At 40.3% G+C, this 118,640-nt stretch overlaps 1 protein-coding gene across 1 annotated transcript; it reads right to left on the bottom strand.

Annotated features, from left to right (window-relative positions):
• Positions 1-22,575: 22,575 nt before the first annotated feature.
• usp10 (ubiquitin specific peptidase 10) lies at positions 22,576-111,934 on the bottom strand. The gene is made up of 14 exons (XM_041191519.1): positions 111,823-111,934; positions 83,535-83,603; positions 80,878-80,923; positions 79,119-80,210; positions 75,253-75,344; positions 72,866-72,975; positions 71,792-71,847; positions 71,191-71,294; positions 67,749-67,848; positions 58,020-58,197; positions 56,570-56,735; positions 53,923-54,067; positions 40,951-41,016; positions 22,576-24,484 (listed from the first exon to the last, which is right to left on the bottom strand). Exons 1-14 carry the CDS (start codon positions 111,841-111,843, stop codon positions 24,297-24,299), a joined length of 2,433 nt encoding a protein of 810 aa, XP_041047453.1. The 5' UTR covers positions 111,844-111,934; the 3' UTR covers positions 22,576-24,296.
• Between the last annotated feature and the right edge of the window lie 6,706 nt (positions 111,935-118,640).

Genomic DNA, 118,640 nt, shown 5'->3' with positions numbered 1-118,640 from the left:
GTTGCAAAAGAGTGTTGACTCTGCCAAGTATTGTACTGCAAGAAGTAAATAAACATACACACGTGATACAAAATACTATTTAGTACAATAATATTGAGCAATGGGGAGCGGGCAGGACAGTCGGAGGAATCATGTAGTTTCAAACAGCCAGCAGTAAAGTTCTGTCGAAAGGTCATGAGGACTCGAAACGTCAACTCTTTTCTTCTCCGCCGATGCTGCCAGACCTGCTGAGTTTTTCCAGGTAATTCTGTTTTTGTTTTTGTTTTGGATTTCCAGCATCCGCAGTTTTTTTGTTTTTAGCACAAAAGACAGGGTGGGTATTATTGAGTCCTCCTGTGTTGTAAGATTCTATGAATCTCTGAGCAATTGGCTGTCCTGCTGTCAATGATAGTCCCACTCCACTAAATATGTGCACTAATGCATTCGATATAGGGCAATTTATTCAAATCTGTGCTTTAACTAGATTTTTCCCAGTATTTGCCTTTCACTAGGTTGTAATAATAAATCTAGTTAAAACTATCTTCGCATTACTATCACTCATAAATAGGACATTAACCTATTTCACACAGGCTACATTCTATAAATCCTTGTTAACATATTTATTGAAATTCATTTTTTGATAACTACTTCCAGCTTTGTACCATTTATCACTTAATTTTACAGAACTACATCACAAAATAAAGCTAGTAAAACACTGGGATCAGTCTTTGAGACATTTGAAAAAGTTGAAAAATACACAATTTATTAATCTCTCACTGAATCTTAAAACATAGATCTTTAAAAGCTTGAAAGTGTTATAAACTATAAAAATGTTTGACATTTATCTTTAGAATAGGGCTGTTTTTTTACAAATTACACTGATGTTAAGGTTCAATGACAAAAAAATGCCTATCCTCCACAGGAGCAGTACTCTTAATCTCATGTTCCCATACCCCTCCACTTCCTTTCCTTTCAATTGTCTATCTAACTAATTCTTCAATGTTAATATGGTCTCCTTGTCAACTATTAACCTCAGTAGTTCATTTGACATTGTCACAATCCTTTGTGTAAGTGCTCCTCCAGCACCCCAAACTAAATTTCTGACATTATATTTATACCTTAAGTTTTATCATGCTAGACATCGTAATGATTGCAAATGGTCTGTTTTTTTTATCTACTCTGTCCCATCCCTTCATAATTTTAAATATCTCCAGCAAACATAGTTTTGCAAAAGTGATTCATAGAATTACAGCAAAGCCCAGATGATTGCAGTGATTAATTCAAACTATTAGTTAGAATACAACCCAGTGCCCTGCACTGGTAAAGATCAGCAGTGACACACTTTAGCCACAAGACCTGGGTGTTCAATGTGAGACTGGGAGTTTTTACTGGACTGCAAAGGGACCAATTCAAAAAGATAAGACTTTAACTATTCAAATGTGTACAACTTCCACACAATTCAGAGCACATGGACACCTATAATTACCGTAGAGCTACATCACAAAGGCATAAATTCAGGCAATCTAATGATTGCACAAATAAATCAAGTTCCACTGCAATTTTTTAGTTCTACCTTCAAACAGCTGATAACCTATATCTTTAGTCACCTCCTCTAACTCCTGTTCAGTGCTCATTCACATTGATCCACCTTTTTGTGAAGTGCTTTGGATTGTTTTATTCCATTAAAGATACATTGAAAAAATATTACTCAGCGTTGGAAATCTTTTAGTAAATATGATTCCCTGTGATTACTTGTAAAATAATTAGCATGCAAGCAAAGGAGGAAATGTGTCAAATAGAAAAATCATATAGCCGATCAGGTAAAAGATTGAGAGATTATTGCGGATAAATCTACAAAACCAATGCATTGCCAATGAAAAGGTTTAGTACTGGTATGCATTAGCAAAGGGACAGAGGCTAATCAAACAAGATTATATTGTAGGTAGCATTCAGTTTGAGTCCTTGGCTCTGTTTTAACATTGTGCCTTAAGTTGTAAGTTTTTGAATTTAAAACCCAGACATTAAGCTCCATGCAGCCCTGTGGGTGGTGACAAATGTTCCGGACCCTGAATACTTGATATCCAGTAGGGTTCTTACATCCAATGGAAGAAGAGTGGCAACTTCCAGAAGCAACCACCACCACCTTTTGTATCTAGCTGGCCACCCTGGGGGTCAGTTGCTTTCATTCACAAAAGAACACAAGAGGAAAAGAAATAGGAGCAGGAGTAGACCATATGCCCCACCATTCAATACGAACATGGCTGAACTTGGGCTTCAACCATCTATCAGAGAATCACCCTCTCACGCCATTATCTCTGGTGTCACCCAAGGGCCTATCATTTGCCTCCTATTTCTCATCTACGTCATGCAGGTTAGCCACACCATCTGAAAATGCAGTATCAAGTTCCACATGCATGCAATAACATCCAGCTCTACCTCACCACTACCTCTCTCAACCCTCTACTATCTCTAAATTATTAGACTGCTTGCCTGGCATCCAATACTGGATGTGCAGAAATTTCCTCTAATAAATATTGTAGACCGAAGCCATTGTCTTTGGTTCCCAGCATAATTTCTGTTCCCTAGGTACTGATTCCAACCATCGCCCTGGCTACTGTTTGCGGCTGATCCAGACTGTACACAACCTCTGTGCCGTACTTGACTCCAAGGTGAACTTCCGCCCACATAACTGCGGCATCACTAAGATCACCTGTATCCATCTTCATAACATCACCTGCCTCCACCCTTGCCTCAGCTCATCTGCTTCAGAAACTCTCATCCATGCCTTTGCTATTTCTAGACTCCACTATTTCAACACAATCCTGGTAGGTATCCCATCCTCTACCTTCCAGAAACTTAGAGTTATCCAAAACTCTACTCCCCTAATGTCATCACCAACCTAATTGGCTCCCAGTTAAGCAATATCTCTATTTTAAAATTCTTATCCTTGTTTTCCAATATCTCCATCGCCATGTTCCTCCTTATCTCTGGAACCTCCTACTGTGCTACACCCCTCCCAGCCATCTGCCGTCCTCCAACTCAGGCCTTTTGTCCATCCCTGAATTTAATCTCTTCACTTTTGGCAGCCATGTCTTTGGATGCCAATTCTCTAAGCTCTGGAATTTCCTGCTTAAACCTCTCTACCTCTCTACCCCTCTTTCCTCCTTTAAGACATTCTTTAAACTCATTGATCAATGTTTTTTGTCAACTGTCCTAATATCATCTTATGTGGCTCGATGCCTATTTTGTTTTCTACCACTCCTGTGAAACATTTTGAGACATTTTACTTCATCCAAAGGCTGTATATAAATGCAGGTAGTTGCTGGTTAGGAATCAAACCAGCAACTTCTCCACATAAGAATGGTCTTTGTCACAGAAACATCAGGGATACAGAAGAAAACAAGCAACATAATCCAGCATCATAAGAATGTAAGTCATCAGGAACAATTTTGAAAATTCTTTCATAGGATGTGAACATCGCTGGCTGGGCCAGCATTTGTTGCCCATCCCTAATTGCCCTTGAGAAGGTGGTGGTGAGCTGCCTTCTTGAACCACTGCAGTCCTGGTGGTGTAGGTACACCCACAGTGCTGTTTGGAAGGGAGTTCCAGGATTTTGACCCAGCAACAGTGAAGGAACAGCGATTTAGTTCCAAGTCAGAATGGTGTGTGGCGTGGAGCAGAACTTGCAGGTGGTGGTGTTCCTACGCAACCGCTGCCATTGTCCTTCTACGTGGTAGAGGTCACAGGTTTGGAAGGTGTTGTCGAAGGAGGCTCAACAAATTGCTGCAGTGCGTCTTGCATATGAAACACACTGCTCCCATTGTGCACCGGTGGTGGAGGGAGTGAAAGTTTCAGGTGGTGGATGGGATGCTGGTCAAGCGGGCTGCTTTGCCCTGGGGAAGTTGTATTTATTTTCCTTATTAAGGATATTTGAGATGTCCAGATTGATGAATGAAGAAAATTGACAAAGTTGTAAGGAGTAAATCATGTCTAATGAACATCACTGAAATGTTTGAAGAGGTGGCTAAGTGGACAGGGGAATGTCTATGGATGTTATTTACATGAACTTCCAGAAGGCATGCGAGAAAGTCCCTCATAAGAGATTGTTAGTTGAAGTCCATGGAATTGAAAGCAGACTATTGACTTTTTTTCATTCATTCATGGGATGTGGGCTTCATTGGCTGGACCAGCATTTATTGCCCATTCCTAGTTACCCTTGAGAAAGTGGTGGTGAGCTGCCTTCCTGAACCACTGCTGTCCATGTAGGTACACCCACAGAGCTGTTAGAGAGGGAGTTCCACGATTTTGACCTAGTGACAGTGAAGGAACAGCGATATACTTCCAAGCGAGGATGGTAAATGACTTAATGGGGAACTTCCAGGTCTTGGTGTTCCCATCTATCTGCTGGCCTTGCCCTTCTGGATGGTACTGGTTGCGGATGTAGAAGGTGCTGTCTAAGGAGCCTTGGTGAATTCCTACAGTGCATCTAGTAGATGGTACACACTGCTGCTAATGTGCGTCACTGGTGGAGGGAGTAAATATTTGTGGATGTGGTGCCAATCAAGTGGGCTGCTTTGTCCTGGATGGTGTCAAGCTTCTTGAGTGTTGTTGGAGCTGCACTAATCCAAATAAGTGGAGAATATTCCATTACCCTCCTGACTTGTGTCTTGTAGTCGGTGGACAGGCTTCGGGGAGTCAGGAGGTGAGTTACTCGTCGCAGGATTCCTAGTCTCTGACCTGCTCTTGTAGCTACAGTATTTATATAGCTAGTCCAGTTCAGTTTCTAGTCAATGGTAATCCCCAGGATGATGATAATGGGGAATTCAGTGATGGTAATGCCATTGAACGTCAAGAGGCAATGGTTAGATTCTCTCTTGTTGGAGATGGTCATTGCCTGACACTTGTGTGGCAAGAATGTTACCCGCCACTTGTCAGCCCAAGTCTGGATGTTGTCCAGGCCTTGCTGCATTTGGATATGGACTGCTTCAGTATCTGAGGAGTGGCGAATGGTGCTCAACATTGTACAATCATCAGTGAATATCCCCACTTCTGACCTTATGATGGAAGGAAGGTCATTGATGAAGCAACTGATGATGGTTGGACCTAGGACATTACCCTGAGGAACCCCTGCAGTGATGTACTGGAACTGAGATGACTTACCTCCAACAACCACAGTCATCTTCCTTTGTGCTAAGTATCACTCCATCCAGTGGAGAGTATCCCTCCTGATTCCCATTGACTCCAGTTTTGCTCGGGTTTCTTGATGCCACTCTTGGTCAAATGCTGCCTTGATGTCAAGGGCAGTCACTCTCACTTTACCTTGGGAGTTCAGCTCTTTTGTCCATGTTTAAACCAAGACTGTAATGAGGTCAGGAGCTGATTGGCCTTGGCGGAACTCAAACTGGGCATCAGTGAGCAGGTTATTCCTAAGCAAGTGCCATTTGATAGCACTGTTGATGACCCTGAAAACTTTGATTAAATCACCCCTTAGCCTTCTAAATTCCAGGAACTACAATTCTTCTAAATTCAAGAGAATACAATCCTAGTTTGTGTAATCTCCCCATATAATTTACCACTTGGAGCCCAGATATCATTCTGGTAAATTTGTACTCCCTCCAAGGTCAATATATCCCTTATAATTTGCAGTACCCAGAACTGCTCACAATAACCCCTCGTGTGCTCTAACTCAGGGTTTCATATAGCTGAAGCATTACTTCCACCTGCTTGGGTTCTCGCCTTCTAGATATAGGACATAGGAACTTAGGACTTAGTAGTAGGGCATTCGGCCCTTCGAGCCTGCTCTGCCATTCAATAAGATCATGGCTGATCTAGTTGTGGTCTCAACTCCATTTTCCTGTCTGTTCCCCATAACCCTTGACTATAAAAAAATCTATGTAACATAGCTTTGAATAAAAACAAAAAAACTGCGGATGCTGGGAATCCAAAACAAAAACAAAAACAGAATTACCTGGAAAAACTCAGCAGGTCTGGCAGCATCGGCGGAGAAGAAAAGAGTTGACGTTTCGAGTCCTCATGACCCTTCGACAGAACTTGAGTTCGAGTCCAAGAAAGAGTTGAAATATAAGCTGGTTTAAGGTGTGTGTGTGGGGGGTGGAGAGAGAGAGAGAGGTGGAGTGGGGCTGTGGTTGTAGGGACAAACAAGCAGTGATAGAAGCAGATCATCAAAAGATGTCAACAACAATAGTACAAAAGAACACATAGGTGTTAAAGTTAAATTTGGTGATATTATCTAAACGAATGTGCTAATTAAGAATGGATGGTAGGGCACTCAAGGTATAGCTCTAGTGGGGGTGGGGAGAGCATAAAAGATGTAAAAAAAAAATATTTTTTTTTATAATGGAAATAGTTTGGAAAATGAAAATCTATATAATTTATTGGAAAAAAAAAGGAAAGGGGAAACAGAAAGGGGGTGGGGATGGGGGAGGGAGCTCACGACCTAAAGTTGTTGAATTCAACAACTTTAGGTCGTGAGCTCCCTCCCCCATCCCCACCCCCTTTCTGTTTCCCCCTTCGTTTTCTTTTTTTTTTCCAATAAATTATATAGATTTTCATTTTCCCACCTATTTCCATTATATAAAAAAAAATAATTTTTTTTACATCTTTTATGCTCTCCCCACCCCCACTAGAGCTATACCTTGAGTGCCCTACCATCCATTCTTAATTAGCACATTTGTTTAGATAATATCACCAACTTTAACACCTATGTGTTCTTTTGTACTATTGTTGTTGACATCTTTTGATGATCTGCTTCTATCACTGCTTGTTTGTCCCTACAACCACACCCCCACTCCACCTCTCTCTCTCCGCCCCCCACACACACCTTAAACCAGCTTATATTTCAACTCTTTCTTGGACTCGAACTCAAGTTCTGTCGAAGGGTCATGAGGACTCGAAACGTCGACTCTTTTCTTCTCCGCTGATGTTGCCAGACCTGCTGAGTTTTTCCAGGTAATTCTGTTTTTGTTTTTGTTACAGCTTTGAATAAATTCAGCCTCAATATTTTTTAAAAATTTATTCATTCATGGGACGTAGGCGTCGCTGGCTAGGCCAGCATTTATTGCCCATTCCTAATTGTCCTTGTTCATAGGGAATTTTAAGAGTCAACCACATTACTCTGGGTCTGGAGTCACATGTAGGCCAGACTAGGTAAGGACAGCAGATTTCCTTCTCTAAAGGACATTAGTGAACCAGATTTTTACAACAGTGACTTTGGGGTCATCATCAGACTCTTAATGGATTCAAATTTCAACATCTGCAGTGAGATTCAAACCCAGGTCCCCAGAGCATTACCGGGTCTCTAGAATACTAGTTCAGTGACAATACCACTATGCCACCATCTCACCACTGCTTTCTGGGGAAGTAAATTTCATAGGTTAATGACCCCCTGAGATAAAAAAAATGCTCATCTTCAAAGGCTTCTTACTCGTAAACTGTGTCCCCTAATTCTGATCTTCCCAACAAAAGGAAACATTCTCCTGGTATCCACCTTACCAAGGCCCCTCGAGATCTTACCTGTTTCAATAAGATCAACCCACTCTTCTAAACTCCAATGGGTATAAGCCCAACCTGACCAACCTTGCTTCAAAAGATAAGCCGTTCATCCCAGGAATAAGTTGAGTGAACCTTCTCTGAAGCGCTTCTAACGCAATTGTAATCTTTTTCAAATAAGGAGACCAAAATTGTACACAGTGCTCCAGATGTGGTCTCTCCAAGTCAGCAGTTAAAACTTCCCTACTTTTATACTCTATTCCCCTTGCAGTAAACAACAACATTCCATTTGCTTTTCTAACTTTTTGAGATTTATGTACCAAGGCACCCAGATTCCGTTGTACCACTGAGGTCTGCAATCCCTCTCCAGTCAAAATTGTAGTCAATGGGAATCAGGAGGGAACCTCTTGTTTCTGATTATAGAAGTGATGAATAAGCATCATGAGAAGCGTCAAGAAATAAGAGTGTACCCGATTTCCGAATGGAGGTCGAGAACCACAAGTCCCGACGTGCCCCGGGAGTTTCCGCACTTATGTGAATTGGGAGCGGGCTGCACGTGCACAGTTCAGCATTGTGAGATTTTTGGTTTGGGGCAAGTGCCCAGTGCAACTGCAGGGGGAAAAATGGAGCGAAAACAAATTCATAGGACCCAGGAGTTGGGCGCCATAACACAGAGAAGACCCTGGACAGGGGACAGGGAGAGGTCACAGAGAGAGAGAGAGAGAGAGAGAGAGTGGAGGGACTGGGGAAGAATCACCACTGGAAGGAGGAGACCCCCTGTAGGAATCACTGGGAGGAGGAGAAAAGAAAGAGGTTCCAAGTTATATAAGTGCTGCGGTTAGCAGACTCTATGTAGTGAAGGCTCAAGAGAAGCTCTGGAGAGCAGAAAAGACAATGGAAGGGTTGATTCCATGATGTGGGTCTTTGGAGCAGTGCTGTTCTGCTCAGTGTGACTGAAAAGCTGACGTTGTTCCTGTGAGTTGATGCTGAATCCAGGGGAATGTAGTCTCAGGAGGTCCCTGACTCAGGAATCCACAGGAATGTAGTCTCCAGAGATGAGATTGAAACCCTGGGAGGCAAGTAGTTGTTGGGGCAGTCTGAGTCAGAGTGATTAGTGTGGGAATTCAGAGACTTGAACTTCAAAAATGTAAAGTGTAGAAATCTCTCATGAAGGAGACAGTGCTTTAATGAGATTGTGCAACTCAAAGTGGATACTGGCATCTAGGTGGGTTACTGAGAAATCTGTGGAATCTATCTTGGTCACATCTGTCGATATTGTGCTGTGTGATATGTTTGACCACAGTTTGCCTATTCATTCACAAGTATCCAATGTTAATTCTGAATGTTAGAGTATGAGATAGATATTGGAAATTGTTTTACTTTTCTAACTTTTTATAGTAAAGTTTATTTTGTTTGTTCAAAAACAATGGAAGCTCGTGGTTTTTTTCTTCAAAAGTACCTGGGATCTCAAACTTTATCTACTTTAAAAAAAAAGTTACTGGTGCTTAACTGGATTATACCAAATATTTTGGGGCTTGGCCCAGGATCATAACAGAAGGCAGATTGGTAGGATTAGTATCAATTAAACAGATGGGTTTGTTGGACAAAGTATCTTTTTCCTGTTACAAAAAGTGCCTTTATATATGAGCTAAGTGTTCATGACCTTATTTATTCATTAAGTGCTGGTGTCTGTGATCTGGAACTAAACTTTCTTATTTACAGAAGTCAAAACTATTTGTGCAAACATATCGTTCCAGTGCTGAAGCACCCTCCCCTAAATCAGTCGGATGCTTCCTTTGTAGTCAACTGAGAAGAACAAGAAATTTAGAATAAAATAAAATTCTGCAGATGCGAGAGATCTGAAATAAAACTAGAAAATGCTGTCAATACTCAGCAGGTCAGGCAGTTCTGAAGGAAGATCATTGAGCTGAAATATTGACTCTGTTTCTTTCTCCACCAATGGTGCCTGACTTGCTGAGTATTTCCAAGAAATTTAGAATACTCGACTAAGCAATTTTATTTAATTCTTTTCCTTTGCTCATTTGGCCAGACTTGTTACCAATAGCCAGTCAAGAATAAAAATATCTGTATTCCAGTAATAGACCATTGCAAATCATAAGCCAGGTTCAGGCATGCATAACAGAATCCACCAGCGATATATCATTTAAGTCTAAGCTTAACTCAAGTCTAACCAGGCATATAATTGCACAGCAGCTTGCTGAGGAGCAAATCTTGCTTCAAATTTGAAAATCATTTCCAGACAGCGTTCAAAATTTAATAAAGTGCAATATGGATGTGGTACAGTTGTAAAAAAAATCAAGTCAGATGTCGCAATTTTCCATGAGCATCCCAACACTGGGCACAACATTACTCAATAGCTGTAACAACAAAAACAAAACAGTGGCAATCGCAGAGGTTCTTGTTAAAAAGAAGTAATAAAACTCTCCCAGTGGTTTAGTGGCTAAATTAGACCATAAGACATAGGAGCAGAAATTCGGCCATTCAGTCCATCGAGTCTGCTCCACCATTCAATCATGGCTGATAAGTTCCTCAACCCCATTCTCCCGCCTTCTCCCCGTAACCTTTGATCCCTTTACCAATCAAGAACCTATCGATCTCGGTCTTAAATACATTCAATGACCTGGCCTCCACAGCCTTCTGTGGCAATGAATTCCATAGATTCACCACTCTCTGGCTAAAGAAGTTTCTCCTCATCTCTGTTCTAAAAGGTCTTCCCTTTACTCTGAGGCTGTGCCCTCAGGTCCTAGTCTCTCCTACTAATGGAAACATCTTCCCCACATCCATTCTATCCAGGCCTTTCAGTATTCTGTAAGTTTCAATCAGATCCCCTCTCATCCTTCTAAACTCCATCCAGTATAGACGCAGAGTCCTCAAACGTTCCTCATATGTTAAGCCTTTCATTCCTTGGATGGTTCTCGTGAACCTCCTCTGGACCCTCTCCAGGGCCAGCACATCCTTCCTGAGATACGGGGCCCAAAATTGCTCACGATATTCTAAATGTGGTCTGACCAGAGCCTTATAAAGCCTCAGCAGCACATCCCTGCTTTTATATTCTAGTCCTCTCAAAATAAATGCCAACATTGCACTTGCCTTCCTAACTACCGACTCAACCTGCAAGTTAACCTTAAGAGAATGCTGGACTAGGGCTCCCAAGTCCCTTTGCACTCCAGATTTCTGAATTCTCTCCCCAGTTAGAAAATAGACTATGCCTTTATGCTTCCTACCAAAGTGCATGACCTCACACTTCCCCACCTTATATTCCATCTGCCACTTCTTTACCCATTCTCCTAACCTGTCCAAATCCTTCTGCAGCCTCCCCGCCTCCTCAATACTACCTGTCCTCCACCTATCTTTGTATCATCTGCAAACTTAGCCAGGATGCCCTCAGTTCCTTCATCTAGATCATTAATGTATAAAGTGAAAATTTGTGGTCCCAACACTGACTCCTGCAGAACTCCACTAGTCACCGGCCGCCATCCTGAGGAGGACCCCCTTATCCCCACTCTCTGCCTCCTGTCAGACAGCTGATCTTCTATCCATGCTAGTACCTTGCCTCTGACACCATGGGCTCTTATCTTACTGAGCAGCCTCCTGTGCGGCACCTTGTCAAAGACCTTCTGGAAGTCCAGGTAGATAACATCCATTGGCTCTCCCTTGCCTAACCTACTCATTACCTCCTCAAAGAATTCTAACAGATTTGTCAGGCATGACCTCCCCTTGATGAAACCATGCTGACTTTGCCCTATTTTATCATGCACTTCCAAGTATTCTGAAATCTCATCCTTAATAATGGACTCTAAAATCTTACCAACAACCAAGGTCAGGCTAATCGGCCTGTAATTTACTGTCTTTTGCCTCACTCCCTTCTTAAACGTGGTGGTGGGGGGGGGGGGGGGGGTTACATTAGTGAGTTTCCAGTCATCTGGGACCCTCCCTAGCTCCAGTAATTCCTGAAAGATCACCACCAATGCCTCCACTACCTCTTCAGCTAATTCAGTGGTTTGGATACGCAATTCAGGTCAAAAGTGTCAGGTTCTATCCCTTGTGTTGAGTTAGGCAACCTCTCTCAGCTGGGACAGAAACTGAACATAAATGACCATCGCATACCACGAGAGACTGGAAATATTTGCCAGTTTCTGCCAATTGCTATCCAGCAACTTCTATGGCAAAGCAAGTACAACTTCTGCTCCTATTGTGTATGTTCATATGTACATACAGATTGTCCAAATGTATATTGAAACTTTTAAGTATAGATTGAAACGCAAAGACTGGTCTTTAGGAGAGAAAGCAAGCATTTGAAATTCTTTATTTAAAAAATATTCTTTATCAATCTTAGACTTAAATGAGATTTTAGGGAAAATACATTTCAAATTTGCATCTGAGGTGAAGGTGATCCTCTTTTACTTCACTAAGTAGCTCTACTTGGCCACATATTTGGTTCTTTTCCTCCCATCATAGGCAGGTTACGTTGTTTAAAGCTCTTTTCTGCAGGTTTGACAAATTTATACTGGTCCCAATCATTTAAATCCCTGCATTAGTTAACTCTTCCACAAACATAAGAGCAATCTACCATTGTTTAATCCTGCTCTATGGAACCATCTAAGGGTCTGCCCTAGATTAAGAACTCACTTTTCCTAAGTACCTTAAGCAGTTCCAATCATCTCATGTTCACCTAGGGTCTGTCAGCCATAGAAGGCAGATGATTGTGTTGAACCCCCAGGCAACTGAATCTATTGTTACTTGAAACAAGTAATTTTCCTCAGCTTCCAGATGTTTGTTCTGTTTTATCTCATTCTGGTACTAAAGATTCCATTCTATTGCAAGCCACCCCTTCCACCAGAAAATATTAATTCTACTTTTCTCTTTCAGACATTGATAAGACTTGTGTACTTCCAATATTTGTGATTTTTCTTTGTCTCTATCACAGTCCATCTGATCTGCAAAGTCCATTAGTGACCTGGTAACCCTATTCCCCTTATTCAGGGTTTTTGTGGCTTTTGACTTTCTACTTTGCCAGCCTTCGGGATTAAATGAAAGAATAACAATTTACCTGTTGCAGTAGCATCAAAGCCTGAGAGAATGTGCAGGATGCCTCTGGCAACAAAGACCATTTATAAAGCAGATTCGAGCCTCTGCAGTTTTTTTTTCATAGAAAGGCGGCCATTTGGTCGATTAGTCCCACTCTCCCGCTCCTTCTCCATTGCCCTGCAAATCTTTCCTTTTAATTATAAATCCAATTCCCTTTTGAAAGGGCTAATTGATTCTTTGTCCATTACCCTTTCAGACAATGAATTCCAGATTATAACACAATAATAAAAAAAACACAGCTCCCCTTGTTTCTTTCTTGCAATTACCTTAAATCTCTTCCCTCTGGTTACAAACCCTTATGCTAATGAAAAGTTTCTCTCTATCCATTCAATTGAAACCCTTCAATTTTGAACACCTCTATTAAATCTTCCATTTAATCTATTTTTGTTCCAAGGAGAACAATCCCAGCTGCTTCACTCTCTCCACACAATTAAATTGCCTCATCACTACTACCATTCTGACAAATCATCATCTCCAAGGCCTTAACATTGTTTCTAAAGTGTAGGATTCAAAACTGGGCACAATACTGTAAGTGAGATCTAACCAATTTTTTTTTTTATAAAGAATTAGCCTAGCTCCCTTGCTTTTGTAGAAGGCTTTCAACAAATCCGTCATAAGATGCCATTATTAGTTAAGCAACAGGAGGCAGAGTAGGAATAATGGCAGGTTTTCTAAATGGCAGGATGTGATTAGTGGGGATCCATGTTGGGGCCTCAATGATTCACTGTATTCATTAACAACTTAGTTAACAGAATAAAGAGCTACATATAGAGGAAATGATGGTGTAGTGGTAACGTCACTAAACCTATAGTCCAGGCTAATGCTCTGGGGACACAGGTTTAAATCCCAACATGGCAGTTGGTGGAATTTAACTTCAATTAATAATTATGGAATTGAAAGATAGTCTTCAGTAATGTAGCAAATTAAGGAGAGCAATATAGTAATATGGGAAATGAGGGTCAATGAATGGCTGGAAGGGACAGAGAGGAAAACAAACTAGAATACGCCAGCTAAGACTAGATGCTACAAAGATGACAAAACTGAAGGTTCTGCGTTCATAACGAAGTAAATGAATTGATAGTGCATATTGAAATAAATAAATATGACCTGATAGCAATTATGGAGACGTGGCTGCAGATGACAAGGACAGGCCCTGACAAGAATAGGAAGCTATGTAAAGGTGGTGGGGTAGCACTGTTAATCAAGGATGGCATTGGTGCAATAGTTAGAGATGGCCTTGGTTCAGGAGATCAAGATGTAGAATTGGTTTGGGTGGAGACAAGGAATAGTAAGGGAAAGAAGTCACTATTGGGAGTGATCTACAGACCCCCTAACGGTAACCACAATGTAGGACAAAGTATTCAAGAAGAAATATTGGGTGCTTGTGATAAAGGGATGACAATAATCAAGGGTGATTTTGATCTACATATAAACTGGAAAAATCAGATTGGCAATAGTAGCCTGGATAATGAGTTCTTAGAGCAGCATGTTCTGGAACCAACCAGAGAGCAAGGTATTGTGTAATGAGACAGGATTAATTACCAACCTCAAAGTAAAGGCACCCCTAGGTAGCAGCAACCACAATATGATTGAATATTACATCCAGTTTGAAAGGGAGAAGAGTAAGTCTAAGACTAGTACTTAAACTTAAATAAGGGCAACTACTGTGGGAATGAAAGCTGAGCTAGCTGAAGTGAACTGGGATACTAGGCTAGGGGATAGATCAATAGAGAAGCAGTGACAGACATTTAAGGGGATATTTCAGAAAATTCAGAATAAGTATATTCTTATTATAAAGAAAAATTCGAAGGGGAGGACCCACCATCCATTGTTTACTAAAGTTAAGGAAAGCATCAAATATAAGGAAAAAGCATATAACTGTGCGAAGATGAGCTAGAAATGTAAAAACGGGTGGCAAGAGTTTCTACTGGTATCTAAAAAGGAAAAAAGCAAATTGAATGCTGATCCACTAGAGTGAGAATGGAGAGTTAATAATAGATAATAAGAAATGGCGGATGAAATTAACAAATATTTTGCTTCTCTCTTCACTACAGAGGATACAAAAAGACATTCCAGAGATAGCTATAAATCAGGAGGTGGAAGGGAGAGGGGAACATGGTGAAATTACAATCACTAGGAAAGTGGTAGTGAGCAAACTGATGGAGCTGAGGGCTGACAAGTCTCTGGGTCCTGACGGATGTCATCCTTGGATCTTAAAAGAGGTGGCTAATGAGGTAATAGATGCACTGGTGTTAATTTTCCAAAATTCTCTAGATTCTGGAATGGTTCTATCAGACTGGAAAGTTGTGAATATAACCCCGCTATTCAAGAAGGGAAGGAGGCAGAAAACAGGAAAATATAAGCCAGTTAGCTTGATGTCATGGGGAAGTTATTAGAACCGATCATTAAGGTCATGTCTGGAAACTTAGAAAAACTCAAGGTAATTGAGGAGGGTCAGCATGGTTTTGTGAAAGGGAAATCATGGGGCAAAGATTTAAAGTGATTGGCAGAAGGATTAAAAGGGACATGAGGAAGAACTTCTTTGCCCAGAGGGTGGTGGGTGTTTAGAATTTGCTGTATGGTCTGGTGGAGGAAGAAATCCTCAACTCATTTAAAAGGTACCTGGATCTGCACCTGAAGTGCAGTAACTTGCAAGGCTATGGACCAGGTGCTGGAAGGTGGGATTAGAATGGGCAGCTTTTTTTTGGCTAGCACCGATGGGCTGAATGGCCTCTTTCTGGGCCATAACTTTTCTATGGTTCTATTGGAGTTCTTTGAAGGAGTAAAGGCACTGTGGATAAAAGGGAGCCAGTAGACATTCTGTACTTGGGTTTCCAGAAGGCATTTAATAAGGTGCCACATCAAAGGCTATTGCAGAAAATAAATGCTCATGGTGCAGGAGGTAACATATTAGCATGGATAGAAGATTGGCTGGCTGGCAGAAAACATATGCATAAATAGGTGTTTTTCTGATTGGCAGATGTGACAATTGGAATCCTGCAGGAGTCTGTGTTGGGGCCTCAACTTTTTACAATTTACATCAATAACAGATGAGGGGAGCAGTCACATGGCAGCTCAATTTGCAGATGATACAAAGATAGGTAATAAAGTATGTTGTGAAGGGAACATAAGGAGGTTGCAGACAAGTATAGGTAGGTTGAGTGAGTGGGCAAAGATCTGGCAAATGGATTACAATGTGGGAAAATATGAAGTTGTTCACTTTGGAAGAAAAAATAAAAATGCAGAGTATTACTTAAACGGAGAATGACTGCAGGATTCCGAGGTGTAGAGGGATCTAGGTGTTCTAGTGCACGTGTCATAAAAGTTTAATCTACAGGTACAGCAATTAAGGCGGCTAACGGAATGCTATCCTTTATTATGACAAGAATTAAACATAATGTTTATGCGTTATGCTTCAGTTATACAAGGCATTGGTGAGACATCTCAAATACTGTGTGCAGTTTTGGTCCCCTTGTTTAAGGAAGGATGTAAATGCTTTGGAGGTGGTTCAGAGGAAGTTTAATAGATTGAAACCTGGAATGAGTGGGTTGTCTTATGAGGAAAGGTTGGACAGAGTCACAGAGTCTTAACAGCATAGGAGACTATTTGGCCCATCCTGTCTGCATCGGATCTCCAATTGAGCATTATGACCTAGTGCCATTGCCCTGCCTTTTCCCCGTACCCATGCACATTGTTTCTATTCAAATAATCATCTAATGCCCTCTAAAATGCCTCAATTAAACCTGCCTCCACCACACTTCAAGGCAGTGTATACCAGACCCGAACCACTCATTGTGAGAAAAAGTTTTTTCTCACGTCACATTTGCTTTTTTTGCAAATCACTTTAAATCTGTGCCCTTAAGTTGGGGGTAGATAGATTCTTGTTAGGCAAGGGAATCAAGGTTATTGGAGCCAGATGGGAATGCAGAAATCGAAACACATGCAGGTCAGCCATCATCTTAACGAATGTCCGTCCTGCTCCTACTTATGTTCTTAAATCATGCTACAGGCATAGGAATGTTTGGTTAGATCACATGTGAAGTACTATCCAGCAGTTCTGGGCAGCACAACTCAGGAATATATAGGACTTGGAGGGAGGCAGCATAGATTTACTAGAACAATAGTACAAAGGCAAATTGCTGGAAATCTGAAATGAAAACGGATAATACTGGAAATACTTGGTAAGACAGGCAGCATTTGTGGAAAGAGTTAACACTTCAGGTTGATGACTCTTCATCAGAACAGCAACCTGAGACATTTACTCTCTCTCTCTCTCTCTGCACAGATGCTGCCTGACCGGCTGAGTATTTCCAGCATTTTTTGTTTTTATTTACTTGAATGATACCAGGTGTAAAGAAAATATTATTTTTTTCCAATATTACTATGGGATACTGTGAATCAAGCTTGTGGGAACTGTGTGTATGTTGTGTGTGCGACTAATTTAATTAAACTGAAGACAGTCAAATTGCTAGTTTAAATCATCAAAGGAGTTAGGTGCAGAAACAGGCATTTTGAAGTGGAGATGGATAAGATGGGATACCAGTAGATAAAACATGAATAGGAATTTGCATTAGATGAGTGAAATTCAGCAGCTAAAAATCGAACTCCTCAAAGAGGCAGAAAGGAAGTTTTACAATTTGCAAAGATCATAAGTAAATAAAGCAATGTTATTAAGTTTATTTTCTCCAGATGTGCTGGCCATAATGACAACATGAAAGATATTTAGATTCTGAGAAAGGTAACTTTCAAAAGAAGGTTAATAACAATGGGTTTAAAAGATAAAAGGGGAGAAAATACAAGGATTGAAAGCTGTATGGAGTGGCCAAGTGAGATCTTGAAATGTGGGCTGTGCAAGGACAGGCCTGTGAAAAAGCAGCTTCTAGCCACCGCAGAGAAGTGTCTAGTTATTCCAGAAAGTAAGGTTTTGTTACAAACATTGGATTTCTACTGTCAAGTGAGGGGGATAGAGAAGCTTGTGAAAAACCTCCCTTATAGCAACAGTGGGTGTCTTGTGGTAATATTACTGGATGTTTTATAAATTAAGAATCTATTGGGACTGTTGCCTGGAAAAGGGTGGTTGTGAGTCTAGCTAAGGAAACTTTTGGGAAATGTTGTAAGACTAACTTCAACTGTGTAACTGTAATCTTGTGTGTTTTAAGTTTTTTCTTTAGTTAATAAACATTTTAATTTAATATTTAAAACCACCGAAAGTGGTGGTAGAATCTTTATTTGTGACTTCAGTACACATGCCTTCTTGTAATAAAATACAAAATGCAAATCATCGTGATAGTTTGGCCAAGTTTCCCTTTGGGATTTAGTCAGTCCAGCAATTACCACCTGCCATATCATAACACAGGACACCAAGGAATAAATTTAAAGGAGAGATTACAGAACTAAGGTTATATTCTCTGGAACTTAGAAAGAATGATTTGATTGAGTTTTCCAAACATTAAGGGGAACAGATAGATTCTCGCTATCTATCCTATCTTTGCTGGTTAGGGAATCTAGGACTTGGGGACATAGCTTAAAAATTAGAGCCAGGTCTTTTGGGAAGAGCAAGGGAGAAGAAAGAACAAGGAGGCACCACTGTATACTTCCTTCCAGTCTGAAGAAAAACGGTTCACTACTCTGCTTGCTGTCCCTCAGCCAATTTCATATCCACTGCCCCCTTTAATCCCATGGGCTTCATAGGTTTTCTTTTAATGTGTAAAAGTGCAAAAAGCAACAATGCAACTCTTTCTACATCAAATCAAGCTAAAGCCAAAGGATACATGATGCAGGGGTTATCTACCCAAAGGACTCCAGACATGGCTTACTAAGTACATTGACTAATGTTTCTTAATAAGCAAACCACCCCAAACTGGCATAGCATCAATTTAACTCAATTCCTTACTTGTCGATTCAATCAGGCAAATGCACATGGGATACAGGGTAATTTGATAAGGTGGATTCAAAATTGGCTTAGTTGTAGGAGGCAGAGGGTGATGAGAAAGGATGCTTTAGTGACTGGAAGCCAGTGTCCAGTGCTCGGTCCCCTATTTGTCATTTATATAAACGACATAGATGACTATGTGGGGGGTAGGATTAGCAAGTTTGCGGATGACACAAAGATTGGCCAGGTGGTTAACAGTGAGGTTGAGTGTCTTGGGCTATAGGAAGATATAGACGGGATGGTCAAATGGGCAGATAAGTGACAGATGGTATTTAACCCTGAAAAGTGTGAGGTGATACACTTTGGAAGGAGTAATTTGACAAGGAATTATTCAATGAATGGCATGGCAATAGGAAGTTCTGAGGAACAAAGGGACCTTGGCGTGTGTCCATAGATCTCTGAAGGTGGAGGGGCATGTCAGTGGGGTGGTGAAAAAGGCATTTGGGACACTTGCCTTTATCAATTGAGGCATAAGATTACAAAAGTAGGGAGGTCATGTTGGAGTTGTATAGAACCTTGTTGAGGCCACAGCTGGAGTACTGTGTACAGTTCTGGTTGCCACATTATAGGAAGGATGTGATTGCACTGGAGGGGGTGCAGAGGAGATTCACCAGGATGTTGCCTGGGATGAAACATTTAAGTTATGAAGAGAGGTTGGATAGGCTTGGGTTGTTCTCGTTAGAGCAGAGAAGAGGGGCGACCTGATCGAGGTGTACAAGATTATGAGGGGCATGGACTGGGTGGATAGGGAGCAGCTGTTCCCCTTAGTTGAAGGGTTAGTCACAAGGGGGCATAAGTTCAAGGTGAGGGGCAGGAGGTTTGGGGGTGGGGGGGGGGGGATGTGAGGAAAAACTTTTTTACCCAGAGGGTGGTGGCAGTCTGGAATGTACTGCCTGGGAGGGTGGAGGAGGCGGGTTGCCTCACATCCTTTAAAAAGTACCTGGATGAGCACTTCGCACGTCATAACATTCAAGGCTATGGGTCAAGTGTGGTAAATGGGATTAAGTAGGTAGGTCGTGTTTCTCACGTGTCGGTGCAGACTCCTTGGGCTGAAGGGCCTCTTCTGCACTGTGATTCTGTGAATCCAATACAATACACAGTTCAACGTTGTAGTTTACGTAAAAAGCCAAGAACATTATAGATGCAGGTATGAGGACAAGAGTTGGCCTAGGAGATCGCTCAGTACAAGTTTGCCTGCGTGAGAGCTTCAAACTTCCCACCTGATTGGGAAAAGTGGGAAAGCTGTTCGGTGAACAGATTGAAGTCACTTTTATATAATATTGATAAAATCAGAGTGCTGAGCCAATTATACTGACAATCCAGAATAAGACAAATGGCATGTGCAAGCTGATAGGACACTCTTTATTTGATGGGGAGGGTTCAGTTATGATGGAAAGCAGGTGGTATCCAAAACTCCACAGCCAAGATCACAGTTCTAATATTGGTGTAATTTATCTTGGGAGTGGAGGGCTGAAACAGTTAATCAAACAATCCACAAGAGAAACTATAAAAAGGCATCACAGCAAACACTTCACCAAAACTAATCCCCAAACTCAGGGCAGAAACTAAACTGGCTGGGGTTTGAATCAATTTGTTAGCCATTGTATGTCAGAATGTTATTTCTGATGCAAGGGACTTGTGATCCTACTGAAAATGTGCTGTGCCTGGGTTTTCAGGAGCTGTATCAGAATACAGTAGCCTTCTTTTATTTTGATTCTGCCAAGGAACAAGTAAGGTTAAGTGCTGCAGAAAGGAGTTTGCATCATAAATTCAGATATTACAAAACAAAGACAACAGTTTGTTCCTTCTGAAAACCTTCGACTTTCTGTGCACTTAACTTCTGCACACCATGAAAAAAGTTCAATGTTTATGTACAAGCTGCACTTATTTAGTACATTTACTGGAGAAAAATATTCAACAGTACTTCACTGGGGTGGAAAAAAAAATGAACACTGTTCCAGAAGAGGAGCCATTAGGAATCGTGACTATATAAACTGGTCAAAACCATTAAGGAAGATCTTCAAGGAGGCAGAAGAGAAGAGCCAGATGGGTTTAGGGTGGGAACTTCAGTGTGAAGTCTAGATGGCTGAAAGTATCCCTGCTAATGTTTGGGCAAAGTGGAGACCCACTCATGTAATTAAGACTCTCAACACTGTTAAAAATTCACTTAGCACTTGAATGGACAAGCCCCAATTTCTTGCAGCGTGCATCTAGTGGGTAAGCATCCAAACTTCACGTGTAGGCAAATGCAGTCTCTCGGTGAGATATCAGTGTAGCAAAACCTCTGGAGCAGCAGGGCAACATAAACACAAAAATCAGTTAGTTGTCTAACTGTGGATGTGCAAAGATTGAAGTTGCTGAGATTTACTCTTTAATGATGAGTGATGATAGCCTCACCATTATTCTTAACTCAAAATCCAAGCCATGATATTATATTTTCAGTGTATTTCTGGGGAATTTTACTTATGTCACTAAGTAAACTAAATTCAGCTTATTCTGCTGGCAAGTTTTATCTGGCTTTACCAGCAGTCTCCTTATTTGAAAAAAGGTATCATTGTGTCAGCAGTTCAGAGAAGGTTCACTCAACTCATTCCTGGGATGAGGAACTTATCTTATGAAGAAAAGTTGAATAGGTTGGGCCTTTACCGACTGGAGTTTAGATGAGAGGTGGTCTTACTGAAACATGCAAGATCCTGAGGGGATTTGATAGGGTAGATATAGGGAGGATGTTTCCACTTGTGGGAGAGACTAGAACCACAAGAATAAGAGGTCTGCCATTTAAGATGAGGAGGATAAATTTTTTCTCTCAAAGTGTCATATGTGGAATACTCCCCAGAAAGCAGTGGAGGCTGAGTCATTGAATTTATTCAAGGCAAAGTTAGACAGATTTTTGATAGACAAGGGAGTCAAGGTTTATGGGGGGCAGATGGCAAAGTGCAATTGAGACCACAGCCAGATCAACCATGACCTCATTGAATGGCACAGCAGGTTTTAAAGGCTGAATGGCCTAATCCTGTTTTTAAGTCCTATGTTCCTAAAAGCCAAAAATATGAGAATTCATAGTTGAACTCTAATCTCTACCGCATCTTCTGGCCTATCAGTAAAATCAAGTCTAAATAAAAACTGTGAAGGTACTAGACGTAATTACAAAATTAAGACTTCGGGAAAAACACATTCACTTCATTTTAACTCAGAGTAACTTGTTGCTTGCTTAGAGGATTGGTTTCCTGGGCTGTGCAGCCAAACCAAACATTGTCCCAAGAACTGAAGGCCAATTATGTCAGTTTTATGAATGAAGTTCATATAGTGCCACCAAATAATTATGCGCCATGCACAAACTGGCAGCTGCTTTTGAGACAGTGTGTTTAACTTCACCTCAATCTGCCAAACTAAAGCAAACAAAGCATAAAAATAAATAATTTTTTTTTCCAAGTGACCCATCTGTTTGTATACCACTGGGCTGCTAAAATTACTTAAGTAAACCATTGCTGTGGTGTAATCGGTTTTGTGGTAGAGAGCTGGCTCTAATTGGAGATTTTAAACTTTATCAACCGTCTCCCCAAGTAGGAAAGTTTCACAAATTCCTTACTTGTGTCAATAGGTACAGTCGATCTGTAACATAATGCATCGCTTTGAGCAATGTGATAAAACCAGTTCCAATTATTAACTGCACTGATATATTATTTTTAGTCAGCATGCAGCTCTCTGCTCACATCAGAATTGGAAAATGGTAGCAAGTTACTGGAGAAAGGAGTTGCTGGCACCCATATTAAAACTTCTCATGAAAGAACAATTTTAATACTAGTCAATTTTCAAGTTAGATATTAACCACACAGTTTAACCAAGGAGTAGTTTTAAAAAAAAATTGTAGCTGAATTTATTGTGGCATTTGCAGGATTAAACCTTCAAATAGCAGGCAACAGATACTGTGCAAATATGGAACCATTTTTGCCATTATTCTGATAAATAAAGCACATTACATAAATGAAGATTCGAGCAGAATATAGGGACAAGCTCCTTGGTAAAAGAGATTACACGTTGCAATATTTCATAGTAATAGACTTTTATTCAAGGTAGTTTTTCTGCAAGACAACAAATTAACTCAAGATCAAGTTCACAGAATCTAAAAGCAAATCATTTGGTTACCACGTATGTATAGTTCTTAAAAAGCTCTGAAAATATCTCACATTAAAATGTCAGCCATGTTTGGTCATTTAAGAAAGGATTTCGAGGTACTGGGGAAAGTTTTCAATTAGGGAATGCACAAGTTAGAGATAAAAAGTTGGGAAAATAAATCTTTGAATACATGAACTGAACAGATCATCAAGCAAAAATTGCAGATAGCTGTCTATCAATCCCTTGCAACCAAACATGGAAAAGGTTTTAGAAACAGAGACCAATCCCCAGCACCAGCTACCCTCCAACCCAACAGAATCCTATATCCTCAAAAACCAATAACTAAAAGCATTTGCCACAGCCGAATGGCTCGAGTGGAATTTCTTACGGCAGTAATACGAGTTCAGTTCATTAAAATGCAGGTGCACTTCAATTCAAACAGTTAGCTCATGAAAAGTATGGCAATTAGGAGGACTTCTTTTGATGAGACAATTGCTAGCTTATTGGACAGGTGGTAACATTTAATTGACCCAAACAAGCAACCAATTCCACTGGCATGTGAATAAGTTGGCGAGATCTATATAATGGTTGTGTGGCAATCAATAGTGGAATGAGTTGCCAGTTAACTGCAAATTTGTAAAAATGTTACAATTAGCAAACAAAAACATAGCATTTAAAGTACAGGAAAATTTCACAGGGAAGTGTTTCTTTTTGTTACAGCCCCACAGAGGTTGGTCAGACAAATAAAAACCAAAAGGTGGTTTATCTGAATGTTTTTGAATGGGTAACTATCATGAAATTCTAGAACTGCAGAGGGTTTTAAAGTTTATAATTTTCTGGTACCAATACGGGGCAAGTTGAAACAGACGGTTCACAAATCAATGCTCTTTGCAGCATTGTGATTATGCGTCCAATTCAGGCCCCAAACAGTTATTTAAAGAGCTTGTAATGAATTTATTAACTGATGGGCGACAAACTCAATTTTCTATAAATATCACTAAATTGTGTACAGCTCCATTTCAACAATTAGAGAAGAGCAAAACCACTGAAAGTAAACAAAGCCAGACTGAACTGTTAATGGAATTATATCAATCATCTTTTTTTATATCAAGTATCAATTGTGTACACAGAAGCATAATTGCAATCAGAAGTCTTAGTAACTGCATTAAGGTTACAATCACCCATCTACGCAGACTCAACATTTCAACCTCAAATGTGGATTTGCATGTTATTTTGTAACGTGCAGTTTTAAGCTTTCTCGTTAAGCATTTTTTTTAAACTGTCAGCATCCTACTGCTACTCAACACCCAGTAATCACACACGCAAGTTTTTCTCATCAAAACACCAAAGCATTCAGTACAATGGAACACTTTTCCCTCCCCCAAAAACACGGGCTCAAGTGTTACCTATTATCAAAAGCGAAAACATTAGCGACTGATGTGTATGAAGTTAAATGTAATGAAAGATGTCACATATAGACATAAATCTACAAGATTTGCTGCTGGTGCACATCTCCAGGTTTTTTCCCATTTAAACTTTAATCTGAAGTTACTGAGAGTGGATTTGAAAAGTTGCAATGAGGGAGGGAAGGGTTTATCTGACAGTTGGTGCTCTGGGAGGCAAGATGCTAGGGCAACAGAGCAGTGAATGTTCACAGCAGATCAACTCGGCGATAGTACAGGAGGTAGGCTGTACGTTCAGCAGAGGGCTTCACAACCTGGTACTGATTTATCACTTTCACTATCTGGTCATCAATGCGCAGCCAGCCGTTAAGACCAATGTGGAAGACATCTGTAGTGTAATGTCCACCAGTTGCACTGTTTCCATGGTGATAGACAACTGAAAAGAGAAAGAAAAATACTGTGGGGCACTGAAAATAAATGATATATTTTACACTAATATTCTACAATCAATAATAGTCAATATTCTGCAGCTGATATTTCCAAACTCTTACAAATACAAGCACAATTTATATATTTTAATATAATGGATTTAGGGTTCTTGAATCTTTTGCTTTTATAATAAGATCACACAGATAAGTAAAGACAGTAAAGGCATTTCAGCCTATTTAGCTTATGCTTCTATAGAAAAACTTATGGTCCACTCCAAATTTTGGATCAGTAACTTGCAATTTTACCTTATGTAACACCTTTTTATAAATAAAAACAGAATTACCTGGAAAAACTCAGCTGGTCTGGCAGCATCGGCGGAGAAGAAAAGAGTCGACGTTTCGAGTCCTCATGACCCTTCGACAGAACTTGAGTTCGAGTCCAAGAAAGAGTTGAAATATAAGCTGGTTTAAGGTGTGTGTGTGGGGGGCGGAGATTTTCCTTTTCCCACCTATTTCCATTTTTTTAAAAAAAACACCCCCACTAGAGCTATACCTTGAGTGCCCTACCATCCATTCTTAATTAGCACATTCGTTTAGATAATATCACCAACTTTAACACCTATGTGTTCTTTTGTACTATTGTTGTTGACATCTTTTGATGATCTGCTTCTATCACTGCTTGTTTGTCCCTACAACCACACCCACCCCTCCTCCACCTCTCTCTCTCTCCGCCCCCCCACACACACCTTAAACCAGCTTATATTTCAACTCTTTCTTGGACTCGAACTCAAGTTCTGTCGAAGGGTCATGAGGACTCAAAACGTCAACTCTTTTCTTCTCCGCCGATGCTGCCAGACCTGCTGAGTTTTTCCAGGTAATTCTGTTTTTGTTTTTGTTTTGGATTTCCAGCATCTGCAGTTTTTTTGTTTTTACCTTTTTATAAATGTCTAGTGGTAGATTTTGGAACTAGAGAGTTCCTTGTTATGTTTCAATTATCTGGTATTTCAAAACAATACAAATCCAAGGAAACTGTTGCCATATCTGTGTTCATAATAATGCACGATTCACCGGTACTCTTCGATTACACTACTTATAATCAGTCTCTCGCATGCTTCTCTGTATAAGCAAACTGCACAAGACTGCCCCAAAGTTTTCTTCCCTGCCTCCAGAACATGCATGCATGCACGCACAAGGACGCACACACACGAGCCCCACCCCAACCCCCTGCATTTTTGAAAACCCTGAAGGGAAGGTGATCTAAATTTACCATCTGAAGTTGCCTTTGCTGACATAGACCAAGAAGCTCTGAGAAGGCTTTAAGTAAAAGTTGTTTTGGCCAACACAGCAGCCTGGCGTCCTTTGAAGTTAAGTATAATATACAGTAATAATTTCTGTAGCTGAAACGTCCAAGCATGCAAACACTTCCTGCGGTTTGCAGTCCACCAGAAAAAAATCAAAACTGTCCAGGTGAGAAGTATGAATTAAATACAAATCCTAAATCCATTGAAATTATGGAGTATAACTTCAGTTGCACCTCCACAATCCAAAAACTTTACTTATGTACCTATTTCGCCTATTGCTCATCTATCTAAATTAACACAAATTTAAAAGAGGAGAAAAACTACCAATAAATAGTCATCTTGGGGTTTTAGATCAGAAGGTCTTGTAATGGTAAAATTCAAACTATCTGAAATTTATCTGTTTAGAATTGAAAAGTCCTGTGCTTACTTTCATAGAAATATTATACTATCACTGCACCAGTTTTTGGGAGAAGTTAAATTATTCTAAGCAATTTCTAATTAAACAGTTGAGTAGACGCAAATAAGCTGCACAAATCATAAGGTCTCTGTCCTTGCAGAGCATGACTGCTCTGCCTCTATCAATATATGTGTTAGCTCTCCAAAACATACTTCATTCACAATGTTATAATTCACCTGTTCACATGAGTTTTATGAAAAGGATTCATAAAACTAATGCAGCATATAAAGAATGAATACTTATTATGCAACGCTCTGTTTATCAGCATCTCAAATTTTTGAACGATGAGTTGCGCACACGTTACACTTGCAGGCTCAGCTGACTTAAAGCCAGCCAGCCAGTTTTATAGTTTTCCACCCAATGCTCTTGTACTGCCGCACACCCACCCCCCACTGGCCCCGGATGGGCATCAGGCAGCCAGTTTACATGATTCATTTTCAAAAGCACAAATGTCAAAGCTATGACTTATATCCATTTATTAAAAAGAGCCATGTCATCAGTATACAAGTTGGTTGCTACAATTACAATTTCATTCGGCTAACAAGTTCTTGTTGCCTTGCATGCTTTTGTAACATTAAAGCATGTCAGGTATCAATTAAACAGCCATAAACTCCAAACAAGCGGTGCAAAGTTAATCAAAGGCTCAAATATCCTCTGAATTCTTGTTTGTGAGCTGGACCAACACCAGGTACTTTAAACATGGAAACTGCAGTTTTTAGTATTGATTTAGCAATACAAATCAATGAAAAGTTTAAAAGTGAATTTTCATAGCTGGGTCAACCGACTCTGATCAGATGGCATTTGATCTAGAAAAAAATGTTACTGAGTTTAAAGAAAAGAAATACACATTTCTATAGTCTTACCAAACCTTCTGGGTTTTCCAAAACACTTCAGTGCATTACTTTTTTGCAAAGTCATGCATGTAAACATGGTAGCCATTTGACACATGGCAAAGTGCCATTAAAAAGCAAACAATACGATCTATTAAACTTCTTGTTGAGTCCATTGCTGACCAAACTGATATAAAAAGTGTATTTTTGAATTTTACTTCAAAAAGTCCTTACCTCAAATTAAACAGCATAAACAATCTAATAGCTAATAAAGTATCTCATGTTCCCTCTAATTGTTTCCAACCATGCACAGAATGAATTTTGTTACGCGCACCAACATCGAGGCAGTGTGTGGATGTGTGCCACCAGTAGAAACAAAAACACCCAATATATTAATATATATTTTTAGAACGTTACCATGGGTATGGAAGAAAGAAAGAAAACCATCTCCAGTCATTGACACGCTAACATGTTAGTCCACGAATTACTAGATTTACTGAATCCCAATTTTAAATTTACCATGGCAGCATTTGAACTCACGTTTTAAATTCGGTGCAATAACCACTACACTACCATTTATGGGAGAAGCATTTATTTTTACAATGTAGCTTATATTTTAGTCATTTGACAGACAAGTCAAATTGGTAGCCATGGATCAAGACAAGGCCTTTTGTTTCAATTTGACAAGCTCAAAATGGAAAGAGCTGAGGTGGCTTGTATTTTGAATCGATAGATTCAGATTGAGTGTTTTCTTTACTTAAACTGTGATGAACAGAGGGGGAAATAGCTCAGTAACTGCTTCACATCAACATAATCAGGCAGAGGTAAAGAGTCTCTGTGAATTTGAGGATGGCTGTTGTGAGCTGGTGGGTGAGGGTCAGAGAGGGAGACAATGTCCATGTAAATTAGATGAACACTGAAAGAGGAAACTATATCTGGAAAAGTGTGTTGTGGTGAAGGGAGAATGGAATCCCACGGAGAATGACCACTGAGGTAGTTTTTGGAAGAGAGCAGCATTTATTCCACCTACAATTTTTTAAAAGATTAAAAATATATGAATTGTGAAATAACAAACCTGTTCACTATTTTAAAGTGAACTGATTTTCACAATACATACAGAAATGAATGGGGAGATGTAGTGTTTGGAAGAATGCACAGCTTAAAATGTCCCATGAGCTAACCCCAAGTACCTTTGCGTTATTTCGAGATCAGAGCTAGGAATCCAAAACTTTTCACAAACTCCCTAAGAGACGCCCTTGTGTTTTTCATGTATCAAATGTCTTTGGGATCATTCTTCCTTTTAATAATTCTACAAAACCAGATGCAGCAGGATGACTAGATCAGTGGTACTAACTGGCCCAAAAATCCACTTGCAAGCTCTTTCAACTTGATCACCCGCTCGCCGTGTCTATTCCCGAGCCTTCCGCACATTGCTGCTCTTCCAAACCTCTCTCTTGTGGCCCTTCTCCTGAGCCTGAGTTGGGTGGGTGGGGGGTGCGCGCGAAGACAGCGAGTTGGGTGGTTGGGGGGCGGTGGCGAGAGGGCCTCAGAAAAAAGAAGTGCTGACATAGTTTTGGGCTCCAAGAACTGACAGAAATGAATTTTGGCTGTAAACCCACCAGATTAATCATGTCAGGCTTGGCTCTCGTTTGTCAATTTCTTGTCATGGGGGAGTCTACCAGTTCTTTGCGCATAGACTAGAGTCTTGCCCTCCCTCAGATGAGGGATCAGTGCTCCTCCATATTGAACATCACTTGGAGGAAGCACCGAGGGTGGCAAGGGTGCAGAATGTACTCTGGGTGGGGGATTTCAATGTCCATCACCAAGAGTGGCTCGGTAGCACCAATACTGACCGGGCTGGCCGGGTCCTAAATGACACAGCTGCTAGATTGGGTCTGTGGCAGGTGGTGAGGGAATCAAGAGGGAAAAACACACTTGACCCCATCCTCACGCATCTGTCCATGATGGTATCAGTAGGAATGACCACCACACAGTCCTGGTGGAGACAAAGTCCCACCTTCACATTGAGGATACCCTCCATCGTATTGTGTGGCACTACCACCACGCTAAATGGGATAGATTTCAATCAGATCTAGCAATTCAAGGCTGGGCATCCATGAGGCGCTGTGGACCATCAGCAGCAGCATTGCACTAGAGTACAACCTGTAACCTCATGGCCCGGCATATACCCCTCTCTACCATTACCATCAAGTCAGGGGATCACCCCTGGTTCAATAAACCGTGGAGGGCATGCCAGGAGCACCACCAGGCATACTGAAAAATGAGGTATCTACCTGGTGAAGCTATAACACAGAACTACTTGAGTGCCAAACAGCACAAGCAGGTAATAGAAAAAGCTAAGTGATCCCATAACCAATGGATCAAATCTAAGCTCACAGTCCTGCCACATCCAGTCGTGAATGGTGGTGAACATTAAACAACTCACTGGAGGAAGAGGCTTCACAAATATCCCCATCCTCAATGATGGAGGAGCCCAACACATCAGTGCCAAAGATAAGGCTGAAGCATTTGCTACAATCTTCAGGCTGAAATGCCGAGTGGATAATCCATCTCAGCCTCCTCCGGAGGTCCCCTGAATCACAGATGCCAGTCTTCAGCCAATTCAATTCACTCCACGTGATATCAAGAAAAGGCTGAAGATACTGGATAATGCAGACTACAGGCCCTGACAGTATCTCGGCAATAGTACTGAGGACTTGTGCTCCAGAACTTGCCGCGACCCTGGCCAAGTTATTCCAGTACAGCTACAACACTGGCATCTACCCGGCTATGTGGAAAATTGCCCAGGTATGTCCTGTACGCAAAAGGCTGGACAAATCCAACCGGGCCAATTACCACTCCACCAGTCTACTCTTGATCATCAGTAAAGTAATGGAAGGGGTCATCAACAGTGCTATCAAGTGGCACTTGTTTAGCAATAACCTGCTCACTGATGGCCATTATGGGTTCCGCCAGGGCCACTCAGCTCCTGACCTCATTACAGCCTTGGTTCAAACATGGACAGAAGAGCTGAACTCCCGAGGTGAGGTGAGAGTGACTGTCCTTGATATCAAAGCCACATTTGACAGAGTGCAGCATCAAGGAGACCTAGCAAAACTGCAATTAATGGGAATCAGGGGGAAAACTCTCCACTGATTGGAGTCATACCTAACACAAAGGAAGATGGTTGTGGTTGTTGGAGGTCAGTCATCTCAGTTCCAGGACATCACTCTAGGAGTTCCTCAGGGTAGTGTCTTCAGCCTAACCATCTTCAGCTGCTTCTATTATTTAAATGAAAATATACCCTCCAAAAAAGTTCAGCAGTGGGGGGATCTGGCTGTTCTTTTCATGAAACACAAAAAGTTAGCATGCAGGTTCAGCAAGTTAATTAAGGCAGCAAATGGAATTTTGGCCTGTATTGCTAGGGGGTTGGAGTTTAAAAATAGGGAAGTCTTGTTACAACTGTACAGGGTGTTGGTGAGGCCGTACCTGGAATACTATGTACAGTTTTGGTCCCTGTATTTAAGAAAGGATATACTGACATTGAAGGCAGTGCAAAAGAGATTCACTAGGCTGATTCCTGGGATGAAGGGGTTGACTTATCAAGAACGGCTAAACAGGTTAGGCCTTTATTCATTAGAGTTTAGAAGAATGAGGGGTGATCTTATTGAAATGTACAAGATTCTGAGGGGGCTTGAAAGGGTAGATGTTCAGGAGATGTTTCCACTTGTAGGGGAATCACAAACTAGGGGACATAGTTATAGAATAAGGGGACACTCATTTAAAACTAAGATACAAAAAGGAATTTCTTCCCTCAGAGGGTAGTGAATGTCTGGAATTCTCTACCCCTGAGAGTTGTGGAGGCTAGATCACTGAAAGAATTTAAAGAGGTAGACAGGTTTTTGAAATTTCGGGGAGCTAAGGGCTATGAGGAGCTGGCACAAAATAGTTGAGGCCTAAGATCAGCCATGATCTTATTGAATGGTAGGCTAGGCTTGAGGGGCCGAATGGCCTACTCCTGCTCCTATTTCTTATGCTCTCAAGCTTCAGTAATGACCTTTCATCCATAAGGTCAGAAGTGGGGATGTTCGCTGATGATTGCACATTGTTCAGCACCGTTCGCCACTCCTCAGGTACTTAAACAGTCCATGTCCAAATGCAGCAACATCCAGGCTTGGGCTGATAAGTGGCAAGTAACATTCATGCCACACAAGTGCGAGGCAATTACCATCTCTAGATGGTAGAGAGAATCTAACCATCGACCCTTGACGTTCAATGGCATTACCATCACTGAATCCCCCACTATCAACGTCCTGGGGGTTACCATTGACCAGAAACTGAACTGGACTAGCCATATAAATACTGTGGCTACAAGAGCAGGTCAGAGGTTAGGACGAGTAACTCACTTCCTGACTCCCCAAAGCCTGTCCTCCATCTACAAGGCACGTCAGGACTGTGATGGAATATGCTCCATTTGAGTGTGGCAGCTCCCACAACACTCAAGAAGCTTGGCACCATCCAGGACAAAGCAGCCCGCTTGATTGGCACCAACTCCACAAACATTCACTCCCTCCACTACCGACACACAGTAGCAGTGTATACAAGATGCACTGCAGGAATTCACCTAGGCACCTTAGACAGCGTGACCACTATCCTCTAGAAAGACAAGGGTAGCAGATAGATGGGAATATCACCACCTTGAAGTTCCCCTCCAAGTCATTCATCATCCTGACTTGGAAATATCCTGACTGTTCCTTCACTGGGCTAGGTCAAAATTGTGAAGCTCCTTTCTTAACAGCACTGTGGGTGTACCTGCACCACATGAATTGCGCGGTTCAAGAAGGCAGCTCACCACCACCTTCTCAAGGGAAACTAGGGATGGGCAATAAATGCTGGCCCAGTCAGCGAAGCCCAAATCACATGAATAAATTAAAAAAACGTAATTTAACCATCAGGATGATTGCAGCTTTAATATTAACTATACGGCGCTTGATGGACTATTGCGCACCATGCAGATGAACAACTTGGAGGGAACAATGTCTGCACATTTGTTTGGGGTTCACCTTGACTGACAGTCAAGCTTTGCTTAAGTTACACTGATTATGCTGCCAGTCTGCCTATATGATCCCTTTTTAAGTTGGTATAATCAACTAAACTTTTCAAAGAATTTAATGCCAGCCAGTGTGCTAGCATTGCCCATGCAAAAACCACCACGCAGAGTAGAAGTGTGTTTGATTACCAGATTTAAAGTCCAACATGTAAATACTTCAAACTGATGTACTAACAGTCCCACAAAGTTTGATTAAGCTTTTTTGAAGATAAAATATATCAAATAATTTGAAAACCTGCCATAACAGCTGCCCACATGTCTAATACCACCAATATATTAGACTGTAATGAGTCTTCTACTAAAGGGAGGTAGCTAGGAACATAAAATGGAAGGAAATTATAATTTGGCTGATATATTTACAAGAGGAAAAGGTAGTTTGATGGAATGTTGTGATCAAATTTCAACAAGTAGCAGAGACAGCATGGTAACACGTTTCATTGACTGGCTTATGTCAGCATTTTACTTTCATGAACACCAAGGGCTAAAACTGCTATCCAGCAGTGAAATCTCTGCAAAGACCAAACAGACCACTGACTAACCCCAGAAGCCGACAATCCCACTTACAAAGGCATGACAATGCCATAGCAACCAATGACGCATTTGAAGATAGAGAGTACTGTACTAAACCAGAGTACTGTTTTTCTGTGGTTTGGAGAGTTTACAGGACATTTTATCCCTTGTCATAAAGCTGCAAAAACATTCCAACAGTCCCAAAAATAACAATTTCTCAAAAAAACTGAAAATTCAATAGACAACAATTTTGTGTGTAAGGAAATGCCAATAATTAATTTTTTTACTAAAATGTATATCATAACTGAAAAATTATATAGATTCAAGTTGTACTTCAGCCAAATGTAAATTTATAAACTGGCTAGGTCTTAGTTTTCCTTGAGCCACAGCATGAATAAACCACTTTGAAAATACTAAAATCACAAAATGTAAATCATTTCTCCCAACTCTCAATACTACAGCCATAAGTGTATTGAAATAATTTTTATTCACTACATAAGATCCAAATAATTAATTTAACATTGCAAGGGGCAATCCGATTCAAATTTCATGGAGCAGTCATCATACAAGGTAATACCAAAGCAGATAAGTGCTAAGATAAAAGCAAAATACTGTGGATGCTGGAAATCTAGAACAAAAAAGAAACCTGGAAAAACTCAGCAGGTCTGACAGCATCTACAGAGAAGGATACAGTTGACGTTTCGAGTCCGTATGACCTTTTATCAGACCTATGACATATAGAAATGAGATGAAATATAAGCTGGTAGATGGGGACAGGAGAGCTCGATAGGGGACCAGTGATAGGTGGAGGCCAAGAAGAGACTGCCAAAGATGTCATAGACAAAAGGACAAAGGGGTGTTGACGGTGGTGATATTATCTAAAGGATGTGCTAATGGGGACATTAAGGGAAGCAAGCAGGACAAGCTAGTGGCAGATGGCCCTAGTGCGGGTTCGGTGGGGGGGAAGGGATCAAAATGGGCTAAAAGGTGGAGATGAAACAATAGATCGAAATAAATTTAAAAATAGGAGGGAAGAGAAAAAATATAGGAATAAAAAAATTATAAATTATTGGAAAAAGGGGAATCGGAAAGGGGGTGGGGATAGAGGAGAGAGTTCACGATCTGAAATTGTTGAACTCAATATTAAGTCCAGAAGACTGTAAAGCGCCTAGTCAGAAGATGAGGTGCTGTTCCTTCAGTATGCGTTGAGCTTCACTGGAACATTGTAGCACTGGGCCATGCTTGCGGACAGACCTCCCTGTCGCTTGCCATTTCAACACACCACCCTGCTCTCATGCCCACATGTCCATCCTTGGCCTGCTGCAATGTTCCAGTGAAGCTCAACACAAACTGTAAGAACAGCACCTCATCTTCTGACTGGGCACTTTACAGTCTTCCGGACTTAATATTGAGCTCAACAATTTCAGATCATGACCTCTCTCCATCCCCACCCCCTTTCCGATCCCCCTTTTTCCAATAATTTATAATTTTTTTTACTTTTTTTTTCCTTTTCCCTATTTTTAAATTTATTTCGATCTATTGTTTCATCTCCACCTTTTAGCCCATTTTGATCCCTTCCCCCCCACCGAACCCGCACTAGGGCCATCTGCCACTAGCTTGTCCTGCTTGCTTCCCTTAATGTCCCCATTAGCACATCCTTTAGATAATATCACCACCGTCAACACCCCTTTGTCCTTTTGTCTATGACATCTTTGGCAGTCTCTTCTTGACCTCCACTTGGCCCTCTATCGAGCTCTCCTGTCCCACCCCCTTCTACCACCTTGTATTTCATCTCATTTCTATGTCTTAGCTTTGACGAAGGGTCATACGGACTCGAAATGTCAACTGTATCCCTCTCTGCAGACAGCTGTCAGACCTGCTGAGATTTTCCAGGTATTTTTGTTTTTGTTCCAGCTAAGTGCTTTGATTGATTCTTGATGTGCTGAGCTCCCTAGTTAAGCCTCTGCACTGGTGATATTGGCCTCGTGACAAAGGGAAATGGAGCAAAATGACCCTATTCTCGATCATTATCTAGTGGCTCATGTAAGAATGATATGAGCATGTCTGATGAACAGTGCAGAACTAGACAATGTACTCCTTGATTGAACAGCTTTCTGTTACCACTGCCTGGGCTCTTAATAGTGAAAGCTGACATGAAAACTTGGAGGGTCGCTGCCACGCAGGAAGTAACCCTAGCAGACTCATCTCGCTATAGGACAAAGTAGTAATGTGAAGAGTTTCTAGAAGCATTGGAGATTTAACATTGTTACAATATAAAACATTTGCTTTAATTTGTTTTATAGTGTGGCAAAGTTAGAGTTCCATTCTAGAAGCGATTTTTAAAACTTAAATTTTTGATTCATATTGCAGGTAATAAAAAAGTTAAACATAAAACAAATTAAACTTTTGAATGTGCTCCAATTTCCTCCTTGAACTTTGAGTGACAAGGTCAAGTATTTCATATACTTTCAATATTTTTAAAGTTGTAGAATACTTTGCATATGAAAACTTGGACAAAGGGGATACCAACTATTATTCTGTTGGTATCCCAGGAGAGCCCATCCCTACTAATGTTAGTATTCTAGGCTCCATTTAGAACAGAAAGAAAACTTCAAGAATGGAAGCAGTCTGACCAAACATTATGCAAGTTCCACAACTTCATAACTGAATTTGAAATTCCTGGTGAGCACTTTCTATTTTGCAATTGGAGGACTTGCTATTAGCTCTGCCTATGGATTTTCATTTATTTCATATTTGTGAACTTATGTCAGGGTCAATAGCATAATATATGTGTAAATTTTTTTTAAAAATAGAGTATATTCTTTGAACTTCTAATTGTATCCAACTAAAATTTTACTACTTGTCATCTCAATCTAGCATAAAGTTTTCATTCCTCTATTAGGTTTTGCTTTTCTGTGCACAATCTAAACTAGGGTGTCTAGACGATAGGGGTCCACTAGGGAATTCCCAGGGATCCAAGATGTCAGTCCTACATTTTTTTTTGTATTTGTTAGATTACTAGATTGTTTGTATATATTAGCCAGAAATATATTTTTGCAAGGGTAGATTGGCGCCCTTTTGGCCAGTTGACATTGTCTTTTTTAAAGAAGTGAAGACAGGTGTTATGTCTATATTTGAAAGTCCCAGAGTGTCAATATTTGCACTTGGCCCACTCATTTGAAAATGTTTGAAATTCCATTGTTGCATGAAGTCAAATGGTTCAGGGAAAATAAAACTTGCTTGAAGTTATGACACTACAAGTTCTGAATTATTATTTGTTTAAAAATTTCACAAAATCCTATGATGACATTTGTTTCAGGTCCTTATTTTAGTACATCCTCCCGTTGAAGATAATGAAACGTTACAGCAAATTAAGCTATCAGCATTCATGTTTGTCGAGTTTAATAGTAAATATCATCTGTATTTCATCCTGTCTCAAATAAATGTGTCTTCTCTTGACTACAGATGGAGTCATGCTTATTTAGCCTCAGGTGAAACTCAAAGCCCATTGCAGGAATAACGTGGTAAAAGTTAATAAAGCTTCATCCAGTTTATCAAAAAGCCAACCACTATAATGACCGCTGCTTACAAGTTCACAGTGTAATTACAAATTCATACACTACCATATGGTGAAGATTTAGAAATCTCAAAAATATACTTCAGCACAGTGCAAACAAACCTCACTGGGGTAACAAAAACAGAATTACCTGGAAAAACTCAGCAGGTCTGGCAGCATCGGCGGAGAAGAAAAGAGTTGACGTTTCGAGTCCTCATGACCCTTCGACAGAACTGACTCGAAACGTCAACTCTTTTCTTCTCCGCCGATGCTGCCAGACCTGCTGAGTTTTTCCAGGTAATTCTGTTTTTGTTTTGGATTTCCAGCATCCGCAGTTTTTTTGTTTTTACCTCACTGGGGTAGTCTGTAATGCAATATTTGCTGTTACAAAACGTTACAAATTGGTTCTGATAAAGGAAATTGTCAAAAACCCATGTGAACCAAATTGCTGAGGATGTGAAGACTTTACGATCGCTTTAAAACATCTTAGACAAGGACAACAAACCAAACAGTTTAAATATTTTAAAAAGCTATGTTACGTTAGAAAAATAGGAAAGGAAAAAGAATGACAACCAAGTGGTTTATTTTTCTTAACTTCAATGGGTTATCATAATGAAGTCTTCTTTTGAATAGGTAGTGACATTCATTTCAGCATCAGTGCAGTATACTGGCTAATTTGGTAACACACTTTACATGCAAGTGCGCACTTTAGAATGAATCCATCCTAATTAGATGCTAGCACGTGTTTCCATGGGTTTCTGCATATTGATGAGAAAAATCTTCACTTTCACAATAACTACTGGTATTAATGTATTTTTAACTTAAAATAAAATTACTGAGTTTTGCAAACATCCTCAAACGTATACCCGTCACTGTATCTATTAGATGTCAATTTAGATGTTTGAATACAACGCCAGCTTAACAATTCAATACTTATACAAATCCCATTGGTATGTCAGCCATTTCCTGAGCTCATCACAACCAGGGTACCTTCCAGATTCAGCTGTTAATAAATAACTTTGTGTATCAGCGCCAAAGCCATAAATAGAATGTGAAAGCTTAAAAAAGGCTTGCACGTTAATAATTAATCTCAAATGAATATTATTTTTAGGTTGATGCTGGTCAAACTGACTTGAGTGCAACCCAACACACAGGACAAATGAAGTCTTAATTCCTTTAATCTGTACCCAGGTAATTTTTCAAATTATCTAGTCTTCCAACATATATTAATCTCTACCTATAGCAAAACATTTTTCTTGGAATGGATCAAAACATTCTTCTGTTTACATACTTAGTCATAATTTAGTTCTTTATTAAACTATACCTAAAATTCTAACATAAAATAATAACAAGGTAACTAAATTATATTCAGTGTGGAAATATTGCCTTAATCCATCTAAACTAATGGAGTGAAACTAGCCTCCAAGCGAGTGAAATAGGTTTCAACACAAGTCAAACCACAAATCTTATTCAGATAATCTTCAAGGACTAGAAAGGTGCTTGATTAGGGAGTTGGAAACACAAGTTCAACAAGTATAGTATTTCAGAAATTGTGATTAAGAAGAAACCTCCCCTCTCATCAAACTCATTCTATACGTTAGTTGGATGCCTTTGGTACTGATAAAAGGTACAAAAAGTGGAAACAATCAATTCTTTAGAAAAGACATCCTTTACTTTGATGCAAAAGGTGGTAAAATGTAGCCAGGAAACATGAGAAACCTTAGTTTTTATTTTGACCCAAAAAATGATTTGCAATATTCTATTGTGAATATCTAATTTCATAATTCATGTACTTTAGAGGCATAACTTTTAGCTTTAGCAATTAAAGTCCGAAGATGAATGAAAACATCCAGTTGAGAAACTGGTAAACAACCCTAAAGTAATTGCAGTTCAAACAGACCTGGGATAATTCCAGTTTAAAAAGGTAACATGGTTATTTAATAAGATTAGAGCTAGAGGTGAGAAAATTTAAACAACGGATGACCCACCTTTGCACTTTTGGTCAAGACAAGAGGTCAACAGTTATTTCAATAGGGATTTAAATTATTCACATAGAAGCCAAATCAAACATGCTAAAAGCACCTGTGTAAACAAGGTGGTGGCACCATCCAGTCTCAAAAGAGCACTGTTAACTCCTTTAGAGATATAAGTTATTCATATGGTCCCAGAATCAGTGTTTTGAAGATAAAGATAGCTAATTTACATTTCTGTTTGGGAGCACCCAGAGTATACCACATTGCTATGGAGAGGGGCTGTGAGCGTTAAGGAGGTTCTTTTATTTTAATTTGTTTGTGTTTGCTCACAGAAACAGGAAGTCAGCTTGGTTGGAGCTTAGAGGCAGGGAGAAATCTGCTGGGAGCTGAAAAGAAGTTGTGGGACCACACTGGGAGAAAACAATGTGCCTATCCAAAGCCAGGACATGGAGTGTAGAGGCCATTAGGAACAAGGGTTGTTCCTGATTTTAAAAATTACTAAACGCAAATGCAGTGAAGCCCAAGCTTGAACTGAGCAGTCCCTAGTCCTGGGGTTTTGAAGAAAAGTTCGAGAGTCGCTTAGCCAAACACAAATGGAAGGGTCCCCCATGAAATCTCGTACTTTGGAGAATCGCTGGAACACTGGTGAGGAAACCAAGCGAATCCCAGAGAGGCAAGGCATACTTAACTTGGTTCCAAGAGGAGAAGTGAGTGAATCCTCAAGATCACGTCATGTTTAAGGAAACTCTTGGGCGGAATTGGGAAGTAAAAGGGGGACTGGATTATACTCTTAAATCTTGACAATCTTAAGTTAGATGTGCTTGCATTGTTTAATTGCTTTTATATAAATTTTGTATGTATAAAAATGTGAAATGTGAAATCTTGCAGTGTAATTTCTTTCAATTAATCGCTGGGTGTTCAGGTTTCTCTTTAAAGGTTAACAGTCTCTACAGAGATCGTAATAACTCTCACTTGGAAATTAAAGATTTGCAAGCCATTACAATTCCTATAAATGACCCTTCCTTTGAAAAATGTTTGCAAATTCCTTTCCTAGGAAGGTGAGCATCTAGGGCCATATATCATAAGGACTGAATTAACTGAACACTTACAAACAGGATGGAACGTAACTGATTTTTTAAAAAATTCTTTCACAGCATGTGGACGTCACTGGCTAGGCCAACATTTATTGCCCATCCTTAATTGCCCTTGAGAACATGGTGAAAAAATGCCTGCTTGAACCACTGTAGTCCATATGGTGTAGGTACACCCATGGTGCTGTTAGGGAGGGAGTTCCAGGATTTTGATCCAGCAAAACTGAAGGAATGGCAATATAGTTCCAAGTCAGGATGCCAAATGGCTTGCAGGGGAACTTCCAATTGGTGGTGCTCTCACGTGTCTGCTGCCCTTGTTCTTCTAAATGGTAGTGGTCGTAGGTTGGAAGGTGCTATCTAAAGAGGCTGGGTCAGTTGTAGCAATGCATCTTGTAGATCATACATAACTGCTGCTACTGTGCATGGTGGAGGGCGTGAATGCTTGCAAATGGGATGCCAATCAAGCTTTTTCCTGGGTGGTGTCAAGCTTCTCAAGTTGTTGTTGGAACTGCACTCAGCCAGGCAAGTGGAGAATATTCCATCACACTCCAGACTTGTGCCTTGTAGATGGTGGACAGGCATTGGCGGGGTCAGTTGAGTTACTCGCCACAGGATTCCTAGCCTCTGACCTGCTCTTCTAGCCACAGTATTTATCTGGCTAGCCCAGCTCAGTTTCTGGTCAATGGTAGCTCCCCCCAGGATGCTAACAGAACATTAAGACATGTGAGGATACTATTTTTAGAATGCTGCACATACAAACAATTGGAAGGTGATAAAACCTAACCACATCAATACTCCCTGCAAATGCACTTAACTTACTGGGAATAAAAATACAAATAAGTGCAGATGCATTTGAATCTTCTACTGTCAAACCAATTCATAATGAGGAAACACGATAAAACTTAGGGCCTGACAAAAATTTTCAACAAGAATCCCTAAATAAAGACTGCGGCTATGGGAGAAAAACATCAACATTCAACTTCTTTAAACTCAAGCATGTGCAAAGAAATCTGCATCTGGTCGGCCAACGGTTAATATCAAGTAGGAAGTACTCATTACTCCTGGAACTAACCCAGATTTCAAAAGTAGCTATTCTTTTACATACACAATCTAGGGTTTGACATTTTTTTAAGCTTTATGGTATATTGAGCTCTGGTCTGGTCTTGCAGGGTTACAAAGGTGCTTAGGATCTTTTCAACAGTGCTCCTATGCAAATACATCTATCAACATAAATTTTTTCAAGTAAGCATCTTGTATTGTTCTCACACAAAGTAGCCTGAACCTGGTTTTCTCCGGGGGAGGTAAGAACATCCTTCTTACTGTGTACATTGCATTCTTATAACTTCTCTCAGAATTATAAATCAGAACTAAATGTACATTAGTTGAAGTATTAGGCTATTGAAATGTACAAGCCGCCTTGGGGGAAAAAAATCAACAAGTCATTATACCTTCGATCTAAACAGTACATTTCCCATATATATGCATGGGGATTTGGCAACACAAGGCATCAAGCAACACTGAATTTAGCAGAGTTGCAAGTTCTACACTAATTTAACTCCCAAGGAATAATGCTTTTTAATATTTCAATTCAATTTGCACTGATTGTTACAAGTATAAATATCAAGCATTTTTAATAACTTACATACCTGCAAAGAGCCTATAGGTTCGCTGGACTTTGAAAATCTTACCCTTCACACCAGGAGAAAGGAGATCTAAAAGAAAAGCAACAGTTTTAGTAAAAAGCTAACTTATTAGATAGACCAGCTTTATCATAGCCAGGTTTTATCACAACACATTAACAAAATGGGAAAAGTCAGTGGTGAAGAGATAGTTGGGGATGGGAATACATGGGGAGGAGTAGGTTCAACTGAATAAACCTCAAAATTCTAATGTATCGTACAATATTCAGTCCTGAGAGCTCAGTACCCTAGGGAATTGGTGGCAGTGGCATTGTCACTGGACTAGTAATCCAGAGACCCAGGGTAACGCTCTGGGTTTGAATCCCGCCGCGGTAGATGGTGGAATTTGAATTCAATAAAAATCTGGAATTAAGTTTGATGATGACCATGAAACCATTGTCGATTGTTGTAAAAACCCCATCATTAATGCCCTTTAGGGAAGGAAATCTGCCATCCTTACCCAGTCTGGCCCACATGTGACTCTTGAATGCTGGCTAGCGACGCCCACAAATTAAAAAAAGGTATTACTATGAATTCAAGATATCTAGTTGGCACACACTTCTCAAAGGAGCATCCGACCAAAAAGGGAAAATTAAGGAGGTGATGTATCTTACCACAATAGACCAAAACTAACCTATCATTACTCCCCAAGCGTTTTCAATCTTTCATGTTTCTGTATGAACCTTAATGTATATGAGACAATACTTCTTCAACATTTGAAAAAGTCAAGAAACAGAGCCACAAATCTCCTTTAATGAGAGCATCAGGGACGATTACAAAAACATATTCAATTCACAAAAGTAATGTATTATAAATGTGAAAGGCTTACTTTTGCGTGTCTCATTTTTGATTTGAAGGCCTTCATGCAAAATAAATCAGAAGCTAAAGGGCTCCTTTGGAAGAATCCAGGAGACACAGTTGAATGAATGCTTTCTCAAAATGAAGTAAAGGATCCTCTCAGACTCCAAGCACTAGCTAGGATACAGTTTTCTTTCAAGTGCTTCACAGACATGCATGCACAAAATGGCTACAGAAAGTGATGCCCCTCGCCTAAGATGACTGCTTCAAATCTGCTTCAAACAAACTACTTATCCCTTGGCTAGCTGTTTGCACGGAGAAGCCCTTCAATCAATATTTCAAATGATAATTTTTTTTTTCTAACTGAACAAGAGGTGAATTTATTTAATGTATACCTCTCTCGCCTCATATCTCAACGATCAATCTAGCTTTCATCTTTAAAAGAAAAAAAAGGCTTCCATAACAACCTATTGGTACACACAGTGGGGGAGAAATGTGGAAAGAGAAAGAATCCTGTTCCGTGAAAGAACAAGACTGCAGATTTTCCAACTTATTAAGTTGGTCAGATTCCTAAATAGACCAACATTAAAAGCTCCAAATGAATTTGGTCTCAGAAAATATATCTGAAAATTGTTTTGAAAAAAATATTTAATCCAGTGATTATCAAAATTCTTAGTTACTATAATGCAATTTTCATACTTGATTCTAGATTTTTTAAAAATTCATTCATGGGATATGGGCATTGCTGGCTAGGCCAGCATTTATTGCCCATCCATAACTGCACTTGAGGTGGTGGTGATGAGCTGCCTTCATGAACCAATGCAGTCCAAATGGTGTAGGTACACCCACAGTGCTGCTAGGAGGAAGTTCCAGGGATTAATAACAGCGAAGGTTCAGCAATATGTTTCTAAGTCAGGATGAGGAGTGGCTTGGAGGGGAACTTCCAAATGGCGGTGCTCTCATGTGTCTGCTGCCTTTGTCCTTCAAGTTGGTAGTGGTCATTGGTTTGGAAGGTGCTGTCAAAGGAGGCTTGGTGAGATCCTGCAGTGCATCTTGTAGATGGTACATGCTGCTGCTACTGTGCGTTAGCAGTGGGGAGTGTGAATGTTTGTGGATGGGGTGCCAATCAAGCGGGTTGCTTACCCTGGGTGGTGTCAAGCTTCGTGAATGCTGTTGGAGCTGCACTCATCCAGGCAAGTGGAAAGGATTCCATCACACTCCTGACTTGTGCCTTGTAGATGGTGGACAGGTTTTGGGGAGTCAGGTGGTGACCTGCTCTTGTAGCCATAGTATTTAATGGCTAGACCAGCTCAGTTTCTGGGCATGGTAACCCCCATGATGTTGATAGTGGGGGATTCAGTAATGGTATTGTCATTGAATATCATGGGGTGATGGTTGCATTCTCCCTTATTGGAGATCGTCAATGTTACTTGCCACCTGTCAGCCCAAGCCTGGATATTGTCCAGGTCTTGCTGCATTTGGACATGGACTGCTTCAATACCCGAGGAGCCACAAATGGTGCTGAATACTGAACAATCAGCAGCAAACATTCCCACTTCTGACCTTATGATGGAAGGAAGGTCATTGATGAAGCAGCTGAAGATGGTTGGGCCAAGGTCACTACCTGAAGAACTCCTGCAGTGATGTCCTAGAACTGAGATGATTGACCTCGAAAAACCACAACCACCTTCCTTGGTGTTAGGTATGTCTTCAACCAGCTGAGAGTTTCCCCACCCAATTCCCATCGGCTCCAGTTTTGCCATCACTCCTTGATGCCACACTTAGTCAAATGCTGCCTTGATATCAAGGCCAGTCACTGTTACCTCATCTCTGGAGTTAAGTTCTTTTGTCTATGTTTGAACCAAGGCTGTAATGAGATCAGGAGTCGAGTGACTGGCTGAATCCAAACTGAGCATCAGTGAGCTGGTTACTGCTAAGCAAGTGCCACTTGATAGCACTGTTGATGACCCCCTTCCATCACTTTACTGATGATCGAGAGTGGACTGATGGGGTGGTAATTGGTTAGGCTGGATTTGCCATATTTTTTGCGTACATGACATACCTGGGCAATTTTCCACATTGCTGGGTAGATGCCAGTGATGTAGCCGTACTGCAGCAGCATGGTTAGAGGCATGGCAAGTTCTGGAGTACACGTTTTCAGTACTATTGCCTAAATGTTGTCAGGACCATTGACTTTGCAGTATCCTGTGCCTTCCGCCATTTCTTGGTATCACATAAGTGAATTGAATTGGCATCTGTGATGCTGGGGACCTCCAGAGAAGGCAGAAATGGATCATCCACTCAACACTACTGGCTGAAGATTGTTGCACATGCTTCAGCTTTATCTTTTGCACTTTTGCATTGAGGATGGGGATATTGTGGAGCCGCCTCCTCCATTGAGTTCTTGGAATTGCCCGCCAGATTTTTTATTGCATTCACAACTAGATGTGGCAGGCTTGCAGAGCTTAAATCTGATCCATTGGTTGTGCAATCACTTAGTTCTGTTTATCGCTTGCTGCTTGGCACCCAAGTAGACCTGTGTTGTAGCTTCACCAGGTTGACACCTCATTTTTAAGTTTGGCTGTTGCTGCTCCTGGCAAGCCCTCCTGCACTCTTCATTGAATCCCTGGTTGATCCCCTGGCTTGGTGGTAATGGTAGAGTGGGGGATATGCCGGGTCATGAGGTTGCAGATTGCGTTCGAATACAATTCTGCTGCTGCTCATGGCACTCAGCATTTTATGTTTGCCTAGTCTTGAGTTGCCGGATTTGTTTGAAATCTATCCCATTTAGCATGGTGGTAGTGCCACACAACACAATGGAGGGTATGCTCAATGTGAAGACAGGTCTTCAACTGGACAAAAACTGTGCGGTGGTCACTCCTACCAATGCCGTCATGGACGGTTGCAACTGTGACAGGCAGGTTGGTGAGGATGAGGTTTGTTTTTCCCTCTTGTTGGTTTCCTCACCACCTGCCGTAAACTCAGTCTTGCAACTGTATCCTTTAGGGCTCTGATAGCTCAGTCTGCACAAGTGCGACCGAGTCACTCTTGGTGATGGACATTCAAGCGCCCCCCCCCCCCCCCAACCCCAAAGTACATACTGTGCCCTTGCCACCTTCAGTGCTTCCTCCCAAGTGGTCAACATGTAGGAGCACTAATTCATCAGCTGAGGAAGGGCGGTACGTGGTAATCAGCGGGTTTCCTTACCCATGTTTGACCTGAAGCCATGAGACTTCATGGGGTCCAGAGTCGACGCTGAGGGCTCCCAGAGCAACACCCACCTTACCGACAGTGCCAACACCTCTGCTGGGTCTGCCCTATAGGTGGGACAGGACATACCCATGGATGGTGATGGCAGTGTCTGGGACATTACCTGTAAGGTATGTTTCCTTGAGTATGGCTATGTCAGGCTGTTGCTTGACTAGTCTGAGAGACAGCTCTCCCAACTTTGGCTCAAGCCCCCTGATGTTTGTAAAGAGGACTTTGCTGGTTCCATAGGGTTTGGTTTGCCACAGTGGTTTCCGGTTTCTAGGTCAATGCCAGGTGGTCAGTCCGGTTTCAGTCCTTGTTGACTTTTTAGTGGTTTGATACAACCGAGTGGCTTGCTGCGCCATTTCAGAGGGCATTTAAGAGTCAGCCACATTGCTGTGGGTCTGGCGTCACATGTGGCCAGGCCAGCTAAGGATGGCAGATTTCATTCTGTGAAACATTAGTGACATTAGTGAACCAGATATGTTTTTACGACAATCGACAATGTTTCGATGGTCATCACTTTTAATTCCAGATTTTTTATTGCATTCAAATTCCACCATCTGTCATTGTGGCAATCGAACTCAGGTCTCCAGGACATTACCCTGAGTCTCTGGGTTTAGTCCAGTGATGATACCACTACACCACCTGAATATGCTTAAAGGAGAGGCCAGTTAGAATGGTAATAAATGTCATGAGGTCACAAAATTTGAAATGCAGCTGCACTGTAACTCTTCAGTCCAGAAATCTATTGTTGGAAATACCAGTTGTTTGGAATTCTTTTCAGCTGCCCAAGCAACACAGTACAGTACTTTAGGAGCAGAAGTGTGGGAGAAGCAGCATTCAGATTAGTAAAACAATTATTACTGCCTTATAATGTTTTATATTTCAGGTAAATATTTATATCTACTGCGTTTACCAGTTCACACGTTTGTGATAAGGCACTCTTAATTGGTCCCAAGCAATCAGACCAAAAAAGGGGATATCTTTAGTGCCCCATGCCAAAGACCTTGAAAAATGTAGTGTGGGATTTAAATTAGGCAAAAGATACTACGTTATGTTATTTAAAGAGCAGATTTGTTTCTTTTTTCAAATACATCTTGCAAAAAAAAGGAAATGCAATATCTGTTCAATTCATGGAAACACAATTGTTATAATTTATCTAAAAATCGTTTAACACGATTATAATTCTACACTTGGTTCAGTCTTAGTTTCATGTACATTATAATTTTGAATCATTTCAAGATGTACTACATGAACAGGTAGCATACTTGTCTCCATTTTAAGCATACCTAAAAAAAGATATTCCAACCCTTGTGAAAGAACATAGAACTACATGCATGCTAAATACCAGCAGCATGCGAGAGCTAGGCCATTTTATAACAAATGGGCCATTCCCAATACACCCAATCATGAATGGTAGTGGACAAATAAACAACTAACAGGAGAAGGAGACTCGCTAAACATCCCCATTCTCAATGATGAGGGAGCTCAGCATATTAGTGCTATAGACAGGCTGAAGCATTTGTGACCATCTTCAGCCAGAAACGCCAAGTAGATGATCCATCTGGGGCTCCTCAGCATCACAGATGCCAGTCTTCAGCTATTTCAATTCACTCCACACGATATTAAGAAACGGCAGAAGGCACTAAACTCGCAATAGCTATAGGCCCTGACAACATCCGGCAGAAGTACTGAAGACTTGTGCTAGAGAACTAGCCATGCCCCTAGTTAAGTTTTCTAGTACAGCTACAATAGTGGCATCTACCCGGCAACCTGGAACATTGCCCAGCTATGTCTTGTCCACAAAAAATAGAACAAATCCAATCTGGCCAATTATCACCTCATCAGTCCACTCTCAATCATCAGAAAAGTGATGGATGGCGCTGTTGACTGTGTCATCAAGCTGCACTTACTCAGCAATAATCTGCTCAGAGATGCTAGTTTGGGTTCTGCCAGGGCCATTCAGCTCCTGACCTCATTACAGCCTTCACCCAAACATGCACAAAAGAGTTGAATTCAAGAGATGAGGTGAGGGCAGCTGCCCTTGACTCAAAACAGCATTTGACCCAAGTGTGGTATCAAGGAACTCCAGCAAAATTGAAAACAATGGGATCAAGGGGGAAATCTCTTCATTAATTTGAGTCATACCTAACACATAGGAAGATTGTTGCAGTTGTCGGAGGCCAAATATCTCAGCCCCAGGACATCACTAAGGAGTTCCACAGGGTACTGTCCTAGGCTCAATCATCTTCAACTGCTTTGACAAAAGTCTTCCCTTCAGCATAAGGTCAGAAGTGAGGATGTTGACAGATGATTGCAGTGTTCTGTACCATTCGCGACTTCTCAGATACTGAAGCACTCCACCTCCACATGCTGCAATATCTGGGAAATATTCAAGCTTGGGCTGATAAGCAGCAAGTAAGATTCATGCCATACAAGCGCCAGGCAATGACCATCTCCAACATGAGAGAATGTAACCATCTCCCCATGACATTCAATGGCATTACCATCGCTAAATCCCCCACTATCAACATCCTGGGGTCACCATAAACTGAACTGGATCAGCCATATAAATACTGAGGCTACAAGACCACGCTAGGGGTTGAGGATTCTGTGGCAGTAATTCACTTATTGACTCCCTAAAGCTTGTCTACCATCTCCAAGGTACAAGCCAGGAGTGTGATGGAATACTCTCCACTTGCCTGGATGAGTGCAACTCCAGCAAATCAGGAAGCTCAACACCATCTACACAAAGCAGCCTACTTGATTGGAACCCCATCCACCACAACAATTCACTCCCTCCACAACTAGCACACAGTAGCAGCAATGTGTACCATTACAAAATGCACAACAGAAACTCACCAAACCTCCTTCAACAGCACCTTCCAAACCCACAATCTCTACCACCTTTAAGGACAAAGGCAACACCAGGACAATGGAAACACCAGCAACTGCAGGCTCCCTTCCAAGTCTCACGCCATCATGTTTGGAACTATATCACCATTCCTTCACTATTGCTGGGTCAAAATCCTGGAAACCCCTTCCTAACAGCACTGAGATGTACCTACGCCAGATGGGCTGCAACGGTTCAAGAAGGCAGCTCACCACCACTTTCTCGAGGCCAATTAAGGATAGGCAACAAATGCTGGCCTTGCCAGTGAAGCTCACATCCAACGACTGAATTAAAAAAAAAATCAAACTGTACAAATAACACCAAAAACATTCCCCCTAATGATCTGATCGAGTTCCTCAGTTAAGGCATGCTACGAAAACCATTTGATTGTTTTAAACAATACTAATAATTCAGTAGTCTATATGCAGTTAAATTTGAATTATCCAATAATATGAAGCAACCTAAATAATACTGCAAAGTGAAAAATCAGTGGTAAATGATTTGAATTAAGCATCAATTTGCACAAATTCTCTACTTGCTATGTGCAAATACCATACTCTCAGACGATGAGTGGAGCTTTCAATTATTTGTTTTTAAAAGTAAACTACATTATAAACATTATCCTCTTGTAGAAAAAGATGACTGCATGAGTGGAGTGACAACACAATTCAGAATTCACAGGATTGTTACAGCGCAGGAGGTGGCTATTTGACCCATTGTGTCAGCACCAGCTCTCTGAATAAGCGAGTCACCTAGTGCCATTCCCCCACCTTCTCCCTGTAACCTTCGCAGATAACAATCTAATTCCCTTTTGAATGCTTCAATTGAAACTGCCTCTCAGGCACTGTATATTGTGACTTAGCTTTTATGTTATCTATATGTGCTCAGTTGCTACTTCAATTTGATGCCATGGCTATGGATCTGTGTGATATATTTAGTTTGCATTGTACACCTCTTGGATTCTGGTTGATCAGGATTAGGTCATGTTGGCTTTAACAAAGTCTGGAAACTGCTCCCCAAAATGCTGGAGTGTTAACCTAAATCAGTTTCTTTTAGAGTTAAAAATAGTGAGAAGAATAAATGCTCTACTAGTTGATATTTTGAAATTATATATAGCCCAAAATCCTGATAAGGTAAAACTTTATCTATTGGAACTTGCACCACTGATAAAATGCCAGAACAAAAATCTGAGCAATTATTACAGGAAACTCATAAGAGTACTTTCAATTCGGAACAAACTATTCTTGCATTCCATCCTCCTGGGAGTTAAAACTTACTCATCTAGTATTTTATGCATATGCAATTCTTTGTACTCTGATTAATACTTAAGCTTGCACAGTGGATCATTGATGATGATTTTCAAAATAACTAGATCTAGAATTTGTCAACTTTCTTCACTTAGGAAAACCAATTCAATGCTTCAGATAATTCTGATCAATGTCAGTCAGCTGAGGTTCGTGGTAGCATGCTTGTCTGAGTCAGAAGGTTATGGATTCAACTCCCATTCTCAAGACTTGAGTGTGTGCTGCACTGATGGAGGTATCATCTTTTGGATGAGATTTTAAACCAAGATCCTGTCAGCCCTACAACTGTGAATAAGAGATCCAACGATACTATTCAAAACCACGAAGTGGCCTAGCCATTATGTATCCATCCAATGGTGTGAAGAATGATGATCTGGTGATTTATTTCACAGCTGTTTGTGGGAGCTTGCTGTGAGCAAATTGGCTGCCATGTTTCCTACATTACAACCATGACAAAACTTCCTGAGTATTTCATTGGCTGCAAAACACTTTGGGACATCCCATAGTCATGGAAGGCACTATATAAAATGCAAATCTTTTACCTATTTCTTTCTACCCCACTTGTTCACATGATAAAAACAAATGAAAAGAAATTTTTCTGCTAAGTTACACCTCTGAGCAATCATTCCAGTTATTCTCAACTGAAAGCCGGTCCTAACTAAGTTGTTTTGTTTGCACCTTAAAATATTTCCACTGACATTCAGGTTCTCTCTCACTTAATTTGCCCATTGGCATGACTGGCACTCTAACAATGTGAATTCTTGCATTCACATTGGTCTGTTATGCTGCTTTTCTTCCCAAAGCCAGGTGCTTGCAGAGAGGGTGTAGAAGAAAGGAGGTGGCTGTCGTATCTGACATCGTGACTTTTAAAGGAGAACTGAAGAAAGATGCAAGTGAGTGGAGTATTGGATGATCGAGTAATACAGTATATTCCTTTCTGTCCTATATTTTTCTATTCTTACCAATTTTTATTATGTACCAATATGTACCATGTCGTTGGTACATATTGGTAGAAACAGAGGTAGAAAGAGGGATGAGAACCTGCAAGCAGAATTTAGGGAGCTAGGAAGCAGATTAAAAAACAGGACCTCAAAGGTAGTAATCTCTGGATTACTTCTGGTGCCACATGCTAGTGAGTATAGAAATAGGAGGTTAGTACAGATGAATGCGTGGCTGCAGAGATGGTGCAGGAGGGAGGGCTTTAGATTTCTGGGGCATTGGGGGTGGTGGGACCTGTACAAGGTGGATGGGTTGCACCTGAACCAGACTGAGCCCAACATCCTTGCAGGGAAGTTTGCTAGTACTGTTGGGAAGGGTTTAAACTAAATTGGGAGGGGGGTGGGATCTTGAGAGGAAGTTCAGCAGGGGGTGATGCACAGCCAAAATTAAAAGAGAGAGCAAGTGAATCTGGAAGGCATAGAAATTATAGGCCAGTTCAGGCACAAGGGAATTTGGCAAGGTTGGATGGTATTTATTTTAATGCAAGGAATCTGACGAATAAGGCAGATGAGTTGAGGGCACAAATTAACACATGGAAGTATGATGTCACTGCTGTCACAGAGACATGGTTGAGAGAGGGGCAGGATTGGCAGCTCAATATTTCAGGGTATAGTGTCTTCAGGCAAGACAGGGAAGGAGTTAAAAGAGGAGGGGGTATCGCAATATTGATCAAGGAATCAATTACAGCAGTAAGGAGGGATGACATCTTAGAAGGCTCCTCAAATGAAGCCATATGGGTAGAACTGAAACAAAAAAAGGAGCAATCACATTGCTGGGAGTGTACTATAGGCCCCCAAACAGTCAGAGAGAAATAGAAGAGCAGATATGTAGGCAAATTTCAGAGAAGAGTAAAAACAATAGGATAGTAATCATGGGGGTTTCAACTTCCTCAACATTAACTGGTTTAGTCATAGTGTGATAGGTTTAGAAGGAGCAGAATTCTTAAAATGCACCCAGGAGAGCTTTTTAAGCCAGTACATAGAAGGCCCGACAAGCGAGGGTGTGGTCCTGAGCTTAATTTTAGGGAATGAAGCCGGGCAAGTGGTTGAGGTATCAGCGTGGGAGCATTTTGCAGATAATGATCATAACTCCATTAAATTCAAGCTTGTTATGGAAAAGGACAAGGGTGGGCCAGGAATCAGAGTTCTAGATTGGGGGAAGGCCACTTTTAATAAGATCAGATATGATTTGGCCAGAGTGGGCTGGGAGCAGCTACTTTTAGGTAAATCTGCGTCAGGGCAGTGGGGCTCATTCAAGAAGGAAATAGGGAGAGTACAGGGCCAATATATTCCAGTAAAGATATAAAGGGCGGGACCAACAAATCCAGGGAACACTGGATGTCGAGGGATACACAGGATTGGATAAAGAGAAAAAGGGAAGCTTATGGCAGATAGTGAGGGCTCAAAACAGCGGAAGCCCTACGGGAGTATAGAATGTGTAGGGGGGAAATTAAAAAGGAAATTAGAAGAGCAAAAAGGGAACAAGAAAAAACATGAACAGGTAAAATAAAGGAAAATCTGAAGTTATTTTACAAGTACATTAAGAGTAAAAGGATGACCAGGGAAAGAGTAGGGCCCATTAAAGGCCATAGTGGTAATTTGTGTGTGGAGCCAGAAGACGTAGGTAGGGTTCAAATGAATACTTTGTATCGGTGTTCACAAGTGAGAGGGACGACGTGGGTGTGGAAATCAGGCAGAAGGACTGTGATATAATTAAAGAAATTAGCACAGAAAGGCAGGAGGTTCTAGGTGGTATGGCAGGCTTAAAAGTAGATAAATCTCCAGGCCAGGATGAAATGTATCCCAGGCTGTTGAGTGAGGCAAGGGAGGAGATTGCAGGGGCACTGGGCAATAATTTTCAATACCTCTCTGGCCACAAGAGAGGTGCCAGAGGACTGCAGGACAGCTAATGTGGTACTGTTATTCAAGAAGTGGAGGGAAGGGATAAACCAGGGAACTATAGGCCAGCCAGTCTAACTTCAGTGGTGGGGAAATGATTGGAAGCAATTCTGAGGGACAGAATTAATCTACACTTGGAAAGGCAGGGATTAATCAAGGACAAGTCAGCATGTTTTTTTTAAGGGGAGGTCATGTCTGACCAAATTTGATTGAATTTTTCGAAAAGGTGACCAGGTATGTAGAAGAGAGCAATGCATTTGACGTAGTCTACTTGGACTTCAGCAAGGCTTTTGATAAGGTCCCGCATGTGAGACTGATAACAAAGGTAAAAGCCCATGGGTTCCAAGGCAATTTGGATTCAGGATTGGCTGAGTGGCAAGAAGCAGGGGGTGATGGTCGAGGGGCGTTTTTGTGATTGGATGCCTGTGTCCAGTGGGGTTCCACAGGGGTTGGTGTTGAGTCAGTTGTTTGTGGTATATATAAACAATTTAGACCTGAATGTAGGAGGGTTGGTTAGTAAGTTCGCAGATGACACGAAAATTGGTGAGGTGATAAATAGTGAGGACAGCCTTAGATTACAGGAGGATATAGACGGGCTGATCAGTGGCAAATGGAATTTAATCCGGATAAGTGTGAGGTGATGCACTTGGGCAGGACAAGCAAGGCACGGGAATACACGATGAATGGTAGCCCTGGGAAAGGATCAGAGGGACCTTGGTGTGCACGTCCACCGGTCCCTTAAGGTAGCGGGACAGGTAGATAAGATGGTTAAGGCATTTGGGATACTTGCCTTAATTGGCCGAGGCATAGAATATATGAGTAGGGAGGTTATGCTGGAACTGTATAAAACGCTTATTAGGCCACAGCTAGAGTATTGCATGCAGTTCTGGAATCCTCATTATAGGAAGGATATGATTGCACTAGAGAGAATGCAGAGGAGATTTACCAGGATGTTGCCTGGGCTAGAGAGTTTTAGTCATGAGGAGAGATTGGACAGACTGGGGTTATTTTCCCTGGGACAGAGGAGATTGAGGGGGGACATGACTGAGGTGTATAAAATTATGAGGGGCATAGATAGGGTAGACAGGAAATAACTTTTCCCTTTGGTGGAGGGATCAATAACCGGGGCATAGATTTAAGGTAAGGGGCAGGAGGTTTAGAGGAGATTTGAAGAAGAATTCTTTCACCCAGAGGGTGGTGGAGTCTGGAACTCGCTGTCTGAAAGGGTGATTGAAGCAGAAACCCTCAACATTTAAGAAGTATTTGGATGTGCACTTGTGCTGCCATGACATACAAGGCTATGGACCTAGTGATGGAAAATGGGATTAGAATAGTTATTACTTGTTTGACTGGCGCAGACTCGATGGGCAGAAGGGCCTTTTTCACTGCTGTAGGCCTCTAAGACTATTATTTTGGTTCATTACATGTTGGATTCAAATAAATAAATCTAAGTTTACAGAGTGCACCCTGAACTAAACTCTGCCAGGGCTAAGTCGAAAATAGAAACTTAGCACTTCAAAAGAGAAATAAATTAAGACAAGGACCATCTTAGGCCACCATAATATACCACTGGCTCAGAGTAACATTGGCAAAGCCTTAGATTTGCCTATCCTCTCCCATAGAATCTTGTGGGACTGGGGAATCAAAACAGGGAAATGGCAGAGGTGATGAGATACTGTTGTATTTGATAAATGGCTGTACTGACATCAGATTTCACCATACAAAGGCTAAAAAAGTACAACATTCAGTGCAGCAATCAATTCACTGTTATTACACACAAATAAGCTATACTTACCTTTGCTTATTTCAAGGTCAATGGGGTAATCAATATTCTTGATCAGTTTCTGGCATCCTCCAGTCTTTTCATAAATGAAGCGTTTAAGATGCAAAACAAGAACAGGAGGCAATTCTTCTAAGGTAACACGGCGACAAATCTCAACCTGAAATATTGAGTGAAAATTAAGTTTCAAGTCTTGCAGTATGAGAGTATTTAATGGCTTCGTGGGTAAACTAACCATCAATGAGGCTTTGAAAACAAAAATCCACAAAGCACTAAATCATACTCTACTTTTTATTAGGAAACTAGATCAATTTATTTTCCTTACTGCAGGATTTACTTAATACTGAGATCATTTAGCAATCAATAAAAGACGTTGCTCTCTAAAATTTTCCCAACACCTTTATTTAATTTAAAACACTGAAAGCAGTTAGTGTGTAATAAATGAACAATTTGTCTTCAGCCACAAATTGTATACAATTCCAAGGCATCTACATCTTCTCTCAATTAGTCAGAATTCTTCCAACTAAACCTGAGTAATCAAGAGAGATGCAGCACTTCTACCAAAAGATAAATAAGAACCTGAAGGCAAATCAATAAAGCTGCTCTTACGACCATTCCTAATATTCAATCCAAATGGTAGTGTCTGAAACCCAACGGTAGAATGGTACCCTTTGGGTCAGGATAGCGTTATTACTTACAGAAGGCCTTTAATACGGTGCCGCTCAAAAGATTAATACACAAGATAAGATCATACAGAGTATGGAGTAATATATTAGCTCGGATAGAAGATTGGCTAACCAACAGAAATCAGAGAGTCGGAATAAATGGGTCTTTTTCTGGATGGCAAGCTGTAACTAGTAGGGTGCCACAGGGTTCAGTCCTTGGGCCCCAACTATTTACAATCTATATTAATGACTTGGATTCAGGGATAGAAGGTACTATAGCTAAATTTGCAGATGACAGCAAAATAGGTGGGAAAGTAAGTTGCAATGAAGAAATAAGAAATTTACTAATGGATTTGGACAGGTAGGTGAATGGGCCAAAATTTGGCAGATGGAGTTTTAACATGGATAAGGGTGAGGTTATCCATTTTGGTTGGAAGAATAAAAGGGCGACTTATTACTTAAATAGAGAGGAACCTCAGAATGTTTCAGTGCAGAGGGATCTGGGTGTCCTCATGCATGAATCGCTGAAAGCTAGTATGCAGGTACAGCAGATAATAAGGAAGACAAATGGAATTACTGCTAAAGGAATAGAGTATAAAAATAGGGAAATATTGTTGAAACTGTATTAGGCATTGTTGAGAGCGCACCTGGAGTACTGTGCACAGTTTTGGTCCCCTCACTTGAGGAAGGATGTAGTTGCATTGGAGGCGGTTCAGTGGAGGTTCATTAGATTGATTCCAGAGATGCGGGGCTTGTCTAATGAGGTGAGATTGAGCAGTTTAGGCCTATACTTGCTAGAGTTTAGAAGAATGAGAAGAGATCTAATTGAGGTATTTAAGATGCTAAAGGGGATATACAAAGTAGACGTGGAGGGAATGTTTCCCCTTGTGGGGCATTCTAGAATGAGAGGCCAACTGCCTACTTCTGCTCCTAGTTCTTGTTATAATTGGCAACACTAATTCATGATTATATGTTGATCTATAATATGCAAATTTTAATAATTATATGCTGAATGTTACTATGTTGCTTTATTGCTGACGCCTGAGATCACATTAATTTAAGTGTTAGAATACAGATACCATTCTGATGGCACAACCTAATTTATTAACTCTGTTTCTCTCTCTATATAGATGTCGTCCAGCCTGCTGATTATTTCCAGTGTTTTCTGTTTTTAATCCTATAATTACACCCCATTATCAAGTGGCCATGTAGCATCGCATTTCTGCAGTTTCCAGTTCCTCAGCCTAGAACAGAGAAATTCAAGTGCCAACCAACTTGACTTCTCTGCTTCCCAAAGCCACAAATTGTGTATTACTATTCAAATATCAAAGCACGAATGCAAGATACAGAATTAGAAATTGAAGTTTGCAGAATTCTCGGCTCACTCCTAAGGGAGAAATATGTTGTTCAAATCTGAAGAAAAAACTTTCTTTCCAGAAGATTCTACTACTTAGGATTACAACCCAGGAAAGTGTTAAATCTGCAATAGTTAAGCATGAAACTGGTAATTATTTTGCAAAAGTCTATTCCAGGGTTTCTAAGTTAATCACTACTTTGAATTTCAGAAGGTACTCAAAAGGATAAATTAGTTTTTAGCAAGCTTAAATCCAACAATATCAAATGCTCAAAGATCCATTGACTCAAAGCACTGTAATGAACAGACCAAATCTGTGCCAAAAAACCCAAATGTTATGGCTTCTTATTAAAATGATCAAAACTGTAGATATATTTACTTAGTGAGCATTTTAAATGCCAGCAATGTCACCATATGGTACAGAGAAGGCACATACACACTTTTTTTTAATTCATTACGTGAAATAAATGCTTGTATCCTAACTCCTACAAGCTGGAGTAAAATGTAAAATGTTTGTCTGCAACACTAAGTAACAGGGCATACATGTAGAACTCTTAAAAAATGCAGTTTGAAATTTAATAGATTTTACTTGTTGAGTAATTCCCATTTATATTTGGAATCCATTGTAATGAGAAATGTGTACCTCCTGCTTGGATTTAGTGGTATATCCCTGGACAGACTCCCTGGCCACCAAGCTTTCCAGAGCATCCTGCACTGTGCGGATCTTTTCAGATTGTATATCAAGCTGCAGCGAGAAGAACAGCTGGAGAGTAGCAGATTCCTTGGAACTTTGCTGGTAAACCACAGACCTGGAGGCAATGTAAAAAGTGAGCAGGTTTTGAAAGCTTTAGATATTAGTACATCTAATAACCTATCTATATACTTTTGTAGCCTCATGTCATCTTCATATCTTAATAACCTACCTATCTTTAAGCACATTTAGCAGATTTGGGATAATGCTAAATCTCTAAACATAATTAGCAGATTTGGGATAATCACAGAATCTCAGTGCAGAAGAGGCCCTTCAGCCCATCGAGTCTGATAAATCTGCTAATACTAAATCTCTTATAGTATAGCTTAACTCTAAATGCTGTAATTGCTTTTGACCTATATAACAAAATATACAATTAACCGCCACCTAACAAGCTCCTTAGAGGGATAAATTTGGTGCACCGCGTAGAATCATAAAGCACAGAAGTGCCTGCGCCGGCTCTTTGAAAGTTATCCAATTAATTCCATTTCACCATTCATTCTCCACAGCCGCGCAAATTTCTCCCCCCGTATTATGTAACACATTTTAGTCCACTGGTTGGCCCGAGAGCTTAAAAAATAGAACAGTTCATTGCCCATTTTCCTGATTTTGTTTTTTGCCAAGGGCTTATCCAACTCCAATTAAAATTGTTAATAGTGATGCCCTAGAAAAATTATTCCCTTTTAAAAATAATTCCAAAGGGAGGAAAAATATCAACTTTAATAGGCTTCTTAGTTACAATTATTTTGAAAGAACCTGGTATAACTTGAATCTGGTGGAAAAACTAGCCCAATAGGAGGAATTGTCATTATGAATGGCTCTACATTATGTAGGTCCTTGCTGAGGCAAAATCTGGTCACTCAGCTTTGTGTGTTTACATATTGGAGCATCGTAACTATCTGGGTCATTTTTGACAGGCTTATTTCTGAACCACAGTACTGACCAATGTACTGACTTCCTCTATTTGGCGAACATCTAATCAAATAATAAACTCCTGACTTTGCATACTAGTTCCTTTATTCAAAGGCTGACATTGCCACATTAAATCAGATTATTTCCTACCAACCCGTGTTAAATGGTGACAGCAGCAATAAGTCAGCCCATAGAAAAGGTAAAAGTTGTTTAAAAACGTTGCTTCTCAAATCCAAGTAAGCCAAATCAAGCGTCAGATAACAGAAAATTTACTGTATTGATGTACGTGCACAAGTCACACAAAAACATTAAAAACATGAAGAACATGAAAAAGTTCCATTAATTGTGGTAAGAGGGGTTTCTGTAACACAAAACACAATTAGCTATACAGGTTATTCAATAATGAAAGTACATATGGATTATGAGCTACCTGATATGACCACCAAAGACATCAGTGATAGGGGTTCGAATAAAGTCAGATTGGCGGGTAACAGATGTTTTATTCCGGGGGCCTACTTGCTCCCATTCATCCTCACTACCTTCGCCTTGCTCCTCCAAGTCTTCTTCAGCTCCTTGTTGTAATTCAGGTCCATTTGAAACAGCACTTTCTGTAATAAGCATAAAAAAATTACTTCCTACCAGCTCTTTACTTATTGCAGTCCATATTGAAATACATTTGATAACAGTATTCCAATATATGGTTTCAGCACACTATGGAAATAGAAGTAAGAAAAACACCTCCTTGTCTTGGTCATAAATACAGTCATGTGCACTTTTGGTTTATCTCTGTAAAATACAGGTTTAGCTACACTAAAGTTTAAAAAAAATTGAATTAGTCATTTAAGTATAATAGAAGGTTGTCTGCTGCAATGTGGAGAAGTGTCTTCTGTAATGCATTGGCATTATTCTTGTATTTGCTTCCACACACAAAGGATCCAGGCAGAACAAAAAAAAAATCTGCTCTTCAAGCCTGCTCCGCCATTTAATAAGATCATGGTTGAACAGATTGTAAACTCAACTCCACATTCTCGCCTTTCCCTGGTAACCTTTCACTCTTGCTTATCAAGAATCTATACCTCTGCCTTAAAAATATTCAGACTCTGCTTCCACCGCACTTTGAGGAAGAGTCCCAAAGACTCTTAGCCCTCAGAAAAAAATTCTCCTCATCTCTGTTCTAAACAGGCAACTCCTCACTTTTAAAACAATGGCTCCTAGTACTAGATTCTCCCACAAGAGGAAACATCCACTCCCTATCCACCCTGTCAAGACCCTTCAGGATCTTGTGTTTCAATCAAGTCGCCTCGTACTCTTCTGAACTCCAGTGGTTACAAACCTAGCCTGTCCAACCTTTCCTCATAAGACAACCCATTAGCAAACCTTCTCTGAACTGTTTCCAACACATTTACATCCTTCCTTAAATAAGTAGACCAATAGTGTACACAGTACTCCAGATGTGATCTCACCAATGCCCTGTATAACCGAAACATAACCTCCCTATTTTTGTATTCAATTCTCCTTGCAATAAATAATAACATTCTATTAGTTTTCCTAATTACTTGCTGTACCTGCATATTAACCTTTTGCAATTCATTCACTAGGACACCTAGATCCCTCTGCATCTCGGAACTCTGCAATCTCTCACCATTTAGATAACATGCTTCCTTTTTTTATTCTTCCTGTCAAAATACACAATTTCACACTTTCCCACATTATAATCCATTTGCCAGGACTTTGCTACCTCTGTAGCTTCATTTCATCTTCACATCTTAATAGCCTACCTATCTTTAAGCATTTAGTTGAATGTCCAATCATAAATTTTGTATTCAGTGAAAGTTAAATTTTTTGCACAGTAGTTTCATGGCAGAACTTCAATTTGAAGGCACGTGTATATATATTTTGGCAGTTGCAAACTACTTTTCCACCCCGGTTTCAGTCAAATATCATTAAAAGCTTTTAAAAAGCCATAAAATAGACCAATGAACCCAAGGAATAGGAAGCGACAGTGGCCATACAGTTGATCATGATTGATCCTCAATCACACCACCAATTTATAACCAAAGTAGTTTTGTTACCGGGCTAGTAATCCAACAATATGATCGACTCTTAAATGCCCATTCAAATGGTCTAGCAAGCCACTCCCAAATCACTACAAAATATACAAAAATGACTGAAACTGACAGGTGATCCGTCCATTACTCTAGGCACCAGAAATGACAATGGCAAACCAAGCCATGTCAACCCTGCAAAATACCACTTACTAACATCTGGGAATTTGTGCCAAAATTGTGAGAGCGGTCCCACAGAATAGTCAAGCAACAGCCTGACATAGTAATACACTCAGAATCATACCTTACAATGTCCCAGGCACCACCATCACTATTCCCGGGTATGCCCTGTCCCACTGACAGAACAAACCCAACAGAGGTGGCACAGTGGTATACAGTCGGGAAGGAGTTGCCCTGGGACCTCATGGCACCAGGTCAAACATGGGCATGGAAACCTCCCACTAATTACCACCCACCACATCCCCCTCAGCTGATGAATTAATACTCCTCCATGTTGATTACCACTTGGAGGAAACAATGAGGACAGGTAGGGCGCAAAACATACTCTGGGTGGGGGACTTGTCCATCACCAAGAGTGACTCAGCAACATCATTACTGGCTAAGGTGGCCGAGCCCTAAAGGGCATAGCTGCTAGGCTGGGTGTGGGGCAGGTGGTGAAGGAACAAAAAAGAGGGAAAAAAAGTTACTTGACCTCACCCATCTACATGGGGCAGATGCATCTGTTCATGACAGTATTGGCAGGAGTGACTACTGCACAGTCCTTGTAAAAAAAAGTAGTCCCATACTCACACTGAGGATGCCCTCCATCATTTGTGTGGCACTGCCGCCATGCTAAATGGAATAGCGTTTGAACAGATCTATCAATTCAAAACTGGGCATCCATGAGGTGCTGTGGGCCATCAGCAGCATCAGGACGTATTCGACCACAATCTGTAATCTCAAGGCTCGACATATCCCCCACTCTAACATTACCATCAAACCAAGGGATCAACCCTGGTTCAGTGAAGAGTGCAGGAGGGCATGCCAGGAGCTGCACCAGGCATACCCGAAAATGAGGTATCAACCTGGTGAAGCTATAACACAGGACTACTCGCATGCCAAACAGCATAAACAGCATGCAACAGACAGAGCTAAGCAACACCTTAACTAAGGGATCAGATCTAAGCTCTGCAATCCTGTCACATTCAGTAATCAATGGTGGTGGACAATTAAACAATTCACTGGAGAAGAAGGCTCCACAGATAGCCCCATTCCTCAATGATGGAGGAGCCCAGTACATCAGCGCAAAAAGCAAGACTGAAGCACTTGCAACAGTCTTCAGCCAGAATTACCGAATGGAGATCCATCTTGGTCTCCACCTCAGGTCACCAGCATCACAGATGCCAGTCTTTAGCCAATTCAATACACTCCACGTAATATCAAAAAACTGCTGAAGGCACTGGATACTACAAAGGCAATGGGCGTGACACCATTTCAGCAACAGTAGTTAAGACTTGTGCTCCAGAACTAGCTGTGCCCTTAGCCAAGCTATTCCAGTACAGCTACTACATTGGCATCTACCCAACAATGTAGAAAACTGCTCAGGTGTGTACTGTTTACAATAAACAGGGAAAATCCAACCTGGCCAATTACCACCCTCAGTCTATTCTCCATCATCAGCAAAATGATGGAAGGGGTCGCCAACAGTGCTATCAAGCGGCACTTACTCAGGAATAACCTGCTTACTGTCGCTCAATTTGGGTTCTGCCAGGGCCACTTAGCTCCTGACATTATAGCCTGAGTCAAACATGCACAAAAGAGCAGCATGTGATAGAGTGTAGCATCAGGGAGCCCTAGCAAAACTGGATTCAATGGGAATCGGGGGATAACTCTACTGGTTGGAGTCATACCTAACACACAGGATGATGGCTGTGGTTGTTGGCGGTCAATCATCTCAGCCCTGGGACATCACTGCAGGAGTTCCTCAGGGTAGTGTCCAAGACCCAACCATCTTCAGCTGCTTCATCAATGGCCTTTCCTCCAACATAAGGTCAGAAGTGGGGATGCTCGCTGATGACTGCAAAATGTTCATCACCATTCGCGATTCCTCAGATACTGAAGCAGACATTGCTCATATGCAGCAAGGCTTGGACAACATTCAGGCGTGGGCTGATAAGTGGCAAGTAACATTCCCGCCACACAAGTGGCAAGCAATAACAATTTCCAACAAGAAAGAATCCAACCACGTCCCCTTGACATTCAAATGGCATTACCAACACTGAATCCCCCACCATCAACATTCTGGGGAGTTACCATTGACCAGAAACTGAATTGTACCAGCCATATAAATACTGCGGCTGCAAGAGCAAATCAGGGACTGGGAATTCTGAGGCGAGTAACTCACCACCTGGCTCCCAATGTCTGATGACCATCTACACGATACAAGTCAGGATGGTGATGGAATACTCTCCACTTGTCCAGATGAGTGCAGCTCCAACGACACTCAAACACCTCAACACCATCCAGGGAAAAGCAGCCAGCTTGATTGGCACCCCATCCACCACCTTCAACATCCACTCCCTCAGTCACTGACTCACAGTGGCAGCACTGTGTACCACTGACAAGATGCACTGGAGCAACTCACCAAGGCTCCTCCGACAGCACCTTCCAAACCGCCAACCTTTACCAACTAGAAGGACACGGGCAGCAGACACACAGGGACACCACCACCTGCAAGTTCCCCTCCAAGTCACGCATCATCCTGACTTGGAACTATATCTCTGTTCCTTCACTGTCACTGGGTCAAAATTCTGGAACTCCCTCTCTGCACTGTGGGTGTACTATACCACATGGACTGCAGCAGTTCAAGGCGTCAACTCACCACCACCTTCTCAAGAGCAATTAGGGACAGGCAATAAAAATGCTGGCCTAGCCAGTGACACCCAGGTTCCTGTGAAAGAATTTTAAAATCCAGAGGCTTGCATTAATGATCCAGAGACATGAGTTCAAATTCCATCATGGCAGTTGCACAATTTAAATTCAATTAATGAAATAAATCTGGAATTAAAAAACTAACAAAGTAATGACAAACATGAAACTACTCAATAGCAAAAATCCATCAGCTTCACTAATGTCCTTCAGGAAAGGGAATCGTCTTTACCTGGTCTCGCTTACATGTGACCAAGACCCAAAGGAATATGGTTGACTCTTAACTGTCGTCGGAAAGAGCCTAATGCTACACGTACTAAGAATAAAACCAAATGGAACAGCTAGAATCAATCTAAGCACTGAATACGACTAAGGTATACTAAGCCTAGTTCACCCTACAATGACCTCCTCACTAAACATCTGATGCCATAATTCTGGCAAAATTGGAAGAACTGTCCCACGGACTAGTAAAACAACAGTCTGATATAATCATTCTGACAGAATCAAATCTTTCATCTATCTTTCCCGACTTCTCCATCGATGTCCCTGCCCCATCAGTAGGACAGTTCCATCGGTGGTGGTGGCAGTATAATGGCCCACAAGAGGGAGTGTGTGGCCCTGGGGATCCCCAACATTGGCTCTGGGCCCCATGAAGACTCAAGACATCAGATAAGACACAGGCAAAGAAACCGTCTGTTAATTACCATCTACTACCCTACCTCAGCTGTAGTACTCATTACCAGCTGACCATTTGGAAGAAGTAATGAGAATAGCAAGAGCACAGCATGTAGGAGTAGGGGAACCTCAATGCCCAGCACCAAGAGTGGTTCAGCACCACTACATTGGCTGAAGTCCTGGAAGGACTCGGCTTCCTGGCAGCAGATGGCGAGAACACCAATGAGGAAAAATTGTAATTGATCTCGTCCTCAGCAATCTACTTGTCACAGGTACAGTCCATGAAAGACTGCAGACTGAGAGTGACTGCCCTTGAGATCAAGGTAGCATTTGACTTAGAGCCTTTGAAAAATTGAAGTCAGTGGTTGGAACTCATACCTAGCACAAAGGAAAATGATTGTGGTTATTGGAGGTCAATCTCCAGTAACCAATACTACCAAAGTTTTCTGTTAAATGCACACCGTATTTTACAGTGAAAACATTTCCCTAGGTGCGACTGGACTAATCATTTCAGCCCAGGGTAAAGCTGCAGGAATTCTTCAGGGTAAAGCACAACCATCTTCCGCTGCTTCAACAATGACCTCTCCTCCAACTTAAAGACAGAAATGGGGATGTGCACTGGTGGTTGCACGGTGTTCTGCATCATTCGCAACTCCTCAGATATGAAGCAGGCCTTCCCCACAGGCTGCAAGATCTGGACAACATTCAGTTTTGGTCTGATAAGTGCTATGTAAGAGCCTGGCAACAACCATTTTCAACGAGAGAGTCTAACTATCTCCTCATGAAATACAACAGCATAGCAGTGCCGTATTCCCCCACCATCAAATCCTGGTGGTCACCACTAACCAGAATCTTAACTGGACCAGCCACCCAAATTCAATGCAGTTAAAAGACTGGGTATTATGGAATGAGTAACTCACCCTCTGACTCTCCAAAGCCTTTCCATCATCTACAAGGCACATGTCAGGAGCATAATGGAATACTCTGCACTTAGCTGGATGAGTGCAGCTCCAACAACACTCAGGACATGCAGCCTGCTTGACACTCCATCCACTAAACATTCATTCCCTCCACCACTATGCACCATCTACAAAGTAGACTACAGAAACTTGCCAAAGATTCTTTGACAGCACCTCCAAAGCCTGTGGACTGCATGAGAACATCATCACCTGCAAGTTCACCAAGTTACACCCTCCTGATTTCAAAATATAATATTGTTCCTTCGTTGTCACTGGGTCAAAATCCTGAAACCAACATATCCAGCAGCACTGTGGGTGTTCCTTCACATGGAATACAGTGGTTCAAGGCAGCAGCTCACCACCACCTTCTCGAGGCAAATTGGAAAGGCATAATAAATGCCGCACTTGCCAATGAACCCATATTCCAAGAGCGAACAAAAGAAAAAAATTGTGATTTTCTGACTTTGAGAGTCTGCAGGAAGGCTTGATATCTGGGGACTTGAGACTGTCCATAATCCTTTACAGCAGTAGGCAGGCAGATACCTGATAGTCATTCACCTTCATTTTCCAAAGCCAAAGCTCCCCAAAAAAGGTGGACCCACCATCAGAAGCCAAGGAGAAGATGAAAATGGGAGGGTTGTGGGTGTAGCGAGGAGGAGCTACCAACAGTCACTAAAAAAGTGTATGCACATGGCCTGGCTGGAAAGGATGGTCACTCTTGCAACTCATGTGCTTTACTTGATTCAGGTGGTCGGTGACATCAATTCATGCAAGTCGGTGAGCTGCAGCTGGATTTGTGGGAAGAAAGGGCTTGTTCAAATGGGCAATTCTTTATTCATCATCCATAGCAGTGAAGAACTGCCCTACCCCGAGAAAAGAACTGTTCAAACATTCAAACCCAAGAACAGAGCAGTTTGTCCATCATTATGGTTGCTAGGTAAGGAACTCTCCATTCCACAAAAGCATTTTCATTCTCAAAACCTATTTCCACGTCACTCTGACCTATATATCCAATGCTTGATGTCAGACATGGGCTTGGTGCATTAAAAGCTGTCTGTAGTTTGCAACTGGTGAGTGTCCATGGTTTAAGAGAGCTTCTTCTATATTTTATCATGCAAGTTCTTTAAGTTTCTCAATAAGTATTTGGTTTCTGGGAGCTCTGCATATGCCAGTTGCACTGTACCTTAGACAACCACCAACTAAAATGAGGATCTAGGTAACTTATCTCATTTATTGCTTTCAAACTATTTACTGTTCACACTTCAAAAGTATTGAATGGCTGTGGAACACTTTGGGATTACCCAAGTACATGATAGGGCAGTACATAAATTTAAGTTCATTCATTCTTTCAATACATTCTGCACAAACCAAACTCCACTGCCATTTTAGGCCTAGGTAATAAATTTAAGGTAAAACACGAAAGCTCTGATGTTGGGTTGATTAGTCACAAACTGACATCACAGAATTGATCAAATGTATTAAGGATAAACAGGCTTAAAAAAAATGCACATTCAAATCAATACAAATTCAGGATTAGTCTAACTGATTCTGTATAATCTAACGCATGCAAAATATTGCACTTTACAAATTTCACTAAGTAACTATACTTAATTTTGGAAGTATCTCCACTTTTTTTTTAGGTAGCCCTATATCCCTGGTTAGTTTCAGCATTATTCCATGATGTGGATGACTAGGAATACCAAAAATACTCTATAGCTTGCCTTTGAATGTTATCATACAGGATTAAATTTATAATTGAAAATTATAGACGTTTCAACTGAAGTGTTATAGATTAGATGCACTAATCATACAGTATTATAAAACATTTGGATTCAAGGGTTTTCTGATTACAATCGTAATGCCCTAAGAAACTACCGTTTATAGTGTAAAAATCGATCTCGTGTAAATGTTGACCCCATGACGTATAGCCTTAAATTTAATTTTTCACATATCTCAAAAATCGCCTTTAGAATTTCAGGGATTAAACATTGTGATTATCGATTACTTACCCATAATTACTACGATTTATTAATTTAAAGGTACACGCGGAAATTTCCCTCTGCAAATTCCTGCAATCTCCCAGCCATTCGACAAAATTAAAGGCTCACCACATGATCTAACATGATGCCTTGATTAAAGAACAAGCATGCAGCCTAATTTAAACTGCATAAAAAAGTGGGAGAATGGGTTAATGAGCACTGGCAAAAGAGTCATATCATCACCCATTGAGCCATCCAACTCTAAGCCCTCAGAGAAGCTAAGAAAGATGGCATTTCAGAATTCAAGGCCAGTGCCAGATACCACACAAGATTCATGAAAAGACATGATTTAGTACTCTGTCAGAAAATACAAATTTCACAATAGCTGCCACCTGATCTCGACAATAAAATCATAAATTTCCACTACTGTGTCATCTGCTGTCAAGAGGAGAATACATGTTGATTAGTCTGAGCTGGATATATGGATGAAACACCAATGAACTTCTGCAAGCCAGCAAACAAAAGTGTTAGCAAGACTGGTGAGAAAAATCGTCCTTGTAAAGAACGATTGGCCATGAGAAGGCATGGTTCAGTGGTTCCATCTTTTTGGCTGTTGGCATAAAATTAAAGCCAATGGTGATATTCAAATGCAAAGCTCTCCCAAAGAGAAATTTCAGAAAAGCTTCGCCGTCCACATTCACAAGAAAGGCTGGATGGGTGAACATGGTTACAAGAAATGGATCAAAGAAGAAGTGTGAAATTTGAGGCCAGGAGGCCCATGCGAAGAAAAAGGTTTGCTCATCTGAGACATATTCAAATCCCACCTGGTTGTCCATGATGCGAGATCAACCAACACCAATGTGGCAGTTATCCCCGTCGGTCTTAAGAGTGCTGTTCACCCCTTGGGTGTGTATAAATAAACCTCTCGAAGGAAGTATCCGTTTGATGTTGGAAGGCAAGAAAACATTCACTAAAGGTGGAAATATGCCAACATCCTCATGAGCAACATTGTGCCAATGGGTCATAGATGCGTAGAATGTACTTGATCTCAATATTGTCAAAAAATAATTTGTAAAATGTGGAATATCGAATATGTTGGACAGTACCGACGACCATAACTTGTGGAATGATGATGCCAAAGTTACCAGTACCAGCAATGATGGTGATGATGATGAAGATAAAGAAGATCCATATGATGTTATACACACCCAGACTACCTGGGATGAATTGCTCAGTGAAGTGTATAATGTGAAGTATAGTTAATTCATTATGGTATTTTTTATATTGTGGAGGAAATGTAGTTTTTAATGCTACAAAATAAATGTTAGAGAATTAACATGAATTCTTATAGTGATGTTGATTTTTACTTTATTCCAATGCAGCTATCAAAAACGAACCCAAATCAAGCACGCATATCAATCCTTCAAAAATCTTACCCATGTTAAAGTCAATTCATGACTTTTGGCCTAAAAAGTTGGTTTCAAAAATTCAACTTTTCACATTTCAGGAATTTAACTAAACACATTTCAGGAAACTATTTGCAAAATTCTGGGGTCAAAGAAAGATCACTTACTTTCATCCTGGGGAGTAATCAGTTTCTTGAGTGCCAACATTTCCTCATGAAGGCCATTTAAAATGAAGCCCAGATATTCCTCTGCATCTTCTTGCCTGCCCTAAATAAGAAAATATGACCCATTAATTAAAACATACATTTAAAAAAATACAAGCTGAAAAAGAAACTAGTGATAGAAAGTCTCAGCAGGAAAAATAACACTTGCCTTATTATAGAATCTTATTCAATTTTTCAGAACACCTCAAAGCTTTTCAATCCAATGAATTATTTTGCTTTCTGAAATAATCACACATGTGGATAAATGCAGCAGCCAATTTGCACAAAGTCCCACAAACAGCAAGTGACATGAATGGCCAAATTAAGTTTTTTGTGCTGTTAACGAGCAAGGAATTCAGGGAGGACACTAGGACAATATCCTGCTCCAATTCAACGTTTGTGGCACAAGATCTTTACCAATCACATGGGCCACAGGAAGAGAGATAGAGCCTCGGTTTAACCTCTCGTGATCTCTCATCCAGTACCTTCTCATTACTGCACTAAATGGTCAACTCAGATTAAGTCCTCAAGTGATCCTTGAACCAACAATGTTCTAATTCAAAGACATGTACCAACTCAGGAAATACATTTTTTAAAGCCACTTTGGTGACAGAATATAATGATGAACATAAAAAAAGCTTAACTGTGCTTACAGGATATTTGTAATAGAGTCATAAGCATCATTACAGCAATTCAACCCATCAAGCTCGTGCCCACTCTCTGCAGAGCAATTCAGTCAATCCTAATACAATAAACGGTTTTGTCAAGGAAAAGTCTTCGAACCATTGGTTTCAGAGTCAACTTGCTAAAATTAATAATCCTGCCCAGAATACAATCAAACATTTCCCTCATATGGGAAAAGACATGTTGCCAGAGTGCTGGGCAAAGCAGGCTGCAGTTAGTGTAACCATTCCTGAAACTGCTTTCTTAAGTAAAACCTGATCAAAACAACTATAGCAACTGTTGGAGAGCTTACACAAAGAACTTAGCTGCAACTGCAGCACCATTGCTAAAGAAATTGACTGATGTAAGAAAGGCGGCTTTCAGTCGAAGCAAGAAACATTAGAGTCAGAGAATATGCTTCATGTGAGGGACACTTTTTTTTTTAAAAGGAGGAATCTTAAAAGTGTCTTCTTTGAAGAAATAACTAGGCTTCTTTGAAATCCATCAGTGTACCGTCAAAACATTCATTCACAACACATTGCAGATTGAAACTCAAGAATAAAATGCGTCCGTAATCTCACCTTCAAGTAAAACAGTTATGGGTACAAGCCCCTCCCAGACACATGAGCACATAATCTAGGCTGACACTTGGGGGAGTGGCATCTTTCAGATGAGAGAGTAAACTGAGGCTCAGTCTGCCCCGACACGTGGATGCGAAAGATACCATGGCACAATTCGAAGAGCAACAGGGAAATTCTACCAATATCTTGTACAACATTTATTGCTCAACCAACATAACTAGAACAATCAGAATATATCTTGCTGATAATAGTGGGATCTTGCTGTGCATAAATTTGCTGCTGCTTTTCCCTACATTACAAATGACTATGCTTATAAAGTACTTAATTGGATGTGCAGCACTTCGGAACATGTTAAGACATGAAAAGTGCTATATAAATGCAAATATTCTCTATACAATTTGCAATGCAGCAGTCATGAAGGGCCTGAAATAACTGACCAATACTAAATCTATTCCACTAACGGAAAAAGAATGAGAGCAAGTAATGGCAAGTGGGAAATTTCCTCAAGCATGAAAAAGTATTCTCTCTGATGAGTTGTATTTCTCATGCTGGCAAGAATAATCAGCTCTGAAGATACAACTTTGGCTAGTGACACTATGTAACAAACGCCTGAAATTATAGCTAGTCTTGTATCAGGAGCCTGAAATATCTATATAAAGGGATAAGATAAAATGCCTTGGTGTGTTTTGAAAAACGAGGCATAATAACATTTGCATCTTCTTGGAATCTGGTAGAAAAGTTGATAAGGTCATGGCAAATTTATCCTGCTGATCTTTCTTTATCAAGTTTATAGGAAATCAACTAAAAGTCATTAAATAATAGAGGCTTGAGGGCCAATGCTACTTAGCTACCACAAGCCTAGCTGGAGCCACAATGGAGGAACTCAACCTTATTCCAAATTTTCATTTGCAGAACTCTTTCAAGAAATATTATGGTCACTGACATGAAGCTGGAAAGTTGTTGGGTGGGTATAATATAAATAAACCTGCACTCTATGGAAAGATTGCCCATAACTGATTTGCAGATTAGTCCATTGTCCAATCACAAATTCAACCCATGTGCACACCAGGTTTTTACCATTTTTTTTGGCATTTTCTATTCCATGTAATTGGTTCAATCATTGACAGACTACTTATGGAAAAGGAGGCGAGATGAAAAACATCTATCAAATATTTCCAAAAAGGCTACAAATACACTTGCAATTTTAGACTAAGTGTTAATGGATAGACTAACAGATACCACAAGACATTTGCTTCTTGCAGTGCAAGGGAATTGTGAAGTCAATTGCACATGGTGGCACAGTGATGTACAATGTTGGAGTTCCAACAACTGCATTGTGAAGATGATACAAGATGTCCATGATTCCCAGCCAGGGGTGGGGTGGGGAGGGGAGGGGCCGGGCAAGTGATAAGAAGAAGGGGTGGAGAAATCCCAATCTCAATAAGATGGAGTCACTGGGCGATTTCTCTTAAAAAAAAAGGAAGCTTAGAGGGCCATCACTCTCATTCACCTTACAGCTGACTATTCACCAGCAATTGTAGAGTGATTGGGAGCAAGGTCTCCAGTACTCCTAAATCAGGAAAAGCAATTTCAATATATAGAAACTTGGGGCGGGAAAAATTTAAAAGTTCAGTTGCAGACAAACAGTCGAAAACAACTAATGATTATTAAAAAATACCTTTCATCATCACAGGAAGAGCATGGCTCGGTGACAACTCTCCTCTGTGAGGAAGGGCACGGCCTCTCTTCAGCACCTCCCACTTGGTACGAGAGAGATCGGAACAACTCAGGTGTGGGGGGAGGAGAGAGAAGAGGAGAAGTCACGGGCATAAACTCACATCCCAATCCATGGCACCATGCACTGCGCCACCAATAACTTTTTCATTTTAAGTTCCACTTTGACATACAGGATTTTACCATTATGAATTACAAAAATGATAAAACCAATCTGGATTGTTAATGAGCACAAGGGTCTTACATAATTCAACTTAACTTTTGTTTACAGTTTCACTGCAGCATTGCATATTCAAACTGCAACAGAACAAAAGCAGTGGTACTAAAAGGGCTTGATGGGTGTCAATAATATTAAAACTCCAAAACACCATTTGGGATTAAGAAAAAATTCACAATATACTCCAGGGAAAACAATACACCAAACTTACTTTTTCAGATAAACTTGACTTGATAACCGTCAGCACTCTGTAAATGTAGGTTGGTTCGAAAGGAATTCCAGCGCGAATATCTTTAACAGTTTTATCACCAGTACCTTACATAATTATGAAAAATTATAAAAAGAGATTCTAGTAAAATGCAGAAATAAAGCATTTACACAGCAACATGAATTACTTTTAGTCATGAAGATTTTCTGCTTTTCATTTTTAAAGTATATTATAAATACCAAAAATGAAAAATTAACTAATGTGTAGTTGGGCATTTCAGAATCAAACTATGGTAGTAACTTCCTCAGAGTGACAATCAGCGTCAGAATGCCACTCTGCGCAAAAATTTTGTGCTTCTGGGCAACTGGCATGCAAACCCTTACCTATGAAATTCCAAGAGGGATTCCCCAGCAAAACTTTGGGATTTTCCCCCAACACAACTTCAGGGTATTCCCCCGCCCCTCCCAAATTCGATGCTGGACAGCTTGGAAGTCACGGCCCTATGTGCTATTTTAATGACATTTTAAATAAAATGGAGTTGACAGAAGCCTTTATTAGCACAAAGCCACTAAAATATATGGGCTGTGTTACCTAAATTACATACCTGGTTTTGGCTTGGAGGGTACTGGCATAGTACTGAACTCATTCATCAGTCGAACGCTATTTAATTAACAAAATAGAACAACGTTCAGTTTAGAGAACATTTTTTTCCAAAGTTTTTAATGCGTTTATTCTTTTATCAAAATATAAATAAACTAAGCTAAAAATTCTTAGAAAGCAATCGTATAAGGCATACCACAATATGAACATTTACAAATTCTATCTGACCTAGTTTACTTTTAAATTTATATAAACGTGAGCAGACCTGACCATATAACTGACTAAAGCACTGTTCAAAACATTTTTTTTTAATTCATTCATAGGATGTGGATGGCAATGGCTAAGCCAGCATTTATTGCCTATCCTAATTGCCCTTGAGAGAGTGGTGGTGAGCTGCCTTCTTGAACCGCTGCAGTCCATGTGGTGTAGGTACACCCAGTGCTGTTAAGAAGGGAGTTCCAGGATTTTGAACCAGTGACAGTGAAGGAACAGCAATATAATTCCAAGTCAGGATGGTGAGTGGAACTTCCAGGTGGTGGTGTTCCCATGCATCTGCTGCCCTTATCCTTCTAGATGGTACTGGTCATGGGTTTGGAAGATGCTGTCTAAGTAACCTTGGTGAGTTCCTGTAGTGCATCTTGTACATGGTACTGCTGTCACTGGGATTGAGGGGGGGTGGAAGGAGTGAATGTTTGTGGATAGGGTGTCAATCAAGCAGGTTGCTTTGTCCTGGTTGGTGTCATGCTTCTTCAGTGTTGTTGGTGCTGTACTCAACCAGGCAAGTGGAGAGTATTCCATCACACTCCTGACTTCTTACTTATGCCTTGTAGATTGGGGGGGGGGGGGGAGGCCTTGCGGAGTCAGGAGTCTGGTTAATTCCGATAATGAACGAGAATCCTCTGTGCTAAATAGCTACGTGACCCCGAGCGGTCCGTCTACAACTTCCTAAGAGGGACAAGTGGCGTACAGCCACACAAGACCAAGCAAAAACAGGCCTGTGATGTCCTTAGATGCCTGGGGCTGCACATGCACTACACTGAAAACGTTAAGTACGTGTATAAACATATGTAATACATACAAGCTGTCAATCATTGGTGTAGAACTGCGAGGTCTTTGTGTCTCACTATATATTGGAATAGACTTCATCAGATGATACATGGGTGGGCATGCAACCAAAGCTTGCAAAGTCTATATTATATTAGTTAAGGAGATAATAGTTCCCTTTGATTTGCAAAGGACCTACAAACACAGTATTTGATGCCAAGCAGTGGAAGCAACAGAAACAAATTTACATATATTTACAAATATTACATATTTCAAAATATTTTTTTAAAATTCTGATGGAATTAAAACCACACAAAACAAGGGCCTGTGAATGGCTTGTCTGTTTTCTTCATATACAGACACAGTACCTCAAATCCAACACCCTCTGACTGAGGGCGTGCTGGATTTCAGATATTGCCGATTTGGGATGGGACATTTTGGACTATGGCAGTTCAGGTCAAGCCAGGTTGGGTGGGGTCAAGGGTCGCTTGGGGCGTGGGATAGAGCAGCGCTCAATACGATGAAGCTGTTAACTAGTCTGAAGCCACACCGCACCAATGCAGCGTCTAGCTGAATTGTCGAGGTAAGTTTTTTTTTAACTTTTACACAATTAAAATTGATGCATGGAATATTATAAAAATACCTGGGTTTTCGGGTAGTCGCACTTGAAGTACTCTACCTATACTACACATTAATACATAATTTTAATTTTCGTTAAATGCAGTGATGTCCTATTATTTGATTGGAGAATAGCATGTTCCACATGTATTTTCAATTTTGTACAGTGTGATTAAGATTGACGTTATGAAAAAATAAGTACAGTAAAACAATCAGCAGTAAAATAATTTTAGTTCTTTAGAATGTACCTCTATATTGGTAATTCCCATTCATCAACTACTGCTCATCACAATCTGATTAATCTGATTAACAGAAGGCACCAGCTGGCACTTTCTGTAGCTGTACTTATCAGTTAAAAATAAGAGTAAAAATGCTCCAAAGATTACTTATAAAACATCTACTGTGGTAATATCAGATTAAAATGGGTGAAGAAACAGGAGGAAGTTATGCTGTTGCAATTTGCTTCCCATGTCACCTGCACAGAAATTATTACAACGCAACATAAATCCCAAATTTATTCAGCTTGATTAAAGCTAAATGAAGCTCCTTTTTACTCTTATTTTTAACCGGTAAGTACAGCTACAGAAAGTGCCAGCTGGTGCCTTCTGTTAATCAGATTAATTAATCAGATTGTGATGAGCTGTAGTTGATGAATGGGAACTACCAATATAGAGGTACCATTCTAAAGAACTAAAATTATTTTACTGCAGATTGTTTAACTGTACTCATTTTCTCATAACTTCAATCTTAATTTGCTATATTTTGATGGAGTCGGACAGGTTGACAAACCCCGTTTCATGAAATGAACAAGGGCAAAGTTTGCCTGGAAATGTAAAAAAATAAACAAAATTTGGAAAATATCTCTAAATTTTGCTAACTTACACATAAGCAAAAGGACAATGCTGGGTAATAAATGCTAATTGTATGCTTTTTATTTCAAATACTGCAGACTGTAACTCAACTAAAGTTCCTTCAAGATTGTAGTCTAAGAGATACAGATAATTTTTCTAATCTATGAGCTCTACTCTGACATTATCTCAACCCTTTTGTAAGATTAATGATTCCAAGCTTCATCGGTTCAAGTATTACATTACAACAAAAGGTGATTGCATTTTCAACAAGGATCACTCAAGTATGGCATTTTTCAGTTAAAATGACTCGTAATAACAGTAAACTTCAATTTTATTGAAATTAGATGATATTTAATCGGCCCGTTTTAAATAACTTTCAGGTTATGAATTTTGCTATTGTCTAATGCAACAATCGAAACAAATTTCCTCAGGTATTCATTTGAAAATTATCTTTTGGCTGAGCATTAACGCCCGGTCTCTTAAGTGCCTCGAGTTATGTTTCCATTTTAAATGAATTACACAAATACAACAAATTGTGATTCTGTGAATTATATAAATGCAAACTGTTTTTGGAGACAAAAGTGTAAGCTTTGCAGATTTTTTGGAGGAAAGAGGTACCCCATAGTCACAATAATCTTAATAAGCTTAAAAAAATGTTTGAGACTTCTGATTTCACTTGCTTTCAGTTATTCCCAGCGCTGCTTTCTGTTAACTCCAATACCTTGGCAGTGGCACACAATTATTTACTGAAAATTTACTACTTCACCCACCAGCACATCTAGAACTATGAAATTTATTTCAATAAGCCTTTCACAAGAATGGTTATAAATATGCTCAAATCATATCACATAGCAAAATTTAGTTTTTTTTGTTTCAACATTTCCAGTCCTTTGGCTGTACATATGAATTGTTGGATGTTCGATACCATGTTGTATTCAGATTTTAAGGATACAGCATTGATATAGCACCAATTGCTTTTGTTGATCAGACCTCGAGGTTGCAAAGACACTGGTTTATGAACCAATTTCACATTTTCCAGCAGTTCTGTAGATATGGAAAAAAAATCACATTACAAGATTAATACACTGAATTTAAATTTACCCATTGAAGTGACTTTCAATCTGGTCCCCAAAATGTTGCTCACTGATCTTAATGTAATACATTAAAACCTTTGGTGTGATTGCACCATAGCATATTCTACATCTGCAAAATTGTTAGTACTATAATAGCTATTCACTTCCCCAGTACATTAGGCAGCAATAAGCTATGCCACAGGGTGTTGAGGTGCAGATTTGTGCATGTGATGTCCTAAAGAAAGGTGGCCCATAAATGGTGCTGCCAGGATAAACTGAGACATTGTAAAACGTAAAAACTTTAGTTACATCATGCTTAACTGATATAGCATTTTAATCAAGATTATATCTGCGTGCTCCCCTATCTTATAACTACATTCCCTCATGCGCAAATTTTTTTTTTCTTTGTTAGCCCTGGTTTCATTATCTGACTCAGGCAGCTAGCAAATATGGCAACAGCACTATAAATATAGTCACTGTCTCAGTTTATCCTGGCAGCTCCATTTATGGGTCACCTTTCTTTAAGACATCACACGCACAAATCTGCACCTCAACACCCTGTGGCATAGTTTATTGCTGCCCAATGTACTAGGGCAGTGAATGGCTATTATAGTGCTAACAATTTTGCAGGTGTAGAATATGCTATGGTGCAATCACACTATATCTATTTTCACAAATAAATGTTTGTTCAGCTTGATCTAATAATGAGTTAACTAGTGAAACACTTTCATGCAATTTGTATGTATCCAAATCCCATATACTAACAGTTCCATCTCAAACAGTAACGAACATAATGGACTCTGACTGAAGACTTGAAATCCAGGTTTTGCACAAGCCCACTAATTGCTGGTAGTGCTTATTCATTATCCGCAACAAAATTCCATTTACTCAAAGAAAGGGTAAACACATGTGTAACTATGCTTTCCTCAATCCATCACCCAGCAATTTACGTAAAACACACAAACATACCACTACTAAAACAGCACAACTGTGATGACATACAATAGCAAGGGCATGGTACACTTTTCAGGTACTTACTAACAGTTTTTTGACCAAATAGATACAGCCATATTAAGAAAGTGTTTCCAAGTTTACTGGCATCTGTCCTGTTATGCTGACTGTAGAGCAACATTAATCATTTTTTAAAACTGCTGCTGTATTTTCTTCAGCACACCATCTTGCAAATTTGACAGATCTGACAGCAAATCAGGAACACATGCAATTTTATTCAGAACAAAAGGAATATTTGTTGGAAGATGACTGAGTCGACAATTGAAGTTAAGTGCATTTATTAGAAAGTATCTGACAGCACAAAACATGGAACATGAATTAATCTAGTGCAAAGAGCTGGAACTGACGGAGTAGAATAAGACTTATTAGCAATCCTTCCTAGGAATGTTGAACTTGGTAACAGGTTAACAGAATGAGCAAGTTTCCAAAGGTGACCAGGACAAGGATGCTCCATTACTTAATCCTTGCAACATATAATCAAAGTTCATGATGAGAAACAGAAAACAGTCTCCATTACTTGGAAATTGGGTTTATCATTGGAACACAAACATTATGTATATCTGTGGATTTGCACATTAGGAAAAAAAGGTTGGGAGAAGATAAATCAAAAATTTGATTGAAAGTAAAAAACAGTGACTATTGAGAAGTAACAGGGTGCAAAACAACTGTGGAGGAACAAAAGGAACTATTACCAGTTGCAAGAGGCAAGGAAGAATGTCAAACAAAAACTTATCACTGGCATTACAAGGTGCACAGGAACTAATTGCATGTTATTAGCACCATCTTGTGGCAACAGCAAAGTGGGGCTATTGAATCTTCAGTCAAAAGAAAACATGTTTTTCAATCCAAGTGTAAGATAAAACAATGTAAATGCTGACCTTGACAGATACTTAAAAATACATACACACATGTCCTCTGAACAGCTAGATGGATACAGAATTAATAAACTGACAGAAGTGGTTTAGTTTTCCAGCTATCAGCTGACAGCTAATATAGATACAGCCACACCAGAAAAGTTAAATATTTTTACAGACCAACAGGTGTAAGGGAAACAGTTCAGCGGGAACTAAATAAGGCTCTACAGCAGCAGGTATTTAAAGGAGCTATTACTTCTGAACCATGAGTGATTAGCTTGAATGGCCCCATAGCATGATACACCCTGGTAAAGCTGCAATTCTATTGTTTTAAAACTAACATTAAATTTGAAATAAACTGGATGCAGCTTTGGCACCCACATGAATTATTAAACATTATTTTCAATACATTTTTGCATTAGTAATTGTGGTTAATACAGGTTTTACCATAAAGATTCAGTAGGCTCCCTGGTGAGCCATTTGGAGTTAGAGGGCCCATCTTAGATCCTCAATCTATTTTACAGTCCAGGCAAACATGAATTGTTACTTGTGGAAGGTGGCATCCATTGCCCATACAACTAAAACCTAGCAGAAGTTACTGCTTTTGTGACAGTGAGAAATTTGAAAAAGGAAATGGAAATGTTCTCAAGTTATCTTTATATGCAATTCTCTGTGAATCTTCCCCCCCGCCCCCCCCAACATCTTTTTTGAAGTAATCAAGAGATGAACACTTTTTTCAGGGAATCAAGAAGCCATTCATGGGTTACTGCCGAGTAGTCACAGTCTACGCAGAGTATCAACAACTACTTATTTTGTAAGTTTGTCAATATCCAGATATTCCCATGTCTGGGCAATTAGATGCACTAATTTGTGGCCTACAGTCCATTCCTGATAGTTCCATCTTAGCCCTGCCAACAGCATGTGTTCCTACATTCAGCACTGTGGTAAGGTAATGAACAGATGCTTTCCGGTTTACAAAAATACTAGGCCATATAAATAATGAATGCTCAAAGAAAGTAGGTGCAGCTTCACTTCAATTATATACTTGACTGTTACTATGTTGTCTGTATAGACCCGCATTAGGGAATGGGTGCAGCTAGCCACATGCCTTCAAACCGGAGAATGCATTGGTGCCTATTTAACAATTTGCAGAGCAGAAAATGGAACTGTGATTGGTAGACATTGTTCCTGATTGAAAATCACCTTTCTTTCCATCTCAGACGGAGAATATAATTCAGCACATAATCTCAAACTAAAGTCGTTTCTTATTGGAATTCAAACAGTGTAAAATCATAAACTGAGACACAGTGGCTATACCAATTGTGAACACTGGTCCGGAAACAAAACTTGCTTCGGACTGATTAAAAAAAAACAGCTATCAAAGCTCATCACTGCAGGTCTAAATGAATCTAGTTTCTTTTTAATTTTTGTGCTGATTAAATAAACTGATTTCCACACATCAAGCATAGATGTGCAGTGACATAAGCTTTATGGTCCATACAGCTTGTCTAAACTTCAGGTATGAAGAGACAAGTCTGATTTTCAGTCAGGTGCCAACCTGTCACACACAAAGGCCAATGGGAATCCAGACATTCCCTCTTTCAAAGTTTAGGCTGCTGTCTTATACTTTATAGCAGATGGTTTCAGAGAAATACATACAAACCACAAAAGTAGCTACTTACACATGCATGGCTTACAAGGATGTCTCAGGTTCTTGTAAAACTAGAATGTCAGCTTTAAAGATCAGATTTCTGTTCTGCAATTATTGAGAATTTCCTTACTATGAAATGACCAAATATTTAATTTGGTACCATTCCAGGTATAGTACAAAAGAGAACTGATATCCTGAAGTCTCTTTATACCAGATTTTTAAAAATTACCTGCCATCTGTTGGGCTGCAGAATCCTCAGACACTGGAACGGGCACATCCATTCTTATCTCCGGTTGCTTTTCAGGTAATTGAACAGAAGGATTGGTTGGTATGAATTTTGCTTCAACATAGGCCACAGGTCCTGCTGAAGAGGGCTTTGAATTGTGGAAGAGACTAGCCCAGGATTTGGCTGGCAAAGGAGCAGAAGCCGTAGAAGGAGCTACGGCTGTCTGCTCTGGCTCAACTGCATATACATCCTCTGGTTTATCCTGCTCGCATTCTGTGGTATCAGTATGCAATCCTTCCCCATCAGAAGTACTAGGAAGTGTTACAGCACTATCACCAGAAGATTCCAGTGTTTGTCCACTGTCATTTTTAACATCCGCAGTAATATCTGTGCCTGCGTATGATTGTGCAATAGCTGTCCTTACTGGGCTACTCCTTCCAGTCTCAGAGAGATCAGGCTGTTCAGAGGAATTAACCTCATTATCAGCCTCAGTGTTAGCCTTAAGCTCGAACCCAGGCTGCTCAGCAGTCCTGGTCTCATCTAGCGCACTAGAGACTGTATCATTACAGAAGGCTCCACTAATGAAGTCCTCATCATTCTCAGGGCTATCACAAGTCCTCTGATTAGCCTTGGAAGAAATAGCTCCATGAGGTTCAGGTATCTCTTTCTGGCCAAGTGATTCAACCTCTTCTGGGCTTATAGCATTTAGCCCCGAGTTTAACACATGTCCATTAACAAGGCCCAAAGTTTCAGAGGGACCGCCAGCATCACTCACACCTTCCTGATAGCGATAATATCCAGGCGGCCGTTTCTTTTTGTTTCTCCTTTCTCTCGGGCCTTGACCTCGATAGGCAAGATCGTCATTCCCCTGGCAATTGCCACTGTCCAGAGAAATATTACCCTCTCCAAATTGGCAGTCAATGGAGCTATAGGCAGCTTCTTCCGACAAGTTGTCTAAGGATTTCTGTACAGGCTGGTATCCCAGTATAAATTCTGGTGCCTGTGGATTCAACGTACTGGAGACTTTGTAAACGTTGCCCTGCAATCCAGGTGGTTCCGACTCATTTTCTTCAGTGTCTGAATCATTTCCATCTCCTATTTCAACAAAAAAAGATTAGCCATAACATTCATGGCCTAAAAACTGTTCCACGTTAAGTTTTAAACTCCCCTTCTCTTGCTCCAAAAAACTCACTACTATAGTGTACAAAAAAATTTTAAAAGGCTAAAACAATGATGTGTTATAAATTTTATGAATAATTAAGTCTAGAAACATTTTCTCTGCAATGGTTTAAATAGTTTTACATTTGGGGTTTAAGCGGAAATCACATGCCAGTGTCCAGGGGTCAACACTGATTACATATTCACCAAGCAGCCAAAAGTAACAAATTATATATTTTAAAATTTTATTCATTCCAAAATGATTCTATAAACATTTCAAATCTCAAATTTTAAAAAAATCAGCAAATATTTGTGCATAAAACGGAACTTTGAGTAACTGCAGGTGAAAAAGCTTATTTAAATGATTGTTTTTTTAAATGTATTCCCATTGCTAGGGACTATTTGACAGAGGAATTAGTTTTCACCTAAAGAAACCAAACTTTCATTAATCTAGACTACTCCACAAAAAGACTGATGCATTTTAATTATATTCATTTGATTTTCAAAGGTTAATTTTATATTGATCTTTATCTTAGCCCAAAGATCCTTCCAGATTATCAAGCTCCATGGATTATTAGCAAATATGTTAAAACCAAACACTTACCTACTGACTGACTGACATGCAAGACTTTATCATTATATGGGGGAAGCTGTGCCAAACAGAAAAACAAAAGTTTTGTATTATAATTTAAACATAAAAAAGGACCACGAACATTATACTTCACTGTATATTCTTGTTGTGAGCAACACAATCGAGTGACAATGAAAATAGTTCAGTACAGAAAACCGTGACTGAAATGTGCAAGATTAAGATAATTACCACCAGACAGCACCATACATCAACGCCTTTTATTTTACAAAAAGCTCAATTCTAAAGGTAAGGCAATTAAAAATGTTCAAGAACTCTTTGAAATCAGAAGTTGATTTGAGTTAAAGGCGACTTGAGTGCCACTCTGAGCACTTAAATGGGTGTGTCTCATGTCCCATCCCAACGTGGTAATATACACCATATTTATACTTTTTGTATGTTGTCATTTAAAGGTTTTTTACTCATGCTTTAATTGCAATTGAGGTGGTTATCAAATAGCCCATGTGAAGCAAAAGATAATAGCTTTGACCTTCCAAATATTTAATTTGAGGGGATTTCTGCTCATCCACTACTGGGTGATGGGCAAGCATTCTGATAATTTAGAGACAGTGGAGGATTCAAGAGAAGCAATTGTGAGGTAGAGCTGGGCGTCATCAGCGTACATGTGATAACTGATGCTGTGTTTCAGATGGTGTCGCTAAGGAACAGCATGTGGATAAGAAATAGGGAGAGTGCCAAGGAAAGATCCTTAGGCGACACTAGAGAAAGAGGTGATTCTTTGACTACAATTGGACAGATTAAGAATGGAACTAGATGACAGCAGCCCCAGCTGGATGACAGTGGAGATCCGTTGGAGCAGAATGGTGTGGTAAACTGTATCAAAGGCCTGCAGACAGGTTGAGAAAGACGAGCAGTGAAAGTTTACCTTTGTCATCATCACTTTGGATGTCATTTGTGACTTTGATATTGCGCACAAGTTACAAGGTTCGATGCGAATGCCTTTCTGGATAAACTGAGTCACTTTTTGTAACCAGATATGTTGCTCTTGTAAGTGGTTGTTGCACTTATTTGTCAGGACAGGAATTAAACAGAACTCAGTCCATCAGCGTTCTACAGATGATGTCCCTCCCTCTCCATCAAAGCTTGAAACACGAGAAATGTGCCTCTTGGCCAATTTCGTAGGTGACTTCAAAGCTTTAAGTACTTTTAGATTTCAAACATTTCCCATCAGGAATTTTTTTTTCCGACTAACATGTTCTACTGCAATGAATTGACCCAGAAGAGGACATTTTTAGGCCATGCACCATACCTACTCTTGCCAAAGGAAGCAGACCACAAATAGGCTTTTATTCTGCTAAAGGAGAGATTAGGCTGTGCACATATTCCTGGCTGGTAAAGGAGGTGTAGAAGAGCGTTGTTCTTCCAGGTGTGTTCCTTTAATGGTGAGTTTTTTTTTCTTGATGCCTTGAGCTTTAGTTCAGATGTAAGGTTGATGCGGAAGTTGCCTGAGGTTTGCTTTTAAAGCTATTGACCTTCAAATTGTTCTGAGCTACTATTCTGGCCAAGGTTTTCTCTACATCTTCTGTAGGGCCACACTCCCAGAAATGCTGCAATGTTTTTAATCATTGAGGGAAGGGACATAGGTTAGGAGGGAGAAGCCAGAGGGTAGAGCTGATGGGTTGGTGTTTATTGCAAGGGGAATGGAATATAAAAGTTGGGAAGTTTTATTGCAACTGTACAGGACTTTGGTATGACTGCATCTGGAATACTGCGCATAGTTTTGGTCTCCTTTTTTGAAAAAGGATACAATTGCTTTCAAACCATTTCAGAGGATGTTCTCTTGCCTCATTCCTGGGATGAGGGGGTTTATCTTATGAAGAAAGGTTGAACAGGTTGAGCCTATACCCACTGGAGTTTAGAAGGATGAGAGGTGATCTTACTGAAACATATAAGATCTTAGGACTTGATAGGGTGGATATTGGGAGGATGTTTTCTCTTGTGTGGGAAACTCGAACCAGGGGACACAATTAAGAATAAGATGTCTCCCTTTTAAGACAGATGAGGAGAAATTTTTTCGCTCAAAGGATTGTTAGTTAGTGGAATTCTATTCCCTAGGAAGAAGTGGAGGCTGGGTCATTGAATTTATTCAAGGCAGGATTAGACAGATTTTTGATAAGGGAGTCAAGGGTTATCGGGGGCAGACAGGAAAGTGGAGTTGAGACCATCAGCCATGACCTTATCAAATGGCTGAGCAGGCTGGAAGGGCTGAATAGTCCACTCCTGCTCATAAGTTCTATCCCTAACTGAATCATGCAAAAAATCCAAGTAGTTATTTTTCAAAACACAAAAACGTTATGTCACAACAGCTGTAATGTAGCTGCAATGTGGTGGCTACAGTGTGTAGACTGCCATGGAATCATCACTCAGCACAAAAGGCTTTTAATCTAAAGAAAAGTACAAAATCCTGTTCATCTGAAAAATCCTCAACCAGTCCATCTCTGCACAGCACACAACTTATCAATTGTTTTCGGCCCCATTATTTGGTCAAAATTCCATCTGTTAAATCAGCTGTAGACATATAACTTAAGACCAAGCAGTCAAGATCACCACCTAAAAATTGTTTTATGATAAACAGAAATAAAAATTCCAGGTTTTCCTCAACGAGCACATACCTCAACAGAGCTGCGCGATGTTACAAAGAATTGATTGAATTCATCAGGGCTGAACTCCCCAAAGATGTACTGAAAAAAATAAATGAATGTTATTAATCTAAATTGACTGCAAGCATACTCTCTAAAACCTGGGAGTAAATGCTGTAAGTGGTCTATTTATTGTTTATCTTGACACAATTACTTAGAATACTAGCCCATGCTGCCCATTAAATCCTTGTACCTATCCTTTAATGAACGCACTACGTTATCATGCAAGGGTTTCTCAAGACTGTACAAAGCAAGAAGTTCCTCCATGATCACTAAATGCTGAGAGAGAAAATGATCAATCTAGATGAATACAGGTTATTTATACTAATTTTAACAGTGAATAATTAAACCAATTTAAAATCAGTTTGAGACTACAATGTTAAAAGATGATAGAGAAAAAGTGTATTGATGAGATCAAACACAAATACCAAAGTTATAATTAAGCTTTTATAATCTGTCTCATTTTATTTCAGATTCCAGAGACATACAACAAGTTGCATTCACACAGCCATCATCAACAAGTATCCTATAATACTTAAAAGACTAAATTTGACACTGAGCTGCAAGAAACATTAGGTCTCGTGACCAAAAACTTGGTCAAAGAGAAAAAGAAACCAGGGTTTCAGGTCTAGATAACTAAACACCACCTCCTGCTGGAGGTTGTAATTGTGGAACTACAGCACAACAAAAAGGCAAAGCTTTCAGAAGGCGAAATTGCGAATCCCTCCAAGGGTATAATCAGAGGGAAAAAACTGAGATGCCAGTAAAAGACCTTAAAATCTAAAAGGGGTCAACAAAACGTTTGCAAAGTTTTGGATTGCAAGTTTCTAATTTATTAAAAAATTAGAAATGAGAGAATTCAGGTAAACATACTGATTCAATTACCATGCAAGGCCATTGAAGCAAACTGTACACATTTAAACAACTGGATAGTTATAGCACAAAGAAGCGATTATACTGCCACTGGCTGGTGAGAAGAGAGATCAATACAAACTGAACCAACCTTCCCTTATTAAAATGTCTTCTGGAGGTGAATCCTCACAGCCGTTTTCACTTAAAAAGACAACACTGCTTTCCCCAATGGCTCATTAAATTTACCAGCAAGCAAATAAGCAATACAGCTCAGGATGGTTGCAGATTGAATACCCAATCAGTGCTGAATCAATGAAAGGCAGTGTTAGGAGCACTTTAATTGGCCTCAACCTCTGGATCAGCAATGGAGACTGAGTGGAAGGAAATCAGCCATTATCCAGTAATAACTATTGGAAATAGATGCACACAGTAGTTCACCAAGGGCAAAAAATAAAATTAGCTGCATTCTTCATAGCATCAAACAATCTGCCAGCACTGCATCATGATCTATATGACTATTAGCAGCAATCTGTACCTGTGAAATCATACTTTGGTATGCAGTCAATGTTTTTTTGAAGGGTGGGAGAAGAGGAAATTAAACTAAAGAAAAATGGCAAGAGTAAATTATTGCTTTATTAAGCCAGTGTGCTATATCCAGCAACTGTCTTCAGAGGTTACAAGTGAGCAGGCTCCAGGGGTAAAATCGGATTTAAAAAAACTTATTTTTACCTTACTTTTACTTACCTCAGCTTCTGATGCTTGAAACAACATGTATTGCACAGACCCATGATGAATGGGTTTTTACCTCTGCCACTGTAAATGGGTGGAGGTAATGCTGTCACCCCTGCTAATCTGTAAATAATATCTCAAAAGCTAATGAACAAAGCTTGGTACACAGGGTAGACCAAGGAAGATCTGAAGTTTTTGGTGAAGATGTAGATTTTTTTTTATTATTCGTTCATGGGATGTCAGAGTCACTGGCTAGGCCAGCATTTATTGCCCATCCCTAATCCCTTGTTCAGAGGGCATTTAAGAGTCAACCACATTGGTGGACATCAGATTTCTTTCCCTAAAGAGCATTAGCGAACCAGGTGGTTTCATGGTCATCATCAGACTTTTAATTCCAGATTTTTTCTGAATTTCAAATTCCCCCATTTGGTGGTGGGATCTGAACCCATGTCCCCAAAGCATTACCCTGGTCTCTACTAGTCAGTGACAATAACACTATGCCACCGCCTCCCCCTAGATCTAGATCCTGGAATCTTTTCAAAGCATCCGTTAACACTGACAGATTGGATGAATTGAGGTTTTTTTTTAAAGAATGTTGTAGTTGTTTTATTTAGAATGTTCTTGATTGTTTTAGAATGTTGTGGATCGTCTCAGTTGCTGTGGTGGAATTTGTCATAGCTGTGAAATTGTGTTTTCAGAGCAGGTTGTTGGATATGAATTTGCTTAAAGACGTGCTTAAATGTTATAATGTAGTTTAATGTTGAGTTAACATAGCATGGGAAGATATGCGGTGTACTGAGTGCCCTCTTGTTCAAATGGGTTCCAAAACTGACAAAAAACCCTCTTTTGAATGAGTTCTTGCAGCTTTATTTTAGCTCAAATCTACAAAATTAGAAACTTCCAATTAAAAATTGTACTTCAAATTTATAACATACACATGATTTTTTTATGAATGAGAAAGTAGTCCTATACATATTCCCCTGGAAATTAAATATCAAAATGATCCAAAACACCAAAATTAAAATTGATGTAATTGTTTTCCATTTTAGGTTGCAAAATGCTTCAAATTTGAAAATTTCACCAGAGAATTATAAAAACATTGTTCATCTTAATAATAAACAAACATTTTTATCATGCAACCATCACCACTTACAGTTTGAAACAAAGTTCATAATTGTATATACCATGTTATCTTTAAAAGCATAGATGTATATTTTTCCAAACACAATAACCCCACCCTGCCACACATTTTTAGCTGATTATCCATGTGGTAGAAAGTTTTAACTTTATGAAGTGAAAAACCTCTATATCATGTTTAATACATGACTATACAGAGCATGTGCTAATAAATTTGCTTCTAACTAGATTTAAGACTGAAATAGCCATTCCTTGGTAAACTATCTGCAGATTAGCCAAGATGGAGAAACTTTGTTCGAAGGTTATCGGATGATCTAAGTCAGTGCATTAATAGATATGCAACGCATGGCTGGAATGAAGAGCAACTCAAGTAATTCAATGCAGATATGCAAGGATATTGTTAAAATTTGGTTAATTAATTGATTTATATTCAGAAACCTATTGATCTGAAATATATATCTTGCATTCTTTCTTCAATATCAAACTCAGTTTCAGTTGATTCAAAGGGACAGTTCAACTGTGTACAGAGGACTGGAATTTTAACTCATTCATACAATTATTACATTGAAGTCTATGAAACATTAACTTTCCCAAGTGTTTCAAATTAAGAGTGTGTGAGAGAAATACATTCTGAAGATAATTTAAAACTCGAGGAATGACAATTCCCAAATTCTTGTGTTGTGTTTCTGCTTCTGTCTAATTATTTCACTTGTAAAATGAATCCACAAAGACTGCACTCAACTGAAAACATAGGTATTTGTATTTATTACCTTTTGGATTAAACAGGAAAATAAGATAAGATAGTCCAGTGTTTTCAGAAGACGACAAAAGGAAAGCCGGTGGGCCTCCCACATGATCATCATATATAATAATATAATAAAAAGGTAATTCATAGTCTTGTGGCAAGCTAAACCATTCATGGTATGCATACGGGTGCAGTTCCTTTTCCCCTTATCCATTTTGTTGTTCTTCTATACAGTTGGAAATAAACTACCACCGGTCCAAACAATTGGGAATAGTGCTATTCAAGATTTTAGGCTGTTATATTGCAGAATCTGCCAAATAAAACGCTTGCTGATATTATAAACCTCCCTTACCAAAGACAAAAGTAATGTGTTAGGAATTTGATGATGGAATTATATCACTAATGTGGATTTGGCAGCAATTTCAGTGCAACAGTTGTCCTGTACTTGTTCCCCCATAAACAAACTACCAAAATGAACCAAAATACCAGAGATACCCTGTGTAAAAGTTGATTTCATATAAAAATTGACCTCATGATTTTTGGCTTAAAAAATGTAGTTTTTCATATACCTCATGTGGCAGTCCACTCTAGTTTTTCAGACCTATAATTTCAGAAGTAAAATCTCTACAATCACATGGAAATATAATGAATTGAGGTTTTTAATCAAAAAGTTCCAGCTAACCTATTTCCTCCAGTTTCTACTTGCCAATTAAAATAGGAAGAATGTAGGTCAATTTAGATTTTTTGGGAAAAAACCGACAGGTTCTTTGGAGAGCCATGTTAGGTCTGCCGGGCAAATGTGTTTTAGTTGAAAGTACTGTAGATCATAGCATATAAGTCGACCTTTGAAGCCTTGAAAAATCCTTCCAAAAATGGGGTTTGCAGAGTATAACATGAACTGCTGATGTTGGTGCAGGTTGTCACCATTTTCAAATCAGCTTCGTAGTTAATTCTTTTTGCTAGGGGACCCATTTTTGTTAGTCATCCATCATGCCAGGTCTGCTCTGTGTGGCCATGTCTTAAATTCTCACGCATCTTTTGGCAACATAGCCCATATCGCCTGCTTGATCCCATGCACTGACCTATGAGGTTAGCAAAACATGCATTTCTGAGGTGAAAAATTGAGGTTGACTGCTATTGCGTGCATAGCATTTCTTAGCAGAAATGGAGGAGGAGGTTGACATAGCCCAAGTATAGATCTAAACAATGAATTTTGGTGCCAAAAAATGGGGTTGACTTATATGCTGTAATCTACAGTAAGAACATTACTATGTAAGAGTCAGCCCTTTACCTTTTTGCCTAAAAAATTGATTTGGCTTTTACATTAGTTTATATGGTAACCACAAAACTACTCACTGGAAATACTGCATCCTTTAGAGAAATAATAATTAAATCCATCTGGATTCAATCACAAAATTACCTACACAAGAATTGCTTACTGGATCCTTCTTTAAGAGAAGGATCATAATTAAATCTACCTAGATGGACCACGTACTTAAGACTCAATTTTCATTTTCATTGGCAATTTCACAGAAATCGCTCAGGAATTCAGCTAATTCTATAGAGGAGTTACAAGTGGAACATTTGAATCCACAAAACCTAAACCACTGTACTCCAATAACTTTAAAAAGACCTTATAAGATAAGCGTTTGAAATAGTTTCAGAGAAACAAATATTTATTTTGTATCCAACCACATTAGAACTGCCATTTATTACATTCTAACATCTTATAATTGTACAATGTATACATTTAGGTCAAGGTGCTTTGAGAAATATTAAGGCAAAAGTTCATTCAGAAAGCTGATTCAGCAAATGTATAACAAATCACAAGTCACGATCAGTAAGGGACGCGCGAGAAGGCAGGCGACTACACTGGAGTGAGATGGAGACAGAGTGAGTAGCGAATTAGTTTCAGGTGGTAAATTCTTTTCAGGTTTTAACTATAGATTAAGAATCCAGATCTGACATAGTACTAACTTATAAGTTAGACTATCTTGTTAAATAGAGAACTGCCTGGAGCGACAGTTATCTGTCAATCACCTGAAAGCAGTTGGTTCACGTGGTATTAATTACTGCAGCAGAAGCTAAATTAGCTAGTGACTCACAATCTAAGAGAGGCAGACTTTTCAAACTGCACGATCAATAAGGGGTGCGCGAGGAGACAGGCAGCTGCGCTGGAGTTAGATGGAGACTAAGTGAGTAGTGAATTAGGTTCACTTGGGAATTCGGTGCAAGGGGAAAAGACGTGTGGTATACCTGGGAATCTTTCTAAGTTAATTGAGTAAATTAAGTTGGCTAAATAACATCAGCAACAATGACAGGAGGTGTTATGTTGCAGCTGTGGAATCTGGGTGCTTTTGGATGCCAAGGTGATCCATGACAAACAGCTACACAAAGTGTAAGCAGCTAGAGGAATTCCGGATCAGGAGTATTGATCTGGAAGCCAAACTACAGGCACTGAGCAACATAAGGGAGGCGGAAGAAATACCTGGACGCATTGCTCCAGAAGCCAGTCATATCTCTCAGAATAGGATTGTCTGTTTTGGTCAGCAGTGAGGGACAGGACAATGTGGCCGTTAGTGAGGCATGTATAGGGACCAAGCAGAGTCGTGAAGGAGCCTCAGACTTTGCAATCGTCAAGCAGGTTTGAGGCGTTCACAACCTGTGTGGACAAAAGCGAGGTCTGTAAGGTGGATGAACAGGCTGGCCATGGTACCGTGGCGCAGGAAGCCATTCAAGCGGGGAGAGGGGAGCAAATAGGAATATAGTGGTAGTATGGGCCAGTATAGTGAGGGAGATTGACACCGTTGTCTGCAGCAAAGTGCAAATGTCCAGAAGGCTGTGTTGGGTTTGGGACATCTGCTCAGGGTTGGAGAGGGGAAGGATCCAGTCATCATGGTCCATGTAACTACCAACAACATAGGGAGAACAAGGAAAGAGGTTCTGCAGAGTCAATATAATAAGTTAGATAACCAATTAAAAAGCAGAACTTCAAAGCTCTGGATTATTACCTGAGCCACATGAAAATCTGCTTCAGGCAAATAGGATTAGAGAAATGAACTTGTGGCTCAAAGGCTCGGTGTCAGAGAAGTGGGTTCCGGTTGGTGGGGCACTGCCAACAGCATTGGGGAAAATGGGGGCTGAACAGTTGGGACGGTCTAGGCCTGAACCATGCTGAGACAAGTCTTGTTGCGAATTGCATAACTAGGGAAGTAGAGAGGGCTTTAGAGGGGTTGAGGGATCAAGCTTGGGCAGATGTAGTAAATCAAGGTGCAACTTCATGGCAGGAGACCATAATAGTCCTCTGGAAAGTGAGGGTCGTAGAATAGCAGGAAGGGACAGAGAAATAAAACTAATACACTAAGTCAAGACTAGATGTTACAAAGATAAAAAGACAAAACTAAACGCTCTGTATCAGAATGCACGGAGCAGGCATAACAAAGCAAACAAATTTAAAGTGCACATTGAACTAAATAAATATGATCTGATACCCATTACAGAGATGTGGCTGCAGGATGACAAGGATTCGGTCCTGAACATTGAGGGGTATATGACATTCCAGAAGAATAGGAAGCTAGGGTAAAGGTACAGGGGTAGCACTTTTGATCAAGAGTGGCATTGGTGCAAGCTAGAGGTTACTTTGGTTCAGGAGGTCATGATGTAGAATCAGGTGGAGGTAAGGAACAGTAGGGGGAAAAGGTCACTAGTGGGAATGGTCTACAGGTCTACGAAGGAGTAACCACATGTAGGACAAAGTATACAAGAAGAAATATTGAGTGCTTGTGATAAAGGGACAGCAATAATCATGGGTGACTTTAATCTACATATTAACTGGAAAAATCAGGTTGGCAGTAGTAGCCTGGATGAGGAGCTCATAGAACACTTTCAAGACAGTTTGAGCACAACACATTGAGCCAACAGAGAGCAGGTTATATTAGACTAAGTTAAAGCAAAAAACTGCAGATGCTGAGAATGTGAAGATGAGTCATATGGGCTCAAAACTTAACTCTGTTTTTCTCGCTCCACAGATGCTGCCAGACAAGATTTTCCAGCATTTTCTGTTTTTATATTAGTCTTGGTATTGTATACTGTGGCATGATTAATTAATGACCTCAGAATGCAGGCACCCCTAGGTAGCAGTAACCACAATATGATTGAATTTTACATCCCGTTTGAAAGAAGGTGGTCTTAGACTAATATTTTAAACTTAAATAATGGCAACCATGGCATGAAAGCTGAGCTAGCTGAAGTGAATTGGGATACTAGGCTAGGGGGATAGATCCATAGAGAAGCAGTAACGACATTTAAGATGGTATTTCCGAACACTCAGAATAGGAAAAATTCTAGGGGCGTGGGGGGGAACCCACCATCCATGGTTAACTAAAGTAGTTAAGGAAAGCAAAGACAGATGATTGGTCAGAATATAAAGAATGATAGAGAATGACTAAAAGGTTAATCAGGAAAATAAATTAGAGCATGAGGGGAAGCTAGCTAGAAATGTAAAAATGGATAGCAAGAGTTTCTGCAGTATCTAAAAAGGAAAGTAGTAAAGTGAATGCTGGTCCTCTGGAGTGAAAATGGGAAGTTAGTAGTAGTAAATAAGGAAATGGTGGATTAAATGAACAAATATTTTGCTTCTGTCTTCACTATAGAGGATTCAAAAAACATTCCAGTAATAACTGTAAATCAGGAGGTGAAAGGGAGAAGGGAACTTGGTGAAATTACAATTACTAGGGAAGGGGTACTGAACAAACTGATGGAGCTGCAGGATAACAAGTCTCTGGGTCCTGAAGGACTTCGTCCTAGGGTCTTAAAAGAGGTGGCTATGAGGTAGAAGATGCGCTGGTGTTAATTTTCCAAAATTCGCCAGATTCTGGAAAGATTCCATCAGGCTGGAAAGTAGCAAACATAAACCCTCTGTTCAAGAGAGGGAGGCAGAAAACAGGAAACTATAGGAAGTTAAGCTTGATGTCCGTCATAGGGAATGTGTTTGGAGGTTATAGCTGGGGACTAGAGAAACAAAGTAATCGGAAAGAGTCAACATGGCTTTGTGAAAGGCAAATCACGTTTAACCAATTCATCGGAGTTCTTTGAAGGAGTAACATGTGCTGTGGATAAAGGATAGCCTGTAGACGTGCTGTACTTGGATTTCCAGAAAGCATTTGATAAGGTACAAAAAATAAAAGCTCATGGTGTCGGGGGTAACATATTAACATGGATAGAAGATTGTTTTCTGCCAACCAGCCAGAGTATGCATAAATCTGTCTTTTTCTGATTGGCAGGTTGGGTCGATTGAAGTCCTGCAGGAGTCTGTGATGGGGCATCAACGTTTTACAATTTACATCAATGACTTAGATGAGGGGTGTGAAGGCATGCTAGCTAAACTTGCAGGTGACAAGATAGGTAGGAAAGTGTGTTGTGAAGAGGATATAAGGAGGTTGCTGAGAGATACAGATAGGTTGAGTGAGTAGGCAAAGATCTGGCAAATGGAGTATAATGTGGGAAAATGTGGTTGTTCACTGGCAGGAAGAATAAAAAAAGCAGAGTAGGACTTAAACAGAACGGCTGCAGAGTTTCGAGGTACAGAGGGATCTAGATGCTTGAGCGCATGAGTCACAAAAAGTTAGAATGCAGATACAGCAAGTAATTAAGGCGGCCAATGGAATGCTATCCTTTATTACAAGAGGAATTAAACAAAGTAAGGATGTTATGTTTCAGTTATACAGGACATTGGTGAGACCACATCTTGAATATTATGTGCAGTTTTGGTCTCCTTATTTAAGGAAGGATGTAAATGCATTGGAGGCGGTTTACTAGATTGATACCTGGAATGAGCGGGTTGTCTTATGAGGAAAGGTTAGACAGACTGGCCTGTTTCCACTGATGTCTAGAAGAGTGAGTGGGTGGTGACTTAAGACATAGGAGCAGAAATTAGGCCATTCGGTCCATCGAATCTGCTTCGCCATTCAATCATGGCTGATAAGTCTCTTGACCCCATTCTCCCGCCTTCTCCCTGTAACCTTTGACCCCCTTACCAATCAAGAACCTATCCATCTTGGTCTTAAATACACTCAATGACCTGGCCTCCACAGCCTTCTGATAGAAGTATATAAGATCTTGGACGGCCTTGACAAGGTGGATATGGAAAGGATGTTTCCTCTTGTGGGTGAGTCCAGGACAAGGGGTAGGGGGCACTGTTTTAAAATTAGGGGTCACCCTTTTAGGACAAACATGAGGGGAATTTTCTTTGAGGACTGTGCAACTTTAGAGTACTCTGCCTCAGAAGGCGTTGGGGCAGGGTCACTGAATATTTTTAAGGTGGAGGTAGACAGATTCTTGTTATGCAAGGGGATCAAAGGTTAGTGAGGGTAGATTGGAATGTGGAATTTGAAACATAAACAGGTCAGCCAACGTCTTATTGAATAGCAGAGCAGGCTCGAGAAACTAACTGGCCTACTGCTCCTATTTGGTATGATCAGCTACCATTTTATTGGGGTCGCTAAAGTACGCTGAATGATACGGAAATTCTAACTTGCCTGTGCTAAGCTATCTCATTCAATATCTCAGGTTTCCTAGACTTACCAAGATAATCCAATTTGAAAGCCTTGTTGCAACTGCCTCCATCTGCTGCCCATTGTTGCCAAATACATGCAACCATTGTGTTTTTCCTCTCAAAGAAACTTGTTTTACTGTTGAAAGTTTCAATGCAAGCATAAATGTATTCCATATTTCTCAACAGAGCCAAACACTCCTGGTCATGAGCAAGAGCAGGACAAAGGCATCAGCAACACCCCTGATCCCTGGGAGTCTGACCACGTTCTACAAAGTTTGCCAAGAGTGTAGTGGAAAACTCACCAACTGTTTGGATGGGTGTAAACACAGGACCACTCAAGTATCTTGGCATCATCTGGGTCAGAGCAGTTAATTTGATCAATGCCCCTGCTATATGAAGTGGTATCTACTGGCTCCATCTTTAATATATTATGCCACAGCAAGAACTATCTCCAGCAAATCACCAAGCAAAGATAAGTCAATTCTGAGACAATGGAAGTTAGTGCAGAATATCAAAGACAGAGATGATGGGAAGGCAAGTCCCATAGTATGTGAGGCATGAGCCAAAGGCATTCTGGACGTCTTGCATTTTTTGAATCAAAGAATCACTGAAAACAGGATACCTCAGATATGAGGTGATAAAAGCATGACTTGGTTTGACAGTGGAGGAGAGGATGGTGTAGAAGCAGGAGAGGTGAAAGAAAACAGTTTTTGTGACAGAACTGATATGGAAAGGGGGTTTTATATACATGCAGTTCTGTCGAAGGGTCATGAGGACTCGAAACGTCAACTCTTTTCTTCTCCGCCGATGCTGCCAGACCTGCTGAGTTTTTCCAGGTAATTCTGTTTTTGTTTTGGATTTCCAGCATCCGCAGTTTTTTTGTTTTTATTCATTCTATTGTTATCCATCCAACCGTTGTCATGGACCTGCACAAAATATCCTTCAGGGTGCTTGACAGTGGAGGAGAGGATGGTGTAGAAGCATTTCATTTTTCCCTGAATGTCTTTACTTGGCCTTAACAAATACTGACAATGGCTGATAACTTCTCGCAAAGCCGTTTTTGCTCCCAAATACAGCCACTGCGCTTTAGATTTCACCTTTTACTACTCCATCTCCCAACTTTCCAAGGTTCTGAACCATGTTTTGCTTGCAAGTAAGAGCTTTCCATGCATGTTTGGCATGGTTTTAAAGTTTGAAAATTACCATAGGCGTTAATTTCATTCTGTCAGATATGCAGGCTGGTACCACCGTGAATCTCGTCTTCTCATGCCTTGTAATTTTCAGCAGAACTGTTTTTGAACCTTTCCACTCCAGTTTGGTTGCTGGGCGTATCGAAATTCATGAGCATTTCATCCATGTTGCCAATGTGACAAATGGGTAGCGTGTTTTTGCCACTGTCTGATGAATCACTGGAAACTGGTAATTTTGGCATCTAGGTCTTTTGGTAGTCTGAGTGATCTTGAGCTTCTGCTGCAACATGACATTTTTGTTTCATAAAACGACTACAGCAACTAGCCGTTGCTCTGAAATCTTTGCTGGTCTCAGGGTTTGATTTGACCCACTTAAGTGTGAGTATACACAGTGCATTTCTGGTAATGATATAACCACTGGCAATTTTTGAGGACCCACTCCAATACATGTTTCTCAAGATCAGGCCAGTGGCTGGTCCCTATTCTGATGCAGCATTTGATCTTGGGAAACTTCTTCAGGGCAGATTCCTTCTTCTCTCATTCTCGCACCAGTTTTTCACTAACACTAAATTCCCTCACTACAGCACAATAGTTTGAAAAGTTGGCAAATTTTACAACTTTTAGCTTGAAACCGGCTTCAGACTTCATTATTTTGCCAGAGGACCCATTTCAGCATTGGCCACTCTCATTCTGCTTGGTGTGTGTGTCTTAAAATTCCCAAGCATCTTCATGGTAGCACAGCTTGTATCACCTGCTTGATACCATGAGCCGACTTATAAAGTGAGCAAAGCATGCATTTCTGAGGTGAAAAATTGAGACCAATTCTGCATGTGAGTATAGAAGTGCTTAGCAAGGGGGCGGGTGGGTCAACTTATATGCTAAGTATTCGCCTTAGCATGAATTTTGGCACCCAAAAAAATGGGGTCATCTTATACAGTGGGTCGATATATATATGCCAGTATCTATGGTATGCAAGTTTTTGAATTCCATAATCAAACTGTTTGGACATTTGGTACAAGTGACCATGATACATTTGTTGTCACTCCAACACCGCAGAATATTAAGTCTAAAGAAACAGGTGTAAAGCATGGCAGAGAAGAATACACAGTCCATGTGAAGAGTACAAAATTACAGAATTGACAGTGGGGGGGTGGAAAAGAGAACTACTCTCTCATATCAGCAATTTGTTAGATACTGAACTGAAGGGGGATTTCATACATGTTACAGATGAGATTTAAAGGAAGCATCAAATTTGGTGCCGTGGGTCATAAATTTATTTTCATTCTTTATCAAATTTATAAAATCAATTGCAAAAAGGCAGTCCCAGGGTTTTATGTACCACCAAACTTCTTTCATGATTAGGAAGGATTAAGAACAATGCTTCAAATGCAATTACCAACATAAACAATTGTCATTTATATAGCATCTTTCATAACCTCAGAGTGACCCAAATCATTCATCACCAATTAAATACTTTTAAGTGCAGTCACTATTATAATAAAGCAGGCAATTTGCACACAAGGTTCCATAAAAAAAGCAGTACAATTAACCAAAATCTCAAAGCTCAATCAGGAGCATGATTTATCATCCAGGAAGCACACTACACAGAACAGATTTTTATTTTACTTTGCATTTTACTTCCATTATACGGTACTGTGACCTGATAAAGGCATTGTTTTTACAAGCATCAAGGAAAGTGCACAGTTCCCAGCAGTGCAGATAAGTGACAGTCTTGTACATTAACCTTAAACATTTTGAAGGTATTTATAGTTTTGAGAGTCAGTCTTGCAGTATGTCATTAGAACATTTCTTAATTACAACCTACGTTACAATACTTGCAGTTGTAACCCACCTAAAAAGTAGAAAAACATAGGTGCCTAACTGGAGGAGGAGATTTTAAGAAGGAATAAATGATTGATCAAAGGCGAGCTTCAAGGTAGCTCATCAAGAGAAGCAGGGAGTGGCCTAGACAGATTAAAAACCACAGCTAAATGGGGCAAAGGGTGTGCATAAGAGACCAGAGCCAGAGGAATGCAGAATATTCTGGAAGTTGTAGAGATAAAGAAGGTTACTGAGCTGGACAGAGGAGGCATAGAGGATTCTGCAGTCAACCAGAACAAAGGCTGCAGAGAGGTTGGAGTAGGATAACTTACCACCACAGGGAATGCGATTTGTGACTGAGGTCTAAAAGAAGGGAGGCTATCTCCATACAAAACGCAGGGTGGGGCTGGAGATGGTCAACAGCAACGATTTTAAAAGAGGCATGAGAGGTGGAAGGAGGGAAGGTGCTCAAAGGAAGAAAAAAGTACTAGATAAACACAAACACTGGGGGATACCATAGTGTGATTTGGTCATTTGGTCTTAAGTTTCACATGGCCACCATGGGAGTTTGGGCAAGGTAAATGGTGCAAAGTATAACCAGGCAAAGCCATAATGTCAATGCAATTGCCTAGAATAAGATCACAGATTAGGAGGCAAGGGCCTTGCTAGTGTGAATGGACATCCTAGTGGCGATTGTTGGTCCATTGGCAAGGGTCCAAAAGAGCGAATGCTGCGCAGGGTGAGCTGGAGAAGAAGGTCAGTGAGATTAGCTCTCAGTGAACATGGACTAGAAGGTTAGTAAAAGATGTGGTGTGCGTGCGTATGTATGTCAGGATGCAGCAACAATTTATGGTTGCTCTGACAAGATGAAGCAATGACAGATGCATCAGCATTTAGCCGGCCTTCTGGAGAGAGTACAAAGAGAAACAGGTAGCCGTGATCAGAACTAATGGAGATTCAAGCCTGGTATGGCAGTGGAATAGTAGGACAGCCAAAGAATAATATCAGGTTGGATTTGGAATGGGGGCAGGGAGGATAAACTAAAGGTGAGAAGAGGGGGGAAAAGGATCCAAGAGTAAGACAAGTAACACACAGAGTGACTGCAATGGCAGCCAAAATGCACAAAAGCAGACTGAGACATTCAGCTTGTACAGGCATATGATAAAGAAAAACATCTACCGAGTAGCATGTTACATTTCAAGGTCCTGTATGAGAAGAATGTGCCAGAGTCAGTAATATTTCCACTAAGTCGAGTTAGTTGCAATATTGTATGAGAGTTATTTTTAAAAGAAACTGGCGAATCTGAAATGATCATCAGAACACACTAAGTATGTCAATACACATTTATTTTGCTGCTTTGCTGACAGGAGATAATCAGTAAATATATGAAGCAACTCTAGTGCTGGAAGCTGAGTGCACCACCCAAGGATTTAGCCCAAAACTTAAATGCCAACATATTCACAAAGCAGACTGAAGAGCAAGGTGGCTAAAACAGTTATGCATGACAGGGAGGAAGAGAATACCACAGTGATCAATTACAACTATGAGTGTGGATATATTGTTACATTCAGGGAAAAGCACAAGGGAAGTTCATAAAATAATATGCATTCATCTGCACAGCAATAGCAATTCATACTACATATTGCATAATTGGTATTGCACATGATCCAGCTAATTGCCATTTTTAAAATTAATTGTTTTTAAATCCCCTCACTTGAACTTTCAACAAACTGAAAAGTGTTTTTGCCAGTGTCTTCCCATTTGTGGAGCGCTCACTCCTCAAACTTTCTTCTCAGGTTACTATAAAAATGCCACATTTTTCAAAATATCCTTAAACATCTATAGGAAAAGCAACAAAATTAGCAAAACTCAAATTCCTTAGCATCCATCTCACTGTATGAAGATGCTTTGGTTAATATCTACACATCAACTGAATTTGCAGTGTTGAAGCTTAGGCACTGAAAAGAAAGCTGCAATTTATTGAATGTATGAGAAGATTTAAAACTAAAGCAAAAAGCCTACACGCTGGAATATGTGCAATACCTGTTATTGCAGTTACACAGCTTGAGTTCTGACAATAGTCATTTGAAATCCCACCACAGTTAGTGACAGAAAAACAGTAATGCAAAGAAAGCATTCAAATATCCTGCATTCACAATACTTACGAAGTATTACCTAGTTTATGCTCTTGAAGCCGAGTTGATACCGAGTTGCGCACTGAGCCAAACTGGCACTCAGGCATGAATCAACTTAGGGGAGTGAAAGCTAAGTCTGGACTTTCGAAACCTCCCTAACATCACGAGCATAATTAAAACAGTAAAATTATCAAATTACAGGGATTTTATCCTGGAATTAGAGGATTAGTTGCAATTTGTGGTCAAATTCCATGAGGACAAATAAAGCAAAAGATTAAGAAATATGAAATGCACTTGTAGTTCATTTGTTTAACAAAGCATGAGATACTGTGTATTCAATTCTAAAATGTACAAATTTATGAAAAGTTCTGACAGGACACTGGATTTTTTTGGATTTTGCAATGCAAATCCCACAGGACTCATGGAGTCCCACAGTATTGTAGCAGGACACATTGTGACAGAAGTTAAGTTGATATTCTGCTTTTCCACCAAAATTAAAGATTTTTTTTGCTGAACACTAAATATTTTCGGATCACAAGTCCTTGTGTCTCAGTGATTAAATATGCAAGACAGCCATATAGATTTGAAAAGCCACAGGTTTCTATCTGCTGTCCACACTGCACACTAGCTTCTTTAGCCAAGGTATGGTAATCATCCTACGCTTTAATTTGCTATTAGGAAGAATGCTAAATCAGTTTCTCCTCATTATTTAATAACCCTTTTTATCCAAAAAGAATGCACGGGAGGCCATCAGGTAAGAAAAAGACTAAATTCTCCCATTAATACCAGAAATCCCACGACCTGGGTCCGCAAAAAAACTCTAGCTTCTTGGTTAAGGTAGCAAATAGCTGTCACCTTCCATAGACCTGGGCTCCTGAGAATGCAGGAAAGGAAGAAACAGTCAACAAAAGAACTACGAAGGAAAAATTGGACACTAGTATCTTTTTCAGATTGCAGCACACAGCCGTTTTTTTCTGGCTCAAAGTTAACACAACCATGGCAATTTGAATGATCATTCATGAATAGGTTTGAGGACAAAACGTTTCATTAATGAAACAAACAGCTGATTGTTAAGACAATTCTACTTTCATTCTTTAACTTTTGGAAACAGGCCAACCAATCTGAATACTATGGTAAAGCATTTAATTGATAACAGTTGTGAATAATAGTTCACAATTCTAATTTTATACATACTAAAAGGTATAGAAACTGTTTGTGAAAAATAAACACAAAATAATCAAGTAAAAAAAATAACTTTATATAGCAACTTTACCATAGGAAAAGATGGCAATAGGCATGGTACAACTGGTCTTGGAACTCCTAGATTAGAGTTGAAGAATGCAAGGCGCGCAGGGTGGCATAATCATTCAAGATTTTGTTATCAGCCACTGCCACAAATTCCATTCCTGACCATTGATTAGATTCCCCCTCCTTGGTCATTGTCTCAGCTGAACCAGACTGTTTGCAACTTTGGCTTCCTATCTGACCCTGATTGCACACCGTCTCTATCACCAAGACCACCTGCCTCCACCCTTGTAACATGGTCCACCCCTGCCAAGGCAGTGTTCCAAGCCAAAGTGTAAAAAAAAAACAGGTCAAAAGGGGAGATAATTGGATGGGTGAGTAAAACATTTTGCAAAGAGGTAGTTTTGCAGAATATCTCAAATGGAGGAGAAATTGAGTATTTTAGGGAGGAAGTTCCACAGTTTACAGTTTAGACAGCTGAAGGCTTTAAGAAAGGATATACTGGCATTGGATGCAGTTCAAGAGAGATTCATTAGACTGATTTCTGGGATGAAGGGGTTGGCTTACCAAAAACAGCTAGACAGGTTAGGTCTTTATTCAATTTATTTCATTAGAAGAATGAAGGGTAATCTTATTGACACGTACAAGATTCTGAGGGGTCTTGGCAGGGTAGATGTTTCCACTAGTGGGGGAATCCCGAACTAGGGGACATAGTTACAGAATAAGGGGACACACATTTAAAACTGAGATACGAAGGAATTTCTTCTGAGTAGTGAACGTCTGGAATTCTCTACCACAGAGTTGTTGAGGCTAGATCACTGAAAGTATTCTAAAGAGGAGGTAGAAAGACTTTTGAAATACTGGGGAGTTGAGGGTAATAAGGAGCTTCCACGAAAGAGGAGTTGAGGCCTGGGGCCGCCATGGTCTTATTGAATGGTGGTGCAGACTTGAGGGGTCAAATGGCCTACTCCTGTTTCTTATGACATAGCCGCCAATGTTGGGGTGCAGTACGCTGCGTGCACATAAAGAATCAGAATTGGAGGAATGCAGTGTTTTTGGGAGGAATGTGGGGTTGGAAAAAGGCATAAAATAGGAACAAAGGAAGTAGGCCGTTCGGCCCATCAAGCCTGCTGCGCCATTCAACAGATCATCTATATCTTACCCCATTTTTCCCCAATATCCCTTGATGTCATTAGTATCCAGAAATACATCAATTTCAGTTTTGAACATGTTCAAGATTTCAGTCTTCTGGGGTAGAAAATTCCAAAGAATCACCATCCTCTGAGGGAAGAAATTCCCCCTCTCAGTCTTAAATGGCCTGCCCCTTATTCTGAGACTAGGGACAGACAAGGCTATAGAGAGATTTGAACATGAGGAAAAGGCTTAGAATCAAGGCATTGACATACCAGAACCCAAGATAGATCAGTGAGCAAAGGACTTTGTGCTGGTCAGGATATGAGCAGAATTGGATGAGCTTATTGATGGAGGGTGGAAGGTGGAAAGCCTACCAGAAGAGCAGTTGAGTCATCTAGTCCATAGATAAAAGCATACCTGAAGGTTTGAACAGCAGGTGTGCTTAAAGGCAGGGATGGGCAATGTTACGAAGGCAGAATTAGTCACTCTTGGTGATGGAAAGAAAATGCTGTCAATAAAGCTCAGTTCAGGGTCAAATAGGACACCAAGGCTGCAAATAGTCTGGTTCAGCTCAAGACAGTGTTACAAACTGGCACATTCCAAGGTCCAAGACTGTGTGATGAGGTACACACAAGTTTGTGGCAGGCTCATTGAAGAAAGGCCACTGTCAAAGGCCTCCCACCATAGCATACAGTGAGGCTGCAAACCATCTAAAATCCATCTGGCTGTATGCAGTGAATATTTGACATGAAATGCAGTTATACATTATAAATATAACCTGTAATGGCAAGTGTCCTGAGGCACCTCAGGTACTGTATTGAAAGAAACTGACCTGTATTGCACTTCATGTATAACCAAATTTGAATTGATACTTTTACAAATTTTATGAATACAGTATATTTTTGGAAAAAGCCTTAATATGTATTACAGTATTAACAGTATTGCAAAATCTGATTTTTGACTAGCTCAACCATTGTTAAGACTCCATGAGGCTATTAGCCATTCTGTTCTGATGATGAATTATACGAACTCGAAACATCAACTGTGTTCCTCTCCGCAGATGCTGTCAGACCTGCTGAGTTTTTCCAGCTATTTTTGTTTTTGTTACAGATTTCCAGCATCCACAGTATGTTGCTTTTATATTAGCCATTGTACTCTGGTACTCTGTCTTGCACGTCCCAAATCCATAGAAACAATCAAAAGGCTGCAAAACTAATTATCTACAAACAGGGAAAGGGAAAGACAATGGGAAGAAATCTATGTATCTAAACATATGCTTAACTTGTGATGACTCATTAAAGTCCAGTTGTCACTTACTCAATAGGCTATCATGGAAACTTAGCTCATTCAATCTCCAGCACATGGATTGGATTTCACAAATTCACAACCATGATATATAAAACATTTGTACTAGTCACAGATTTTGTTGTTAAGCAGACTCTAGTTATATAGAACAAAAACAATACTCAAGTCTCTCACTTCATGTTTTATGGACTTCAAATATTCTAAAACACTGTTGTTAAATATCCTGGACATATGGACTGTCTCTATTAAAAATTAAAAGTTCAAATAATTTTCAAAAGCAGAATCAGAATATTGAACAACACTTTGTAAACTTTTTAAATTATATTAAATTGATGTGAAAATCATGAATATCCTTTCCCATTTCTGAAATGCTTGACTAATTGAAAACAAACAGCTGCAATAAAACAGACCAAATACCATTGGGTCTATAGTTTATCCTCTCCTTCACCAGGTAAAACAAGATTCAGGTAGCAGTTTTCAGCTGTACATTGTTTCATCCTCTAGTTTTTGGGCTACTGACCACACATTAATCACAATCGCTTTCACTTCATGATATGTGCAATACTGTTTTTCTGCTTTAAGTGAAGAAACCATGGGAGAAGCCAACTTGGGCCAGTTGTGTGCAATTTAAATAGATAAGAATGATTGATCATTAATTTGCAAACATATTTTGCACGAGTCATCAGGGAATGGGAGTATACATTGTACCCGAGTATAAAACATTATTAGAGTTTGACTAGTGCCATGAAGATTAGTTAAGTCAGTACGAATCAGAAACTGAACCAGAGACCTTCTAATCTGAGAATCTATGATTTAGTGTTCAAAACAAAATCATGGGCTATCACGCTACACACAATTACCTGGAGCCAGCCATTTGATAAATATGCATTATGCAGTACCTGGCAGTGCACAAATTAGCTCCCATGCTTCTCTCTCCACAGGTGCTGCCAGACCTGCTGAGTCTTTCCAGCATTTTCTGTTTTTATTTCATATTTCCAGCATCTGCAGTATTTTGCTTTTATCTTAGCTCCCAAGTTTAGCTACATAATCGTGGCTGTATCAAGAAAGTAATCCAATGATCATAAAGCATGCTGAGATAGTGATAAGGTGCGATATAAATGCAATTTCTTTCATAATCTCCTTTTACACTGTGCTTTGTTAAAACACATCTTCTACTATCAAATACGCTGCTAGCTTCTAAGCACTCCTGAAGTAAAAAAAAGTTACAGCTCTATATTCTGGTTTTCTCTTTAAAAGTGGAAGTTAAAAACTTAATTCGCTGTACCAGCTTTCATCTCTATTCAAGCACTAACCTAACATGGTATTTGTGTAGTAATATGTTGATACAATCTAATTAAAATACATAGTTTGCATTCAAACATTTAAAGGGAAACCAGTGATTTCATCAAAATGTCTCACTGAATTTACACCATATTACCACATATTGGTCATTAAATTATCAAAAAGGGAAGCATGATTTCTTTGGCATCAAAGCAGCCCTAAGTGACATACTTTGCACTGGAAATTTGAAACTAAGGCAACCCTCTATGGTAGGTCCGGTAACCTGATAACTAAACCAGAGCATGTCCACAGTTGCCAATGCACTGTTAATTAATAAACTTATTAATGTAACCTTGCTTTACATTCCTTTGGACTCAACCAAGGGGGTTAAGAGGGGGACCCTGATGTTTCAGAAGCCCAGAGTCTCCATACATTTTGCCCAGGCTTGTACCCTGGAGAGGATACTCCAGTTTCACCACAGAGCACAACACAATATGGGAGACAGGCTTAACACAGAGCTGACCACCATGGTGCAAACCATCTTACAAGATGAAAGGCTGTAACTGGGTGGGCCTGTCAGTGTGGAGTCTGTTCCAGATAACTTTACAAGTCCTAAAGTGTATAGTATTCTGACTGGAAGCCACAGAAAGCCTACTGGTTCTCTGTTGATAGAACACATGGGTTTTGCTGATTAAACTCAAACAGCATTCCTGGGCACAACTGGTGTTACTAAGTTTTGGCTCCACAACTCTGCATGCATATCTGTAGATCTTGTTAAGTGGGGCATGCCTCAATTGAAAGAAAGCATGAACTCTTACTAGTGCATATTAATCAGTAGCATGGCTTAAAGATTCTTACAATGGAACTAATGATACTCTAGTGATGTTGCTATGTAGATCATGCAGTCAAAAAGACCTACACAGTAACAAGTTAAGCTCTCCCCATCTGTCAATGCTTAACATAGCCGACAAATTTACTTTGATACTGGAGCGAGAGATCCACATATGCTGCACTAGTGCAACATTAAAGCTGTTTCAGACATGGTGATGGGTTTCCACAAGTCAGGCGCCAAAAAGACAATTAAGTTTAAGACCATGTGAATGAACTAGTTTGCTATGTTATCTGCATATGGGAAGGACAATAGGCACAATCTTTGGTGAGTGAACAAACAAAATGACCCCTTTCAATGGAACATGAGGCAGGAAAGCTCAATTCTTTTGTTTGCACTGGACAGTTTTGTTAAACCTTTAACATATTCATTTAATAGTGCTTTTTAAATAGGTGAAATAAAGTTGTAATTTGTCCACCCTACAATTGTACATTTACATTATCTTTCAATACCAGTCTATTCCAGTTACACAACTTAGTTATTGCACAATACATCATGTTCCTGTTGCAACTGCATAAAATTGCAGGCATACTTTAAGTCTGCATGAATTTTTTTAGGACCCCAATGATTTCAAATGGTTTGTATTAGCAGAGACTAAGGAACATTCTACTGTTTGTGGACTGAGACGGATAAAAAGCTACTAGCCCAGTTAGATTTCAGTGTTTTTAAAATGTAAATATCTAGATAAACCTTGGACTTGGTGGTACAGCTGGTCAATTAACACTACTCTTTTATCTCTGGGACACAAGTTAAAATCCAACCCAGGCAGACAGGATTAAAGTCCTTCTTGAAACTGTAGTTGAAGCCATTTCCAATTAGTTACCAACAGGGACAAATCCAAACCACAAAAATTGGCCATTATTCAGCACTAAGCCAACAGTCTTATTCAGGTAATGGGTGGCTGGTACAGAACAGATGCAGTCAGAATACAGATGGTCAAGATTTATGCTAAATCTAAATTAATCTGAAACTGTCTGACGAAAACACAGACTAAAATATACACTCCTCTCAATGAAGATGAAATTGAACGTAAATTTTAAAAGAGTTCTTTAAAATGCAACTTACAATGTACTTCAACTGGTAACATTAACAGGTGAACTATGAGGTTTCTATACTTGTATCACACAAAGTTTGGATGTGATTGTTATACTTAACCTTCAACAACTGATATATTATCTATTTTCTATTTTTAATATCTCCTTCAGACATGGGTGACTCTGGCAAGACCACATTATTACACATCCCTAGTTGTCTTGGAAAGTTGAGTCAACTTCATCTTGGTACTTGATTTTACAACTCTCTGGATTTCCACATCACTCAAAAGGTACCAAGAGTCAAGTACATAGAGTGAGAACGGAGTCACATGCACATCAGTGAGTAGGGGTGATTTATGACGATTATATGGCTTTCAATAATTTTTTTCTAGTGTTAAGCACAAAATAACCAGTTTTATTCAATTAAATTTCACAACTTGATACCATGGTCAGGGAGCAAGGTGTTAATTGAAGCCTACACACAGTTAAGACTGACCACAATTAATTTATGCCAACTCCAGCTGCTATGGTGGAAGCAACAATGCCATCAATGGCACCAAGCTAGCAGTACAACTGACTCCACCTGAAAAACTGTTTGCTTTCTGAATTCAATGCTGCAATGCAAATAAACTCAAAGCACCAGGAGCTTTAACACATTATGTAAATATGACATGGTCCAGCTCAGAGACACTAAAAAGACCAAGGTAGACAAACATTTCAAACAAATCTTCAACTGAAATTAGCAACTTAATCACTATTCAACAATATAGTTCGCCCAATCCCCCCCTCATGGTGTTGCTCACAGCCTGTCAAAGGACATGCCATTTTATCTTACAATTATCAAATTTTGGCATTACAGGAAAGTGTGTATTATACTGATTTTTACTATATTACTAAATTGCTCATGGCATTGCTTATAGCTAGTTTACAAGTGTTTGTAATAATCAGATAAAGATGGAGTGAATTGGGCACCTTCAACAACTTGCTCAAATGGCCACCTCAGGACCTGAAACTACACTGCGATAGTTGAAACTACAATACTGAATAGGAACAAAAACAAAAATACCTGGAAAAACTCAGCAGGTCTGACAGCATCTACGGAGAGGAATACAGTTAACGTTTTGAGTCCGCATGACTCGTCAAAAGAAAGGAAAAATAGAAGAGAGATGAAATATAAGCTGGTTTAAGGGGGGTGGGACAAATACAGTTGGATAGAGGGCCAATGATAGGTGGAGATTGCCAAAAGATGTCATAGACAAAAGGACAAAAGTGTTGATGGTGGTGATATTAGCTAAGAAATGTGCTAATAGGTGACATTAAGGGTAGAAAGCAGGATGAGCAAGGTACAGATAACCCTAGTAGGGGTGGGGTGGGGGGAAGGGATTGAAATAGGCTAAAAGGTAGAGATAAAACAATGGATGGAAATACGTTTAAAAATAATGGAAATAGGTGGGAAAAGAAAAATCTATATAAATTATTGGAAAAAAGGGGGATTGGAAAGGGGGTGGGGATGGAGGAGAGAGTTCATGTAATACTGAAAAGGAAGTGTTGACAGAAATTTACAACAGTAAATACTGACACAAATACATGTCCAAAGTTCACAACATAAAGCAAAATCTTTCAGCAGGATCTGTGCATTCTACCTCTGATTGTTCATTAAATGTATGTATAACTTGTAAGCAACAGTGGAGCTCCTGGGGTTAAAGGGACAATGACATTCTGGATACAAAATTGGCTCGGGGACAAAAAGGAGAGTTTTGGTAAACAGTTTGTTTTCGGACTATTGTGATGTTCCCTAGGGCTCAGTATTAGAACCGCTGCTCTTTTTGATACATAAATATATGTCTTGGAATTAGGTGTACAGGACATCATTTTGAAGTTGCTGGATGACAAGACTCAAAAATGCAGTAAACAATGAGAACAGTAACAGGCATCTTATACTGCAAGACAGGCTGGGCCTGTATCATTGGAGTTTAGAAGATTGAGAGGTGATCTCGCTGAAACATACAAGATCCTGAGAGGGCTTGACAAGGCGGATGCTGAAAGGATGTTTTCCCTTGTGTGGGAGAGAATAGAACTAGGGGACACAGTTTAAAAATAAGGGGTCTCCCATTTAAGATGGAGATAAGGCTTTTTCTCTCAGGTAATCGTGAATCTTTGGAACTCTCTTCCTCAGAGAGTAGTGAAGGCATGGTCAATGAATATTTTTAAGGCACAGATATTGACTAACAAGCGGAGCAGGCCCAAGTGGCCGAATGGCCTACTTCTGCTGAGTTCATATGTATGTATGTATGTATGTTGGCACATAAGAAAAAGAGACTGGTGAAATGGGCAGACACATAGCAAATGAAAGTTAACAGAAGTGTGAAGTGATACAATTTGGTGAGAAGAACGAGGATAGACAATATTAATTATATAATTTTAAAAGGGTTGCAGGAAGGTAGAGACCTAGGAATGTGTACACAAATTCATTCAAGTTAAGGTGGCTGTTAAAAAGTATGAGATCCTTGGCTTTATTAATAGAGGAAGAGATCACAAAATGCGAACCTTCATAAAGCACTGGCTAGGCCTAAACTGGAGTGTTGTGTTTAATTCTGGGCATCACACTCCAGAAAGAATCACTGCTTAAAGCGAGGGCGCAGACACAATTTACTGAAACAGTACCAGGTGTGGGGGATTTCAGTTATGGAAAGATGAGAGAAGATGGGGTTGTTCTCTTTAGAGCAAAGAGAGCCAGGTGGAAATTTAATAGAGATGTTTAAAATCATTAACAGTTTTGATGAGTAAATAAGAAGAAACATTCCAATGGCAGAAGGGTTGGTAGCAACCAGGGCACTCAGATTTAAGGTGATTGGTTAAAAAAAACCAGAGGCGACTTATGAGCTGGAATATACTTTCTGAAAGAGGGGTGGAAACAGAATTAATAGTTACTTTAAAAAGGGAATTAGTTAAATACTTTGGAAGGAAAACATTTGCAGGGCTACGGGGAAAAGACAGGGGACAGGAACGAATGGCGGAACTCTACCAAAGAGCCAGTATAGGTACGAAGAGCCAAGTGGCCCCTCCTGTGCTGTGTGAAGAAGCTGTTTGCCATTTTTCAAGATGGGCAGCGAGGCAACAGTGGTAATTGCTGACCTTGAAGAAAGCTACCCACAAATGTCTAGCAATCTCAGCAGTTATTTACTCTTTCCTGATACCAGTATAATGTTGGCACCAAGCCGAGGAGAGCTCCAGAAGTCCAGCAACTGTGACATCATCAATCAGACCAAACAGCCAATCATATTGAAGAGTTCTTAGAGAGCAAAATAAATATTGGGGCATACAGAAGGGAATCAGGAAAAAAGTGAAATATAAAACAAACTTAATATATTAGGAACAATTGAATTATGTAGAAATTTGACATTCCACAAACGTAAAATTGATTTTTCCAGGGTCAGAGGGGTTGTTCAGTTGACTTAATAATCCATTAAAAACCCAATTATACCTCATTCAGCAAGAAATAATGTTTGTGATTTTTATTATTATGCCTATTATGGCATAAAAGCTAAAGTTCACGTCAGTTTAAGTGGCTTCTAAGGATTTCCATCTGCAGGGACTTCAGTAGTGTACCCTATGGAAGGGCAGGGAATCAGCATCAAAAACTACTGGATTTCTGGATTAACTGCACTTTCGGACACCAGGAGTTGCTGTCAGTTTGAGTTATATTGATGGCTTTACCCTGCAACTCTATTTAATTTTACTTTCACATTTACAAATGTAGAGAGATAAAACAATTTCCTAATTAAGATATGTTTTTACACTCAATTTCTTCCCCACCCAAATAACCCACTAATAGAAAGGCAAGCACCTAATTTAGACATTTAACATATAACGTTCAATTCTTGCTCTAAATTCTTTTTTGTATTTTCACACAAAAGTATTAAAATGAATGGCTGGGCACTTACCTAATTTCTGGCATTAACCTGCTCTGAATACAGCATTAGCCATAGGTTACTGTTTTGTCATTATTTATCTGCTGCTGGCTATAATAATAGGAAACTAAAAACAGTAGTAACATCATAAAAATAGGTTTTGCTAATTAAAAAGCCATGCATTTTAAATTAGACCTTAAGTTCAATTTGAGGTTTTCCATGATGCATTCTAACAAGCAAGTCTGACTGATTGCTGCGGAAGCAAAGATTTTCAATGCTGCCTTGAGACAAATCTGCTTTCCAGTATGGGAAAAAGTTCGCTATCACATTTAAAATAAGCATCGATGCAAGGGATTGTTGTTTTATAGTTAATTTTGAAAGTGCTACCATTGTGGAATGTGAATTTCCATTTAGCAGTGAAGTTTCTGCATCAAAACCCAACTGGGCAAAGCAAACCACGTTAAGATTGAAAAATTATTCCAAATACAAATATTAATTGGAAAATAATTTTCATAACTACAGAAAATCAATGACTGTGGATGAATCATAAAAAGGTATTATTTGGGGACATTCTCATAGGTGCAATAAGGCATCAAAACTTGAACTGTTGAATTCTCAAGCATAAATAATATCATTCCTTTTACAAAGCAACTGATGTTAATAAGTGGTGAGAACTATTAGTGATAGCTCCAGGGCTAATAATTTTCTATCATCACATTTTCGCCTTTTTCCTTACAACTGAAATACATACTGGTTACACATTGGTCAACATAAGTATTTTAAAAAGCCATATATTCAACTGAGTCAAAATTGAGTTTCTCCCACCCAGAAGACTTACATCAAGCTGGTGTAATCGCCCAATCTACCACCTCTCCAGTTCTTGATTATCCCCTTTCCCCATGAGTCCTAATCTCCAATGAAAGGAATTTTCTCTACACAAAATCTTAGTGTACCTTGCATTGTCCAAATGGTGTGTGAAGTGAAATATCAGGAACAGTAAGCAATCACAGATGAATTTCAGTTCAGAACTTCCTAACACAAAAAAATGATTTTTTGAAGCCTCTACATTTGACTAAACTTTAATTTCAATGAAATAAAATTAGCCTAAAGTAGCTCAAAGGTCAGTTAAAAAGTTCACCATCAACCAAAAAGCTTCGATGAGCTGGTGTTCTTCTAAATGTAATGTTGAATGTGAGAAATTGAATTAGGTTTTGCTCAACTCATGTTTATAGTATTGAACTGACCGTACTAAATGTCAGTTTTCTTTAATATAAATTTAATTTGTATATCAGTGGTTCTGATGATTATGTATAAGGGTAGAGAATACTTATTAGGATTTACATATCAAATATTGTAATGCATTTGGGACTATTTGTCCATAGTAATTTAATCTCTTTTAAAAGACTAATCAGGACTAGCTCAACATTATATTACCCAACTTCCTAGATGTTAAAGATGAGGATGCCACAAGCATGCTTAACTCTTTTCTTCTCCGCCGATGCTGCCAGACCTGCTGAGTTTTTCCAGGTAATTCTGTTTTTGTTTTGTTTAATAAATGCGACTACAAATGTCTGACGCGTGTATTGTAGCACTGAGACATAACCAAGAGACTTCGTTCAGACCACGTGCAAAACAGTCCCCACCACCCCCCACCCCCCCCAAACTAAAAAATAAAAATGCCGGAATCCATTTTGACCATTCTTCGTTATTAAAGATACATGCCCAGAGACACAAACACAAATGGATCCCGAATGATTTTCCATTCATGTGCTGCGATAAAGACCATGCTTTTACCCTGGCATCCTGGAGTACTCTTTCCAGTTAAAATTCCTGGGGACACTAACTCGGTTGCACACACACACAGTACGAGCTGGAATGAATCATCATGCGCCCCTCCCCCACCTCTCTTATCTCTTTTAATGGTTTTCTTGCTGAACCGAACATTTTGGAACGCAGTCGAAATATATAAAATGGCCTGTGAGGGGGGCCGCGGCGCACATCAGATCAGTCAAAGTGGAACGTAAGGAAACCAGGGACGGGCGTGCGTTGTTGGGAGATGTGTCTTTCGGATAGGCAGAAGCCTCAGCATCGCGTGGGCCCAGGGCTAAAACTCTGCGACTGAACGGGAGTCAGGCTGAAGAAAATACCCCGGGGCCTAAACCTCATGGATTTTCTTTCCCTCATCCTCCAGAGAAATAAAGTCCCCCATCTTTTCCCGACCGCCCGTTGTGTTTTTTTCCTCTCCCCCTCTTGCCCTGACGCTTTTCCACGGCCACGCTGCCATGCCTGGCTTTCCTTACCTTTATATTGTTACTAGCCATTTTGCTGCTTTTGAATGAGATAACTCATGCTTCCCCGTTTGCCGCCATGTTGTCTGCTACGCGAGAGCTAGTGCGCCTGCGCACCAGCTCCCCGGCCGTCCACCCCGCCCCTCCCCGCCCGCGCCCGCCTTTCTCCCACTGGTCGGCAGCACGGCCGCTCTTCCCTTTCTGATTGGCTCGTCTGTGAATCGTGCGGGCTCTGCCAATGGCCAGTGGGTCTCCCTCAGCGCGGTCCCTGATTGGACAAATAGCGCGCGGCCGGAGGAATTCTACTTGAGGATTGGTCACCCCCGCCCGTGTTTATCTATTCGCCTTTCCCATTGGTTAAATTGTAATAAGTCTTGCAACCTGGGTGGGGGGGAAAAGAGGCTCTTCTCGCTTTCTTTGAAAATAACAGCTCAAGTATGCCACAGCGGACCAGCTGAACACTTGATTTTGCTTTTGATTATAGATGTAAAGCAGAACAGACCAAACTTTTAGTGATGATAAATTATTCTCAGGTCATTGGAACCCCTAGAGTCTTCAGGAATTGTCACTGTTGTAATGTAGGAAAACTGGCAACCAATTTGCGCAGGGCAAGCTCACGCAACCAGCAATGTGATAATGACTAGGTAATCGGTGTTCATGTTGATTGAGGGATAAATATTGTTCAGGACACTGTGGAGAACTCATGTGGTCTCAAAACATTAACTCTTTCTCTCTCCACAGATGCTGCCAGACCTGCTGAGTTTTTCCAGCATTTTCTGTTTTTATTACTGTGGAGAACTCCCCTATTATTATATAACATATATAATATATAATGTAACATATAATACTGAGGGGAAGTCCCCTGCTCTTGCTTGAAGTAGTGCCTTGGGATCTTTTACATCTCATGCAGGCAGACAGGGCCTTGATTTGACATTTCATTGGAAATACAGCATCTCCAACAGTGCAGTGTTCCTTCTGTGCTGCACTGGGCACGTCAGCCTAGATTTTCTGCTTAAATCTCTGCAGCGGGATTGAATCCCATAATATCACTTGGTAGTATGCCTGGAATGCTACCTGTCCTCAGAAGATAACCCCTTCATCCCAGGAATTAGCTGAGTGAACCTTCTGTGAACTGCTTCTAATGCAATTATATCCTTTCTTAAGTAAGTAGAACAAAAGTGTACACAGTACTCTAGATGCAGTTTCACAACTGTCGCAAAACTTCCCTACTTTTACATTACATTCCCCTTGCAATAAATGGCAACATTCCACTTGTTTTCCTAGTCACCTGCTGTACCTACATATAAACCTTTTGTGATCATGCATCAGGGCTCAGGAGAGGAGCAGGGGTGGTGTGTGTGTTCATGGTGCTAATTACTGAGGTCCGTGACTTCACAGGGCCTGGGCTTGGGCAGCATCGCTCCTCTCTCAAATGGCCACCTCAGGCCTCAATGTGCTCACACACAAGTGCAAATAAAATTTGTAGTATAAGGCATTATTGGAGCAGTAGGTTGAGCTTGTGCAGCCATTTGTTTTGAGTGATTGCATTCTGGGTGATGTAGACTGCCCTTGGCCATGCTCTCACCCTCATGCTCTGGCACTGGCACCCTCTAAAGCACTACAGGAGTCAAGATACAGACCTGGCTAAGAGAAGCACCAACCGCAGCAGCAGTGAGACACTGCACAGCTGGAGTGTGAGCGAGGTCCTGTGAGATGAGGGTGTGAGAGTGACGGGGTGAATGAGTGTGAGAGTGAAGGAGTGTGTGTGAGAGAGAGAACCTTGAGATTGGGAGTGAGCCAGACACACATGCACTCACATACTCACACATAGAGGCTGCTCGGCGCGGACACAAACTTCCACATATATCCCTCGCCCTGCTCCCCCTCCTCCCACCACACCAGGCAAGGAGAGGAAGAAAACCCAGGCTGAAAAGCAACCCACTACTGACCCCCACTTTCGTATGAATTCGCCAAGGCAAACTTGGAGTGTGCGCCACCAGAGGTGACTGCAAAAGCGGTGTTAGTTAAACCCAATTCCTCAGCTCAGCTCCAGTCTGCTCCCCCTTCCTTGGTGATCATCACTTAGGGCCTAGTCTCTTTCTACCTTTAATCCTTAAGCAAAACGGCAGAAAATATTGTGTTAGTTCACTCTGCCGCTTGGCACTTTTCAATGCTCATTTTTATTAATCACTCAGTTTTTTAAATTATCAATTTATTGCTTTGATGTTGATTTTTTTTTGCTCAGCAAGATATTTATATTTTCTTCGTACCTTAATTTTTTTTTTGAATGTCATGTTTAGTGTTGTACCACACCTGATCTCAGGCGGCTTCTTGCTGAAGGGGAACAAGAGAGAATCGCAAGAAGTCTAATTGTTTTTTGGAGGGCTGGCAAGAGGGTTATTTTTGCTCCAATAGAAATGAGGAGTGTTGGAAATGCTCAGCACATCCGGCGGCATTGGCGCAGAGAGAAACAGAGGTCAGTGACCCTTCCTCAGAACTAATGCTCTCCCCACAGGTGCTGCCTGGCTGGCTGAGAATTTCTAGTATTTTCAGTATATATTTCAGATTTCCAGAATCTGCAGTACTTTTCCTTTCAAATTCCTTTCAATTATATGCTCTTTGCTGGGCATTTGTAAGTGTGGTTAGTTTCAATTTAAAATGAGAAAATATTTATCACTCAATTCAAGGTATAATTTTTTTATTAACAAAGCCAATTGTGTGGATAGAAACTGCACATGACTGAAAGTTTTTTTTATTCATTCATGGGATGTGGGCATCGCTGGCTGGACCAGCATTTATTGTCCATCCATAATTGCCCTTGAGAAGGTGGTGGTGAGCTGCCTTCTTGAACCACTGCAGTCCATGTGGTGTTGGTACACTCACAGTGCACTTAGTTAGGGAGTTCCAGGATTTTGACCCAGCGACATTGAGGGAACAGCAACATATTTCCAATGCAGGATGGTGAGTAGTTTGGAACAGAACTTCCAGGAGGTGGTGTTCCCCTGTGTTTACTGTCCTTGTCTTTCTAGATGGTAGAGGTTATGGGTTTGGAAGGTGCAATCTAAGGAGACTTGGTGAGTACCTGCAGTGCATCTTGTAGATGGTACACATTACTGCCACTGTGCGTCAGTGGTGGAGGGAGTTAATGTTTGTGAATGGGGTGCCAATCAAGTGGGCTGCTTTGTTCTGGATGGTGTTAAGCTTCTTAAGTGTTGTTGGAGCTGCACTTATACAGGAAAGTGGAGAATATTCCAGCACACTCCTGACTTGTGCCTTGTAGATGTGGGACAGGCTTTGGGATGTCAGGAGGTGAGTTACACACCGCAGGATTCCTAGCCTTTGACCTGCTGTTGTAGCCATAATATTTATATGGCTAGTCCAGCTCAATTTCTAGTCAATGGTAACCCCCAGGATGTTGATAATGGGGGATTCAGCAATGGTAATGCCATTGAATATCAAGGGCTAATGGTTAGATTCTCTTTTGTTGGAGATGGTCATTGCCTGGCACTTGTGTAGCACGAATGTTACTTGCCACTTGTCAGCCCAAGCCTAGATATTATCCAGGTCTTGCTGCATTTGGATATGGACTGCTTCAGTATCTGAGGAGTCGTGAATAGTGCTGAACATTGTGCAATCATCAGCGAACAGGCCCACTTCTGACCTTATGATGGAAGGAAGGTCATTGATGAAGCAGCTGAAGATGGTTGAGCCTAGGACACTACCCTGAGGAACTCCTGTGGTGATAGCCTGGAACTGAGACGATTAACCTCCAACAACTCTTCCTTTGTGTTAGGTATGATTCCAAACAGCAGAGAGTTTACTCCCTGATTTCCATAAACTTCAATTTTGCTAGGGCATCTTGATGCAACACTTGGTCAAATGCTGCCTTGATGTCAAGGGCAGGTGAATAGGTTGGTGCTAATTTACTGGAAGGCTTTGCCATTTTTAAACTTGGAAGTGAAACCAGGACTTATGCGCCAATAGACTACGTCACTGTTAGTTTAAGATATTCTCATTTGTGCATGGGATTGTTGTTTGTGTACACCTTGCTTGTGAGGTGCAAGTCTTTTGGATATTGCTGTCCTAATATTGCATAGGGCCAGGTTCAAAGATGTGGAGTTGGTTGCATGGTATGAAAAACCAAGTTGTATGTAATTGTCGTGGCTGTATATTGTATCACACTGAATCCTGTGCTTTCGATGGGTTTTATAAATAAAGGCATAGAATTAAAGAAAACAAGAATTTTTGCTAAACCTATATGAAACAGTTTGACCCCACTGTGACTATGGTTCCCAATTCTGGGCATCTGAAGGATGTGAGGGGGAAGATTAAACGGAGAAGGGGTTGGATAAGGGGCCCAGAAACAGGCGAAGCACCAGGACCCATGATTTCTCTCCCTGGGCTGACCAGGACACCCAGATCCCTCTTTACTGCAGAGTTCTGCAATCTCTCTCCATTTAAATAATATATTGCTTTTCTATTCTTTCTGCAAAAGTGAACAAGTTCATTTTTTCCCACATTATACTCCATCTGCCAAATTTTTCCCACTCACTTAATCTATTTACATCCCTTTGCAGTTTCCTTAAGCCCACTCACAACTTACCCACCTACCTATCTTTGTGTCATCATCAAATTTAGCTTCCACAGGAGGTTTTGCTCAAGAAAATCACTAAAACTTATTAGAATTAGATTGAATCGAGCCATTTGTTCATTCACTGTCAGCGGCACCTTGCTTTATGAAAATGTTCCTTGATCGCAACAATTGCCAACCCTCCTGACTTCTCTGGGAGCCTCCCAGAATGGAAGATTAATTCCTTATGGAGCAGCAGACCAACCCCCTCTTCTCCATATTGTCACCAGCTGTCAATGCAAACAAACTACCTACCGCTCCTTCATTTTGCCATCCACTACTGGTGAGACCCCTCCACGGTTTAGTGATATCACTGCCTAACACCTCCTGCTGCCCGCCTCCTGGCTTTGAGGTCACTCCTGCTTGTGAACTATTGGTTAACAACTGTTTTCTCCTTTCCCACATGGACCAAACATGTCCCGCTTGGCTTGAAGAAGACTGGGAGGAAATTGGGTAAGGAGGGGTGACTTGCAAAAACGTGACACAGTTAGAATGGAAAAGGATGAACAGGTATTGGGGCTTGTAGGAGAGAGAGGATTACAGAGAATTGGGAAGTCAGTAGGTGGGATTCGGATGGTGAGAGAGGGGGACAGGGCACTAGGTGTTTGAGGGGTAGGGATTGAGGTTGACAGAGTGGAAAAGGGAGAGGAATTGGCCAGTGGCAAGAGAGGGAGACTCAGGAATGGAGTTGGGGCCTAGTATGGCCTTATCTGTTCTGTGTTTCTCCTCCATCTCCCCCTTACCTGGTTCTTTGCTCTATCCCCTCCTGTATTTTACCCAGATGTTCACTATGCGTGTGAGTGTCAGACCAGCTTGTAGGACGTAACAGCTGACCCTGGCCCTCTCCTTGCCTGACAACCACTGACAGTTTCCAGTGGGACTCATTGGATAGTGATCAACAACTGGATTTATATAGCATCTGTTATGACCCGCCCCCAGCTGAGATTTCCCAAAGTTGTTGATTCAGGTGAGACCGCTCAATTTGTCATCATTTGGCTGGGACACCCCAAAATTGTTATGCCCTGGGTGAGGAGGGATGAACTGGCTCCCTGTCTTTATTCTGCATCCCGCCTTCTGTTAGCCGCAACAAGATTTAACCTAAAAAGGATAGCTTTTTCCCAGACCCAATCATTCTGGTTTTAAGGAACCAATCTGATCAGAATTTCCTGGGTTAAAGTTAAGAGTAAGTTTATTAACTACTAAAGGCAAGAAAGGATAAAGCACATGCATACACGGTCATACAGGTTAAAAGTAAGCATTTAACTTCAAGTAAGTGAATATATATATATCCATTGCGATTCAAGATTCCAGTAGAACTGACTCCAGTAGAGATGGAGAGAGATCGGGATGCCTGCAAAATGGTGATTTGCAGGGATAGTGTGTGTGGCTGTTGCTTCTGAATCAAACTTCCAGCACTTATTCTCTCTCAGAACACCCACCAACAGACAGACCCCGGGGCAACTTTTCAGCTCACATTTAACCCCTTCTTTGTATATTCCAAGTGGGAAGTGAGTTCACAGATCTGTCTAGGCATTGCTTACAGCATTTCTTGGTGCTCATTTCCAATTATGTCCCATTGTCTCTACTGAAGGGAGCAATTAGTTTCTAGAGGTCTTTAAAAGTCCCTTGTCTGGCAAGTGAGGGTGGGGTCCCATTATCACTTAGGGAGTCACCCTGCAGTATTCCAGCCATGGCTTGTGCGCATTTCAAAAACTCAGGTCCTATTTTTTAAAGTCCAATATTTCCAGAAGCAATTCAGTGTTTTTCCTTCATTAGCATTACAAATCTTTTACACAGTAAAACATTCCAAGGCACTACACAGGAATAGTATAAAACAAAATTTAACACTGTGACATGGAGATTAGGACAATTGACCAAAATCTTGGTCAAAGAGAGGGTTTTAAGGAGGGTCTTTTAAGAAGCAGAGAAGTTTAGGGAAAGAATTACAGAAATTAGAACTCTAGAAGCTGAAGGCATAGACACCTATGGGGAGCAATTAAAATTAGGGATTTTCAAGAGGCCAAAACTAGATGAGCACAGATATCGCAAAGTAATGTGGGGCTGGAGGAGATTACAGAGATAGGGAAAGGCAAGTCCATGGAACAGGAATGCTGGCTGCTTTTCCCATTCTTTATTCCATTGTAAAAACAGAATTACCTGGAAAAACTCAGCAGGTCTGGCAGCATCGGCGGAGAAGAAA

The sequence above is a fragment of the Carcharodon carcharias genome, chromosome 7, assembly GCF_017639515.1.
Source record: "Carcharodon carcharias isolate sCarCar2 chromosome 7, sCarCar2.pri, whole genome shotgun sequence".
NCBI classification, from domain to species: domain Eukaryota; kingdom Metazoa; phylum Chordata; class Chondrichthyes; order Lamniformes; family Lamnidae; genus Carcharodon; species Carcharodon carcharias.
Note: the sequence above shows the minus strand (reverse complement) of the source record. Positions and strands in the feature narration are given on the sequence as shown.

Coding starts and splice junctions, on each gene's coding strand:
- usp10 (XM_041191519.1), bottom strand. CDS start 111,843: ATGGCTAGTAACAATATAAAG. Junction 83,604..111,822: donor TGGCTAGTAACAATATAAAG/GTAAGGAAAGCC, acceptor TATTTTTTTCAG/TACATCTTTGGGGAGTTCAG. Junction 56,736..58,019: donor GTCTTTGGTGGTCATATCAG/GTAGCTCATAAT, acceptor CATTGCCTCCAG/GTCTGTGGTTTACCAGCAAA.